Raw genomic sequence first — 144,179 nt, forward strand, 5'->3', positions numbered from 1 at the left:
AGACTTGCCTATTCACCAAAACAACATTTGGGTGGCTATGGCATAGAAGACTTGCTCATGTTGGGATGAGCTCACTCAAGAAGCTAATGAAGAATGATTTGGTGAGAGGGTTGAAGGATGTAAAGTTTGAGAAGAACAAGCTTTGTAGTGCATGTCAAGCCGGCAAGCAAGTTGCAAATACTCATCCAATAAAAGCTTCCATGTCAACCACAAGAGTGCTAGAACTTCTTCACATGGACTTATTTAGACCAACAACATACAAGAGTTTGCGAGGAAATCTTTATTGTCTTGTGATTGTTGATGACTATTCAAGATACACATGAGTATTCTTCCTTCATGACAAATCCAAAGTTGCATCATGCTTCAAAAAGTTTGCCAAGAGAGCACAAAATGAATTTGAAGTGAAGCTCAAAAAGATTAGAAGCGACAACGTCAAAGAATTTGACAACATAAACATAGAAGCCTTTGTGATAAAGTTGGTATCAAGCATGAGGTCTCCACAACATATACTCCTCAACAAAATGGTGTAGTTGAGAGGAAGAACCAGACAATGATCACTCTTGCAAGAACAATGCTTGATGAGTATAACACTCCCGAAGCTCTATGGACAGAAGCTATCAACACCGCATGTTATGCATCCAACCGCCAATTTCTTCAAAAGTTTCTTGGCAAGACACTTTATGAGTTGCTCAATAGGAAGAAGCCAGACATCTCCTTCTTTAGGGTGTTTGGTTGCAAATGCTACATCTACAAGAAGCGGCAACACCTAGGGAAGTTTCAAAGACGTTGTGATATTGGTTTTCTTGTTGGTTACTCATCAAAGTCCAAAGCATATAGAATATTTAATCATGTCACCGGCTTGGTTGAAGAAACATATGATGTGGAATTTGATGAATCTAATGGCTCCCAAGGAGCAGATGAGAATCTTGATGATGTAGGTGATGAACCATTGAGGGAGGCTATGAAGAACATTTCGATTGGAGACATCAAGCCTAAAGATGATGAAGATGATGTACAAGTGATTGATCCACCTTCTTCATCAAATATGCCACAAGATGGTGATAAAGATGGGAGAGTAGAAAATGAAGATACTCATGTCTCCCATGATCAAATGGTGGTACAAGCACAAGATGTTGGTGCTCCACAACCTCCTCCTCAAGTGGTCAATAGAAGGAATACACCTCTACTACAAGATCATCCATAAGATCTCATCATAGGGAGTCCATCAAAGGGTATAATGACTCGCTCACAAAAACTTGCTTAATTTATTGTACATCACTCTTTTGTCTCTTGTTTTGAGCCTACCAAGGTAGAAGAAGCTCTTTAAGATCTGGATTGGATAAATGCCATACATGAAGAGTTGAATAACTTCACCCGCAATGAAGTTTGGACTCTTGAAGAGCGACCACAAGGTGCAAGAGTCATTGGAACAAAGTGGGTGTTCTGCAACATGCAAGATGATCAAGGTGTTGTTGTGAGGAACAAGGCTAGACTAGTTGCAAAGGGGTTCTCTCAAGTTGAAGGTTTGGATTTTAGAGAGACCTTTGCACCGGTTGTAAGACTAGAAGCCATCCGTATCCTTCTTGCATATGCATCACATCATGAAATGAAATTATATCAAATGGATGTGAAAAGTGCATTTTTAAATGGGTTTATTAATGACCTAGTCTATGTTGATCAACCTCCCAGGTTTGAAGATCCTAGATATTCTAATCATGTTTATAGGTTGTCCAAGGCGTTATATGGGCTTAAGCAAGCCCTAAGAGCTTGGTATGAGCGCCTTTGGGACTTTCTTATTAAGAAGGGCTTCACCATTAGGAAGGTCGACACCACACTATTCACCAAGAAGCTTGATGGACATATCTTTATTTGTCAAGTGTATGTTGATGATATCATCTTTGGATCATCAAATGAAGATTCTTGCAAAGAGTTTGGTGAATTGATATCGAAGGAGTTCAAGATGTCAATGATTGGAGAACTTACATTCTTTTTTGGTTTTCAAGTCAAACAAATGAGAGAAGGGATTTTCATCTCTCAAGAGAAATATACAAATGATCTTCTTAAGAGATTCAAGATGAATGAATGTAAGCCAATCAAGACACCAATGCCATCTAATGGACATCTTGACCTAGATAAGGGAGGTAACACGGTTGATCAAACTCTCTACCGCTCTATGATTGGTAGCTTGTTATATTTAACCGCATCTAGGTCCGACATCATGTTTAGTGTGTGTATGTATGCTAGATTTCAAGCTAATCCTATGGAAACTCATTTGATTGCCGTTAAAAGAATCCTTAGGTATCTTAAGCACACACCAAGCATTGGCCTTTGGTATCCTAAAGGAGCTATATTTGAATTAGTTGGCTATTCTGATTCGGATTATGCCGGTTGCAAAGTTGATAGAAAAAGCACATCCAGAGGGTGCCATTTGCTTGGTAGATCACTTATGTCTTGGTCCTCCAAGAAACAAAATAGTGTGGCTTTCTCCACGAAGTGGAATACATTGCCGCGGGTGCTCGTTGTGCACAAATTCTTTATATGAAACAAACTTTGCTAGACTATGGTGTAGTTCTAGAAAAAGTACCTCTTTTGTGCGACAATGAAAGTGTGGTAAAACTTGCAAATAACCCGGCTCAACACTCTCGCACCAAGCACATAGATATCCGCCATCACTTTCTTAGAGATCATGTTGCAAAGAATGATATTTCATTAGAAGGTGTAAGGACCAAGGATCAATTGGCGGATATCTTCACTAAACCGCTAGATAAGGCAACTTTTTGTTGATTGTGGAATGAGCTCAATGTACTTGATTTTAGTAACTTCACTAAAAAATGAGCTTGTGTTGTCCCTTGCATTACATTGTAATATACAACAAGTTTAATTTTTGGTAATGCACTTAGGGCTTGTCTAACATGGTTAAGATAACCGCCGTAAAGCGTGTGAAGAACTTTAACCTTGGATCAAACTTGACAAGCAACTAGATTTACTTTCAAGTATTGCATTGCATATGCATGAATGTTGCTTTGTCGTTTGTCTTCAATTGGCCTCTTATTACTTATTTTCTTAAAAAGAATTATAGCCTAAGGCAAAATATTTTTGAAAACTTTGAGGGTTTGAGAGAGGTCACTCACATTAGTCCCAATTGGTGTTTATTTGAATCTTATTGAAGTTGGGACTTGATTGGAAATAGGCAGCACGAAGGACTTTGAAAATTTGCTAGAAAAAGAGTGACCGGACGCTGCACCGGACTCTAAAGTCCAGCGTCCGGTCAGTTTATAGGAGGTGAACCTGCTGTGATGGAGTGACCGGACTCTACTATTCAGTGTCTGGTCAGATGGTGGTTCAGTGTTCGGTCGATCGAAGACGAAGGAGACTGTTTGCACTGGACTCTGGTTGTGTCCAGTTGGGGTTCGAGGGGTTTTGGACCTCTCTGGAATCGACCGGACTCTGGGTGGCAGCGTCCAATCGTTGCCACCAGAGCGTCCGGTCAATAGAAATCGTGTGGCATCTGGATTCTTTCTTGTTTCCTTTTTTAATCCGTCGAGGGCCACCTTATAACCGCCATCGGTTGACCTAAAGCCTCAATCACTGCTAATCCACCGTCGTCACCGTAGCCGTGCCCTAAACGCCGCGACTCCCCGTGCCTGTGTGCCACCAAATCTCCCCACACCGTGGTGCTACATAGCCTCACGTCGCTACGCCCTACCTTCACCACCGCACCCACGCCGTCCACGCCGTGCCTTCGTGCTCTAGCGCCACCGCCCACGCCGCGCCCTACCTGTGCCGCCACGCCCGTGCCATCCACGCCGTGCCGTCGTGCTCCAGCGCCACCGCCCATGCCATGCCCTAGCCTACCGTGCCCTACCTTGCTTCAGCACCACATCCAGAGCCCTACCAGAACCCTAGCCACTGATCCACGCTCGATCCAGCGCAACATTGTCTCGCCAAACCCTTGCCTCGCATTGCCGATCTGGTGGTTCCCTGATTCGTTCCTCTTCTCGTTGATTCACCGGTTCATAAGGTAGCAAACCCTCATTTCCAATTTCGTATCTATTGCCTGCTTTCTTAGGGTTTCATATCTCTAGATATATTGTATTTATTTGTATATCCTATCTATTCTATCGTGCAGCGAGTCAGTGCCGTTGTGGTCCCATTGGTAGTTGTCAGTTAACTCGGGCCAAGCTTGCGAGTATGGATCGAGGCCAAGCCTCGGATGTGATAGTTGGCAGTTGATTCTTGTCAAGGTAGTTGTTCTTTTCAGCTTCATCAGATAGCTCGTGTCAAGAATGTCGGAGGAGGTCCTAGTGATGAGGATCTGAGGCCCCCGCCTCGCCAGCCTATAGATACAAAAGGCAAGGCGACGAAGAAGCTAGCAATGAGGAAGCACAAGTACCCTGATGTAGATACAGTGACAGCAGCCATAGTTGTAGAGGCCATAGAGCGCGCAGAGAGAGAAGGTGCTAGGAGTGGTGTTGTTATTGTACATCAACTTTCTCCATCTATGAGGGCTGCACTTGGGCAGGTTGAGCACCATCATGGTGGTCCAGCTAGGACTGTCATGGTTGGAGGACGATGTGTGGCTATTGATGAGAGTCAGTCTCAGGGGGAGTGACAGCAGCGCTACAATCATAGCTTCATCGCTCTGGTCATACCTGTGTTCCAGTCACACCGAGGTCAGAGACACAGCGGAGGGGTTCTCGTCCATCGCCTAGACCACATGGTCCGCCTCCAATGACTCACTTGGATTTGAGGGCTGCCACGGCAAAGCAGGTGCAACAGCTCAGATTTGTGGACTTTGAGTAGTGGTTCCTGTCGAGGAGAGATGACCGAGTTTCAGAGGGTTTCTAGACACCACTACAGGAAGATTTTTATAATGCATATCTTAACAGTGGGGTTGTATTCAGATCTCAAAGGGTGTGCAACATTGAGTCCATTGTAGTAGCAGCTAGAGAGCATAATCACCCTTACCTATCTTACCTTATAGGGCTGATAGATTTACTTGGATGGACAGGCTTATATATTTCATCTTGGGTCCATCAGTTCTATGCTACACTCTGGATTGACCCGTAGCACATATTCATTCACTTTGCTTTCAGAGGCAGAGATTACAGGCTGATGAGCTCTAGGGTCAGAGAGATACTTAGGCTTCAGGAGCAGCCAGTCTGGCTACATGAGGTTTGCTATGGACAGACAACGCCTCCTAGATGCCCTCATGGCGGTATGGTGCCCCCTACAGATTTGGTCCGCCATTGCTTCATAGAGCCTTTCGGCAAGGGGTCGAGCAGGACACCCAGTGATCTCACTCCTACTACTAGAGTGCTTGATGCTATTATGAGGAGGACACTCCTTCCGAGGATGGGATATCACGAGGGCTTGACTCGTATACAGCTATGGCTATTGAACTCTCTGATGCAGCATATTGTGTTTGACATTTAGGATCTCCTTCTATCTGAGATGGAGGATACTATTGAAGAGGGGTTTAGAGGTCATAGGTAGCTGCCATATGCTCACTGGATTACATTCTTGATCCACAGGGCAGTTACTGTGAGGCCACCTGAGATGCTGGTAGAGTATAGTGGTGCTACTATAGAGTTCCCTGCATACAACATGACTCAGATGATTTGCCATAGTGCAGTGAGGACTCCTAGCCAGCCACGCTATCGTCCAGAGGTGCTAGAGACTACAGCCTAGCAGGATGAGACCATCAGGGGCATTGCAGCTATAGAGGAGGAGCAGTTAGATGCTCAGCATGAGGGTATGGTCGAGAGCGACCCTAGCGATAGCTCAGATGAGGACTACCATGATATCCCTCAGACGCCTCCACGATGACATGACCATGAGGTCGGTAGCTCCATTTCAGCTCCACCTGCACCGTAGACAGACCCTGCTCTACTTGCCATACTTGAGCGGATGAGGCAGGATTAGGCTCGCTAGGCTCAGGAGACCACTGCTACATTTGCACAGTTCAAACTCGGTAGGATGAGTTCCAGCGACAACAGCAGGCGATCTAGCAGCAGTAGTAGGCTATATAGCAACAGCAACAAGCCATGCATCAGCAGCAGCTTCTCATGTAGTAGCAGCTACTTAGATTTATACAGCATGTTGTGATAGCTATTGGGGCTCCACCGCCACAGCCTTCACCCCAGCTTGGTCAGCCTGCCACCACTTCTATGACTCTAGCTTTATAGCCCAGTGGGCTTCAGAGTCAGGGACCGCCACCGCCATAGTTTCCTTCACCTACAGAACAGGTGTCCCAATGGTTTGCTTCGCCAGTGCCAGCCCCACAGTTCACTCCTCTTCATACAAGCTTTACTCTGCCTCAGAGTTCATCAATGCTCACCCTAGTTTCCAGGAGCCTTGGTGCTTCATTCAGTGAGTTGACAGGGCAGCCTACTCCACCAGAGCTACATGTCCTAGGTCCTTCCATAGCTGCACCTATTACTAGGACTACAGAGACGCTCCCTTCATCAGTTGCATCATCAGAGCAGGCAACGCCAGTTATAGATCTAACCCAGACCGCTTCAGCATCGCTTTCAGCTACAGAGGGTCAGATAGCTCAGAGCTCAGGATCAAACGATGATGGCACACATTTCCAGCTCACTCCTCGCACCTTAGCGCCTGACTCGTTTGTTGTAGCCCCGCCGACTGATCCTTAGGTTTTGGTGTTTGACGGCAAAGGGGGAGAGGGATCGAGTATGTTAGACTTAGGGGGAGTGACTTAGGGGAAGCTTAGTTTATCTATTATATTTGGTTTTTATGTGTGATACACTATTATGCATTCATGTGTTTACTTTTATGCATCAAACTATATTTATGTGATAGTGATATCTACATGATCGTGATATTTGACATGTGTGCTCTCTACTTTGAATCTTTTATATGTCATATCACTTGTGTTATGCTCATTTGCTTTGCTTCCATATTTTACTCCGATGCAAATGAGCTTTATCACATGTACTCTTGCTTATTTCATATCTTTTGAGTACATCATGTTGGTTTGGGTCATATAAGCTTGCCTAACACTTTTGTTCTTATTATCAAAAGCTTATATGAACCAAGCATGTTAAAAACCTCATCTCTTTCACATACTTGAGGTGGTATTGTCATCAATCACCAAAAAAGGGGAGATTGAAAGCATTTAGGCCCCTAGTTGGGTTTCGGTGATTAATGACAATACGTGATTACTGTGACTAACATGTGTTTTGCAGAGGCAGTTAAGTTAGGTCACGGTAATGGAGATCTATTGGGCTATCATGGTGGTCATGCCCCTACGATGGAAATCATTTCAATTTTCAAAGGATGGACAACAAGGTTAAGGATGGACTAGTTCTAAGTGTCGTTTGGTGTTGAGGAGACACTTAGAGTAGTTTAGGACTTTGTTTTTCCTTTGGTCGTACTATTAAGGGGGGTATGGATGGGTAGCTTGACCTAGGTGAGTCTAGTGAGTTAGGTGTGGTGCACACTTGCTAAATCTAGCACTAGGTAGCTCCTAAAAAGCTCTTAGATCTATTGGAGCAAACTTTATTCATGTATGATCGAGAGTTGGAAGTGAATGGAGGGTCAAATGCTGACCAGACGCTGGTTCTGGAGTGACCGAACGCTGGTGTAGAGTCCGATCAGTTCATTTGATCAAGGTGAAATCGTCTGGATGCGACCGGACGCTGAGAGGTGAGTGACCGAACACTGGACTGGACGCCAGTGTACAGTCGACTCTAATAAAGTTCCAAAGAGGGAAAATCGTGTCCGGTCACAACTCAAACACTGCAGATCGGGGAGAACTGACCGGAGCATCCGGTCAACATGACCGGAGCGTCCAGTCACCCCATAGAGGCACATAATGATTCGTTTTTCAACCAAGGTTATAAATACTTTCTCCATTCATGTGAGGGGGTACTTTTGCTCATTCCAATAGCTGAGAAACACCTTGGAGAGTGCCAAGAAGAGCAAGATCCTAGTGAGGTGATTGAGATTTGAGAATCCCAAAGAGAGCTCGCATTAGTGAAAGCAAGAGTAGCAAAGTGTGCATCCACCCTTCTCATTAGGCTTGTCGTGGTCAAGTGAGAGTTCGTGCTTGTTACTCTTGGTGATCGCCATCACCTAGATGGCTTGGTGGTGATTGGGAGCTTGGTGATCATCCAGCAGAGCTTGTGGATGACCCAACTCAAGTTATGAGCGATTGTGGGTGATTCACCGCGATAGAGTGTCAAAGAATCAACCCGTAGAGAGCACTTGATCCTTGTGCGGATCAAGGGGGAGCGACACCCTTGTGTGGGTGCTCCAATGAGGACTAGTGAGGAGTGGCGACTCTCCGATACCTCAGAAAAATATCGCCACGTTCCTCCTTCTCTCTTTACTTTGAGCACTTACTTTGAGCAATTCGATTCTTGTCATTTACTTTCATAGAATTGCCATGCTAGAGTTGGATTAGAACATAGGTTGCTAAACTTTTATGCGGTAGATCAATAGAAACACTTTGTAGGCACAAGGGGTTAATTGGGCTAACCGTAGGACTTAATTATTACAAAGAAATTTAGAATTAGCCCAATTCACCCCCTCCCTCTTGGGCATCTTGATCCTTACAATTGGTATCAGAGCCTCATGCTCACGAATTAGACTTAACCGTCTAGATAAAGATGTCTTACAGGGATAGACCTCCTCCTATCTTTGAGGGGGATGATTTTACATATTGGAAAATCTGCATGGAGGCATATTTAGAAGCTCTAGATGTTGGAATACTTAGAGCTGCCTCACAAGGCTTCCCAAAACCTCAGGATGCTACACACCTACAAGGCGATGAGGTGAATTACGAGAAATGGAATGCAAAGGCTCGAAACACCATCTTTAGAGGCCTTTGCAAAGATGTGTTTAACTGGGTGAGGAACCACAAGGATGCCCATGCACTATGGTCGGACGTTTGTGCCCTCCATAAGGGAACAAAGAGTGAGCGTGAGGTACGCTATCATCTTGTCATAAAAAAGCTTAACTCCTTTGAGATGCTTCCTAAAGAATGTGCTAATGAGATGCACTCACATTTTAAAATTCTTGTAGAGGAAGTCAATGGGCTTGGACTCACTCAAATGCAACCATCCGATGTTATAAGAAAAATCTTGAGTGTCCTCTCTATTGATAAATATGGGCATATTGTGACCGTGCTTCATCAAGGTGATCTTTTCACTGCTACACCAACATAAATCTTGGAAAAGATCAATGCTCATGAGATGTACATGCACATCACACCATAAGACGGCTCATCCTCTACTAAGAAGAAAGAAAAAGACTTAGCATTCAAAGCTAGCCAAGAGAAGGGCAAAGCAAGGCTTGAGTATGAGAGCTCAAGTGATGATGAAATTGATGATGCAAGTCTTACTCTCATGGTGAGAAGAACCGCCAAGATGCTAAAGAAGCTCAACAAGAGTGGCATCAAGTTTGATGGCAAGAAGATGAAGTTCTTTACTAGCTCTAGAAGGAAGCCAATCTTTGAGATGGATTGCTACAATTATGGAGAACTTGGTCATCTAGCACACCAATGCACCAAGCCCAAGAAAGACAAGTTCAAGAACAAGTACAAGGGCAAGAAAGATGACTCAAGCAATGAAGAAGAAGAAAAACAAGCCATACAAGGAGAGAGATGGCAAGAAGAAGGACTTGTAGAAGAAGAAGAAAAGTGGAAAGACATACATCATCGGTGATTGGCTCACGGACATTGATTCATCTAGTGACTTATTCGATGATGATAGTGACAACGAGAAGGTGGCCACCATTGTTATTGACTCTTCATCATCTTCACCACCACCACCGCCATCATCCTCTACACACCTATGCCTTATGGCCAAGGGTGATCGCATGGTATCAAATAATGATAGTTGTGGTGATGAACATGCTAGCAATGATGATAGCGATAGTGATGATGATAAATATGAATCACCTTCTTATGATGATCTTGTTAAATTGCTAAATCAATACACTAAGATCATTAGAAAGAGTAGAGCTAAGAATGAAAATCTAGAAGCTAAGAATGATTCTCTTTTAGCTAAATGTCATGTAGCCGAAAAAGCTAGTGTTGAGCTTAGAGAGGCAAATGATGCTATATCATCCAAACTCAAGGAGGTAAAATCTTCAAAAAAAGAGCTTAAAGAAAAACTTGATAAACTTAAGAGGATACACAATGAGCTCATCACTAGCCACAACATGCTAAAAGAAGAATATACTACTCTTAAGATTAATCATGATAATCTTGTCATTGCTCAAGAACATTTATCCAATGAGCCACATGATGCTACTAACAATGTTGTTAAGATTGATATAGCTACATCATGTGATGATTTGATCATTGAGAGCATTGAGCAAAGTTCTAGTAGCAAGGGCAAGCAAGTGGTTAAGACCGATAGTTATGATGAGTATATCAAGCTCAAGAATGACAATGAAAAGCTAAAGAAAGATCTCGTCGAGAAGGCTGATTCGGACCTCCGTAACCGTTACACCACTGCTCCATTGGTTATCAACCACGCAAATGCGATTGACCTCGCCGAGAAGGTTTCCTGCAAGCGAATCGAGAACACAAGAAAGAATGGGATGAACGCAATCTAAAATTGCAAATAAATATGAGGCTTATGATAACAAGATGGAGTTCAAGTCTTTATTCGAAAGGACTAATCATCACAGGCGAATAAGATCAAGAACTGGGGCCCCGGTTCACAGCAAGCAGCCTTTGCGACACAGTTGCAGCAAAATGATGTCTGTTTCATGAGGAAATCAAGAGCTAAACAAAACACAAACCCTAAGGAGAGCAACGGCTGCTAATTATAGAGTCTTGGGTGTCACCCCTTGGACACGCCCCCTAATGGGCCCAAACACGATACATGGTCCAACGGATCAAAAGACGGTGTCGCAGCACCTTTGTAGATTCTGGAAGCCGACTTATTTCGATGATTCCTGTTGATTCTAAAGGTCTTTTGATGTGAGACCACTTGGATTGGCTTCCTTATCAAATTACATTTCCAACCATATGTGGATCATAAAAAATAGAGTCCGGATACATCCTGGGTGACCAATTTAAGGCAGACTGGTGCTGGAACCCGAGATGGGTTCCAACTTCAGTTGGACTGGGCCTCCACCATAAGAAAGATGAATTGGACGCCCATGCTGGACCTCCTCCTCTTCTTGGATTCTATGTGATGAAGAAGTGATGTCCTCATCATCCCCCCTTCCTTGAATTGAAGTCATCCTCGACTGAAGTAGGTCGTCTCCTCCATTGGATGATAGCAACGATGGCTCTAGAAGACGACATTCATCTTGGTGCCCAATCCTTTGCAAAGGCGGCTGCCATGGTGGCCTCCCTGCTGGGAATTCATCCTCCGTCTCCTGCAAAAGGTTAGTACCAACAAGAGGCATAGCACTAGAAGCAGGACCAAGTGGACATATAGGTGACGTACAAGTTAAAGCATAACATGGTTCATCATGATCAACAAGAACAGATTTAAGAGCAAATAGAACTTCTTTCATGTTACTTGATGATTCATTTGCTGGTTTGCTAGAGTCTTTATCATGGCCTTTCTTTTTCTTTTCAGCAAGTTCCTTTTCATATCGCATAATTTCAGCATGAGTTAAAGGAAGTAAAGCAATGGTCTTTCCTTTAAACATAAAAGTATATCTATTTTGCCTATCATGATGTACAACATTATTATCATATTGCCAAGGGCGGCCTAACAAAAGTGAACAAGCTTGCATAGGCACGACATCAAATTCAGCATAATCATGGTATGATCCTATAGAAAAATGCACACGAGCAGATTGTGTTACCTTTGCCTTACCACTATTGTTGAACCACTAAACATGGTATGAATGTGGAAGAGCACGTGTAGATAAACCAAGGGTCTTGACAAGCTCAGAACTTACCAAGTTATTGTTGCTCCCTCCATCAATTATAGCACGAATACAGAAATTATTGACAATGAGGAATATTTGAAACAAATTATGGCGTTGTAGCTTGTCTACTGGCTCAACTTGTGTACTCAAAACATGCTGAACAAGGATTCATTTGTAGTCTACAATGCATGCCACACTATCAATTATCTCATTAGGATCTTCAGCAACATCAGGATCTTCAGCACTATCTACAAATTTGTCTGCATAAAGATCAGTTGCAAGTGCAAATTCATTCTCTTCATCACTAGCACTAGCATACCCACCATCATCAGTAGCAATATATGTGTATTTGCTGGGGCATTCTTTAGCAATATGTTCCATGCCCTTGCAACAGTGGCAAACAACTTTAGAAGAGCTACTAGAGAAAGGTGTAGCAGATCCACTAGAAGAAGGTGTGATAAAAGAACTCTTCTTTACAGGCGCTGGTGGTGTCTGCACATTAGAAAATTTACTCACCTCGGTTGGACGTGAAAGAGTGGACAGAGTCGTGGAACGCCTAGGTTGTCGTCCCTATACTTCCCTTTTAGCTTTAAGAGCATAATGATATAATTGGGAAAATCTAGTCCATTCTTTATAGTCCAGAACATCCTATATTTCACGACGCAAACCTCCAAAAAATCTAGAACACTTATCCATTTCATCCTCGTGTATGTTACTACGTGCTAGACCAATTAAAAGCTCCTAATAATATTCTGCAACAGTCTTACTACCTTGATTTAAACGTTGCAGTTTTAATCGCAGATCACACTGATAGTATGGAGGAACAAATCTCGATTTCATTCATCGTTTAAGTACAGTCAAGGTTTGAGGTATTTGAACATTAGCATTAGCATTAACATTATCGTAAATATCATTCCACCAGAAAAGAGCAAAACTAGTAAACTCACTAGTAGCAAGTCTAACTCTATATTCTTCAGGTACTTGATGGGAGCTAAATTTTTTATCTATAGTCATCTCCCAATCTAAATATGCTTCAGGATCAGCAGAACCAGAAAAAGAAGGTATCTTAAACTTGGTTTTAGAGAAAGAATCATTATTACCTTGGTTATTACCTCCCATACCGTGTCGGTTAAAGTTCAACCGATTACGGTTACGTGCATCCTCAGCACATCGTTGAGCTTCGGCTTCAGCCTCCATGTCGTCATCCTCCTCCTCAGAGAGATCTTCATCATCATCATCTTCAGGACGTGGTTCAGGATGTCGTTGTTCAACATCTTCAATCCTCTTGGCCAAGTTGGTGATTTGTTGAAGGATCTCATTGAACTTGTCATCAAGAATGGGACGAAGCTCATTCTTAGAAACACGGTCATTGAAATCTGTAGGTGTGTCCCCGTTTCCTTTGCCGCTGCCTCCGGCTTTTCATAACATGGTTAGTAGAAATAAGACAACACAAATAGTATTATCCCTACCAACTACTTAGGTTGTGGACAAAGAAAAACAAGGCACTCAACTCTCAAGCGTCTTACCACGGTTTTATAAGTGTTCTTACCAAAGCAATAGGCAGTGCAATCGGTCGATGACTGTGATACCGTTGTAGCTTGAGTGTAACAGTTGCAAGGCGAACCTGTACTTGATTAGAAGAAAGTGAAGCTTGGACAGGCACAATATAGTAGCAAGGAATAGCAATAATTTAATTCAGAAATTGCAAGATTGAAAAGTAGTCCTAAGCCAGTCTATGTCACTGGCCTAAACTCGTCTTGGACCTAGTTCAAGCAAGCAATACAATACAACTCAGCACAAGGACTCAAAAGGATGCAAGCACTTCTAAACTTTTTTTTTCACTTTCTTTTTCTTTCCTTCTTTATTTTTTTCTCTCTTTTTTTAGGTGCGGCTTTTTTTTCCTTCTTTTGGTTTTTGCACCTCTTTGCCTTTAACTCTTTCTTTTTTTACTCAAAAAAGTGCTGCAAAAATAATTGTAAATATAAATATCAAGAAGCTGCACTGTAGCGTGATCTAAACTCTCGGCCAGCAAAGTAGTATCAGCAGTAGGACTGCCTAGGCGTGGACACCCTGACAGGAACTTTCCTTTTGGATTAGCGCAAGGAAAAACCAAAGAGATGCCCAATAAGGATCACAACTAACCAACAGTAGAAAAAATCTTGTGTGCATATTATTTCCAAAGGAGACTATAACTGTCAATTAATGCTTTCCTTTCTTTCTAACTGTGCGCAAGAATAATCCACCAGCTACAACTGTGGAGATCAGATAGGATATCCTTTTTAAACGTGGAAATAAGGATCAGGATAAAAAATTATACTATATGTTTCTCTCAACATGACTTATTCTTTCCCTCAATTTGCTTACGTAACAACCAACAGGGATGCAAGATTTGACGAAAAGGAACAAACTATCACCATACTGGAAGACAAGACTTGACACTAGACCAAGAACAAGATCAGAACACAATGAACACTAAGACGCGACGAGGGACGATAGTTCAATAAATCAAACTGAAATTAAAAAAATTGCAAAGGCACAGCGGAGCTATAGGACTAGAGATATGTGATAGTGTATATATTTTTTTTGGCTTTTTTGGACTATAGGTAATGCAAAAACAGTAACAATTCAAAGGGAAAAACAAAGTTATACCTAACGGGCAACAAGGTCTCTGATACCACTTGATGTAGACTAGGTCCGATCTTTTGAAAGGTATGATAGCGTCGATTGGTGGAGACTCGACGTTCACGATATAGGCTTTGAACCAAGACTAATTCGGACCCCCGCAACCATTACACCACTGCTCCGTTGGTTATCAACCACGCGAACGCGATTGACCTCGCCGAGAAGGCTTTCCTGCAAACAAATCGAGAACACAAGCAAGAACGGGATGAACGCAATCTGAAATTTCAAATAAATATGAGGCTTATGATAACAAGAAGTTCAAGTCTTTATTCGAAAGGACTAATCGTCACGGGCGAACAAGATCAAGAACTAGGGCCGTGGTTCACAGCAAGCAGCCTTGGCGGCACAGTTGCAGCAAAACGATGTCTGTTTCATGAGAAAATCAAGAACTAAACAAAACCCAAACCCTAAGGAGAGCGACGACTGCTAATTATAGACTCTTGGGCGTCACCCCCTGGACACGCCCCCTAATGGGCCCAAACACGATACACGGTCCAACGGACCAAAAGACGGTGTCGCAGCACCCTAGCAGATTCTGGACGCTGACTTGTTTTGACGATTTCCGTTGATTCTGAAGGTCTTTTGATGTGAGACCACTTGGATTGACTTCCTTATCAAATTAGCTTTCCAACCATATGTGGATCGTCAAAAATAGAGTCCGGATGCATCCTGGGTGACCAGTTTAAGGCAGACCGGTCCTGAAACCCGAGATGGGTTCCAACTTCAGTTGGACTAGGCCTCCACCATGAGAAAGATGAATTGGACGCCCATGCTGGACCTCCTCCTCTCCTTGGCTTGTATGTGATGAAGAAGTGATGTCCACATCACCGAGGGTGCGGGCTCCGTGTTGCCAGACCCCAAGGGCGTGGGCTCCGTCACGTCTGACCCCCAGGGTGCGGGCTCCGTCTCGTCCGACCCCTCGGACGCGGACTTCACCTCGCCAGACCCCTCGAAGGAGGATTCTGCCTCACCCGACGGAGGTCCGTACTGCCTCCAACCACTACGGGTCTAAGAGTATGAACCCAGGGTCAAACTTCTGACACCAGAAGGTGAGTGGTGTGTCTTGACGTGACCCACGGCCACGACGGGCTATACATGAGGACTCACGTCACCAACAGTGTCGGGCATGCCGGGGCTATGCTACCTAATCCCCGTACGACTTCCGACGGGGGTATCTGCTAACCATGCCGTCCGCCGAAACGGAATGGAGTGCCACGGCCGAACATGGTTGCGACGTGGAGCCATCCCCGTCATCATCTACAGGACCGGCGGGACCCGCGTAATGGAGATGAAGGGCGCCACGACCCCGGAGGCCTTCTTCATCCTCGCTTTTCTCTCTGTCTCTGTCTTTCTCTCGTGTAACCTATGCCTTACCCTTCAACTATAAAAGGGGAAGCAGGACGCCCACGAACGGCAAAACGCTGAAAGGAACTGAGTTCACAACTCCATTCGATCCTTCCATTAGAGACTTGGGACCTTCTTTCTCTCTCGCCCGTTTGTAACCCCTACTATAAACAAGTGTTGGTAACATGAGCAGCCTCAAACTGGACGTAGGGACATTCCGCCTGAACCAGTATAAACCCTTGTGTCCTCCAAGCACACCATCTGGGCTAGATGCGCAAACACAAATTTACTAGTCGGCGGTTCAAAACACCGACACCAGAGCTCACCGGAACCCTAGCCACCGTCACGTTCCTCAGATCTAGAGGAGGAGGAGGAGGACGAGGGCTTAGATCCAGAGGACAACCAGGAGGAGGAGAGCTCAGATCTAGAGAAGGATTGACCTACCTCGTCAAAGTCGCCGTCGTCGTCATCGTCTCCGGTGGGGGGAGTGGGAGCTGGGTCACTGGGGAGTGCGGGGTCGCATGGAGGTCGCGGAGGAGTGAGGGACGGAGGGAGGGAGGGAGCATGGGCGGGCGGGCGCGGCGTCTATCCCAAGGGCGGCCCGGAGAGCGAGTGGGTGGAGCAGTAGCGAGTGCATGCGAGGAAGCAGGGGGAGAGCGGGCGGACGGAGCGGCTGCGAGTGGACGTGGGGGAGCGGAGGGGTCATGGGATGGGATAACAAGTGGCGTGCGAGATTGGTGCGTCCGGCCGCCCGAATGTCCGGTTCATATCATTATCGTTCCAGACAGGGTAGTAGTTTGAAGTTAGGATTGGCCGAATCAACCGGAGAGCAACTCCGAGTCTCAGATCTCGTTGATCCGGTTAATTAAACCAGTAACTGACACACCGGCCGTTGCAGACTTCAATGCCCGCCTGGACTGGAGATTCCGCACGCAGTTTTTTTTTTCCCGTTTTCTTGATTGATGAGGGAGCAGAGCACGCAGGTTTCTGAAGAAGTGAAGAAGCTACTATAAAACTGATTAGGTGAAAAAAAAGGCAACTACAGCTCATTTTGAACGCTTAGCGGCGCTCCAATCTTATTTATTAATTCCATCACACTATAAAACAGCAAACTTTTCACTCAACAAGTTACAGTTTTATTACAATTTTACTCCTCTCATATCCCCGTGTTTCTTTCTTTATCCATGTATACATGATTTTTTTTTCCTTTTTTCCTGGCCGCCATACATACGAGGTGAAATGACTTCTGCCCGCGTGGACGCCGATTGGTAAAATTGTGCCCTCATGTACTTGCACATCTAAATTCACGCTCATAGTAGAATTCTTGTTTGTCTATACGCACTTAATACATGCGCGAACTTCCTTGTTTATTTGGCCCCGTGAGAAAACAAACCGAAACACTATTCTGACTGATTTGTTATGAGAGAAAACACTGTTTCGGCTCAAAAAAAAATAAGCTAAAAAAGACGGATTATAAGAGAAATGAACATGACCTTTGTCTCTTATTGTCAGTCTCTTTGTCTCGGCATCGTAAGCCTAACTGCCTTTTAGTGCTAATGGATAAAAAAAGGCCCCAAGTCTCTTGTGATGGAGACAACCTGGGTCCTTGACATAGCATCTACTGCAGCCGCGAATTCACTTCTCCATTGTCCATCGACCAAGCAAGAGGCCACCTTCGTAGGTATTAATCGCATTTTGTTTACATGATTAATCGTAACTGCATTATGTATCGAGTTAACCTCCGGTTCATTTCGAATAGTGTTTTATAAACATGTGTGCATGCCACACGTGCAAAATTATTAGTTATATAAAATTACAACATATTTTATTTGATCAGTATGATAATTTATTATTAATATCTCATTTATATCATACAAAATATAGAAAACAGAAAAGGTTAATACGAATATAGTAGCATCACCTGTGTCTCGCAATTTTTTTTCTTTCAGAAAATTAATTCGTCTGCTTTTGTGAAAACTCCATGCATGCTAATCCCAAGCTTAATTTGGCTAGTACGGGAAACACGAAACGGGACAAGGAATCGATGCTTCCGTAGCTACTGAACCAATCAACCGGGATTATATATGGTGCTGGCTCCTTTTCACTTTACAAAAGCAACGATCGACGACACTCCCGATCCCAATGCAAATCATCGCTTTTGTGGATGGAGTGAGCAATATTCTGAAAATTAAACTATTTAGGTCTATTCGTTTAAATTTATTAGCTAAAATCTACAGCATTTATCTCTCATGATAAAACAGCTTGAGCCCAATTATGGACCGGCTTTAATACCGACCTGGACGGAAGGACGGACCACCGAAGATACGGCTACCGACAGGCATGCATATGTACGCAGAGCTTCAACATTAATCAATTCGGTGCCAAGTTATTGCGGTGCACAACAGGATGCAGTACTGGCGCTGCACGTGACAGTGCCAACACAAGAAGTCATGAAACACGTTGACGTGTCCGTCTACAGGCTATCGTGCAAAAATGTATAACTAATTCAATGGTACTTAGGAGTATTTTGTATCCTACATGTTTGTACTTTTTTTATACAAATTTAGTAAAGTATAGGTTATTTGACTTCTCAAAATACGGAAATTGCATTTTTTTTAGACAGAGGGAGTACCTTTGGTGGGCTCTTAAACCTCTTGCCTGCATTCCATACATATTACATATACATATATGCACATGAATAATACACACATGCGAATTCTGTTGTGCGGTGATGATGGCTACAGGCCGGCTAACTTCTTATAGAGTACTCCTACTGGTACCAAAGAGGGAGAGAAAGATGGACCAGCTGCCTGCACTTAGTTACATACATATATCAAATACATTAATGTAGACTGAATCAGATCATTGTGGTCACTCTACCTACCTCCTCCTAAAGTCGATTCTGTCGCTCGCATGACGATCGGTTTCCTTTCATGATGACACTACTGTTTTGTTCGCAAAACAATACATTTCCTGATGAGAAGAAAAATTAAACCACGGGATCGGCCTAAACACCCATATATGTATGGCGACGCCGCAGCGAGAGCGCCATTGACACCTCCTTAACGCCGGCAGCCGAGCTGTGTTAATTAGGGTTGTGAGCCTGTACGTGGTGACAGATCCATATCTGTGCGCCACAGCGTCAGCGATGATGGGTACAGCGACCTGGAGCAGCTAATAATATAACGACCGATGGGTGAGTCACGAGAGATGAAATCCAAATCCCGGCACAGAGATCTTGTTACGATTTGCTAATCGATCTCCCCTTGTGTGGTTCACCGACGCCGGCACGCCGGGCATCATCGTCGTCGTCGACCTCGCACTTGCACGAGCAAGGAGGCCAGGTGTATATAGGTCATGGCGCCACGTACGTCGGACGGTAGTTGAGCTGTGCACGTACACACGTGACGCGTGACACGTCGGATCCGGTCTCGTGCGCGCTGCGCCAGTGATCTTCATAGAGGGAAGGATGCATATGAGGTCAGCCATGCACTCTCGCTCCGATCCCAGAAAGGGCTCTTTTCTTTTTTGTGTGTGCCTTGGGAGAAACGGAGTTGACCTGTGAATGCAACGCAACCAACCAACGGCAACAACAACGACGGTCGAGGTCAAAACTGAAAAGCGCCCGTCCCGTACGTCATCAAATTGCTAGATTCCACATAGGCAGTCAGCCACGTGCATTTGCATACACTCCGCGACGATGTGGGCAATTATTCCTTTTTTTTCTCTCTCTCTCTCTCTCTCTCTCGTAAATTAGGGCACGATGACAACTGTTGCCCCCGCAAAATTCCAAACTTAGGAGAAGAAAGCAGAATTCGAATTGAAATTTAATTACTGTACTTGGGGGAGTTCAGTGAGACCAATTTTCCCGTGTTACTACCTCGGTCCCTAAAAGATATAACTATGCATGCCAGTTAGAGTGTTTCACGTTGAACTAAATTTTCAGCAAATAGTATTCATATTTATGGCTCTAAATTAATTTATTATGAAAATACATTTTGTAATTAATTTAATAATATTTATTTTATACGGTAAATTTTTTTACTTTTTTATATATAATTTGTGTACACTCAAAACATGATACTATTCTACAACTGTATTTTTTTTGGACGGAGGGCCCTAGATGAGAGCATGGTGCCTCGTGCTCATGCATGTTCGTGTTTAGACTCTCAACAGTGTGGGATCATGCTTTGGGCATCTTTGCATGTGGCCCCACCTCCTATACTCTCAACTGTATGCTTTGGGGAAAGGAGTGCAGCTCCGGTGGGGTGACGCGGCGCTAGGGCCCGTGGGCCAGAGCGTGCCGGCACGTGCGATGGCCGCCTGCAGCCTCTGTGGCTCTCGGGCTCCGGCACTCCACGGACGCGCGACCGCGCCGGGTGGCAAATCCGTCTGACCATAGTCTTCCATTCGAGTGGATCCACTGAAGGTCTCTCGTGGAATGGAGCACGTGTTGACGGTGGTAGGCGAGGAAGCAGAAGACGAAGGGGAGCTCAACAGGTGCACATCCATGGAAGCGTTTCAGGGGTGAATGCGTTTGGTACGCTGACTGAATTCGTCTTTCATTTGATTGGATTAGTTGGATGGACCGTCATGTGTTGGATTTTCTCTCGCTTAAGTTGAACCAGATTGGAGGATGTTCTTTGGATTCCATTTATTTGGACATGGATTGTATACTCTTCATTCAGTTCTGCTTCCCATTATTCTATCTACGAGTCCAGTTATTCTGCAAAGTGAGTGTTCCGATCACAAGCTATGTTTTTTATTAGGTACTGTATAATGGGGATGTTACGATAGTCTTCTCTTCATAATTTTACACTCATGGAAGGTATTAGGAGGACAAAGGTCTTCTCCAGTTGTTCATGGTGATGAAAGCATACAGACGCCTCACTACTATGTTCTATTATGGACAATACATTCTCAAATTTCACCTGGTAAGCACGAACAAATGCCATGGACATGACTCATAGTCGTGCATACAGTTTCTTTTCAATCAATTGCATTTGATTTGTCATGAGGCTCCAGCGCCACTAGTGAGGACCTTGCGGTGGCGTACTTCACTGCCGGCGCCGTGTGGTGGGGGGCCGTGAGATGCGAGGACCTGGCGGCGCGCCATGTCAGGGAGCTTATCAAGGGGTGGACATTAGGTTATGTATATAAATATAATACTATTCAACAATTTTTTGGAGTGGATATTAGGTTTCTTGTTGAGATGAGGGATGCATTCATGATCCAGGTTCTTGAAAAGAACAATGATTCAATTGTTTGGAGTAAATTGGTGAAATTGAAAAAATTGCTTCCCATTGCCTTGGTTCATTAATATCTAATAGATGGAATTTGTCTTTAGAAGTTTTGAGGAATATAAAAGGTTTCAATAGTTGCATCCAGAACGGACCTTAAGTTAATAATGATGCATAAAAAGATATGCAGCTAATGCTTGTCTCCTCTGCTACTCACTTACATGTTGTGATCCTTTTGTACTAAAATCCTCCATCCAACTTCTTACACTGACTCGTTGATCCTTTTGTATATTTCTTTGGTTCAAGCTCCACAAATAAAGTTGTCTTGGCATTTAGGCATATTCTAAAATTTCTGAGGAATTGAACCTTAGGATCACTGGGTAGCCATGTTGTGAATTATGATCACTGTCTGTGTAACATAAGCATCTATTCTTGACACGGATACAACTATTATGAATTTTCTTTGGGATCTTGGGGCAGCCTGATTTTCTTAATAGAAAACTCTAATGTGGTCTCTAATTCAACCATTTTTCCTAAGAAATTCTACCTACAAGGTGAACAAGTTGAGAGAAAGATTGAGAAGAGACATAAACTTATGTCATTTAAATGCCAGTCCCTTTTTTATCGAACAAGCAAGACCATCCATATGAGTTTTTTTATATAAAAAATATTGACATAGATAAAGCTGTTAGATACTTTGCACCCACTATCACCCAAGTTCGTGCTTGAACCCTATCCTCCTGATTGCAGCCTTCTTTTTTTTTGCTGGTTTTACTGTTTTTTGTTTATCTACTTATTTTAACATGTAGCTTTAAAAATATTCAGTTCAGTAGCTCTATGGGATTTGTGGAAGCTAAGAAATAATTTATACTTTTGGAATGATGTTTGGACTCCTGAACCAATTCAACCAGTGGTTTTCAGTTTTTCTTTAGAAGCAGCAAACTCAAGACCTGAGATGATTGAGATGGGTGGTCCCTGATCATGCAAGATTTGACTTTGGGTAACGCCCCGTTCGGCTTACCCAGAAGCTGGCTTGTTCGGCTTCTTTTTTCCAGCCAAAACAGTGGTTTTCTCTCACAACAAATCAGCGAGAACAGTGTTTTTCAGCCAATTTCAGTCAAGTTTCAGCAAGCCGAACGGGGCCAACTTGGTGGAGTTGGCTCCGAACTAGATCAGTTTATGTACTCGTCTGGGTGAATGGATGAAGCTGAGAGAGGCGGGTGCCGAATCCACTGTAGGCAAGGTAGGCCGAGATATGTGCCTGGACTGAGGATGACAGATGTGCTCCTAGCTGCACCTGCACACCAATGTTCTCCCTATATAAAATAGTTCCTTTTTTTTTGTTATTTGACTGATGTCTAGGGATACCGATGATAGTTGAGGCAGGATGTGCTTAGTTCAGTGCTGTAAGTATAATTAGCTAGGTACTTCAAATTTAATAGAATTAACTTCGGTGCTGTAAGTGTAATTAGCTAGGTACTTCAAATTTAATAGGAATAAACTTTGAATTTAACGTGACCCGTAGTACCAGTAACAGGAGAGGAAGGAGACTTTTTCACCGCGGGGCAGGGCTCAACGTCAAGAAACGCAGCCTCCCGCGGATCCCCCCACTTTTCTTTCTTCTTTCTCATCTCACTTGCAGTTCCCCCCCCCCCCCCCCCCCCCCCCCCCCCCCCCCTCTCTCTCTTCCTCTGTCGCCACCAAGGAAGGAGGGAACGAGCGAGCGCCGAGCCCGGGCCTCGGAGGCACCGACCGACCGACGCCGGCGGCACGGCGCCATGAGGCTGCTCCAGTGCGAGGCGCCCGCGTTGCCCGCGCCGGCGTCCCCGTCGCCGTCGCCGTCCCCGTCCCCGTCCAGGACGGTCGTGGTGGGGATCAGGCGCGACGCCTCCAGCCGCGAGCTGCTCACCTGGGCGCTCGTCAAGGTCGCCAATGCCGGGGACCGCGTCGTCGCGCTCCACGTCGCCACCGCCGCCGACGGTACCGCCCGCCGGCCCCTCCTCCTCCTCCTCCTAAGTCTTGTCTAGTTAATAATCCACACAAATTCCACCCGTTTTGTTTTGAAACCGGTAATCCCTGGAGCGTTTCTGCTGCTGGGATTTGCTGCTTGCTTGTGTGGATTATTGAGCTCCGTCCCGTTCATTCGTTTATTACTACTTCGATTCGCTCACCATGCAAACTTGGAAACCCCGTTTCGTTCCCCCATTTGACGATTTTGATGAGGTGAAATCAATCCCCCACCCTATTTACCTTTTCTCTCACTCTCTCTCGCCTTTTTTTCCAGGATCGCTCGTGGGGCTGGATGAGCGGAACAGGGCCACAGACTCGCTCGCCTCCGTGCTCGCCGTCTACGACGGCTTCTGCAACCTCAAGCAGGTCCGTCCCTCCCTCCCAAATCTTACCGTTTTATTACAAGTTTCATTCACTCTGTTTTTTCGCTAGCCGTTTCTCTGGGTTTCGTTCGATGCTTCTGGGCGTTCAAAGCTCTGACCTTTTCTCCTGGATTTCGCTTTCAAAGATGCTCTCCGTGCGTGAAATTTTTGGTCCAGTCCAGCAGCCCGTCAAATTCCTCGTTCGTTTCAAAGTCTCCACTTCTCTGCCGTATCACTCGTGCTGCCGCCACTTTCTTTCTGGATGGTCATGTTTGTCTCTTTTCTTTTCTTTTTTCAAACGCCTTCAAGTTTCGGACACCTTGATTTTTTTTACAACCACCGATCTAGTACTCATCTTTCCTACTACGATTGAACTGCAGATTTATTTATTTCATTTTATTTTGGCAACAAAGTTTGCCTTCAAACTTTTTATTTTTTTTATTAAAGGCTGCCTCAGAATTTTCATCAATTTGTTCTTCAATTTACACTCACAGATTAATTTGGAGCTCAAGGTCTGTGGAGGCTCATCTATCCGGAAAACTCTGGTCAGAGAAGCGGCTGCTTGTGGTGCGGCACATCTCATCCTTGGCGTTGCGAACAATTCCCGGTCCTTCGGGTACATAATTTGATACATTGCCTTACCAAGTATTGGCATATTTGTCCAAATACATTTAGTTCTAATACAAGTACTGTCCGCCCCCCCCCCCCCCCCCCCCCCCCTCCTCGAAACATATAGATCCTCCTTCACATCAGTTGCCAAGTACTGCTCGAAGCGAGTTCCAGCCAGCTGCTCGGTCCTTGCAGTGAACAATGGCAAAGTTGTTTACCATAAAGATGCTGGACACGGGGTGCAACACGAACTTTACCAAAGCACTAGCGCAAGTATGTCGCTCAATAATTTCATTTGCATTTGTTCATTCTGTGGTTTTCAGAGCTGCTATGAATCCAGTATGCTCAAGTGTGGATTTTGAAATGCAGTACCTGAGACACCGAGGAGGAGCTACCGGAAGCTCTTGTCGACCATGATAGGGGACAAACTCTGGGATGAGAATGGAAAGGACAGAAGGTGCATGTCTCGTGCCATCACCATGCCAATGAGGTCTCCCGCGCGGCCAAAAGAAGTTTCACTAGCATTAGTCCCAGTGAAGGGTTGCCGACATGAATCGCCAGAAGTAGCAACTGGCTGGCCCCTACTGAGGAAGAAGTTCTTGCCAGTCCGGAAAGCTTCCGTACCTGACAAGTCGAAGATGTCTGTGGTGCAGTGGGCAATGCGGCTCCCAGGCAGGTATTCAGCAGTATCACCAGTCCATTCAGAATACAGAACCACAAGCCCGGACTCCACGAGCACCATTCGTATCCTCCGTGACCGTGTGGTTGTTCCCTCGAGGAGCAATTCAGGAAAGTCTTGTGTAGTGATCGAAGAATTGGAGAAGGAAACTCCAGAGGAACTGACCTTGCTCAAAGAGAAATTCTCATCCATTTATTCTTCATTCAGTTACAGTGAGCTTGCAAAGATCACTTCTGATTTCTCGCCAGGTATGCATATCTGGTTTTTCTCTGTTATAACACCTACTTCTACATGTATCTCTGTCACTTCAAACTTTTGTAGGCATAATATAGTGTTAACCTGTAAGATTGGTTGTTTGTGCAGAGTGTGTAGTTGGACAAGGAGGCACCAGTCAAGTTTACAGAGGCTGTTTGGCAAATGGCAGGGAGCTAGCAGTGAAGATCCTGAAGTATTCTGATGAGGTACTGAAGGAGTTTGTGTCAGAGATTGATATTGTCAGTTCTCTCAGCCACAAGAATGTGATATCCCTCGATGGTTTCTGCTTCAAGAATGATGACCTTCTGTTAGTGTACGAGTACTTGCAAAGAGGCAGCCTGGAAGAGATACTGCATGGTGTGTTTAGCTGCTTCATGACCTGCTAGCTTTCTGCGTATGCTGTTGCTATGTAAAGTGATCTTAACCTTGTTATTGTGCAGGTGTAAAAGAATGCAAGAGCATATTTGGTTGGACTGAGAGGTTCAGCGTGGCTGTGGGAGTTGCTCATGCTCTGGATTATCTTCATAGTGATAACAACAGTCCTCCAGTGATCCATAGGGATGTCAAGTCATCAAATATTCTCATCTCAAAATGCTTTGAACCAAAGGTAATATTTCTGTCAGATAGCACAGAATACATCAGTTAGTGTGCTGTATCAAAATTAAGTGATCTCAAACTTTCAATATGTGTGTGATGATGCAGTTATCGGACTTTGGTCTCGCAGTCTGGGCTGCTGATGTGACATCTCAGATGACATGCAATGATGTTGCAGGAACTTTTGGGTTAGTTGTCTGAACAATTGTTTCACAGTTTTGCCATCTGTAGCAATTGCCTTACTGACATAGAGATGTCTTGACAGATACTTAGCTCCTGAATACTTAATGCATGGCAAGGTGAACAACAAAATTGATGTGTATGCTTTTGGTGTTGTCCTTCTGGAGCTCATCTCTGGCAGGAAACCGCTTTGCACTGGTTGTCCAAAAGGGCAGGAGAGCCTAGTGATGTGGGTAAGTGGCATTTTGTTTATACCAACTACCATTATCTGTCAGTTCATGTTTGATTTTTGTTAGAAGTAATGGTTATTTTCCTTTGGTTGGAACAGATAATTAATTGCCGTTTCTTTTGTGCAGGCAAATTCCATCATACAAGGAGGAAAGCTCACACAACTTGTAGATCCAAACTTGCCCACTGAAGGCCATACTGATGAAGTTGAGAGGATGATCCTTGCTGCATCCCTCTGCATCAGACAAGCACCTCAGAGCCGTCCTGAAATTGATGCTGTAAGTATCCCCCTTCTTGATGCATGCTTTGCGCAAGTGTTCATGCTGTTTATATTTTTCTTACAAGCATCTGGATGCACACACCAGGTTCTGAAGCTTCTCGAAGGGGACACTGATATCCTCAAGTGGGCAGGATCACAAGTCGGGTTGTCATGCGAGAGCAGCAACAGCGATGAATTTGTGATGACACCGCCAGCGCCAAGGAGCAACGCCAACATCCAGTCTTACATCAACCTCGCGTTCGATGTCGACGATGATTCCACCTCTGTCAGCAGCAACGACTTCATTGCAGCCAACACCTCCTTGGAAGAGTATCTGAAGGGAAGATGGAGCCGGTCGTCGAGCTTTGACTGACCACCGGTCCATGGCAGAGTTACCCCTTATTAGTGTATAGATCTTTTTCGCAGAGTTACCCCTTATTAGTGTATAGATCTTTTTCTTTTCTTCTTCGAATTTAAGTTTCAATTTTGCGCCTTGGATGAGAGTCAGGCACATACAATGCCCTCCACCAGGAAATCCTTTGATTATGTCATAGTTCTTTTTTTTTTCTTTTTCTTTTGGGGGTCTCTCTTCCTCTCTGAAGAGGCGCCCTGTTGTTTTACTGTCTGAAGAAGCTCATCATACCCAGGTAGTCTCATCCAAAGGGATGACAAATAAAGTAGGAATCATATGAAATGAAACTGTGGCTTTCTTTCCACACCCAAATCAATCATCTTTATTCTGTACGGTGTCCTTGTTCAGGACTATGGTTTATCAAGGAAAGAAAAAGATTGTTTTTGTGCCTTCTAAGAAAAGTGAATTCTGCCAGCGTTTTGACTGAACATGTTCAGCTATATACAGTGCCTTGAATTTTCATAACTAGTTTTATTTTCTTGGAGAAATTCCTTATATTATATAGCTCGAAGATGATAAAATTAAGTCAGAATCTGCAGAATTCATACTGTTTTTTGCGACGCAGAATTCATACTTGTATGATGATGCCATCACAATACAATACAATAAACCATTATATTAATCTATAAACTACACAGGCTATGACGATGCACGCCCAAGAATTATACACCCACTGTCGGTTTCACCGGTAATTGTCAACTGCAGCAGGACAGCGAGCGATCTGAGCAGGTCGGTCGAACAGATTCGTTGAAAAGACCGAGAAAACGAAAGCTAAGGTTCATCATCATATCACAAGAGCCAACAGCCAAGTTGGGGCATGTTACATCACATGGAGCACGCACATGGACAAAACCCCAGAGACACTGAAAGGGATGTTGAAAAGTACTATCGCGCGTGCATGACAACATGAAAAGTACTGTCGGAGGTGCTCATAAGGGTAGGGTTTATGTACGTGTGTTCATAAGGGTGAGTGTGCGTGCGTGTTATGGACGTTGTCGTTGTACTTTGTAATTCTAAAAAACATATCCCTTTTTGCCTGAATAGGGGGCACAAACCCTTTATTCTTTTCTGAACCAAAAGGCTGGAGCTCTGCCGCTCAATTAAAAAGAATAGCATGGGTGTTGTCATTGTACTGTGTAATTCTAGAAAAAACATATACCTTGAATAGGGGGCATAGACTCTTTATTCTTTTCTGAACCAAAAGGTTGGAGCTCTGCTGCTCAATTAAGAAGAATAGAGGTTCACACAACAACATGACACACTCTCCTACCCACATAACAGTCGGCGTAGCACTTGACTACAACACACAATCGTTGCCGAGCTTTGTGCAGAAGGGTTCTTGGCCTTGATATAGAAAGCAGAGGAGGAAGGCAGGATAGGCGGAATAATGATCTGTCATATATAGAGTTCCAAGCATGTTTCACCTGTTGTTTGCCAACGACTCATTAATTTTGATTCTTGCAAATGGGGAGGATGCTACGCATTTTCAAGGTATACTAGACCTCTATAAAGAGTGCTATGGACATGTCATCAATATATAAAGAAAAGTCTGTCGTGATATTCAGCAGAAACACCAAGAGTAAGAAGACAGCAGCTGTCATGCAAGCTCTGAACTTAACCCAGGAAACCTTTAATGACAAGTATTTAGGTTTACCCGTACGTGTTAGGTAATCGAGAACAAAAACCTTTGAATATTTAAAGGATAGGGTGTGCCAGCAGAAACAAGGATGAAAGGAGCGGTTATTGTCAAATGCTGGTAAAGATGTTGTAAAAAAAAGGCTGGTAAAGAAGTGTTCATAAAAGCTAGGGGGCAAGCGATTCCGACCTATGCTATGGGGCTATGGGCTGTTTTGACCTAACTAAAGACATGTGCGACCAGATAAGCCATATCATCTGCAAATATTGGTGGAGTCAACAAGACAAGGAGAAAATGCATTGGGTCAGTTGGGATAGAATGAAGCTACCAAAAGAAAGAGGTGGCATGGGGTTGATTAGGGACATTCACTCTTTCAACATTGCCATGCTATCTAAACAAGGGTGGCATTTGGCTCAAAATTCCAACCCTCTGTGTGTGCCAGATTCTCAAAGCAAAGTACTTCCATTCAACAGATGTTCTACATGCACGACCATACGAGGGCACGTCGTCGTACACTTGGAGAAGTATCCTAAAAGGTGTGGAGCTGTCAGTAGCCATGCTGATCGAGTGCCTGAAGCTTCATCTGAAGATGGTGGAAGATTGAGAATTGGGCTCGTGGTGCATCGGCAGGCCAGGCAGAAGAAGTAGAACCCGAATGTATATGGCCCACTCTGGAGCATGCAAGGAGTTGTGCGTCGAAGCACTAGAAGCCATCAGCTACCTGCCTGCGGCTACAGAGGTAGCGATGCACGTGTAATAGGATCATCGATTGTTTGAATCAAACTGAACTCGAACTATCCAATCCTGTCCTCGTTACCTATCTCTGTTCTTCTTCTTCCCCACGCCAGTGCTTTGCTAACATTGCCACCGTAGAGCCACCTGGCCTAGGACTCCATTGAAAATTGGAGTATGTTAATACGACATTTAGGATAAATAAAATTTAATAGGACAATAGGATAACACCATACAAATGTTGAAGGCCACGCTATAGAAGCTCCAGTTACATCTCCAATAACCTTGTAATTCTTGTATGGTCGTATTAATGGTTCATCTTGTGCCAATGCAATACTAACACGCACCATAAAAAATTCTTTGCCTAGCTGAACACCCTCAATTTTCTGTGTTGGATCACAACTTACTACTGTAGCAAAGGCAACATCCTTGCTTAATTTGGTTTTTCATGCTCTTTAAAAATACTTTTGTGCCAACCTAGTTCACATATAAAATTGTGTGAATAAATAAGAACACAATGGAAACATAGTACAAACATTAATTAGACACTCATGCCTTCGATGAATTGGCAGCCGGCAAATTTTTAGTATCATGCTCATATTTCTGCAAAATTATATTACGTGGAATATTAGTTTGTAGTTACATGAATTGTTAGGAAATTGGAAATAGAAATTCTTTTTGGAAGATGTGTCTTATACATTAGCAAGTACAGCTGCACTAGCTCCTGTTGACATCTTCTTATTCTGTGGAGCAGATAAAAAGTCACAGCAAGTTAGCTAATAATTTGAAATTTGCATATAACATCAATATATTGCTAAGAGATTATTTACCTGGAAATAAGATGCTTCATGATTTGAGCAATTGGAAGATATTTCCTGGTCCACAACCTTTAATATATGCTAGTTTGATTACAACACTCTGGTCATCAATTTAATAAAATTCATATAACAAAATAAATGACACTGATCACCTTGGCTGTAGTATACTTGTTTTTGTCCAATCTTATATCATTTTGGTTTGATTTGGCCTATAATAAAATCATAAATAGTAGTCAATCTCTGCAAAGTATGTGCCGCTAGAAATAAGTATATGATTTTTTTTTCTCGAACAGAAATAAGTATATGAATTAACCTTATGTGCAGCGGAAACTTTATTGGCTTGTACTTTTTTTTTCATGATGGGCATTAGCTTCCTTGCTCTACAGTTAGATACAACAAACAATCAGAATTGGTGACTTTCATTACTATATACAATGGTAATGAAATAAAATTGAATTATTGAACCATAAGTCTAGTATAAATGAATTTGCATGTTATGTCAAGATGTACTAAAATCTCTTTTTCTAGAATGACACACAAGTCAGGAGATTTGCAAGCAATAGATGTAGCATTGGTATCCACAAATACAAACACAATGAATTGCTTTTCATCCATGTTAAGTTATGTGCACTAATCTTATCTTCAGTAGAATAATATTTGTAGTGTGTCCGCTCAACATTAGTAGTTTGTTCCCTCTGTAATGGAAAAGAATAACTAAATTTTCTTTACACAAATCTGGTTGGAGAATCATGCCCATTCAATCATACCGTTATACAATTCAATTGATCAACCCATTGACGGACCCACAGGGTATGCAGGGTGGGCCACCGCATACCCTGGGGTCCGCCAGTCATAGAGACAGATAGAAAATTTTAATGCAAATAAAAAAAAAAAGATCGGCACTAGGCCCCCAAATTTTAGGGCCCCCTCCGACTGGGCTTCATGAGGCTAGTATGGCTGTATGGGCCTTTTGGTTCTCGTTTTTTCCCTGCTGTAGCCTGCCGGCCTGGTAGCTTTACGTGAGTTTCTGCATCGCGTTTTGACTGGGAGTGTAGGAGTCGAAGCGTGGAAGCCGAACTGACGCCACCGCCGCCTGTTCTTCTCGCAGACCGCAGGAGCAGCAACTCGGTGATCCCTGATCCTAGGTACATACCCTTTACTTTCTTAACTAATTAGTAACACCTATCATATGTTTTTAGCATCAGTGCCTGTCTGTGGTTCTTGATATTGTGAGAAAACAGGCTTTATATAATATAATCAAATGCACTTTAGTTATTTGTATTGCTCTATAAGGCCCCATTTGTATGATTCGCACCAGGGCCTAAAATTCTCGGGTACGGGCCTAGAGACGGCGACGGCCGACAACGATCCGCGGGATTTCCTGGCTGTGAGTCCGCGACAATCTGCTCCTGTCTGGCTCCTTCAGGGCGACGCCGCGACGAGAAAGGAGAAGCCGCGAGCCCGCGACGATCCGGCGAGGTGGCGACGTCGATCTGCTTGGCTCCTCAGGGCGACGCGCGAGGTCCAGAACTCCAGCAAGTTCATCAGCACCAGTCGGTAAGTTCCAAAGTCCAAACATGAGTCAATAACTCAATATCGCATGTGACTATACTATTTGAGTTTCGCACGTTTGGTAATTATAAACTATTTTTCAGAATAATTGTAGAATGCTGAAGAGAAACGGTGACATTCGATCCTTTTTTTGCAAAGCAGCAAAGAAGCCGGCTGCAGCTGCTTTGAACCCTACCCCACCTCCGGTTGAAACTGTTGTGGAAGAGCAGAATCGAGAAGGTGGAGCAGAAGTTGAAGAAATTGCAGATCCTTCGCCCCCACTAGCATCATCGCCACCGCCACCGCCCGCATCAAAGCCATCGGTGTATGACATCAATCTTCTACCATATGATCCAGGTGAAAGGTTGCCCATAAAAGATTATCATGTTAATGATCAAGATGCAATCCGTAGAGCATATATTACTAAAGGTCCTTGCAAACCTTATATACATGATTTCCCATATCGAAACATTGGAGACACACCTCGGCGATTCAGTTTACAGTGGTTGTATAATTATGAGTGGCTTGAATATAGTATCAAGAAGGATTCTGTATTTTGCTTTATATGCTACTTGTTCAAGAAGGGCAGTGGGTCACATGCATTTGTTGTTGATGGATGGGATAATTGGAATATAGGAAACGCCGCACTCATCAAACATAGTGGTTCTAAGGTACACAAAGCAGCTCAGGAGAGGTATATTGGTTTTATAAATCCCAAGGCGGCAATTGATTATCACATTGACAAGTGGACTAATGAGGAGCTTCGTCTTTACAAGAAAAGATTGACATATTCACTTAGATGTATCAAGTTTCTTTTGCTTCAAGGATTGGCATTCCGTGGAAATGATAAAAGTGAAGAGTCTAGCAACAGAGGCAACTTCATTGAACTTTTGAAGTTTCTTGCAGGAAATAGTGATGAAGTGAACAAGTATGTCTTGAACAATGCACCAGGTAATTGCACTTTGATTAGCCCAAAGATACAAAAGCAAATTATTCATTGTTGTGCCATAGAAACTAGAAAGAAAATAATTGAGGAACTTGGTGATGAGCCCTTTGCAATTTTAGCCTATGAGTCTAGTGACATATCACATAAAGAAAACTAGCTCTTTGCTTGCGTTTTGTTGATAAACTTGGAAGGCCATGTGAGCACTTCATTGGAGTTGTTCATGTAGATGATACTACGTCTTTGTCACTTAAGGAAACAATCAAAGGTTTACTTGATAGTAATGGATTGAGTATGACTCGGATTAGAGGTCAAGGTTATGATGGGGCTAGCAATATGAAAGGTGATATTAAAGGGTTGAAAACATTAATCATGAAAGAATCACCTTCTGCTTATTATATTCATTGCTTTGCACATCAACTCCAACTAGTTCTTGTAGTTGTTGCCAAGGGAAATACTGATTGCAAGACCTTTTTTGATCAAGTATCTATCTTGTTGAACATTGTTGGGGTTTCTTGCAAGCGTCATGGTATGCTTCGAAATGCTAGGCTGGAGAATGTCAAGAAATCACTACAGTGTGGTGAGCTTGAATCAGGGAGTGGTTTAAATCAAGAGATGGGTTTGCCTAGGCCTGGCGACACTCGGTGGGGCTCGCATTACAAAACTATATGTAGCATCATCACTATGTATTCCTCAATCCATGATGTGCTCATTGAGCTTGGTGCTGATATTGCATATAAGGATGATTGGACAAAGATTCATTTTGTGCTTGGAGCATTTGAAACCTTTGAGTTTGTTTTCTTTGTGCACTTAATGTATGTTATTCTTGGATACACAAATGAGTTATCCGAGTGTTTGCAGAGAAGGGATCAAGATATTCTTAATGCAATCTCACTTGTTAATGTGGCAAAGAGCAGAATGCAACATTTGAGGTCTGATGGTTGGGATAAATTTCATAAGACGGTCACTTCTTTTTGTATTACACATGGTGTTGAAGTTCCTTCTATGGATGATGCTTATGTGCCTTATGAAAAATCAACAAGGTATGCCCGTGCCCAAAACCAAAAAAATGATGACCATTTTAGAAGAGAAGTATACATTGGTGTCATTGATCAAATTAGTCAAGAGCTTGATAATCAGTTTGATGAGATCAACATGGAGCTACTCTCTTGTATGTCAGCCTTTAGTCCTTCCAAGCCCTTTGCTTCATTTGATGCACAGAAGCTGCGTAGATTGGCTGAATTTTATCCTAATGACTTCTCCAACAATAATTTGGTACAGCTAGAATTGCAACTTGATAATTATATTGATGACATGAAACGAACTGAATGCTTCCAAGGTCTAGACAACATTGTTGATCTCTCAGTTAAGCTTATTGATACAAATAGGCACAAAGTGTATGATATGGTGTACTCGCTTCTCAAATTGGTATTGCTTTTACCGGTGGCAACTGCGAGCGTTGAAAGGGTATTTTCTGCATTGGTTATAGTGAAAACAAAATCATGGAATAAGCTAGGTGATATTGTTCTGGATGATTGTCTACAAACATTTATTGAGCGGGATATTTTCTTTCAAGTTGATGAAGATGATATAATTGAGACATTCATGTCATTGAGAAAGCGACGGATCAACAAGTAATATTGTAAGTCTCTTATATGGTTATATTTTAAAGTATTTTGTATTTCATTTGAACAATTTATATGGTTTTAGAATATGGTTTTACCGAATGAGAATATGGTTTTACCAAATTATATATGGTTTACCGAATTGCATAAGAAATTTTTTTGTTGCGCATACCCAGAGGTAAAAACCTAGGTCCGTCACTGGATCAACCATGCCAAATTCTTCACTTCGAGGGTCACTATATACTCGCTATTGAGACACAATAGATAATACATCAGAACTAATTATTCAAAAAATAATTTTACATAAAAGATTATGTTCTGTTAATGCTCCATAGAGACACATACTTTTCGTTTCGAATTTGGCACATCAGTAGAAAAGCCATCTTGCAATGGAACATCTAAACATTCCTGTGACAAGAAATCAAAATTTTAGTACAGAAAATGATCACTGTAGAGGTTTTGTAAATTTACCTGTTATATGTCTTTGTTCCAAGATTTTTGTCTTTTGTTGTAATTCTAGTACTGTAGCATCTTGATTTTGGACTTGACGTCCAAACTTTTCCATTTAAAGTCTTATAGATACAACATCTTCACTCGATTTGTCATCCAACAAAGTCATATTTATATTCTTAAGGCGCTTTGAAGTTGACAGGTCAAAAACTTGATTTGGATTTGGAACAAGTCCCAAGACATGCACATGACCAGGCTTCTCTTCTCCTAGTACTCTATTTAGTGCATCTCTTCTCCATGCAACCTTTCCTTGATTAGTGTCTGCTAAATCTGGTTGTTGCCCTATGAGTTTCTTCAAATCATCCTGTATATAGCCATAATATGAATCAAATAAATTTGTAAAGGTAGTAGAATAAAAAACAAAGTTGAGCATTCATAATTAAATCACCACACGTGCATTCGTGTCCTTCTCGGTTTTAGTCTTGTGTGTATGAATATACAAAACAACCCTGTGAGGGTATTTCTTTTCAGGATCTTTTTCCTTCTGTTGAACATGAAAATTAATATCAAGGAAATGATAATTATTATATCATATATATGAATGCAGACAGAGGTGTACACACAATTAGAGTGGCAAGAATATTACCCACTCCTCTCTATTTTTAGCAAAACTTTTTGTTCCAGCAGTATGGGTTGACTTCTTCTTTGTACAGTTTATCCTATTTGCCTCACTTATATCCTGTCCCAAAATAACAAAATATAAAGAAAAGCATTTAAGTTATGCAGCTTTTTTTGGAAAATTTAGTATGCATTGAGAACCGCATAAATCGAACAATATGTAGGTACCTGTAATTTCTAGGTCATCCAGTTATTGACAAGTGCAACCCAGTGGTCAGCAATTACACCGGGTGGCACATTGTTGCAATTAGTTTCCATGCTCTTGTGCACATCAAAATAAATTGATTTTAGATTTGACTTGTGTTGCCTCCATCTCTCTCCGAGGGTTCGCCATATCCATTTTTCCATGCATAAAGGGTAAGAAATCTCATCTACACACCAATAGTAGAAGGCATATGGTTAAAAATTATAAGTTAGATATTAAAATTTAGCGAATAATATTATCGCATAACCACCAGAATTGTATACCTTTACTTGCTTTAGTATATCCTTCTTATTTTTTTCTTCGTTGGTGTTTCTTTCTTTCTTTCCTATTAGAAGTCTCCAGTCCTTATAGCTCAAGCTACACAAGCACCCATTTCTAGCCACCGTGCCAAGAAATTTTCCTAGAAATCCAGCTTCTACTCCATTGGCTGATCAAGTTCATTACATGCTACCACAATTCTATGACCTTTAGGAAGGTTTCAAATATCTTTCAGTTTGGTCCTCCCACACTTTACTCTACCTTCAGTTTCATCTAGCCAACGGTACATTGCAAAAAATAAATATTCACCGAGAAAAATTGTAGGAAATTAGTTTATGCTAATTAGAATTGTAGGTTATGAGTTACCTTGGACATTAACCTCATTGTCAATATGGTCTCCTCCAGCACTAGTATGAACTTCAGATGCTGCAACATTTTGTTGAGGGCTCTCTTGCCTAGTATCTTGCTCTAACATATATTCATCATTACTTTGAATTGTGCGCTTTCTTGTAGTCACCATGTCGGCTGCACAACATCATCAAGGACATAGTAAATATAATAAACAATATGTAATCTTTTTATTAAACAACTAGATATTTGTATTAGACTATCAAGATTGTATTTATTAAGTCACATACCATGGTGGGGTTGGATATGCTAATCTTGGATGAAAATAAATCATTGATAACTAACATGACTTGGAATATTTGTCCTTGAATAATCAAATATACATAGAAAAGTAAATTATATGTTCATTCTAATACCTTTATTTTTTTTGGTTTAGATTTGGATGGTTCTTTGTTGGACTTGGTAGGCGCTAAAGTGTCCAGTCTCTGCCTCGTCACAAACAAATTAACCATCTTTTCGCTCTCACACTCATTGAGCATTTCCATCATCACATCAGAATCTTGTTCTATTACAACCAAGCTATTTGTTCTCTTGTAGTATAGATAGTCGACTGATATGTACCCAGAACCCTCTATCAGATCAATCAAGTTGAAAAAGCATATCTCATCTCTATCCAGTTCCCTTTGCACATGTTTATGTCCTTCAGCTTTCCCATCACATTCCAGATTTATGGTCCAATTATCCACCGCCATGGTAGCACAATCTAAATAAAATTTAGCACCAATAGGAAAATAAGAATAAAGCATAGGATAATTCACAACGAATAGGCCAGAAGTTTTTTTCTCTCCCTGGAACCATGAAATGGGACCCCATTCAAAAGTCTGTTAAATCCAGCATCCTATCTTCCTAGAAGAATTGCCGTTTCCAATTTCTAGCTCCTATATATTATAATATAAACAAGGGAGAAAGAACTCAATCTGAAAAAAACCGTTGAAACATATGCATTATGCAACTTCAACAGTTTCATTCACATGCTCCTTACCTCTATCTAATTAAAGATTCAAATGCATATACAACCTATGATGCTCTTATCAGATGGCAACAACCATATTATCGTCTTGGCATCACTTATACAGGAGTCTGTCAGCCATCTAACCGCATTGGCTATAAGCGCAAATCCTATCAGTTCAGGTGACATTCTCCCTTTGAATTGTATAGCAGCCGTAATTCTCCCTGGAGCTACTCTTTTTGTGGATTCACTAATTGACCACAGAAACTGTATCGTAATTAACAAAGAATACTGATCCCTCGTCTTGGGTTGTGGCTAAACAAACTGATCGATACACTGGGCATTTAGACAGGCTCAGAGGCCGGAGGAGGGGGCGGTGGCCCATAGGATCCTTCGTGATGGGCGCTGTTCAGGGGCGGCGGCCGGTTGATGGCTGCGGCACGGCGCCCTCATTGCGAGTAACGGAATAAGAGAGAGAGAGAGAGAGAGAGAGAGAGAGAGAGAGAGAGAGAGAGAGAGAGAGAGAGGGGGGGGGGGGCATCCGTGGGCACTTGGGCGGGTGATAGGGTTTGTTCAGCGTACCTGCAACTTGGCCAGGGAATGATGGTGACCGGGACGAGGCCGTGGATGCCGCCGCCATCGATGGAGCCTTGCCTCCGATGGTGAAGATAACGCTGTGGCTGACCTAGGAGCTTCGGTCAGTTGGAGGGAACGAGGATTGAGGAGGGCCTTCGAGTTTTTATTCGCTAGATTAGATTAGAGCAGCAACTGTTACAGAGAGGCAAATGGATTTCTGGAGGGAAAATTTGGTGAGATAATTTCAATCAATGTTTTAAGGAGGCAAACTAATATTCCACGCCTCTCGATCCTAGATTTCTGGTGCTTATATATCTAAATATATATATATCTAAAATATACTATAAGATTTCGCTATCTAAAAGAACATTTGATGGACATCCTGTACGGTCCTTATATCTAAAAAATATACTACTAGATTTCGCTATCTAAGAGTTACTTTATGAGTAATGACCACGTATATTGGTTTTGTGATAGTATTAATAATATGTACCAAATTAGTCTATTTTAAAGTAATGACTAATGGCATCAATTTAATGTGGCCAATTATATTACTTTCTATTAATAAGACAAATATTAATGAAAAATAGTTTCTTGGTACTTGGCATTCTACTTAAAAGTAAATAATAAGGGAGTTGCTATATTTCGAGTGCTTGAATCTATGTTCATCTAATTTTGAAATGAGTATTCGGGACCGTAATAAATTCAAATGAAAAAGTCGTCAACTATAAAGTTGCATAACTTCTCGAGATCTACAACTTTTATTTTGGTCATTTCTCCATCTGAGGTTATTTGAAAAATTTGAATTTCAAATGTGAGGAAATTCATGTGACTTTTCTAGGATAGATGATTTTGAATGAAAAAGTTGTCGACTATAAAGTTGCATAACTTCTCAAGATCTACAACTTTTGTTTTGGTCATTTGTTCATCCGAGGTTGTTTGAAAAATTTGAATTTCAAATGTGAGAATTTATACATAATTTTTGAATGATAGATGATTTCAAATGAAAAAGTTGCCAACTACAAAATTGCATAACTTTTCGAGATTTACAACTTTTGTTTTGGTCGCTTCTCTACCAGACATCCTTATCTACAACTACACACCCACTTATGACCACACAGCATATGGATTCCTTTGGTATTAACTTCTATTAAATCTGGTGAAACAAATACTTAGCATAAAAACAACTTTAAATAAAAAAGCTGTGAACTACAAAGTTTTATAACTTTTTGAGATCTTCAACTTTTATTTTAGTTGTTTCTCCATCCGAGATCCTTTTCTACCACTATAGACCTACCACTACAGACTCACTTGTCACTTTAGAGCATATGGACTCCTTTGATATTAACTCTATAAATCTTATGATACATATTTGAATATCCAAATGACCTCAAATCTAAAAGTCTAAACTACAAAGTTGTAGATCTCAAAAAGTAATACAACTTTGGTATAAAGTTCGTCTTTATCGAACATCATAAAAAGTTACGAAGTTTTTTGTGCAACCTATCACAAGATTACGAATATATTGATAAAAAATATATATACACTAACAAATGCATGTGTAGTCTAATGGTAGAGATGTGTTCAATTTGTTGGGGGCTGGGGGTCGTGGGTTCAAATCATGATAAAAGTTGTTTTTTTTGTTTTTTAGAAATCACATCTTGAAAGGCGTTTTTTAAATCACATCTTTTTTTTTGTTTTTTTAGAAATCACATCCTGAAAGGTGTTTTTGTTTGTATTTTTTAGAAATCGCACCTAAGCTATGGCGCACCTGTAGACATTTTATTTCAATCTTATACCTTCACGAGGCAATTTTTTATTTTTTAGAAATCGCACCTAAACTGTGGCACACCTGTAGACATTTCATTTCAATCTTATACCTTCACAAGGCGTTTTATGATGGACATATAAACAATTATATTATGAAATCTCAAATTTCAAATGTGATCTTTGTTTTGCCGACACCATACAACTTGTGACCCCGTACAATTATATTCTGAATTCTCAAATAAAAAATTGTCAAACACTGAACATCACGTTTATTGAAGTTTTCTAGGGTAAAAACTCAGAGGAATACACAAAATTACAACTTGGCAAAACAGCTCAAGATGTTCATGCATTGTAGCGATGATGTTGGTTTCTAGACCATGACCTGAATAATACAAATAGTTAAAAAGAAACTTGTCAGCTGGTACATAATCTTAGTACAACTATACAATATTGAACAGTACAAAAATCAAACATATCTGACCTTTAATTTTGTTGAGCTAATCTTCTTGATCAGAACTTGTACTAGGATCTACCTTTTTTTGCCTCTACAGTTGTACCCTCTACATCTCTTCTAGTCCATGAATGACTATTATGTGCATTAGCAAAAACATCCTCAAGAGTACTGACATGATAAGGTTCACATTCTACATCATTCCACACATCTCCCATTTCAAATACCTACATCTTTATTTTGTATATTCTCAATTTGTTTCAAAGATAGACGACGTTGACGATTTCTTCTTTTGAGATCAGCGGCATGCTCTCTAAAATGGAAATTAACATGGATTCAGTTTTAAAGGAACATATGTAATATGTCGATAGGTGTTAGTAACACTTACTTCAAGTACGGAATGGCAGCTTCACAATTGTATAGTACATATCTATGTGCTTGCAGTTTCTCTAGATCGATTAAAATAAAACTAGATGGTCTTCCCAATGGTTTTCCTATAGGAGAAAACAAAGAGGAATCATGTCCATATAAGTTAGATTCAAGATGATCCTGGTTCTCATCATTCCTTGATGGTTTGTTATGTTTTGTGGAGAAACCTTCCAGGTACCTAGAACAAAACACCATACACTCATCTGCCAAAAATGAATTTGCCATTGAAGCCTCTGGATGAGCTTTATTGCGAACATATGACTTCAGTTTACATAAGTACCTGCAACATATGGAAAAGCATCAATTTAGTTGGTTATATATAACAAATGATCCAAGCAATGAACTTGTATTAGTTAGACTCAGTACCTTTCAATGAAGTACATCCATCGATAGCAAACTGGTCCACCCATCTTACATTTAGTTGCTAAATGTACGACTAAGTGAACCATAACAGTAAAAAATCCAGGAGGAAATATCATCTCCATTTTGCATAGTGTAACTTTAATTGATTATTCCAAACGGTCAAGGTCATCAACCCAAAGCACTTTCGAACATATTCCTCGAAAATAAGCAGACAACTCAAACATTACTGCTGTGATATCATCTGGAATAATGCCCCTTAGAGCAATAGGCATGAGCTGTTGAAGTAGAACATGGCGGTCATGTGTTTTGAGACCAATAAGTTCTCCTTCAGCACAATTTATAGATTTTGATATATTTCTAGAGTAGCCATCGGGAACTTTTATGTCTCGAAGCACTTTACAAAATGTTTGCCTCTCACTTTTAGACATAGCAAACCTTGCAGGTGGCAAGTAGAACTTGCCTGAAGTTTTTTCTTGTGGGTGGAGGTCCTCCCTAATGTTCGTCTCCTTGAGGTCTTGACGAGCTTGTAAATTATCTTTTGACTTTCCATCTAAACCAGATAGTGTACAATAACAATTTTCAAACACATTCTTCTCTATATGCATCACAACAAGATTGTATCGAAGAATATTATCATCCTAGTAAGGCAATGTGAAAAGACTACTTAATGCCTTATAAGTTTTTGACTCCTTGAAATCACCTAATGCAGTGATTTCATCCAAAATTGGACGGTCATGATAAGTTTGAGGCTCTGTTCTAAGCTCCACTGTTCCATCAAATGAATTCCCATCCAAACGAAAAGGATGGTCAAGAGGAAGAAATCGACGAAGACTCATAAAACAAGCTTTGCGACCATGCTTCAGACGTTTGGTCCATGCATTTTCACCACAAGGTGGACATGCAAAATTTCCATGAACCATATGACAAGCAAGCATTCCCAAGCCTGGTAGGTCACTAATGGTCACTAGCATTGCTGCTCTCAAATCAAAAGTTTTGTTTCTTGATGCATCATATGTTGGCATACCATTTTGAAATAAATCTTTTAGGTCCTCCAAAAGTGGTTTAAGGAACACATGAATTTTGTCCCCAGGACTAGTAGAACCAGGAATTATTAAAGACAACATTAGATAATGCTCTTTCATGCAAAACCATGGAGGTAAGTTATATATTACCAAAACAACTGGCCAACAACTATATCTAGAACTCAACATCCCATATGGATTAAACCCATCGGTAGCTAAGTCAAATCGAATATTCCGTGGATCTGACTTAATTTGTGGAAACTTTTCATCAAAGTCCGTCCATGCTCGGGAGTCAGCTGGATGTCATAGTGCACCATCCTTGATGCGCTCTTCATCATGCCATCTTAGAAGAGGTGCTGTTTCTTTGCACATAAACAATCTTTTTAGTCTGTCTTTAATAGGAAACTATCTTAATACTTTACAAGGCGTTGCATTCCTTCTTTGCTTCTTTGCTAGTTTGGTTTCAGGTTCCATACCTTTCCACCTAGAAGCCTTGCACTTTGAGCAAAAATCATCATTTTCCTTGTCTTTCCAAAATAGTTCACAATCATTTGGGCACGCATGAATGCTTTCATAGCCCAAGCCAAATTTGGAAATAATTTTCTTAGCCTCATAAAAAATTTTGGGCAGTTCCTTTCCATTTGGAATAGCATTCTACAAAATACCAAGTAGATCACCTAATGATTTATCTGACCATTTGTTCATGGATTTTACATTGAACAAAAGCACAAGTAAAGTTAGCAGCGTTAATTCAAATTTTATAGAACTCTTCTACTTCTAAATTTGGCCCGCTAACAGGTGGATTCGAAAGATTTGCGGTATCTGTCATAGGTATGTCATCATACATGTGATAAAATGCATCATGAAGCAGCTGACTCATGTTATCATGCCTTTCTTCATTCTGAGATTGTGGTTGTTCATCAACGGTGTGCTGTACTAAAGGGTCACTATGAAAATCCCAATCTTCATAATTCTCAAGTATCCCATTGCAGACCAAATGTTCATATATTTCATCCCTGGATAGGAGACTAGTATGCACGCATGTATGACATGGACAATAAATCTTGGTATCTTCGGGCTTATCTTCAAATGCAAATTCAACAAATCTCTCTACACTAGCTATGTACCGAGTAGAATCTTTAGGATAGCCCAAAAGAAGCTTGATGATTTTTAAATCCATTGTGAAATCATAAAAAGCTATTGCTGTATAAATAAATAGAGGCTGTAAGTTTAATGCTAAGAATCGCATATAGCAACTTGAGCATTACAAACACTGTGGTCATATGCTGTGACTGAATTTTAACAGTAATGTTTCAATAAAGAGCTAGCAGGACACAATAGTCAAGTCAGTGAGGGCAAGCATGACGTTTGATTTCGATTTAACTAATTGAATGGAGTACTCGCAGCTCATGATTCGGGGTCAAATTGCACGATCTCAACGACAAAGAGGGTGTGGTTTGCAGGTTGATGGGCCTAAGCAATTGGAGACTTGAAGACATACGTACCGGCTTGCTGCTCAGCTCTCGCAGTCGCTATCTCGCCGGTGGCCATGTCCGCCACTGCTGCCGTTGTGGTGTCGCACAACTTGCACAGAGCCACGAAGAGCACGAAGAGGATGGGGCGACGGGCGGCACCGACAGGATCACAGGGGTGGACGGGGTACCACACCACGGCACCACGCAGAGCGGCGGCGGCCGTTGTGGTTAGGCTGTAGACCCTGGGGAAACCACGAAGAGGGTTTTGTCCTGCCCACATCTGTTCTTAAATAAAAGAATTAGTGAATCCAGGTTTTGTCCTGCCCACATGTGAGAGGTCAGCTGTTCGATTCTCGTTGAAACCAGGTTTTTATTTTGTTGTTGTACACCAGTACCTGGTGATATAAATTTTTTAAAAATACTAAAACCACGGAACTTGTTACACCGGTAGAGAAATAGAAAATAAAAGAATAACACTAATAAAAAGTAATAGAGCACATGGTGAGCGGAGGGGCAGAAGCGTTGCTGTTGTGTTGCCGGCAACACATAAATTAAACGTGGGTGGGTATCCGTTGTTAAATGGGGGTTTAGGTAGCCGTGCTCCCTGAAGCCGCAGCAGAACTCGAGCGAGGCATTCCAACTGAGTCAGGTTACGTCGCCGAGCAGCAGTCGCTGGGGCTGGTGGCGCTTGTTGCGAGTGAGGTTGATCCCCGGCAAGTAGCAACTAGCAACCGGAGGGCCCGAGTCGAACGGGTACGGCTAAACCTGGGAATGGTTTGGGCTGAAACCGAGTTTTGTGGGTTGGTTTTCCATTTGGGCCTCACGGTTTGGGTGAAAATGGGCTAAAGAGTCTAATGGGCTGGTTTGGTTTGGGGTACTAGGTATAGTAGCCTGGTTCGGTTTCCATCCGTCTCCGACGCCTCACGCCTCTCTCTCGACTCGCCATGGCGGCTAGGGTTTGCTAGTCGCTACTCCATCGCCCAATCCACCACAAGCTGCTGCCTTCCTCTCACCCTGCCGGCAGTAGGCGAGCGCGGAGCCACGATTTCACGAACCCGTCGAGGCCGCGGCGGAACTGCGGCGCGCCAGAGGGAGACAGTTGGTAGGGAGCGGCGGCGGGGAGAGGGACTGAGCGTGCGCAGCACGTGCCCGACGGTGTGCTGTGTGCAAGGGCAGAAGCCAAGAAGGCCGCCGCCGGGTCTTCAGCGTGTGCAACTTCGGCAAGACTGGTGTCCAGGACACAGGGGACTAAGGTACTGCTCCTCTTCTCCTGCTCGCTCTGTTTGTGAATCTAATCGCTGCCTTCGTGTACTGTGATAAACTAGTACCTACTTAGTCCACGAGATGTGTAGCTGAACTTTAATGAGTCCATTTGTTCGGGTATTTGTTCAGTCTGGTACTCAAGTTAGACCTTTTATTGGCTTGTGCAGTGCTGTATGGGGGTGTGAGATGGGACCTTTGTTGGTTTTTACAGTTGGTATAGGTTAGGAGTGATGTGGTCTATGTTCATTCATAGTATGGTTTGACTTGTATGTTAACTCAATTCTTGTGAAATAATATCAGCTACCAAGTTTATATGGCATTTTTATACGTCAGTACATTTGATTTATATATGTCATTCCTATTTACAGTAGCACCACATGACCTTTGCTGTGTAAATTTGCCCAGTAAGATGGGATGATTGTAGGTTTTCAGATTTAGATATAGGTTGCAACTTGGAAGCATTAATATAGAATTCTTTGGTGCTTATATAACCACCATCTACATGCGGTCATACCTGATGTCCTGAACTCCTTATATAATACCAGCTACCAAGTTTATATTCTTATAATCAAGACACTGTCGAGGTACACAGTAGGATTCAGGCAACTGACTTGCATTGGTGGTAGCTATCATCCAACAAGCCGACAGCTAGGTCCATCTTGGTCCATAGATACATAATAATATATAAGGATGATAAATCATATCCACGGTTGGCAGCAGCAAATGTACCGACGTATAAATCTATCTGTACCATATTTTAGGGTGTAAAGTAATCTACTGCTCTCCCACCATGTGAACGCGTGGCAGGAGCAGGTGTCGAAAGGCTCCCCTGCCGGTAGGGGTAGGCGTCAAAATCAGCCCTGCTATCACATCTAGTCACTGTAGCAACATGGCAGCCTGACATGTCTGTGTACTAGGATTAGATGGCTAGCGTTGTATTTATAGCTTCCCACTGCAACTCAGTAAAGTGAGCGAGTTTAGTTTTGTCTTCTCCTCTGCAGAGCTCTGGCTAACGCTGGTGCTTGTGCTGTGTGCGCGCGCGCTCTATTCTCCCTCTCTTCTTCTACCTCTAGCCATAGTGTGTGGTCGGCAACACTGGTGAGCGGTCGGCTCACCCTTGCGGGAGATCCCGGGGCCAACAAGTGGTATCAGAGCCATACAAGCGCCGTCGCCGGACTAACCGTTGACGATGACGGACGGTTTGAAGATGGGCGACAGCAGCGGCGCTACTATGGCTGCCCAGCCACGACAGGAGGTTGTCGTGCGCACGGTGTGGGAGGTCAGCGGCACCAGCTGGCCGACGCTGACTCGCACCAACTATGGCGAGTGGGCGGTGACCATGAAGGTCAAACTCAGAGCCCGATGGCTCTAGAATGCCATTGACAAGGGCATCGACAACGAAGAAGACGACATGTTAGCGTTGGAGGCTATCATCGCTGCTGTGCCAGCGGAGTACAGGGAGCCGTTGGGGGTGAAAAACTCTGCTAAGGAGGCGTGGGAGGCCATTGCAGCGATGCGTGTCGGCTCCAACTACGCAAAGAAGGCGACAGCCCAGCTGCTGAAGCAGGAGTACACCACCCTCAAGTTCAAGGATGGTGAGTCTGTGGAAGACTTCTCCCTCCGCCTACAGTCGCTCATCGGCAAGCTGAGGAGCCACGGCGTCACCATCGATGAAGAAGAGACGGTCTCCAAGTACCTCCACTCCGTGCCGGTGAAGTACATCCAGATCGCTCTCTCCATAGAGACGATGCTGGACTTGTCCACCCTCACCATTGAGGATGTGGCAGGCCGTCTGCGGGTGGTGGACGAGCGCATGGAGCAGGCCATAGCAACGACGGACAGCGGCATGCTGCTGCTGACAGAGGAGGAGTAGGCTGCCCAGATGAAGAAGTCCGGTGAAGCCTCCTCCAACCGCGGTGGCGATGGCAAGCGCTGCGGCAAGGCTTCTTCGGAGAAGAAGAAGGTCGACCCCAACGCCTGCTGGTGCTGATGAGAATGATGAGGCCACTCTCCTGATAGTGACATTTTGTGCACTGCAAGACGTTGAAGCCAAGAAGGGAGAGGTGATGGCGGTGCAAGGGCACGGCAAGGCTCTAAAGGTTGTGAACCTCGACGAACTGTGCGCCCAAGTCCACCTTGGACGTGTGGGCGACGAACAGGAGCAGCGGTGGTATCTGGACTCCAGCGCCGGTAACCACATGATGGGCTCTAAGGAAGCCTTCTCCGAGCTGGATGGCAACGTGACCGGCACGGTGAAGTTCGGTGACGGCTCCAAGATGGTGATCCGAGGGCGCGGCACCATCATCTTCAGGTGTCAGAACAGTGAGCACCGAGCACTGATGGATGTATACTACATCCCGCAGCTACATTCAAGCATCATCAGCATCGGGCAGCTGGACGAGCGTGGATGCGAGGTACTGATTTGAGATCAAGAGCGTGATCCTGAAGATTTGAGATCGAGAGCAGCGTCTTCTCGCGAAGGTAAAACGCTCATGTAATCGATTGTACCTGCTCAACTTGAAGGTGGAGCAGCCGGTGTGCCTGGCAGCATGGCACACTGAGGAGCCGTGGCTGTGGCATGCTCGGTTCGACCATCTTAGCTTCGACGCGCTCAGTCGGCTAGAGAAGATGTTCCGAGGGCTGCCCCACATCAAGCATAGAGGTGAGCTGTGTGATAGCTACCTAGCCAGGAAGTAGAGGGGCTGCTATTCCCAAACAGTGGTCGACAGTACTTCCTCTTGCTCATGGATGATTGCAGTCGCTATATGTGGCTGCAACTCCTGACGAGCAAGGACGAGGCGACAGAGGCGATCAAGAAGTTCAAGGCACGTGTGGAGGTGGAGAGCGGCAAGAAGTTGTGCGTGCTGCGGACTAATCGCGATGACGAATTCACTTCGGTGGTGTTCGCTGCGTACTGCGCGGATCAGGGTGTGGTGTGACACCACACCGCGCCGTACTCGCCATAGCAGAATGGCGTGGTGGAGCGGGGGAACCAGACAGTGGTCGGCATGGCCCGATCCATGTTGAAGGCCAAGAGCATGCCGGCAGGGTTCTGGGGTGAGGCGGTGACCACGACAGTGTTCATCCTCAACCGCGCGCCCACAAAGGCCCTGAAGGGCGTGATGTCGTTCGAAGCTTGGTATGGGCGCAAGCCGAGCGTGTCCTTCCTCTGGACATTCAGCTGCATCGGACACGTCAGGAAGACGAAGCCGGTCTTCACCAAGCTGGAGGACAGGAGCACACCGATGGTGCTCCTAGGCTACGAGGAAGGTACCAAGGCATACCAGCTCTACAACGCACACGGAGGCAAGGTGGTTGTCTCGCACGACGTCATGTTCGACGAGAAGGCGGCCTAGGACTGGGACAGTTCGGGCACGGGGGAAGCTGGCGGCTTCACTAGCACCTTCGTCGTCGAGCACTTGGTCATCCACGGTGGTGGAGACGCTCGAGTGGAAGTGCCAACCACTCTAGCAACAGAGCCGAGCACTCCTAGAGCAGTGCCAAGCACTTCAGGAGGGGTGCTGAGCACTCCGAGAGTGGTGCCAAACACTCTCGTAGCAGAGCCGAGAGGTCTTGTAGTGGTACCGACCACTCCAAGACTGGTGCCGAGCACTCCTGCAGTGGTGCCAACCACTCTAGGAGTGGTGATGAGCGGTCTAGGAGTAATGCCGAGCACTGCAGCCGAGGTGCCGAGCACTCCAGGTGTTGTGCTGACCACTCTAGCGGAACACGGGACTCCATCGACGTCGATCGAGTTCATCTCACCTCCAAGCGACATCACAGAGTTCGTGGATTCTTTCCACGACGGTGAGGAGGTGCGGTTCCGTAGGCTGGACGACATCGTTGGTGGCACAGGGTCCTCAGGCCTGGTGGGTCGGCTGCTCAATGACCCAGACCTGCTTCTCGTCAGTGTAGAAGAACCACCCACGTTCGCGCTGGCCGAGCACGATGCAAATTGATGGACGATGCTGGAGGAGATGAAGGCGATCGAGGAAAACGAAACTTGGGAGCTCATCGCTCCACCTCCAGGATGCCGTCCGATCGGCCTGAAGTGGGTGTACAAGGTCCAGCGGGACGAGCGCGGCACCATTGTCAAGCACAAGGCTCGTCTCGTCGCCCGAGGCTTTGTCTAGCGCGAGGGCATCAACTTCGAGGAAGTCTTTGCGCCGGTAGCTCGCATGGAGTCTATCTGACTACTGCTGGCTTTGGCAGCGGCGAAGGACTGGCGCGTCCATCATCTAGACGTAAAATCGGGCTTCCTCAACGGCGAGCTGGCGGAGACGGTATTCGTCACGCAACCTCAGGGTTTCGCCGTCAAGGGAGCGAAGCACAGGGTGCTCCAACTGCGCAAGGCGCTCTACGGGCTGTGGTAGGCCCCGTGAGCATGGAACGCCGACGCCACGCTGGGCGAGCTTGGGTTCACGCGGTGTGCAACTGAGTACGCGCTCTACATGCGGCGACGGGGGAAGGAGGAGCTCGTCGTCGGCGTATATGTGGACGACTTGATCATCACCGTCGCGCATGCGGAGGACAATGACAGCTTCAAGCGCGAGATGGCGGCTTGTTTTCGAATGAGCGATCTTGGCACGCTCTCATACTACCTCGGCATCGAGGTGAGACAGGGGAAGGAGGCGCTCACGCTCGGTCAGAGCGCGTACGCCACGAAGCTATTGGAGTGGAGCGGCATGGCTGAGTGCAAACCGTACGTGACTCCAATGGAGGAGCGGCTGGAGCTGATGAATGCCAGTACCGCGGCGAAGGTAGATGCAACACTCTACCGAAGCATCGTCGGCGGTCTGCGCTACCTAGTCCACACGAGGCCGGACATTGCGTTCGCCGTGGGCTATGTTAGCCGCTTCATGGAGGATCCTCGAGAGGATCACTGGGCCACAGTGAAGTGGCTGCTACGCTACGTCAAGAGGACGGTGGATCAGGGGATTGTCTTTTCCAAGACTGGCGGAAGTGGGCTATAGCTCATTGTGTTCAGCGGTGCAGACATGGCGGAGGACATCAACGGAAGGCGGAGCACTTCTAGCGTGCTCGGTTCTAATCTCATGGCTGTCGCTAAAACAGAAGGTGGTGGCGCTGTCCATGTGAGAGGCAGAGTACGTGGTGGTGGCCACAACGTCGTGACAAGCTGTGTGGTTGCATCGGCTGCTGGGCGAGCCGACCGGTGTGGAAGCTCACCCACCAGCACTGGTGGTGGACAACCAGCCCGCTATTGCCCTCGCGAAGAATCTGGTTCTTCACGACCGGAGTAAGCACATCGACATCAAGTTTCACTTCCTTAGGAACTGTGTTGATAGAGGGCAGATCGTCATCGAGTTCGTCGAAACTGGTCGTCAAATCGCGGACGTCCTCACCAAGCCGCTTGGCCGTCTTCGGTTCGCGGAGTTGAAGAAGATGATCGGCATGGTGGAGGTTCTAGGGTTAGCAGCAAGATTAGAGGAAGAATTGTAAAGTAATCTGCTGCTCTCCCACCATGTGAGCGTGCGGCAAGGGCAGACGCCGAAAGGCTCCCCCTGCCGCACTGTAGCCACAGCACGGGCAGACGCCAAAGTCAGCCCTGCTCTCATATCTAGTCACTGTAGCAGCATGGCAGCCTGTCATGTCTGTGTGCTAGGATTAGATGGGTAGAGTTGTATTTATAGCTTCCCACTGCAACTCAGTAAAGTGAGCGAGTTCAGTTTTGCCATCTCCTCTGCAGAGCTCCGGCCAACGCTGGTGCTTGTGCTGTGTGTGTGCGCGCTCTGTTCTCCCTCCCTTCTTCTACCTCTAGCCATAGTGTGTGGTCGGTAACGCCGGTGAGCGGTCGGCTCACCCGTGCGGGAGATCCGGGGGCCAACACTATGTACCTTCCAAAGCTGAGTTGTGTTAGGTGTCTTAATATTTTAATTAATTTTTGCTCTTGTAGAGTTTGTCCTCCTGTGTTTGTAATTTCAGTTTGGAACTCATGAGAGTTTGCACTGACTATGTACCTTCCAAAGCTCAATTTCTTCAAGTTTCAGTAGGAGGTTCCGACGCCAGCCGATCCCATGTGCACACGCCACGGTCAGGCTGCTGCACCAGCACGGCACGCACAGGCTACACACCGAGAGGAGGAGACAATCCAAGCCCTTGCTGCACATCTTCATTGTAGCATATATAGGTGACAACAGATTGGCCAGCACAAGATTGACCTTTTCCTAGTATGTTCTTGTTGCTGAAATTGACGAGTACAAGCCCAGCCAGTGCAGATTACTACCTGCAACCGTCAGCCTCTTGACTTACTATTTAAAATGCAAATTTGTGATTTCTTTAATAGCCATTTAAATATGCTTTCCTGTCTGTCATTGAGGGATTAGAGAAAACATAGTAATACAGATTTGTGGTTCTTTGTAAACTCCATGCTGAACCAACTATAAGTAACATGGATCTTTGGGGTATACTGATTACTACCTGCAACCGTCATGCTGTACTGCTAGTTACAGTACCTATTATATGAAGTTCCTGTCATTTATGATTATTTTGTAAACTTTTGCACAACATAGGGGTATCATACTATTCGTTTGTGGAGCAGGGGTACTCTCATATGCAGACCATCATCTGTTTTTAGCTCATTTACCTGATAGAGTCTTCATTTAGCTGATTATGTGATAAAATTCATGGCTGCAACTGCCCATTTTGGGTTCAGTGACTGTTCTTTACAGTATGAAGTTTTGAAGTTTATTTTTTCACAATTTTAATGATTAGTTGATTTCATGTGGCAGTCCAGAGAAACAGCTTCAGAAGATCATGATTTCCACATGGGGAAAGTGAGAGCAGTCCAGGAACAACTTGTTAAGAGTTTACTTCTCCATGGTTCAGAAGATCACAGAGTATGAGTGGATTAACAAGGAGTAGCAACTACATCGAGCACTCGCTCGCCTCTCACGCCTCCGGCACAGCCGACCTATTCCTTCTTCTTTTTCTTTCCCCTGCCTCACGTCTCCTTCCTCTTAACAGCTAACACGCTCACTCGATCGTTACGACATCGTCATGGGCCGACCTTCCACTCTAGGCCTTGATAGCGTGTACTGGGCTTGATCATCCGCCTGGGCCGGCCTGGTACCATTCTTCCTTCCTCTCCATCCGCCATCTTTCCGCCTTCACCCTTGTTGATATCAGCATCTCCTGGTACCGTGACATTCCTCCCATCTTGAGATCCAGCTTGCCCCCAAGCTGGTGCCGCCGGGAAAGTAAGCTTCAGGGCTTGTTCGTCCTCCCAGGTTGCAAGATGCTCGGGCCATTCCGACCAATGAACCAGGATTTGATCAGAACGATGAGGTTTAGTACGACGTCGTTGCAGAATCTTCAAGGGGTACTGGAATGGAGATGGAGCAGGGGGAATGTCAGCACTGACCTGCATAGAAGAGCTGACGGCAAGTTAGAGTTGAGAGACATGAAAAACTGGGTGCACTGAAGACTCTGCTGGAAGTTGGAGTTTATAAGCCGCAGCGCCAATCTTCTGAACAATCTTGAATGGACCAAAATAACGATAAGACAGCTTCTGATTCACTCGATGGGCCAAACTGGACTGAACATAAGGTTGTAGTTTGACAAACACCGATTGACCCACTTGAAATGCGCATTCAGTCCTGTGTTTATCAGCTTGATGTTTCTGACGCTGCTGAACCCGAAGAAGTTGCTGATGCAGCAACTGTTGTATAAGATGACGTTCTTTGAGCCAGACTTGCAGATCAGCAACAGCACAGTCTTGGAGATGATCAATACCAAAGTGACGGGGTTCATGACCATACAGTACTTCAAAAGGTGTGCATTGCAAAGAAGAATGAAAACTGGTATTATACCAATACTCTGCTAAAGGTAGCCAATCTCGCCATTTGCTGGGACAAGCATTGACAGTACACCTGAGGTAAGCTTCTAGACATTGATTCACTCTTTCGGTTTGGCCGTCCGTTTGAGGATGATAAGCTGTCTCATTTGAAGTTCAGTGTTGGACAAACGAAAGAGTTCTTGCCTGAGATGGCTTGTGAAAATTTTATCTTTATCAGAGATCAAAGCAGAGGGCATACCATGCAGCTTGAAAATATTATCCATGAAATGCTTGGCAATTTGCAAGGCAGTGAAAGGGTGAGTTAAAGGTATGAAATGGGCATACTTGGAGAATTTATCCACCACTACTAGAATGCAGTTGCCTCATGCCCCATCCGTTCCTCGTGCCTTGCGTCACGCGCTGCTTGTGCCTCGCATTGCTCGTGCCTCGCGCCTCGCGCTGCACTCCGCCGCACCTCGCGCCTCCCAGCCGGACTCACACTGCGCATAGCCGAGGCCCGTGGACCGTGGGCGACCTTCGCATCATGGCATCAAGCTTCATGTCAACGAGCATCTGTTAGGCGGCAACAAGTAGCTGAACACACGTTACAACAGTATGTTTCATGCGTTTCAGATGTATGTTGCATATGTTTCATTTGGATGTTGCAAAAGTAGATCTTGTGTTGCATATGTTGTAATGTCTATACACGTATGTTATAAGTGTATATTTCAAATGTTTCTGCTGTTTTCAAACATATGTTTGCAAGTGGTTTATCTGAATGTTGCATATGTTGCACTGGCTATACACGTACACTGGACTTGTATGTTTTTCAAATGTTTTAGTTGTTTCAAACGTACATGTTGCAAGTGTTTTATCTAGATGTTGCATATGTTGCAGTGGTCATACACGTATGTTACAAAGTGTATGTTTTCAAATGTTTTAGTTGTATCAAACGTATGTTGCAAGCGTTTTATCTAGATATTTTATATGTTACAGTGGCCATACACATATGTTGCAAGAGTATATTTTAAATGTTTCATCTATTTTTAGATGAATGTTGTAGCAAATACTACATGTTGCAAGTGTTCCACGAGCAGGCGCGGGAAGTGGGCGCAGGCGGAGCAGGTGGTCCCCTCGGGCACAGTAGTCCCCGTGTGTGCGGGAAGCAAAGTGAACGCGGCGGACCCCACATGCATGTGCAGCAGCAGTCGCATGCGTACTGCAGTACCAGGCACTTGTGTGCCGCAGCAGCAGGAAGGCCAGCCCGACAGGCGCGGCAGCAGCAGCATAAGGCAGGACGTAGCAGCATCGTGCGGGCGAGCAGAGGCAGGAGGTGCATGCATACATGAGCGTTTCGAGTCGTGTTGAGTCACATGGGTGTCGTGCTGTGTCGGTCAATGTTGTGTCTGACAATTTTGGACCCCGTGCGCGTTATTGTTATGTGTGTGTCAGTGCACGAGGCGTGTTTGATGTTATCATTTGGGGCGGGCAGCAGGTGCGGACATCCAGACGTCCAGACGCTATCCACTCCCTATCTCCTTTGTCGAAAAAAGCACGGCATCTATTGGTCACTACTTGACTCACTCTCCAGTGTGCCTTGACTCCACGGTGCATGGGTACCGACTGTTATGTGACAGCGCAAATATTTTTATTATTTTTAGAGGTTTATTCATATGCCAAATTTCTTGCATAGAGTTTGAATTGCATTATTGACTAGATGTCTTATATATAAAGCCTTTTTCTCTGCCAAGTTTATATTAGCAACCCTTGCAACAAGGATGTGTCACTTACTTTTTTTTTGCAACCAGTTCTTGTTGCTTATTTCCATTCAACAACAATAAACAAAGCAAGGTACTGGAATTTCAAAGCATGGATTCATAATCATATACCTCCAAAATCTATTTTGATTTCCAGTTAAAAGCTTAAACCTCGAAATACTTATGAATTAGTCCATTAATCACATAAGACAAGACTAAAAGTGCGAGTCAACAACTTTTTAACCACTTAGTATGAGGTTTCGAACATATTTGATTTGAAATAAGTCTTGACAAACTCTCTCCGTATTGTGTAGCTTAATTATCCACTTGCTCCATATGTTACAAAATAATGGATGTTATATGATTGTGCAGAGATACCAATGTTATAGCTAAAAGATCAAAATATCTCTTATGAGAAGGAGAGAGATAGAAACACTAATGTATTGGGAAAAGAGAAGGGTGTATTAGAAAGCGAGAATGTTAAGTATTTTGGGACAAAACCTGAATGCTATAAAAAAACATCAACTATTTTAGGACCGAGGAAGTACTCAACATGCCTCCAATTCTGATAGGCTTCCAAGTATGTAGTACCATTACCTATATAGCTAAGCAGGTCGTATTTGTTTGATCCGTTCGTTGGCCTGGCCCAATAGCATGGCCAATTAGCCCAATAGAAAATGATTTCCCGTCCGGCCGCACGGACGTTTTGTCTCCCTGACTCTGCGATAGTGTGATCCCAAATCCCAAACTTCTTAGTCTCGACGTCTCCTACCGCGCTGTGCCCAGATGTTGGAGAAGATTGATTATGAGCGTATCATTGAAGATTCCATTTCAAAGAACACTAAAAGAATAATGCTATTCAAATAAAGATAATGTAACATAGGTACCATTCTTGACATATCTTATTGCAATATAATATATTATGTCGTACATCTTATTTTAGCCCTATTTTTTTTCAAGTTAGTAGGCCTCATTTTTTAGTTTCATACAAGACCTCGGATTTCCTCGGGAGTCGGGACAGCCCTGGCACACATCAACGATAATGGGGAAAGAAGGGGCCAGGGGCGGGGCAACAGGTAGGCGGGACCGGCAGAAGACATCAAAAGGCAATATAGAATAAATTATATATAAATAAAATAGTGAACAATATATAGAGAGGTGCATACATATGGGAAAGGCGTGACCGGTAGAAGACATCAAAAGGCAATATAGAAATGATTTTCAGTAACGAGAATTTTTTTGAATAGAGGTGGCTCAATCTACAGCTGATTCGACAAGTCTGATGGTTATCTTTATTAACTGGTGATATGGCTGAATCATGTGAACAAAACAAAAGCAATGGTACAAATAGAGGATCCAGTAGAATCATCATGCATAAAAATACTAGTAGGAGAAGTTAACTAATCCCCTGTGCTACTGATGCACACGACACAGAGCTATGCTATCTAGGATACCTCGCCGACATCATCATCTCTTGCTCCAAACTGTATCTTCTACTAGATTCCTCAGGTCTCTGCCTTTCACTAGTCCCTGATGGATAGTATCCCCCAATGCTACCATTCACAAATTCTTCAGTTACCATATCATCTTTCTTGTACTTTTTGTTGGAACCTTGTTGAAGTCCTTCTAGTGTAAGTTCAACCTGTCGCATCGTTGGTCTTTCTTCACCTCTTATGTTTATACAGGATGCTGCAAGCATAACAACTTGTTGTACTTCTGTGCCTCCTTCCTCTAGAACCTGTGGATCCATTATCTGGTCAAGGTTTCTAGAGGAAGTAGATTGAGGAAATGTGGAACAAGGCCACCATATTCATTGGACAAATGTGAACAAGTTGGTTTCTTCCTGGTGAGTAGCTCCACAAGAATTACACCAAAGCTATAAACATCACTTTTCTCGGTAAGACGACCGGTTTAAAAGCACTCTGGATCCAAGTATCCGAATGTTCCCTGTATCCTTGTTGTCAACCCTGTGTTGTCTATCGGAATGTACCTTGAAGCTCCAAAGTCGGATATCTTTGATGTCATTGTATCATCAAGAAGTATGTTACTAGACTTGATGTCTCTATGGATTATTGGGATTGAAACTGATGAGTGAAGATAGGCAAGAGAAGTAGCTATTTCAGTTGCGATCCTCAGCCTATTGCTCCATGAAAGTGACCTTTCTTGGCCTTCGATATGAATATGGTGATAAAGGGTCCCATTGGGAATAAACTCATACACCAACAATGGCACCTCAGTCTCTAGGCAACATCCAAAGAGTTTTACCACATTCTTATGGTTGATCTGTGAGAGGATTGCTACCTCATTTATGAACTCATCTATTTCTTTCTTCATGCTAATCTTTGACTTTTTGATGGCCACGACATGTGAATCTGATAGTATTCCTTTGTAAACAGTACCATGCCCTCCGCCACCAATCTCACGAGCTGTGTCGAAGTTGTTTGTGGCCTTTGCAAGCTCATCCAATGGTATTATCATCCTTTCTGCAATGTCTGCCTTTTGGGACAACAGCTGTTGCAACAATTGTCCACGATTTTGCTTGAAGTACTTTTGTTTCTGTACTTTTATCTTGCGTTGTTTAAACTTGCGGAGTAGGAAAAATATACCCAAAACTATCAGAAGGAGCGCTGGGCCACTAGCAACTGACAAACCAATAATTAAACCTGAAAATGTACATACACATACACTAATATGATCATTTTTGCAAGCTACTAATGTAAGTACACTACTAGAGAACAGACTTTAGAACGATGTCCCAATTTGGCATTAGCCTCGGCATTTTTTGCCCCCGGGACTAAAGGTTCCTACCCAACGGTCGTCCGCGGGGCAGGGATCTTTAGTCCCGGCTGGTATTATCAACCGGGACTAAAGGTAAACCCCGGTTGGTAATACCAGTCGGAACTAAAGCTTTTAGTCCCGGTTTAGGTGATGCCCCGGGAATAAAGATTAATCTTTAGTCCCGGTTTGGCCCCCTAACCGGGACTAATTATCTCGGCCTATAGACCAGCTCATTTCTTCCTCCCCGAGCCCGAGCTATTCCATTTAAACTCACTGCCTCTGCTCTTCAGCTTGCTGTTGTTCTTGCTATCTCCCCCTCCATTGGTGTTGCTCTTCGATTTTGGAGGTAACAAACTTAATCCTCTTATGTTTTATCAGTAGCTTATCTCATTTTGCGATGTAGATGCATGTGTAACTTTATATGTTGGACTTTATTATGATTTTATGTCATTTTTAGCTCAAAATCACATGATGATTTGCATATATGTTTGATAAACAAAAGTTAAATTAGTTCATCAAAATCACGCCTCGCTCGTCCTCGCTGGAGCACGCGCCATCCTCGTCCCCGATGGCTTACGTGATCTTAGAATTAATTTTCCATGAAATCAAAAACTTAGAAAATAGTTAGAAAATTGTAGAAAATCCGTACTAGTTGAACTTGCGGACCGTGTTCAGCTCGGCGAGCATGTTCTCTGCCGAGCGGTAACGGACGTCAAGGAGGAGCTTTGATTTTACGAGGGAGAGCGGCAATGGTCGTGGAAGACCGTGTTCTCTTTCTCGTAGAATCGGAGCTCTTCCTTGGCCAAGTACGGTGCCGTCCGGTGGAGAAATGCTCGCCGAGATGATCACGTAAACAAGGTCAACTAGTACGGATGGTTATTTATTGAAATATGTTTTTGAGCTATAATTTGATGGATATTTGATAACTTCAGACCTACAAATGTCATCTACAAATGTTACTATCCTCGGCAACCTAAACGCCCGCGAGCTCGCCGATATCGAGCAGGTCACTTAGAATTATTTTTTCCATGAAATGAAATACTTAGAAATCATGCCTTTTATTTTTTAGAATTAAATTTTTCATGAAATGAAAAACTTAGAAAATAGTTAGAAAATTATAGAAAATCCGTACTAGTTGAACTTGCGGACCGTGTTCATCTCGGCGAGCATGTTCTCTGCCGAGCGGTAACGGACGTCAAGGAGGAGATTTTTTTTAATATATTACTTTAGAAATGAGAAATTTACAATAGTTTGCAAAAATAAGTATAGAAAGTAACTTGATATGGTGGATTTGATTATGATTTCTATGTCATTTTAGCTCAAAATCACATGATGATTTACAATAGTAAAATCACTTGATAGTTTGGTATTTTACTATTATACATAGTACATATTTCATGGTTTAGTTAGATAAATAAATAATTTTAGTTTTGTTTAAATATACTATTTTAGAAAATGTGAAATTTACACTAGTTTATAAAAATAAGTATAGAAAGTAGATGACAACTGGTACCGGATCCTCGGCCTCTCGTTCGGTTTCGAAACGACTGAGGCCAGAACTCCCTCTTATTTTCTGCGGCAAGTGTAAGCAGAAGATTGTGATGGAGTACCGAGTCGAGAGACAGGGACCCAACAAGGGTCGTGTTTTCTACAAGTGCCCGGATCGCGATGTGAGTTTCTTACGCATTTGATTATTATGGCTAATTGACCTGCTTTTCTTGAATATTTTTGAATAAATATTTTTTTGGCTTTAATTTTAGTGGGAGGGCAATGGATGCGATGGTTGGTACTGTGAGGAAGATTATGCTATATACGTGCAAAATTTGGGTGCGCTTAAGGTAGCGGCTGTTGATGATGAGGCAGTGAGCCAGTAGGAGAAGCTTATTGATATTCAACAGACGAATGATTTGTCTGTTTTAGTTGCGTACGGTCACGAAATAATTATGTTACTGAAGTGCATTGTAGTTTTAGTTTGTTTAGTGATAGTTGGGATTGCTTATGTTGTAGCCAGGCTTAGTTAATTAATCAACCGTGTGTGTCATCTATGTTGTGTAATAAAATACTTAATTATGTTCAAGGTTTTCATAATCTATCGTGTAATGCAGATTATGTCATGCCATTGGATGTACAATGCCGATCGCCTTTCCCAAGACTTTATTGAGGGCGTGCACTATTTCTTATGTGTGACCGAGGAAAATAAGCGGGATGGTTTCATGTGCTGTCCATGTGCCCTATGTAAGAATTTAAAGGAATATTCAAGCTCAATGAGTCTTCATTCATATTTGCTTAATTCAGGTTTCATGTCAAACTATATATGTTGGACTAAGCATGGAGAAAGCGGGGTCATGATGGAAGAAGGTGAAGGAGAAGATTTAGACATTGATGACATTATTGCTCAGTATGGTGCCTTTGATGATACTACAATGGAGGGAGATGAAGAAGAGGTAGCGGCAGAAGATGATCTCGGTGATGCTCTTGGCGATGCCATTCGTGATGCACAACAAGAATGCGAAAGTGAAAAAGAGAAAGTTAAGTTCGAGCGCATGCTTGAGGATCATAGGAAGTTGCTATACCCGATGGCCGAAGAGGGGCAAAAAAAGCTGGGTACAACACTGGAATTGCTACAGTGGAAGGCAAAGAATGGTGTATCCGACAAGGCATTTGGGAATTTATTGAACCTCATAAAGAAGATGCTTCCGAAGCCAAATGAATTGTCCACCACTACGTATGAAGCAAAAAAGGTTGTCTGCCCTTTGGGATTAAAAATCCAGAAGATACATGCATGTCCTAATGACTGCATCCTTTACCATGGCAATGAATACGAGAATTTGGATGAATGCCCGGTATGTAAAGCATCACGGTATAAGATCAGGCACGATGATCCTGGTGACGTCAAGGGTGAACAACGTCCTAGAAAGAAAATCCCTGCCAAGGTTATGTGGTATGCTCCTATAATACCACACTTAAAATGTTTGTTCAGAAATAAAGACCATGCAAAGTTGTTGCAGTGGCATAAATAAGACCGTAAGGTAGATAATATGCTGAGACACCCAGCTGATGGGTCCCAGTGGAGAGCGATAGACAGGGAATTTCCAGAGTTTGCAAATGAGGCTAGAAACTTAAGGTTCGCCTTAAGTACAGATGGTATGAATCCTTTTGGGGAGCAGAGCACTAGTCATAGCACTTGGCCAGTTACTCTATGTATCTACAACCTTCCTCCATGGTTATGCATGAAGCGGAAGTTCATTATGATGCCAATCCTCATCCAAGGTTCGAGGCAACCTGGCAACGATATTGATGTCTATCTGAAGCCATTAGTTGAAGAACTTCTAGTTTTATGGAATAAACCAGGTGTACGTGTCTGGGATGAGTACAAACAAGAACACTTTGACCTACAAGCAATGTTGTTCGTAACAATCAATGATTGGCCTGCTTTAAGTAATCTTTCAGGTCAGACAAACAAAGGATATAATTCATGCACACATTATTTTGATGACCTTGACAGTATATATTTGAAAAGATATCAAAAGGTCATGTACCTTGGCCATCGTCGATTCCTTCCTATGAATCACCAAGTAAGAAAGAAAGGGAAGCATTTTAAAGGTAAGCCAGACCACCGGAAGAAGCCTCATAACCGAACCGGGAAAGATGTACTCGCAATGGTCAATGATGTGAAGTAGTATTTGGAAAGGGACAAGGCAGTGAATCTGTTCCCAAAGATGCTAAGAGACACGCACCCATGTGGAAGAAGAAGTCCATCTTTTGGGAGCTACCCTATTGGCAAGTCCTAGAGGTCCGCAACGCAATCGACGTGATGCACCTGACAAAGAATCTTTGTGTGAACCTATTAGGATTCATGGGTGTGTACGGGAAGCCAAAGGATTCACTTGAAGCACGCCAGGACTTGCAGGGCATGAAAGAATGAGACAACCTTCATCCAGAGAAGATAGATGATGGACGTTATTACTTAAGTCCTGCTAGCTACACGCTTAGCAAAGAAGAGAGGGACAACATGTTCGAATGTCTAAGCAGCATCAAGGTCCCATCGGGATTCTCCTCCAATATAAAGGGTATAATAAATGTGCCAAAGAAGAAATTCCTAAACCTAAAGTCCCACGACTGCCATGTGCTTATGACGCAATTGCTTCCAGTTGCTTTAAGAGGAATTCTACCTCCACATGTACGTCTAGCCATCGTGAAGCTATGTGCATTCCTCAATACAATTTCTCAGAAGGCAATCAATCCAGTGGAACTAGCTACTCTACAGAATGATGTGGTTCAATGTCTTGTCGGCTTTGAGTTGGTGTTCCCTCTATCCTTCTTTAATATCATGACACACCTCCTAGTTCATTTGGTGAAGGAGATTAGTATTCTTGGACCTGTGTTCTTACATAACATGTTCCCCTTTGAGAGGTTTATGGGAGTCTTGAAGAAATATGTGAAAGTCCGTTCTAAGCCTGAAGGAAGCATCGCCCAGGGCTATGGAACATAGGAGGTCATTGAGTTCTGTGTTGAGTTTATTCCTGACCTTGCCCCGATTGGCGTTCTCGAATCGCGACACGAGGGGAGACTCAGTGGTAAAGGAACTTTAGGGAAGAAAACATATATTGGCATGGAAGACGATTATTTCAATAAAGCACACTACACCGTTCTTCAGAATTCGTCATTGGTGCATCCGTACATCAAGATACATAAGGAGTTCTTATGATCCAAGTTTCCAGGGAAGACTGAAGCTTGGATTAGGCGTCAGCACATGGAAAGTTTCAGTGGTTGGTTGCGAAAAGAATGTCAAGGCGATGACACTATTGATGAGCAACTGTATTTGTTGGCTAGGCAACCATCATGACATATCCTCATGTACCAAGGGTACGAGATAAATGAGAATACATTTTACATAGTTGCCCAAGATAAAAGGAGCACCAATCAAAATAGTGGTGTTCGCATAGATGGCACAAATCCAAATGGGAATATACAAACATATTATGGCCGCATAGAAGAGATATGGGAACTAGACTACGCACCTAATTTTAAAGTCCCTTTGTTCCGGTGCCAATGGGTGAAGTTGACCGGAGGAGGGGTAACAGTCGACAAAGAGTATGGAATGACAACAGTGGACCTCAACAATATTGGGTACAAAGACGAACCATTCGTCCTTGCTGCTGATGTGAGTCAGGTGTTCTATGTGAAAGACATGTCTACAAAATCAAATAGAGAAAAAAATGAAGACATCAACTCAATGATCAATGAGCCAAAGCGCCACATAGTTCTTTCTAGGAAAATAAATATAGTGGGAATTAAAGACAAGTCAGACATATCAGAAGATTATGAAAGAAATATCCGAATTCTACCCATCATAGTGAAGAAAGATCCAAGCATCATGTTAAATGATGAAGACACTCCATGGTTATGACAAGATCATAACCAAGGGTCATACGTTAAGAAAAAATTCACTGTTGTGCCCGTATGATTTAAATTTCACAAGTGTTTGACATAATTTTAGAAAGTCTATATGAGATTTAAGAATTTGTGACTAGTGTTTGATAAACCGTTTTCTCAAATGGAAAAATAAGCTATGTAACAATTGTAGATCTTGCTAAGATGATCAAACTTGGTATTCAGAGTTTTTTCATCTGAGGTCATTTAGTGTCTCATTTGAGCAAGTTTGACCAAGTCAAATTTGGTCAAATGAAAAAACAACACTTTGACTCTAGTATTATGAACTCTATGACTTCAAATTGAAAAGTGTTGAATACTAAGTTTGTTAAACTCATCAAGATCTACAATTGTTGTTTTGGTCAACTTTCCATTTGAGACAGTTTGGACCGTTCAAATTTGTGATTTTTAAATTTCGACGCCTACAAACTAGTTTTTGGAACCCTAGATTGTCTCCAATTGAAAAGTTTTGAATACCAAGTTTGTTCATCTCATCAAGATATACAATTGTTGTTTTAGTCAACTTTCCATTTGAGAAAGTTTAGATGGTTCAAATTTATGATTTTTAAATTTCGACGTCTACAAACTAGTTTTCGGAACCCTAGATTGTCTCAAATTGAAAAATTTTGAATACCAAGTTTGTTCAGCTCATCAAGATATACAATCCTTATATAAGCCGTTTTTTCATTTGAAAAATTTGTAGAATAAAAATACTATATTTTCTTTATTTTTATAGGTTCAACAAAAATTTCCTGTCATTTTGGTCAAAAACCGAGAAAAAATTGAAACATTAACGTTACAATAATGTGATAATAAATTTCCTATCGAATAATATTAGTTTTATTAATTTTAAGTTACAAATATATTTTTGCATTAACAAAATACTTAGTATTAGTAACATTTATATTCTATATTCATAAAAAGAAATTAAAAACTTTAGGTTACAAAATTTTCCTATTTACAATAAATAATTAGTTAATCAATAGTATTTTTTAAAATAAATATTGCAAAGTGTTGAAGTTGCTAAAGAATTAATTGATTAACCTAGTATTAAACAAGGAGAACAAAATCAAAATCCCAGGCCTTTCCAATTACTATGATGGGCTGCCAAAATTTTCAGGCCTTCAGTCCCGGCCTAGGCCAGGAACCGGGACTAAAGGGTGGGCGGAGTTGCCCGCCCAAAAATACCTTTAGTCCCGACTGGTAACACCAACCGGGACTAAAACTCCTTTAGTCCCGGTTGGTGTTACCAGCCGGGACTAAAGGGTCCTGGCCTATATATATCGAACGGTTCCTGTCTGTTCATCTTCTACTTTTCGATCTACACGTCGATCTCGTCTCTGCCGCGCCCGGCCATGTCGAGCTCGTCTCTGCGCCGCGCCGCCGCCGTCGTCTACCCTTGCCCGGCCGTGCCAATCCGCCCGCATCGCTTCCCGCCCGGCCTCGTCGTCGAGCCCCGCCCGGCGGCCGTCGAGCTCTCGTCTGTCGTGCCGCGCCGTCGTCGTCTCGCCCGGCTGCGCGATCTCGCCGTCTCCGAGTCGTGTACGCCTCGCGCGAGGTGCTCAGCTTGGCCCCATGGCCGGCTAGCACGCCCTGCCCGGCCCGCCATCCGCCCCAGCTAGTTTTTAGATAGTTTATATAGATAGTTTTTAGATAGTTTTTAGATAGTTTTTGATATATATGTTAGATTAAAATTTAATTAGTAGTTTATTCTTAGTTTTTAGTTAGTTTTTAGATAGTTTTTGGTATATGTTAATTAGATTTAAATGTATTAAAATTTAATTAGTACTTTTTTTAGATAGTTTTTTATTATAGTTTTTGATATATTTAGTAATTATTATTCTATCTCTCTATATATGTGTTAGATTTAATTTTGTTTTAGTAATTGACACATGCATATTTTATTAGTAATTCTATCTCTATATCACATGCATATTTTATTTTAGTAATTCTATCTATATATCACTTGGATATTTTATTAGTAATTCTATCTATATCACATGCATATCTAGAGAGAGATTCTATATGTATACATATGTACTTATTTCCATGTGTTGAGAGAGAGAGAAAATTGTATCTAGAGAGACATTCTATGTGTTATGACATGCATATCTAGAGATATATACATATGCACTTATTTCTATGTGTTGAGAGAGAGAGAGAGAGAGAGAGAGAGAGAGAAAATTGTATCATTCTATGTGTATATATACATGTACTTATTTCCATGTTTTTGGATCGAAAGTGTTTTTGATTCGATTCCAAAGCCTATACCTTATTATTGTTTATCCTTCTGAAATATTATGTGTTATTATATTTAATTGGATTTAGTAATTCTATATGTGTTATCACATGTACTTATGTTATGTGCCATAGTAATTCTATCTATGTGTTATCTTGAATATACAAATGGCTGCTCCGGATGATAACTTGAATGATGACATAATGGCGGATATTATCAATGCCGGCACCAATGCGGATGTAGATGACACGAGTTTGTACTTTGCTGATTATGCGGATATCCTGAATATCCCGGTGGTTTAAGATCAACAAATTGTCGCGCAAGAAAATACTGGCGAGGTATATTCGATTATCTATCATCTCTTATAGATGCATGCATACGTATATTTGTTGTTAATCGTTGTGTTTCTACTCATGTAGCCGGTCTCTGGATCTACATCAACCACCGGCAAGAGTAGGAAAGTCCGAGGGCCAAAAAAGCCATTAGAGGGCTGTTTCATAATATCAGAATTCGACACCGGCACCGGCAAACCATTGGAACCACATGCTCAGACATATGTCAATCAATGTGGGTTCATTATAAGGGATAGGATCCCAGTTAGTGCTTGTGAATGGAAGCAGAAGATATCTGCTCCTAATGTTAGTTTTGTATCTGATTGTGACAAGAACCTAGCTTGGAGAGATATCACTCAGCATTTCACATTACAAGCAGATGATGCTTTGAAGGAGCTAGTGAGGGATTGGACAATGAAGAAGATGGCAACATTGTTCTAGAGTTGGAAGAAGACATTGTATAAAAAGTTTATCTTGAAGAATGAAACGCCGGATTTTAATGCTAAGGCATTTGTCAAGTTGGAGTCCCATTGGGATGACTTCGTACAATACAAGACATCTCAAGAGAGTGAGGAACGTGTGATGAGGAATCGGCAGAATGCCCGACAGAAGCAATACCATCATCGCATGGGATCAGGTGGTTATAGGAGTGCTATTCCCAAGTGGCAGAACCTAGAAGCAGAGATTACTGCCTAGGGAATCATACCTGAAACAATAGAGAAGAACTGGCCTCAACACGCAAAGAATTAGTTCTACGCTCATGGGGGAAGCCTGGACCTAGACACTGGCAAGCTAATTTTTGGCCAAAAAATTGAGAGAGCAATACAGAGACTAGCTCGTGCTAGGGAAGAAGCTGATAGTGGTGTTTTCAAGCCCAATAGAGAGAAGGATGAATTAACATATGCCCTAGAGAATCCCAAACATGGTGGTCGAACAAGAGGCTATGGAGCGGTTCCGTGGCTACAAGCATTCCCAGCAGACAAGGATACCTACAGAAGCCGCCAGAGAAAGAAGGATGAGGAGGCAGACCGAATCCGTGTATTGGAGCAATTTGTTAATGAGTCACGATAAGCATTGCTTGAATCACGTGAACGAGAAAAATCTCTTGAGGCAAGAATGTAGGACGAGATCAAGAGGCAAGTGCAGCTAGCAATGAGTCAAATGCAATCGCAATCAACGTCGAGAGTCACCATTAGCCCCATTGGTCAGATGAAAAGCAGTTGTGCTTCCATGAATCTACCAGTTATTCAAGATGACACTGGGTTGCGCTTCCCTGTTGATGACATTACCGAGCCTCTAACAACATGTGAGCTGCACATTCCAGATGGTAATAATGCATCAATCATGGTGGCTGTCGGGGTTGTATCTCCAATAGACCGAACAAAGACACCAAGAATCCATGGGTTAGTTATTCAACCTATATATGCTAGCATCTCGGTCGATAGAGTGCTCAAAGGTTACAACAATGTTCCTCTTGACATTGAAGGCGGTGATGGGGAGAAGACACTAGGAGAAGCAGAGAAGACATTTATTCAATGGCGCAAATGCTTCATCATCATTCCTGGGATGCCACCGCTTCCCCTACCTCACCCTAGGTACGAATGAAAGTGAATGAAATATTATTTTCCATTAATTTTATATTGGCTTCAAAAATAATTGATTCACAACTTGTTTTTGTAGCAGGGTCTCCCCCAGCCAAGCCCAATCATTCATTCCCCATCTCATCACAGCATCGCGAGGGGCAAGACAACTTCATCCCCATGGTGATCTCTAACTCCTACATCGGCCCTATCGCCTCCACAACGATCTCCAACTCCTACACCGGCCCCACCGCCTCCACAACGATCTCCAACGCCTCCACGTCGGTCTCCAACACTGGCCTCATCGCCTCCACGCCAGTCTCCAACACCGCCCCACCCCCTCCACAGCGACGCACTACAGAGACGTCTAAGGTCCCGGCGGCAAAGAAGACCCCGAAAAAAGAGTTATTTCTCAAGAAATACTTCCTGAAAAGACTAATGAGCAAATAGCAGCTGAAGAAGACAAAAAAGTGAAAGATTTTTTTATAGATATCCAAAAGCAGAGACAAGCGAAGCTTAAGGAGAAGCCGTACTTTTACATACCACGAGATCTGCTGAGGCAGAAGGTTGAAGCTCACAAGAAAAAGATGCTTAAAGTTCGTAAGCCTCCGCCACTATCAGACTATGACCGCTCCCTTGTGAAGTCACATGATGCAGATAAGAAAAGGAAAAGAGCATCAGGGAAGGATGTCCCACAGCTCAGACAACAGAAGCAACCAATGCAAAATCTTGTTGTTGCTAATGAATATGGTTCCAAATTAGAAGTCTATCGACCAGACAACTCTGGAGAAGTGTCGGTTCAAGACCTTAATGCTTTTTTTGAACTAACTGGTTTAACCTTGGATCAATTGATGGGCAAAGCTCCAATCCAGAACCTGGAAGTTGATACCTAGAAGACTTATAAATTTGGCAAAAGTCTGTACAACCCTGTGGCTCTAAATGAATTGGGTACGCAAATGTACTTGCTCAACAAGTGGTACATGCAGGCATGTGGCAGGGGTGAGGAGTGGATCTTTGTCAGATTTAGAGACCATCATTACTTCCGTGGCGATGACATCTTACATATTAGTTTCAAAGAATTGCATCAACTATACCACATGGGCGCTCTAGACAAATCAATCATTAGCTCCTCTTGTTTGTAAGTGATTCGTACTTTTATTTAATAAACTCACTTCCATGAGTACGTGTATATAATTATCCTCACATGTAACTTATATTTATATATAGATTCCAGATGTCAGAGCTCCAAAGAATAGAAAACACCAGTGTTGGCTTCATTGATCCTTATATCGTATTCAAAACCGATATTATTGCCAAGGAGCATTGGGTATCTGAAGCACAGAAGAATATCATGAGGTTCTTCGTGAAGCAGCACGACAAGACAATAATACTTTTCCCGTACAACTTTGAGTAAGTGTTAATAATAATGTAGTCTACACATTTTATGTAATATCAATACAACTTATATGTATGTACGTGTGTGTATAAACCAATGCAGGTTTCACTGGATACTCATTGTCATTGAGTTAAACTCAAGTCGGTTAGTAATCTTGGACTCGTTGAGAAAAGAGGGGGCACTATACCAAGATATGACAGACATTATCCAGGGGTAATTTCGATCTCTCGCGCACAACTATTATTGAATAGACTTTGCCATAATTTATTAACGATTGTACATTATTGGTCGCACAGGGTTTGGAAAGAATTTATTCGGCAACACCGCAAGGATTGCAAGGCACCACTTAATGTAGTCGAAATACCAGTAAGTTGTACTATATATACTTCCTCACGTGTTTAATTACTATATCGTACTTCAATTTATGTGTGAGATGATGAGAATAATCTTCTTCTCGTACAGTGGTGTTTGCGGCAGCAACCAGGTAATAACTTGTGTGGATACTACGTTTGTGAATTTATAACTGTGCACATAAGAAGAACTCCTGAAGATGTCCTCAGAGTACGTATATATCAATTTTTTATTTATTTTTAAATGAATATATATATATATATGTATTAATACTTTTCCTTTTATTTCAAATGCAAGACTGAATGGTTGAAACAAAGGGTCATGCAAAAAGACCATCTAAAAGCAGTTCAAGAGTTAATAGCAGGATTTCTTCTAGAAAAAGTGCTAAATCCCAATGGCGAGTTCTACTTTGATCCTAAGGAATAAATGATGTAAATTAAATGTTTATTGATATCGTTATTTTCGAGAACAAGATTATGAAAGTGTTGTATATATACATATATATCTATAATATATATAGTTTCATACTTTATTCGAATATAATAATGCTCGAGATGAGAATTAGATGTAATTATATGCGTGCGTGTATTTATATTAGCAGCGTAGAATATGTACATAAAAACATATTATATATTAAACAAATATGTGTAACTGAACTGAAAACAAATTAAACAAACAAAAAGAAAAAGAAAAGGAACCTTTAGTCCCGGTTTGGATTACCAACCGGGACTAAAGGGTGTGGCCACGTTTGCTCGGCTGGAGGGCCTTTAGTCCCGGTTGGTAACACCAACCGGGACTAAAGGTCCCTCTTTAGTCCCGGCTCGATGACCCGGGACTGAAGGTTCCACCTTTAGTCCCGGGATTGTTGTCCCGGCGCGATAACCGGGACTAAAGGCCATTACTGCCTGGGACAACAAGGCCATCCTGTAGTAGTGGTACAATGTTAGCAGAAGGATCCAGTGGCTCTCACCTGTTGGGGCCTTGTTGACGACGCAGCCAGCGTTCTCATAAGCATTGCCGTGCATTCCTGGCAGGCACCAGCACTCGTAGTGTCCACGCAAATTGTGGCAGTAGCCGCCCAAGCATGATTTGCGTATCGCCGGGTCGTTACACTCGTCAATATCTGTAGCCAATAAGGATGGACAATAAAGAACAATGGAAGCCATTCCAAAGAACTATAAACTAGTGAATCACTACCAGAATCCAGAGATTTCGTGAGAGTGCAAATCATGTCACGAAATATGCTTTTACTCTCATGAAAATAATTCGTGAGGGTACACCGTCACGCAAAAACTCTCACGATAATAGACACACGAAAATCTCATTTTCATGAGAGTTGGCCGCCATGGATAATTTTCCTGACGGGAGTTCGTGAGGGTCACCCTCATGAAAATAAAGTTGCCTCCAGATTTGCATAGGTATTTTCATGAGGGTTTCTGGTGGTATTTCATGAGAGGTAACCATCATGAATTAATTTCGTGAGAGTTAAACATTTCGTGAGAGTCACCGTCATGGAATGAATTTCGTGAGAGTCACCATCATGAAATGAATTTCGTGAGAATTTAGTATTTTGTGAGAGTCACCGTCATGGAATGAATTTTGTGAGAGTCACCGTCATGGAATGAATTTCATGAGAATTTAGTATTTTGTGAGAGTCACCGTCATGAAATGCATTTCATGAGGGCACAACACCACGAAAAATATATTCAGGCCATCACAGAAGAATGTTTTCATGAGAGTTTCAAACTGTCATGAAAATTACCGAACAACAGGATCATCTCATGCCAAATTTCAAATGCATATATATTATCCAAATGTCTTCCAATATGTGAATATAGGCAATAGGTTCCAATCACAATACATTCTAGATCCATCCAAGTGTCCAGCCATTACACTAAAAGGACTAGCTCATTGTCTTAGACATACAACATGATGAGTTGCAGCACCGAGTCCGAACCATGCAATATAATAAGTTCCAGCATAGAGTAGCAACCTTCCAGCACATATATATATACTTACTAGTTACTACAACAGCAAGGATGCCTGGTTAGCAAAAGAAGCCAAAAGCCAGCACATACACATACTACAGCACCAAGGATGGATGATTAGCAAAAGAAGCCAAAAGGTTAGCAATGGTCAGGTTCCAATCACATCCATTGCATCAGTTATCACTTATATCAGCCCCGTCGGTATGGTCGCCATCCTCTTCTTCATGGTTGTTGCTTATGTTGTCACCTTCACTACCTCCGCTATCATCTTCATCAAAGTCATCACTGATACTGCTGTTGTCATCGTAGCTGTTACTGTCATCCATCTCATTGTAATCTTCATCATCATCATCAGTGACTATGTCATTGTCATTGCTAAGCATTTCAAGTGAGTGAGTGGCAGCATGTGATGATTCAGAGACCTAAAAAAGATCAAGTATGTTTGAAATGTTTCAGTCTTCAAGTAAAAAGAGATTATACAGTGGGCTATGTTTGTTTAGATTACTAACTATTTTTGTGAAAATAGGCTCAGATTTGTGAATAGTACCACATTTACCTGATGACGACGGGCATCAAGATTTGCTAGACGGTTCATTAGATCAGCAGGAGGTTGCTTGTTCAGATCTTCAAAAATTGTCTGAAATTTATGTGTAAGCACGTTGGATCAATGCATATGATCAATAAACTGGTAAATGAAAAGGATTGCTTATTACCAGCATAAGCTGATGATTAACACCATTTTCCTCAATGAGAATCTCATTATTCTCATTCAATTTCTTATTTGTTTGTTCCAAGGCATCATTCCTCTCCTTCAACTGCTCATATTCATGTACCATGGATTGATAGGCAGCAGTTCTTGCTGAAGAACGATGGGATTTAGCTGTTGCTGCAAGTGCTTGTCTATCGACACAACCATCAGCTATTGGCACCCTACCATGGGCCATTCCATGATCCATGACATACAATGCGTTTGCATCCAAATCTTTTGAATTCTCAGGTAGCTTTGTTCTTGTAATGTAGTTAGCCTAAGACAAAATACCAGAGCATTGATATGAACTAAGAAAGCAGATAATAAACTGTCACAATAAACTGCATGTATTTATCTATAGTTTGTTTTAGCTATAACCCTCCATCATATAGGCTGATTAAGACACTCAAATTTTTATATAGTTTTCAGATTTGTATCATAAACTTGGTGTCAGATTAGATTTACAAATTGTTGTATTAAACTACATGTTTAGGTTAGATTCAGATTTATATCACTTGGATTTATATCATACAGAAATGTAGAATGAAGGAAGAAACATTTAATGATGAAATGGCAGCAAGCAAAGAGAGGGAGTTGCATAGCGAAGCAAAAATACATATCAAACGCTTTTCTGCTCTCCGACTAGGAATGGGAGCGCTTTTTCCAGTGCTGTCCACTTTTTTAAATCCAGACTTCATCACAGCATATGTGTTCACAGTGCTAGCCTTACCAGGGCCAAATTTATATTCCTACAAGACCACCCAAGTGAATTTCCTAATCTTTAAATACTTGATTTCATACAAGACCACAAAAGAAGAAAGATTTCATACCAGTAGCTGTTGTGTCTCACCAAATGGCCTAGAACCTCCTCGGTTCTGAGCAGCATCTTCAGACTTTAGGCATGAAGCTTGAGCTACCTTCCTCTTTTCCATGTACCTCTCACTTGCCCAATACTTTGACAGAAAGCACCAAGCATCTTGAGCACACCACTCTAGCTTACTATTTATGTATTCTTCTTCTGTAAGATGTATGTCGCGTGCTTCATTGTCATTGCATTTTGCATGAAACTTAACAGCATCCAAACGAGTTTGATATATCAAATCAGAAACTCTTTTCATTAGATACGCATCCAAATTGTGATCAGCTTTTCTCACATCAGCTCGAGATACCTTGAACACTCTCTACATACATAAAAGAGGAAAATTCAGCTACAATTCAAATCGTAGAGCGAAAAAAGGTTAGTTGCATTACCTAAAATTCACACTTGACTAGTTTGGCATATGTTATTCCAGCACGATCCTTTTTGCAGTAATAATCATGCCATGACATTGCTGCCCGCCTTTCAATAAGTTTGCCTTCCTCATCACGGATATTGACCATACTCGGGTAAAACTGCCTAATAATAACTCCAACTTGTGAACCATACTTGTAGTCTCTAGGGTTGTAGTTCACATAGGTGAATTGACTGTAACAAAGAATATAGCATCTCAGTTTGTAAATTGAATATCATGCAAAATGGTATATAGGAAGAACAGTAGTAGATTTGAACCAACAGTGCACATCCTAGTACTAGTAACACATTGCAGGAAGCAAAACTAGTAGCTAAAATGTATCAGTGAGAAAAAAATGATTAATGTTGAACCAACAGGGCACATCCTAGTACTAGTAACACATTGTGGGTAGAAGAAATAGCAGCAAAAATGTTTCTGTACAAAGCCATATAGGATTGAAATTGCATATACGCACCGGGTACCCACAGGCTTCAGCATAACCTTTTCATTAGGTGGAGACACTCTAAATTGCGTCAAGTTTCTTTTCCCTCGCCCTCTTGCCTTTTTTGGAGGTTCTTCCCTAACCAATATAGAGCCACTTGCACCATTATTGGAGTCAGGACAATCACCAGTGCTCATTAGTGTGTCGACCTGATCATCAGCGACTCTTTGTGAGTTGGCAGTGCCACCATCAGCATTAGTTCCTTGAGAGTACCCACTGGTGGGTCTTTGAGAGTTGGCAATGCTATCATCAGCAATGGGCCCTTGAGAGCTCCCACGGGTGGGTCCTTGAGAGTTGCCAAAGCCACCATGACCATTGCTCCCTTGGGAATTCCCACTGGTGGGTCTTTGAGAGCTGGCATTGCCACCACGAGCATTGATTCTTTGGGTGTTCTCACTGGTGGCTGGGCATGGCCTTTTCTTTGCAAGCCCTCTATGTCGAAGCCCGTACATGTCCTGCATTAATATGAAATATAGATTAGAGAACACATATTTTACAGGAACAACACATACAATAAATGAAACCTGAATGTTAGATGAAAACATAACACATACTTTAGAGGAGCAACACAAATAAAATAAGTGAAAATTGAATGTTAAATGAAAATGCACCCAACATTTATAACCCAGTAGTAAACATTCAGTAGTACATTTTATCTACCAGTACATTACATCTAACAGTACATAACTTAGTGGTACAACCAAATTTATTTGAGGAAAATAATAATTTAAAAATCATCTGGGTCATTAGGTAAATATCCAAGCAGGTCATCATGGTCATCTTCTCCATCTCCATCTCCATCAGACTCCAGATCATCCATATCTTCATCTTGAGCTTCAGTATTGACTTTGGCCAAAAATTCAAGATCAACTGGATTGGTTATCTCATCAGAGACAATTGGAACTATGTTGTCTAGATCAGCCCCTAAATCAATGACAAAAGAGCCTAGCAGCCCATCCTCTTGATAGAATATTACTTCTGTTGCCTCATTAGGAGGATCTGGGTCATCATTGGCGTCATTTGCTGGAATATAGTTCCGTGGAGACATGATATATACAACCCACCAATCCTTTAGATCAGATTTGTCACTGCAAGCATAAGGCAAATAATAGACTTGTTTAACTTGACTCGCCATGACAAATGGTTCAAACACTACAAGTCTAGAAGAATGCTTGACCTCCACCAATCCTAAATTTGGAGTACGCCTTGTTCCATCTGGTGTGGGATCAAACCAGCAGCAATCAAACAACACCATCTCTAGCTGCATATGGCCTTGCCATTTTATTTTTATGATATCCTTAATAATACCATAGTAGTCCAACTCATTGTCATTTTCATCAATACAGGGCACACAAACTCCACTATTAACTGTGGTTAATCTGGGTTTTGTTCTTTCGTACTCTTTGGAACGAAATCTATACCCATTCACATCATAAACCCCATAGCTAGTCACCATTCTGCGGAAGCCAAATGATAGTTCACGCAATGCACTATCAATAGTAGGATTCTACAAGTACTGCATGTCAATGGTATTAACAGTGTTAGTTTTAGGTGTGTAAATGTGGTGTTAATGTGAAATATGAGTATTTAGCAGCATTACTTCTTCTTTGAACCACTCAAAGAATGTAGGACCATGCTGCCCACAACTATTTTTCCATCCTTTTAATCTCAACTCATGGAGCTGGTCAGGTCTTGGTCTACTTCTACTCTTCCAATGCTCCTTATCAAATTTTCTATGGGGCAAAAAATAAGTTATTAGCTAGTGTCAACAAACTAGATACAAAAATATACTAGGACCCACTGTTGAAAATTCATGTACTCGAAGAATTCATCCATCTCTGGCATGTTTGTCAAAATGTATAAAAAAGCAGCCTCATACTTCTCTTTTGGCAGCTCATGAACACCCCACGGGCTCATATAACGGCTAGGGACTTGAAAAATTCCAAGATCGCATGAACTTTTGAAGGTAGCAGCACCATCATCATAGCGTGGAACATATGGTATCCTTGCTCAACTCTTTGGCACATAATTGCCTATATAGAAAGTTGAGCTTAGCCAAACACAACCATATGCTATGTGGAAGAAATCCACGGAATGCAACAGGGAGCAAGCGCTCCATGAATATGTGGTAATCATGGCTCTTTAGGCCTAAGATCTTCCTTTGTAACAAGTTAACCCCTCTTCTAATGTTGGCTGCATAGCCATCAGGAAACTTAAGTTCTTGAAACCATTTAAGAATTTTTGGCTTGTCATCCTTACTAATGCAAAATGGGGCTCGTGGCCTATCCTACTTCCCATTTGCCTTCATCTTCAAATGTTGTGATGGACGATTGCAAATATCAGCTAAATCTTTCCTTGCCTTGGCATTATCCTTAGTCTTGTCCGGTACATCGAAGCAAGTATACCAAATAGCTTCAGCTACATTTCTCTCATTGTGCATCACATCAATGTTGTGGGGCAGCAACAATTTTTGAAAATGTGGAAGTTGCCAAAGGCCAGAAACATGGGTCCAATTGTGCAATGTACCATAGTTTTTATTGTCATATACGAATTTGCTCATTTGGGCAAATATTTCCTCCCCTGTTAAAAGCCTTGGAGCCTCATCAAGAACCACTGTGTCCTTACGAAATGCATTATTTTGGAATCTGAATTCATGGTCTATAGGTAGGAACCGTCTATGGCAATCAAACCAGCAAGCCTTGTGACCATGACGAAGTGTAAATGCCTTACTATCACTTAAGCACACTGGACATGCAAGCCTACCATGTGTGCTCCATCCAGCAAAGTTGTCATAAGCAGGGAAATGATGCACTGACCATAGATAAGCTGCTCGCATTTTAAAAGTTTTCTTGAGTGAAGCATCCCAAGTATCCACCCCTTCCCACAAACTCATTAATTCATCAATTAAAGGCTGCATTAGAATGCCTAGTTTCTTTCCAGGATGTTCAGGACCTGGGATTACTAGGGAAAGAAATATGTACTCTAATTTCATGATTGTGCATGGTGGAAAATTCAATGGGGTAACAAACACCGGCCAACAGGAGTAAGGCGCTGCCATGAAACCAAAGGGGGTAAAACCATCTGTTGCAAAAGCAAGGCGCACATTTCTAGGGTCACTAGCAAAGTCTAGAAAGTCTTTGTCAAACTTTTGCCACGCTTCTCCATCACAAGGGTGCACCATTTTGCCAGAAGTGCATGGCTTGTGAGACCGCAATAGCTTTGCCGTGTTCTTATGCAAATATAACCTCTGCAACCTATCGGTGATGGGAAGGTACCGCAACACTTTACGTGGCACTCGACTATTACCTTCATAGCGAGACAACCCACAAACATCACATTTGTCTTTGTTTATATTATCTTTGTAGTAAAGCATGCAATTATTATAACAAACATCAATTTTGACATATGCCATACCAAGACCCTCAAATAGCTTCTTTGACTGATAGAAGTCCTTTGGCAACTTAGATTCTAGAGGCAAAAGTTCATGGATTAATTCTAAGTTTGCCTCAAAGTGTGCAATTGACATGTTATATTGTGCTTTCATTGCTAGCAGACGTGCCATATCAGATAGAGATGAGTGTGATGTATTCTCATGTACTAATTGGTCAACATTTTCTACCATCCTATAGAAATCTTGAGCATAGGCAGGCTGCTCATCAATTGGTGGTGGATGGTCACCAACTAGGGTAGCTAACATTTCATCCATGTGGTCAGTTTCAACAAAATTCTCACCATGTCCACCTTCAACATAGGTATTGGCAGGTCCCTCACCATGTGATGTCCATACTCTGTAGCCTTCCTTAAAGCCAACCCTACACAAGTGCATCTCTACCGTTAACTTGGTGTGCCTAACACAATTGTGACATACCATGCAAGGACACTTAATGGTGCCATCTTCAACTAGATTAGGCATAGAGAAGGCACGATCCAAAAACTGGTTGGTGTTATCTATCCAATCATTTGAGAGGGGCTGTGTACGAGACCAACCAATGTACATCCAGTCACGTTCTTCCATTCTTTTTCTTCTGTTTTCATTAAAAAAATCAGAATTTAGACACCGGAAAAATTCACATGGCTATCAAACAAACAAAAAACTATTTTCTACAGGTTTACCAAGAGATACAATACAATCATATTATGATGTTTGCATATATACAGCAACGAGCAGTCAACCACAAACAACATTATTTTTCTACAGATTCACCATACCATCGAAAATCATGGCATTATATTCTATTATACCAACAGCAGAAGAGGTAATTTCTCAGTATATATGGATCAATGCAAAATTCATAGCCCCATTAAGTTCAGGTGTAAGGCAAATGTCGCACTTAGTTCCAGTCTACCAGATCTTGCAAAATTGTTAGAGACACAACATAGTTTATATAATCCCAATTAAGTACACTGCAAAAAACTAAGCAAACTACCATGTGAGATGCATCAAGCATCCTCATATGGGTTAAGCACGGCATAGAAAATTTCAGGAGAAAGATGAAGCTTTATTAACTCACTCCGATTGGAAGTAGGAAGCGCAGATCCACACAAGGTAGGACCCTGTCTCCTCTAAGCTCGGTTTGGCGTCACTGCTGCGTTCTCCTCAGAGCCAAGCTCGGTGTCGCTGCTGCCTTCTCTTCCTCAGAGCTTCGACGGAGGAAAAGAGTAGAGGTGGCCTGAGGGACGGCGTGCTGAATGCAGGGTGTCGGAGGGCTCAATGAAGGGCATCGGTGGGCTGGATCTAGGGCACCAGCGGCCTGAGAGGTTTGGAGAGCTCGGTCTTGGATCAGCAGGGCCGGTCCTGAGGGTTTTTGGACCTAGAACAAAAATATATAGACAAGTTATGACCGTGCTGCAGATGTTAACTAGCACACCGAAATTTACAGTAGAAATATAGTATTTCTTAGAAGAAGCAAAATAAGCATGGAAAAGATGCTAGCTGAATACAACAACGAATACTCCATTTCCAAGAAGTTATGAAGTATGTGAATTACTCATTTTCAGTTGAAAATTCTAAAGTACACAAGTATACCACAGCACAGGGAAATTCTGCCAGGTGTTTCGCAATCAACAATTACGGTAGATTCATTACAGTAGACTTTGTATTCTTGGGGAAAAGACTGTGACCATTGAACTGCTTGATGGCTATGATATGTGTATCAAAATGGCAAAAGGTAAAAGCTACTGCATTTGTTTTTAAAAACAAGCATGCCTTCACCTTGACCAGCTCGTCTTAAAGGTAACATAATGTTTAAATTAAAAGAAAACAATGACCATTTGGCCGGATGTTCTTAGTTAAACTCTTCTAGTAGAGCAAACTCATTCAAACAGTAGTGTTCTATTGAATGAACCACCATCGGCATGAAAGAAGCATGAGTGGCATGAAAAAAGTTCACCAAAAGATTATCTTATAAAGCCAAGCGTTCCTGCATTGGTTGCCCCTCTTCAATCAATTGTTTCTCATTTAATTTCCCATTTCATTCCAGTAAATAGAGTGCCCACATCATGAACCTAAATTAATTAATCTCATTGAGAAGATCCCGGGCATCACCCCTAACCTAGCAAACCAAATGAACGATTGTGATACTCTGCCACGACCAACGAGCATATCAAACAACAATCAACTTTGTCTCTTCAAAATGATGAGACACTTTGTCTCTAATAGGCAAAGTTTGAATAAATTGAAAGTTTCGCAAGTTAAGCTGGTAGTGAGGAATCCAAACCATTAGGGAATATAGACCAATAGGGAGCCTAGTGCCTAGCAGATTGAATATTTGACTAATCAAGTTGCAGTCTACGTATGCAGAGGAAAGAGGATCTGCAACTCTAGTGGAAGAGACTTGCTGCTGTGTGCGGCATGCAGCAGCCTAGTATATGTATGTTAGCTGGGTTGACAGAATACTACTACTGGTGTATGCTTACCTCGGGGAGAGGCCCATCGGCTCCCTAGGCCTGGGACGTTCGCGCCCTCTCGCCATGCCCCAGGGCCGGGATCAGACGTAGGCAGCGGTAATACGAAGGAGATCCTGCCGGGCGGCGGCGGTGGCCGGAGAGGGCGGTGCGGCTCCTGCCAGGCGGCGACGGCGGCCGGAGAGGGCAGCGTGGCTACGGGCTAGACCGGCGGCGACGAGGGCACCACAGCCATGAGGACGGGTCGGCTCTTTTTTTTCTCACGGGTGGAGAGGATAAGGCATGCCGTCGACTGGAGGATAGGGTTTGGGGGTGTGGTTGGACTGTGAGGCTCGGGCTGTTGTGTATATTGGGTCGAAAAGTTATGCGTGGGCTATTTTTCCCTGTGGCGCGAATACCAAACGAAAGCGTGGGTCGTTGGCGCCAAATGATTTTATTTCACAAAAAACAAGAGTTCGTGCCTGCATAACAATTTTCATGAGAGTTTAGCATCACGAAAATTGTATTTTCTAGGCGGTGCACGAACCACTCACTAGTAGAGAACAAACCTTTGATCCTCGACCAAAATGGGCTCTAGTCCCGGAATTTTTTGTGCCCGGGACTAGAGATATCTTTAGTCCCGGTTGGTGGCTCCAATCGGGACTAAAGGTCCCTGCCCAACGGCTACTGCGCCAGACAGAGGTGGCACGGACCTTTAGTCCCGGTTGGAGCCACCAACCGGGACTAAAGGTATACTTTTACTCCCGGTTGGTGGCTCCAACCAGGAGTAAAGGTCTACTCCCGGGCCGTGGCTGCGCCCGGGGTTGGAAAGTTACCTTTAGTCCCGGTTGGAGCCACCAACCGGGACTAAAGGTCTCCCCTTTATATCCCGGCCGTCTCCTTCCTCCCCGAGCCCGAGCTCAGCATATTTTGAAGCTCACTGCAGTAGTGTTCTTGCTTCCTCCCTCCCTCCATTGTTCCTCCATCCATTCTTCGATTCCTCCGTCGATTTCTTTGATTTCTCCGTCGATTCTTCAGTTATAAAGGTTACCAATCTCATACTCTCATTTTCACCATTGTCTTATCTCATTTTGTTCACTATATATATATGGTTCTTTATTGTGGTTTTTTTCATTTGTAAGCAATTTGAGCTCAAAATCACTTCAAGCTTGCATATTTACATGAAAGAAGGTTAAAGTAGCTAGTTGAACTTGCGGACCGTGTTCATCTCGGCGACCATGTTCTCTGCCGAGCGGTAACGGACGTCAAGGAGGAGCTTTGATTCTATGAGGGAGAGCAGCAACGGTCGTGGAAGACCGTGTTCCCTTCCTCGTAGAATCGGAGCTCTTCCTTGACCAAGTACGGTGCCGTCCGGTGGAGAAATGCTCGCCGAGATGATCACGTAAGCAAGTTCAACTAGTATGGATGGTTATTTATTCACATGTCCCGATATCATCGCAGTAGTCTGTCAATCACCGTACTTTTTATTTTAACTTTTTATGAAATGAAAAACATAGAAAATAGTTAGAAAATTATAGAAAATCCGTACTAGTTGAACTAGCGGACCGTGTTCATGTCGGTGAGCATGTTCTCTGCCGAACGGTAATGAATGTCAAGGAGGAGCTTTGATTCTACGAGGGAGAGCGACAACGGTCGTGGAAGACCGTGTTCCCTTCCTCGTAGAATCGGAGCTCTTCCTTGACCAAGTACGGTGCCGTCCGGTGGAGAAATGCTCGCCGAGATGATCACGTAAGCAAGTTCAACTAGTACGGATGGTTATTTATTCACACATCCCGATATCGTCGCAGTAGTCTGTTATGTGTGTACACTCCCATTCTTCTGTTAATTTACGGAAATATCATGTGAATTACTTACCTGCCGTAGTAAAAGACGAGAACACAATGACCATTAAAAATATCATTGTTTAGAGATCTAGATAATTTTATAGTTTCTTAATTTTATTTGTTTATAAAAGGAGAAATTTATAGTGTATTAAAAAATGAGTATAGAGAGTAGATGGCAACTGCTTCCGGGTCCTCGGCCTCTCATGGGTTTCCAAAGCGACTTAGGCCGGGCCTTCCTCTCATTCCATGCGGCAAGTGTCGTGATGAGACGAAGATTGTGATGGAGTACCGAGTGAAGGAGGGTCCCAACAAGGATCGTATCTTCTACAAGTGTCCGGATCGCAATGTGAGTTATTTTATCGTATTTAATGATTATGGTTAGTTTATACCTATTTTCATGATGGTTGTGATTAAAGTTCTAATTTTTTGTTTTAATTTCAGTGGGATGGCAGTGGACGATGTTCAGGCTTCTACTTGCACAATCGGGGGATCTGTCTGTTTTAGTTGAGATTGGTCGCGAAATCCTTGTGCTCCTGAAATGTATTTTAGCTTTAGTTCTTTTAGTGGTAGTTGGGATTGTCTACATTGTAGCGATGCTTTCATAAATTTGTATCTTTTGTGGTGGCACGCATGTTGTATAAATAATTAATTATGATCTAGGTTTTAATATGATATTTATGTCATGTAATGCAGATGAGTCGTCATTGGATGTATAATGCTGATCGCCGCTCCCAAGAGTTCATTGATGGCGTGCATTCTTTGTTGCGTGCGGCCGAGGCAAACAAACACGACGGTTTCATGTGCTGTCCATGTGCCATATGTAAGAATACAGTGGAATATCCTTGCTCAAGGACTCTTCATTCACACTTGTTCAAGTCGGGTTTCATGCCAAACTATATTTGTTGGACAAAGCACGGAAAAACCGGTGTTGTAATGGAAGAAGGTGAAGAAGAACAATGGGACGACAATGATATTATTCCTGATGGTGCGTGCTTCAATGATACTGCAATGGGAGAAGCTAAAGAAGAGGTAGCCGCAGAAGATGAGCCAGCTAATGATCTTTCTCAGGTCATTCGTGATGCACAAAGAGAATGTGAAAGTGAAAAGGAGAAGATCAAGTTCGAGCGGATGCTAGAAGATCACAAGAAATTGTTGTACCCAACTTGTGATGCAGGGCAGAAAAAGTTGGGAACCACACTAGAATTGTTGCAATGGAAGGCAAAGAATGGTGTATCTGACAAGGGATTTGGAGAGTTACTAAAAATTCAAAAGAAGATGCTTCCGAAGTACAATGAATTGCCCGCCACTACCTACGAAGCAAAACAAGTTATCTGTCCTATGGGGCTAGAAATAGAGAAGATACATGCATGTCCTAATGACTGCATCCTGTACCGTGGCAAAGAGTATGAGAAATTGGATGCATGCCCGGTATGCCATGCGTCGCGGTATAAGATCAGGCAAGATGACCCTGGTGATGTTGAGGGCGAACGTCCGCGTAAGAAAATCCCTGCCAAGGTTATGTGGTATGCTCCTATAATACCACGCTTGAAACGTCTGTTCAGAAACAAAGAACATGCAAAATTGTTACGATGGCACAAAGAAGATCGTAAGGTAGACAATATGTTGAGACACCCTGCTGATGGGTCCCAGTGGAGAGCAATCGACAGAGAATTCCCAGAGTTTGCAAATGACGCAAGAAACTTAAGGTTTGCTTTAAGTACAGATGGTATCAATCCTTTTGGAGAGCAGAACAGTAGTCATAGCACTTGGCCTATTACTCTAAGTATCTACAACATTCCTCCTTGGTTATGCATGAAGCGGAAGTTCATTATGATGCATGTGCTCATCCAAGGCCCGAAGCAACCTGGCAATGACATCGATGTGTACCTGAGACCACTTATTGACGAACTTCTCATTTTGTGGAATAAAGAAGGTGTACATGTGTGGGATGAGTACAAACAGGAACACTTTGATCTGCGAGCATTATTGTTCGTAACAATCAATGATTGGCCTGCTCTAAGTAATCTTTTAGGACAGTCAAACAAGGGATATAATGCATGCACACACTACTTCGGTGATATTAGAGGTGTATTCTTGAAAAAATGTCGAAAGGTCGTGTACCTTGGCCATCGTCAATTTCTTCCTGCAAATCACCCCGTAAGAAAGAAAGGCAAGCATTTTAAAGGGAAGGTAGACCACCTGACCAAGCCTCGCAACCGAACCGGTGAGGATGTACTCAATATGGTCAATGATGTGAAAGTCATCTTTGGAAAAGGACATGGAAGCCCACCTATTCCAAAAGACGCTAACGGTCATGCACCCATGTGGAAGAAGAAGTCCATATTTTGGGACCTACCCTATTGGCAAGTCCTGGAGGTCCGTAGCTCGATCGACGTGATGCACTTGACGAAGAATCTTTATGTGAACCTGCTAGGCTTTATGGGTGTGTATGGAAAGCCTAAGGACACATTTGAAGCACGACAGGACCTGCGTTGTTTGAGAGAAAGAGACAACCTGCATCCAGAGAAGACAGATGATGGATGCCATTACTTACATCCTGCTAGCTACACTCTAAGCAAAGAGGAGAAGGAAATCATGTTTGAATGCTTAAACAACATCAAGGTACCATCTGGATTCTCCTCGAATATAAAGGGTATTATAAATGTGCCAGAGAAGAAATTCTGTAACTTAAAGTCCCATGACTGTCACGTTCTCATGACACAATTACTTCCAGTTGCATTAAGAGGAATTCTACCTCCAAATGTACGTCTAGCCACCGTGAAGCTATGTGCATTCCTCAATGCAATTTCTCAGAAGGCAATTGATCCAACTGATCTAGCTAAACTACAGAATAATGTGGTTCAATGTCTCGTCAGCTTTGAGTTGGTGTTCCCTCCTTCCTTCTTTGATATTATGACACACCTCCTAGTTCACCTAGTCAAGGAGATTTTCACTCTCGGTCCTGTGTTCCTACACAACATGTTCCCCTTAGAGAGATTCATGGGAGTCCTGAAGAAATATGTTCACAACCATGCTCGCCCAGAAGGAAGCATCGCCAAGGGCTATGGAATAGAAGAGGTCATTGAGTTCTGTGTTGACTTTATTCCTAACCTTGACTCGATTGGTGTTCCTGAATCGAGACATGAGGGGAGACTAAGTGGAAAGGGGACACTAGGGAGGAAAACATATATTGGTACGGATGATGATTATTTCAATAAAGCGCACTACACAGTTCTACAGAACTCCTCTTTGGTAGATCCGTATATTGAGACACACAAGGATCTCTTACGATCCGAGTTTCCAGGGAAGACTGAAGCTTGGATTACGCATAAGCACATGGAAACTTTCGGCGGTTGGTTGCGAAAAAAATGTCAAGGTGATGAGAGCATCCATGAGCAACTGTATTTATTGGCTATGCAACCATCATGGCATATCGTCACATACAAAGGGTACAAGATAAATGGGAACATATTCTACACAGTAGCCCAAGATAAAAGGAGTACCAACCAAAACAGTGGTGTCCGCATAGATGCCACAGACCCGAATGGGAATAAGCAGACATATTATGGATGCATAGATGAAATATGGGAACTAGAATATGCACCTACTTTGAAGATCCCATTGTTCAAGTGCCAATGGGTCAAGGTGACCGGAGGCGGGATAACAGTAGACAACGAGTATGGAATGACAACAGTAGACCTTAGTAATATTGGGTACAAAGACGAACCATTCATCCTTGCCAAGGATGTGAATCATGTGTTCTATGTCAATGATATGTCTACCAAACCAAAAAGAGGGAAAAACGATAATGACTCAACCAAAGAGCCAAAGCGCTATATAGTTCTTTCAGGGAAAAGAGTCATCGTGGGAATTGAGGACAAGTCGGACATGTCAGAAGAATATGAAAAGGATGACCGAATTCTGCCCTTCAAAGTGAACAAAGACCCTAGCATCTTGGTAAATGATGAGGACACTCCATGGTTACGAAGCGATCATAACCAAGGGACATACGTAAAGAAGAAGTTCACTGCTGTGCCCACTTGATGATATAGTGATTTAATATAGTGTGTGTTTGAGATATTATGTAATAATTGTGAATTCAGATGTTTATTATGTCATGTTTCAAATTAAATCAATGTTTGATTTGGTGGGATTTCTCTCTCAAAAAGGTAAATTAGGATACTGAGTGATGAAAAATTAAAATATTAACGTTAAAATGATGTGAAAACAAATTTTCTGTCCAAAACCAATAGTTTTAATAATTTTAATTAAATACTACATTTTTGCATTAACGAAATAATAAATATTAGTTACATTATGTTTTATAATTCTAACAAAAAATAAAAAAGTTAGGTTATAGATTTTTCCTATGTGCAATAAACAAAAAGAAAATTCATATTTTTAACAAAATAATTTTATGCCTTTTATTTAATTTACTATGTATTTAACAAAAACTATTGCATTTCTATTTTATTTAACAAGACTATTGCTTAAAACAGGCGGGAAACGAAACTGCAGGCCACCTTTACTCCCGGGTGGGAAGCCCACCCGGGAGTAAAGGTGGGCTGCAGTTTCGTGGCCCGCCAAAAAAACCCTTTACTCCCGGTGCGTGTTACCAACCGGGAGTAAAGGTATACCTTTACTCCCGATTGGTAACACGCACCTGGAGTAAATGTACCTTTACTCCCGATTGGTAATACGCACCGGGAGTAAAGGGTTTTTACTCCCGGTTGGTGGCTGGCACCGGGAGTAATTCTCTCTGATATATAACCTCCAGCGCCTGGCGCAGATCGATCCGCTCGTCTTCTTCCTCGTCGAACACCGCCGCCCTCTTCTTCCTCGCGTCGCGTCCGTTCGCCTTCCATGACACCGGCGCCGCCCTCTTCTTCCTCGTGCGGCCTCCACCACGCGCGCCCGTGCCCCTCCTCCGCGCGCGCCCGTGGCCCTCCACCGTGCCCTCCTCCGCGCCCGCGGCCCTCCACCACGCCCGTGGCCCTCCACCGCGCCCGAGGCCTCCACTGCCGAGCTCGAGGTGATATGTTCGTCAATCTCTTTGTACATTCATGAATCTACAGACAAATGAAGAATTTTTTCTATCTTCATAGATCAATGTTTGTTAACGAAATTTTATCCAAATATATTCATGTAGGGTCTTTTTTTTGAAGGATTTGTTGTAGGATATATAATGGTCAAATAGGAACTCAATTTGGATACCCAGTTTGTAAACTAAGTGTTTTTTAGTTTATAAAAAATATCACATGTGATGATGTAAGCAGTTTTGGTTGGACTTGCATGCATGGCTACAGACAAATGAAGGAAAACTTCAACGTTTCTTCATTTGTGAACTTTGAATATACAGATATAATATATTAATGTTGCTAAAGTAATATGAGCATTACATATTTTTTCCGAGAAGACTATCTTCAAACTTTATATCATAGCATCAGAGATCGCCTATAGAAGAAGAAAATAAATTCTTATCATTTCGGAAATAGTAATGGTTATATTAGCAATAAGACACATATACTTACATTTCATAATGACTTATACTTACATTATCAACATAGAATTTTCTCATATGATGAATGACTACATGGTTCACATGGTACATAGGATCACAACATCACGCACCGACACCGCCCCGGCCCGCCTCACGTCGTCGTCGTCGTCAGCACGCCGGCCCGCCTCACGTCGTCTTCGTTAGCACACCGGCCACCGCGCCGACACGTATATATACGTCATTTGTATTCATATGCATGTATATATACGTCGCGGAGCACCGCCGCCCTCGTTCGCCCATGCGTTTCTATGTATACGGCAGAGCACCACCGCCCTCGTTCACCCATGTGTACAGACATATATACAGCAGAGTGGAGCACCGCCACTCTTGTCACACCGCCCTTTCTTGTGGCCTAGTTGATCAACATTCGTATTATCGTTATCGTTAATGCTAAACAATCACACCAGGGCGAACCGCGCTGTTGATGTCACCGACGTGGTTCGCCCTAGTCACCGACGCAATTTGCCCTCGGCCGTTTATGTATAGCCCTAATTCGCCCTAGTACCGACGTAGTTCGCCCTAGTGTGGCGAATTGCGTCCGTGACCGAGGGGCAAGATTTAATAATGAGTATTGTTCGTAGATTTTACGCATGTAAGCAAAGATTTGACGTACCATATATTGGTTTTGTTTTTTGAAGCTAGATGGCCGACCCGAGAAACATGGATGAGGAGGAGTTGATGATGAATTTGATCAACACTGGCACTCAAGTTGCCGGCGATGATGGTGCTAAAAATAACGTGCAAGAGGATGCAGATGACGAGAGTCAGAACTTAGCTCTTGAACAAAATGAGCAACAACATATTGGCCAAGTATATATTTTTTATTATTAGCTATATATATTATCATATGTCTTATGTGTGCTCATGACATTAAAAATAATGTTTATGTTTTGTAGCCCTCTGGATCGACATCAACAACTACAATGAAGAGTAAAAATGTTCGAGGTCCCAAAAAGCTATTGGAGGGCCGCTTCATCATCTTGGAGTTCAATGTGGATACAGGAGAACCGGGGGGCCGAATAAAATGAAATTTGTGCACCATTGTGGTTACCTTGTATGGGACCGGCTCCCGATTAGTACCCGTGAATGGAAGAAGAAGACCAATGCTCCTCATATCAGTTTTGTCTCCAATCGTGACAAGGCGTTAATTTGGAAAGATGTCTTGGTACATTTCACGCTCCAAATAGATGGTTATGATGATATAATAGATGGTGATGAATTGAAGGAGTGAGTTAGGGATTGGGCAATGAAGAAGATGGCCACCCAGTTTCAGACTTGGAAGAAACACCTATACACGACGTATGTGAAGAAGAACATAGCACCAGATTTTACTGTCCCAGGCCCGATCTCAAAGTAGAGGCCCTATTGGGATGAGTTTGTACAGTACAAGACTTCGGAAGAAGGTGTGAGTCGGGTGATAAAGAACCAACGTAATGCCCAACAGAAGACATACCACCATACCTTGGGATCAGGTGGCTACCCGACTGCCATTAAGAAGTGGAACAAAATGGAAGCAGACCTTCTTGCCAAGGGTATCAGACCAGAATCACTCGAGTGGGGAGAACGTGCAAAGAATTGGTTTTTCGCTCATGGGGGAACACTAGACCAGGAGACAGGGAAGTGCGTTTATGGCACAAGACTGCAAGAAGCAGCAGAAAGATTGTTTTATGCTCAGAGAGCTACTGCTAGTGGTGCGTTCAGGCCCAACAGAGAGAAGGATGAGCTGACATACACCATCGGGACTATTGAACATGGTGGCCGAACTAGAGGCAAAGGAAGTGTCTCATGGGAGCATGGATTCTCTCAGGACAGACCTTCCTACATAAGTCGCCAGAGAAAGAAGGAAGAAGAGGCATAGCGGCTCTAGAGGTTGGAGGAACCGGTGCGTGAAGCACAGGAGCGGGAAAAAAACCTTGAAGCGAGAATGCAGGAGGAAATCAGAAGGCAAGTGCAAATAGCAGTGAGTGCAAGCAAGCAGGCATCAGAGCCAGGAATCAACATTAGCCAATCTGTTCAGTTGAAAAGCAGCTGCGCTTCCACGGAGATACCAAATCAAGGGGACACAGGACTGCGCTTCCCTGTGGATGACGTCACTGAACCTTGTATAACGTGTGAGCTACACATTCCAAAGGAGAATTCCACAATCAAGGTGGCTATCGGTCTTGTTAATCCTATCGACCGAACCAAGACACCAAGGATTCATGGGAATATAATCCAAGAAGGATATGCTACCATCTCGGTAGATAAAGCTGAAAAAGGTTATAGTGATTTGCCTCTTGACATTCCTGGAGGTGATGGCGAGAAGACTCTAGGAGAAGCGGAGAAGACATTCATTCTATGGCGCAAGTGCTACATCATCATTCCAGGGATGTCGGCTCCACCTCCTCCTGAACTACCTCACCATAGGTACGTGCGGATGAAAACACTACATCATTAATTTGTATTGGCTTAAATAATTAACAATCTGCTCATAATAATATGTCATTCCTTTTTTGTAGCAGATCCTCCCCCAACCTAAATCCAATTGTTCAATCGTCAGATCATCATAGTGCTCTGTATGATGACATTATGTTAGAAGACGAGGCTGCATCCACACCATCTCCAAGGAGGTCTCCAATGCCGCAGCCGCCACCTCCAAGGAGGTCTCCAATGCCGCTGCCAACACCTCCAAGGAGGTCTCCAATGCCTCCCCCACCCCCGCCTACCAAGAAGCCTAGCAAGAGGCCAGCCCCTCAAACGAAGAACCAGTCCCCGCCTGCAAAGAAAGCTACCATGAAACCAAGGGCTATTCCCAAAATAATATCTGAAGAGAAGGAAGAAGGAACTGATGCATATAAAAAAGACATGTCTAGATTCTATGACAAACTTAAAATGAATAAAGAAGCAAGGAGAAACTCGGAGAAACCGTACTTCTTCGTAGCTCTAGATATTCTAAGAAAAAAGGTGACTTCTTACCAGCAACAACAGCGGGAATCTCGTAAGCCGTCCAAATCAACGTTATCGGACTATGACCGCACTCTCACCAAGTCAATTGAGGCGGCACAGAAAAAGAAGCGGGCAGGGAAAGGAGTTGCCCAACTCGGACAACAAGCGCACCAATCAATCCCCCCGCTAGTTGTTGGTAATGAATATGGTTCGAATTTAGGATTAATGCATCAGGCAAACATACCTCCGGATGTCGATTTGGATCACCTTGGTGAATTTCTTGATGAGACTGGTCTCGACCTTTACCAGATATTTGGTGATGGAAACATTGAGAGTGCGGCGGAGGTTGATATTTGGAAGAAAAAATTTGTACTAGGCCAGAGTCTATACAACCCTCAAGCCTTATGTGATCTGGGGACGCAAATGTACCTGCTAAACAAGTGGTACATGCAGGCGTCTACCAGTGGAGACTTCTGCGTTGGTGTCAGAATTAGAGACGAACATTGGTTCCATGGCGATAATGTTATGTATGTTGACTTTGCAGAATTTCATCAACTATGCCACCTGACCTCTCTGGACAAAGTTATTATTAGCTGCTATTGCCTGTAAGTAATAATTCTTTCGATCTATTATTAAACTCATCATATGTGTGTATATGCATATAAATTATCCTAACAAGTACTATATATATGCAGATTTACAATGACAGAGCTCAGAAAGGAAGGCTGCAATGAAATTGGTTTTGTTGATCCCCATATAGTATTCAAAGACCCAATTACTCCAAAGACTAATTGGAAGAATGGGTCAGAGAGTAACCTCATGAACTTCTTAGTGAACCAACGCCACAAGAAGGATATACTCTTTCCCTATAACTTCAAGTGAGTGTTAATCATGTCGATCATCCTTAATGGCTCATATGTTGATTCTAGTTAATTAATGAGTATTATGCGTTATATCCTATAAACACATGCATCAATCACTGGATATTGATGGACATCGATCTGGTGAAAAGTCACTTGATAATCTATGACTCGATGAGAAAACCACAACAAGACTACCAAGATATGATAGATATTATCCAGAGGTAATTTTGGGATCTCTAGCAACTATATACACACAAACATGATGATTAACTATATCTGATGATGTGGTAAATTTTTTATTGGGCAGTGTTTGGAAAACCTTTATTGAGAAGCAACACATGGAAAAATGCAAAGCGCCACTGAATGTAATCCCTTTGAAAGTAAGTCCCCTGAATCGCATCATCTTTATTAATTAAACATATAGCCTTCACCGGATCACCAGATTGGATGACAAATCTTTTTCTCGTAAAGTGGTGTCTGAGGCAGGAACAGGGGAACAACTACTGTGGTTACTATGTTTGCAAGTTTATCAAGGTGCTCTCCCAAAGAACTCCTACAGAGAGACTCAAAGTACGTTAAAAATACACCATATATTCATTTAATTATTATTATTGATTGTGTTACTATGTCTTTATATATATATATGTACATATATTAATTTATTTTCCTCTAATTCAAACCTGTAGACTCGATGGTTGGAGGAAAAGGTCATACGGCAAGACCAAATCAAAGCAATTCAAGAGTCTATAGCCGGATTTTTTAATGAGCAGGTCATCGATTCTAAGGGCGAGTTCTACTTCGACCCAACACTGCCATTGAAGCCAAGCTAGAGGATGAGAGGAAACTTGTTATGTCACAACAACTGTAATGCAATCTTTTGTAATATATGCACATGAAATAATATAATGTAAAATACACATATGCATGCATGCATGTAAATATATATATGATGCATGCATGCATATATATATATATATATATATATATATATATATATATATATATATATATATTTCTATGCTTGAATTGTGTGATTTAATACGTTCATTGTGCTTGAACTGAAACATACTATACGCGCGTATAAATGTATAATTAGCAGCGTACAATACGACTTTGAAAACCTATTTTGAAAAGAAAACAAAAAAATGAAAAGAAAAGAAAAAAAGAAAAAAACCTTTAGTCCCGGTTCGTATTACCAACCGGGACTAAAGGTGCCGGCCATCGTGGCATGTCAGGAGGCACCCTTAGTCCCGGTTGGTGTTACCCACCGGGACTAAAGGTCCTCCGTTAGTCCCGGTTCCTGACCCGGGACTAAAGGACCCCCCTTTAGTCCCGGATGCTTGCTCCCGGGTGGGGAACCGGGACTAGAGGGGGTTCCCCACCGGGAGTAAAGCTCGGTTCTCTACCAGTGACTCTCACGAAAATCAGTTTTCATGGCGGGATTTAACTCACCCTCATGAAAAGCATTAATTTTATGAGGGTTCATTTTCAACACTCATGAAAATACTTTCCTCTCACGAAATTTCCATTTTCTGGTAGTGAATAGAGATATCCACGAGGAGGAATGTGTACTCGGGTAAAAGCATTAGTGACCTTGGCATCCATTGGCGACGTAAGGGTTGCCGTCGTAGCCCTTGGAGCAGTGGCACGTAAAGCCTCCATTCTCTTGTCGGCAGTCAGTGTTCTCACTCTTGCAAAGGCGGCTGGACACGTCCCATGGGCACTTGCCTGAGTTGTCGGCAGCAGGCGCGACAAGCCTTGTTTAACGGCCCATTGTAGAACAACGGGAGATGACATGTAACCGATCCTCTGATCATACATGTTGAAGATCTTGTACCACTGATCAGCCAACCCCGCCTCCGAGATGAACGCAAATGCGGACTTCAGCATCAAATTACCATAATCATGGCTAACGTTCCCTAGAGCTTTGAATTCCACTATGGCCATGTTTAGTTCCACCAAATTCCCAACTTTTACATTATGTAAAAAGAAGATTCCCCGTCACATCAAACTTGCGGTACAAGTATGGATTACTAAATGTTGACGAAATCAAAAATTAATTGCACAGTTTGGTTGTACTTTGCCAGACGAACGTTTTGAACCTAATTAGTCAACGTTTGCTACAGTGTTTCAGGCGGCGCCAACTCGGCGCACCTAAACGAGGCCTATCTTGGGCTTGCTACCTGCAGGGATGGGCGCATGGCAGCAGCCATCGTGGCCGGAGCAGTACCTGCGGTGGCTTTGTGTTGGGACCGGTGGCCCGCCGGAGCTGCAGATACCGGCTGATGATACTGTTGGTGGTGCGGCTGCTGCTGCTTCCGTTTCTGTACTCCCCATGGAGGCTGGCACGCACGTCCCACCTGGAGATGAAGATGAACTCGTTCCTGGTCGACAGAGCATAGGGCTCGCCGATGTCTGGGAGGCGAACGTTAGCTGAAATAATTTGTCCGATGACGATATCGTCTTCCATCTGATCGACTTCGGTCGTCCAAGACGAATGTCTGCTGTGATGGATGACGCGCACTGTGGAGTTGCGCAATGAGATGTGGACGACCTGGAGGGTGCCGTTGCCGTTGCCGTCCCCTCCCAGAAGCAGCCGCGGGGGACTGTGGCGCGTGTCGCAGGTGAGGTTGAGCACCGGCCAGTAGCAGCCGGGGTGCCCAAAGCCGAAGGGGTACGGCACGCTCACGTCGCCGCAGCTAGTGCTGCAGTTGGGCATCCCTGTCGTCGGCACCGGAGCCACCGTAGGCGACAGCGCGTCTGCTGCAAGTAAATCAATGTAAGATACCGCTGCGCCTGTGTGTGCATCCAGTGTGACTCCGGGGTGCTTTTGTACTTAATTAATACTGACCTTTGTTGAAATTATAATCGACACAACCACCTTCGACGTCGGGTTCGCCGTAAGTTCCTTGCGGGCACTGACAATCATATGACCCGATCGCGTTGATGCATACACCGAAGCACACTCTGTCTTCACCCAGCAACTTGCACTCGTCCACATCTGGAGCCAGTTAACCCACCAATTGACACATGATGGAAATAAATAAGACTAATAATCCATTATCGTGATTTTGCAAGGACCCCTAATATTAAGCGATATAAATGTTAAATTCACTAGAGTCCATCAACATATGCTCTTGCATGTGCTAAAATCTCATGAGATATAAGCATTATGTATTACTATTCGATAATACCTATAACTAATAAAAATTACTTATATTAAGTTTTACGCTTTATCTCCTTGTTACTTTGTGTGTAGTCACTATTTAGTTCAGTTGTGATCCTAACGACTACTAATCTTTATATTTTGACATCTATCCATATTTTTTTTCTTTGCAAGGCATCTCCATGTATGTTTGAATATATAGTCAAAACCTTAGCTTAAACCATATTTTTCTGATGCCATCAATATAGATTTTAATTTTAAAATTTTAGTCTTATTATAGTTACTATACATTTTTTACCCTAAAGAGTAGCCAAAACTTTTGTACTTATTTTATACTTTATTAACTCTTCTTTTTTATTTTATTGACAATAAAGATTTTATGCCATAGATTGCACCCTTGAGTACTACAATTGCACACCAGTCATTTATAGATGCACCATATCACTTAAGATCAGCGATCAAGCTTGAAGTGAGATGTAAGATAGGATAGCAGCGATAACCTCAGGAGGATAGTATTATTTATTGGAAATAAATCTCAAATACAAGTTATTACAACCACCATTAGTCTGTATTAACCTCCACAGTTTCTCAAGATGTTTGAATTTTTCTTATTACATAATTATATACCCAATAATGTTTCTTTATTCTAACAAAGAGTTCTTACAATTATACTATTAATATAGACATGTAAAATATTTTAGTTAAATGTATGCACAAATACAAAATATTTTTTATACAATTATATGTCACAATTATTAATATAATTTTAAATGATTTGTTACTATCATTAGTAAATTAGTCAATATTTTTCATGACATATAAAACATAACATGTATATTTATTGCTCATGCATGCATATGTATTTGATCTGCATTTTGGCAAAACATGTAAATATATTAATATTAATAGAAGTGGGTAATATGATAACATTGTGGTTATTTAAACATTTTTTTGTAATAAAAAATGTTGGTAATTCATATGTAGATTTGAGAGGATATTTTAATTTTTTAATATTCAAAGAAGTTGTAATTACGACACAAATTTAAGAGCTTAAGTAAATTATGTATCAACTATAGGTGGGTAAGTATAGGAAAATTTAGGGTTACCTTAAATTATATTCATAATTGGTGGGTAATTTACATACATATTCATAGATCACCTTATGTTTTTTTTGCATTTATTAATGTGAGCAATTATTTAGGAAAAAACAGATCAAATGGTTACTATTATCAATAATGATTAGAGTATGTTTACAAATTGTCCATATGATTGTGGTTTTGATGAGAATTTATAAGATATATTTTTTTCTAGCATTTCTTGTGCTCACAATTTAATAAGTGATTGGCTAAAATAAATAGTGCTCGACTTTCCTATAAACACCAAAGCATACTTCTAAGTCAAACAGCATAAGTTAAAAAAAAATCCGTGTAGTTTAACATGTGAACTACATACTATAAATGTATTTCTCATATATTCAATTTATAAATATAAATCTTATGTTGGTAGCCAGTGTAATTTTTTTTAAAGACCACCAAGGGAATGAAGTTCTTGAAGTAAAGAACACGATATGAATATGTTTGCTAAGCTTTAGCCCGTACGGGAGTGGGAGTATGAGTTGACCATTTGACAGCCACCGGCGATGTAAGGATTGCCTCCATAGCCGACCTCGCAGTTGCATATGTAGCCAATGATAAAGGCGGTGCAAACGCTGTGTTTGCTCTTGCAGACCGCGCGGCGTACGTCTTGGGAGCAGGTCTCATTGTAGTGGTAGATGTCGAGTCGCGGCAGGTTCCGCGTGATCTTCCACTCGAGGAGAAGGGGAGCCTCCTGGAGCTCGTGGGCGCCCAACAGCTCGCTCTGGTCGACCCACCCCTCCTCCGCGACGAACACGTTCACCGGCGCAAGCTGCTGCTCCGCCGTGTGGTTCCCGCCGTGGATCCACTCGGCCTGTACTTCTCTGGGCCGTGTACCGGCGGTGAGGGTTGCCTGACAGCTGTCCATGTTGGTTTTGCAACACCTCCCGCCCCAAGTTGCTGCAGAAGGTTGTGCAGCCGCCGACTATACTTTGGGTTTTGTCCCCAAACTCAACGATGAGCGTCGCCATCACGCTACAGTGTTTTGGCGAGCCAGTTGACGCCATTGGACATCCGTCAACCCTGGAAGCTTCACCTACCCTAGGCGATGCTCTAGCAACTAAAAATAAAGGGAGGAAGAAGACGAGGCGAGCATGGCCATGGTAGCGCGCATGGCGGCGGCGCGGTCGGCTCACGGCGGTGGACTCGCGTTCCTCCCCCGGCGGGGCTGGCATTGGCCAAAGGCCAGCAGCTACAGCATCCACAAGGTCTAGCGACTACGGAACGGTAGAGAGAGTGAGCGGTGTAGGCGTGAGGTGGCCTGGCCACGGCGAGCTCGAACTCGGCGGCGCTCTGTGGTCGTGGCGACGGTGCGGCGATGGCCCTAGGGGCTTTACCTATGCTCAAAGAGCGTTGCTAGCGGGTCGATGGGGTAGCGCGCGATGCGGCGGAGTTGTGGGCAAGACGAATCAAACAGCGGTGCTACGGTGGTGGTGCTTGGCCGGCGAAGGCACGACGGCGGCGGCGCTACTGCTTTGCTCCGCTCTGGAGCGGCGCGTGGGCGAGAGAGAGAGAGAGAGAGAGAGAGCGAGAGAGTGAGTGAGCGCGTGAGGGTGTGGGTGACCGAGTGCTCTCCCTTTTGACGCGGCAGGGCGGGCCGGCGCCGGCGTATGGCCGCCAATCGGCACGCGCGGCCTGCGCCTGGTTGGCCACCACAGCGTGTGGCGAGGTTGGTTCAGGCCTAAAAACAGCGTCTGAAACCCAATTTTGGAACCACTAGAACTCCTAAACCGTGATGAATTTTGGCAAACCAACTTCACCACATTGTATAGTTACAGGAGTACTCCAAGTTTTCTTAAAGAAGTTTGGCCAAATTCCAAATGGTTTTCAAACTAAAAATCCCCAAAGTGTGCTACATGAAAACTGTAAGTCAGCCTAGGACTTAGAAAAATTTTCAAGTTTCAAAACAACATCAAGTTGATTTTTGGAAGCCCTATTTGACCAACTTAGGCACTGATTTAGCTCTTAACCCTTAAACAAAGTTTGTTCTACATGACCTAAACTACAACTTTTATTTAGGTCCCACTGTCATGCAAGCTCTTTAAGTAATTAGTCAAGTTAGGTCAAACAATCAACTTAATAAAGGCATTTCTAGTAATACTAACACTTAGAAGCATTTTTGGACCAACTCATGAATATAAGCTTGGTTCCATTTTCCATCCTAAGGGTGTCTAAGTTGTTTTAGTGACCAAACAACAATCACTTGCATTAGCCAAGCATGATCACAAGCATATACATGTATAATTAAGCATCACATGTGATAACATAGAGTGAATGAAAGGAAATTTTCATTTGCAAATGCTCTTGAATGAATGGGTGATGCTTATGCTCATGCAATGCAAGTGCAAAATGCAAGCTTAACACTAGGGTGTTATAGTCCCGTATTTGGAAATCATTTTCGTTGAAAGTGATTGGAACCAATGACCAGGCTTGCTCGTAATCTCTTCTGGCTCTTTTTGCTTTCGTGCTCCTGGTTGGACCCACCTGTTATGGCAAAAATGTGGCCATGTGATGGGAGTATGCTATTTACGGTTTGGTTTCCGTGCATGTTTTCTTGCTTTCCTTGCTGCTGTTGACTTGACTGCTATTGCTCTCGATGTACCGGCGAGGATACCACTACTGACTGGAGCGGATATTGGGGCAACTACTGATAGGGCTGATACGCTTGATGATGCTAGGCAAGAGGTCGCGGAGCTTGGCCTTGCAAAAATGTTGGCTGTTGTACTAAGCCGCATCCTAGCGGATAGTGAGACTGGCGGCCATAGTATTGGCTATGCATGCTATCGACGCGCGGGGCATTGTGATAGATGTGCTTTGGTGCTTCGCTGCTTCTGGAGGTTTCGTCCTTCTCCTTGAGCTCTTTCGCCATCTTGTTATACTTGCAATCTCTGGTTGTATGACCGGCGTTTTCACCGCATACGGCGTAATATGGTGATCTTTGGCCTCTGCTTCTTCCCCTGTTATCGCGTCCTCCTCTTGTGCCTCGTCCACCCCAGCCACCGCGTGAGTTTTGATCGAATGGGCGTGGCTGAGGCTGCTCTGGCACTAACTGGCCTGATTCCTCTTGCAAGTTATTGATTGCGCGGTAGGGCCTCACGTTTCGCTGGTTGGGTGTCTGGCGTGGTCTTGGTACTTTTGGGGTTTGCCCTAGCTAGCGCGCGGCCTTTCGTCATTTGAAATCATCGTCTGATCTGGCGTACTGACCCATTATCTCGAATAGCTCTTTGACTATTGTGGGAGGCTTTGTGGATAATTTAGCAGCGCATTGCCCTACCACCAGCCCTTCAATTGATGCTGCGATGACAGTTGCTTCCGTCACATTTGGCACTTGGGCTTTGACTTGAATGAATCTCTCGAGGTACTTGGATAGGGACTCGTCATTTTGCTGAATGCAATTTAAAAGATCTCTCGTGGTTTTCGCACCAGGCTGGTAACCTTGGAATGTTGCCAATAACTTTGTTTTTAATTGCTACCATGAGTTAATTGATAGCGGTTTGAGCGATGTGTACCAGTCGTGAGTGATGTCCTCAACTGCCATTATGAGTGATTTTGCCATGATTTGTGCGTCCCCGCTAGCCGAAGATACTATAGTTTTGTAGCTTGCAATGAATTTTCTTGGATTAGTTTTCCCGTCGAAAGCTGGGATGCGTGGTTTGTACCCGATCGACCATGGGTGCAACTGCAACTCTCTTGCCAGCGGAGAGTTGGAGTCATATAATTCTGAGTCTCCCTCTTGCTCGGGTGCTTTGGGGATTACCACATTTCCACCTGGCTGGACGATGCCTACCGCTCCTGCCCTCTACAATCTCTGAATTTCTCGGACCAACCTTTCCCTTTCGCATTCGGCCTGTTTGAATACTCGTTGGGTCTGCTCGGCCCTATTTCTTGCTGCGGCTTGCTGTACCAACTGGTCCCTTTCGTGTTGTAACCTGATGATATCTTGCTGAAACTAATCGAGTTTTCTCAGGTCTCTAGCTTGCTCGATGATTTCACTATCTTCGTCTTCTTCCCGTACTTCATTTCTGTCTTGATCAAGCTGGACTTCATAAACTACACCATCAGGCATCTCCTCTCAACCGATGGGAGGCACCGTGTTGTCTCCCATTGTCTGGCGTGCTGGTGGTTCCGTCGTTGCTGCTGCTGCGCCATCTTGCGTGGCTGTCTCTGCAGTCGCAACGGTCGCTGCCTTGGATTGCTCCACTCTATCCGCCGATGGTTTCGGCGCCTTGTTTTATGGTGGCATGATAAGCTCGAGCGACAACAACAGTGGGCGCCAATGTTGTTTTAGGCCGTAACCTTAGAACCCCGTGTTGTCACCCAAACTACTGCCAAAACCGAAATGAACAGGTGGCAAAAAGGTCACTATTCTGTGTTTATAGGAAAGTCTCCCGCGCTTCTGTGTTTTTTTTTCTCCATTTTTTTCCCTTCCCTTTATTTTTCTTCTCTCCTCTCTCAAACCTTCATCTCTTCTCCTCACCGCGTGCTTGCTGTTCTTTGTTCTCCTCACCAGCACGAAAACACGCGCGACCCCGCGGAGCTCGCGACCCGCCTGCCTCCTTGCGCGGCCGTCTCTCCCGGCGCCGGTCGGGTCTGCCCGGCTGTTCCGCGTCGCCGTCCGCGAGCACGAGCTCCATCCGGCGGGTTCGCGCGCCTGCTCCCCAAGATCCAATCGCGACTACATCATGTCAAAATTGGCCGGCGGCGCCCCCCCGCTCCCCGAGGATCTCGTTTTCTGTGAGATCCTGACGCGTCTGCAGGCGAAGCCCCTCCTCCGGTGCCGCGCCGTCTGCCGCTCCTGGCGCCGCCGCCTCACCTCCGACGCCAAATTCCTCCTCGCCCACCACCGCCGCCAGCCCTCGCTCCCGCTCGTCACCTCCGGTGACAGGTCCACCGAGGAGAGAAGGATCGACGCCCTGGACCACCGCACCGGCGAGCGGCGCCCCGTCGCGCAGACGACGGGCGGGACCGGCGGCGCCGAGGACAACCTGCAGGTGCTCGCTTCCTGCGACGGCCTCCTCATCCTCCTCGCCAACGGCGGCCTCCAGATCTGCAACCCGGCGACCCGCCAGCGCGCGCCCCTCACGCTGCTCCACGGCGCCTCCTGCATCTCCGCGCTCTACCCTCACGGCCCGTCTGGATCGTACCGAGTGCTATGCTGCTTCAAGAGAGCCGAGGACGGCCACGCTGTGTACCACGTGCACACTGTCGGGTCCGGCGAGCTGAGGCGCGTCGGAGATCCTCCCGCGCCGTGGGCGTCAGGAGATATGGCAAGGGCGATGCCGGCGATAGCATCGTTTTACCCGCCCGTCCTAGCAGACGGCAGGATCTACTGGGAACCGGTAAGGCTGCCCGGTGGCAACGGCAAGGGCAACAACATGCTCGTGTTCGACACCATGGCCGAGTCCTTCCAGCATTTGCTGTCGCCCGTCGACGGTGGTGCATCTCTTGAGCTGTTTGAGATGAGCAATGGTGCTCTTGGATTGTACGACAACCATGGCGGCACGGCTGATCTTTGGGTGCTGCAGGATCACAAGAGCTGGACTTGGTCGTTGAACAACCGGATCAAATTTCCGGCAGATGTTCTTTCTGTGATGCCAGTACTGGACCCAGAGGGAGATGTGCTCGTCCTTTCTCTCAGAGGGGAATCAAGCTTTGAGTGCCAACATCTGCAGCACATCTCTGGTGGCAATGGCAGTTTGTTGGCACGGTATGAATGGAATTATTCTCTGAATCTTTGGAGGCACAGGTTCAAAGAAAGTCTTGTCCGCCATGACTTCTTCTCGATGGGAGGAAATGCTGGTCGTGTTGATGAAAAACCACTGTTTGATGGTTTGTCAACCGTGGCGCTGGTTCGTGATGATAATTCTGAGCCGCATTGACAAAAAAAAAGGTATGAATCCGTGCTAGCAAAGCTGTTGCATCTCAGCAGGATGGAGTCACTCCTGTGATGATTCTGAACTGTCTAGTAATAACAGCACTGGAGATTAGTAATAACCTGAAACTATTCCTCTAGTCTGGTATTTATTTCCCTTTTCACATGAGCCATGAACACTCTTTATTTTGGTTATGTCATGCCTTTTTAACCTTGTGTCTTTTATTTATAATAACTTGCAAGTATCTCTGGTAATATTGATGCTGCATAGAGATTTCAATAAGCTGATATGTCTGCCTCTCTGTGTAAGCACACAATTTCGATTTTGTATTTCTTTGCTGTGCAAAGTCTGGGTAGGGCGCAAAGTATCCAATAAGAAACAAAAGTACAATGAGTAACCTGCAACCATTGCCTCTAGTTTCAGGTGCCTTTTTCCCGTCTTCACTTGAGTTATGAACACATGATGAACGTGCAGAATAAAGTGGTTATGTTGTGCCTTTTTTAGCCTTGTAACCTTTGTTTTTAACTGGTAAGTAACTCTGGTAATCAATTGATGCTGCAAAGGGATTTAGATAAGCAACTCCCATTGTAAACTTCTCTACTTGGATTTCTTCATTAGGCCTTTTCCCTATTTGTACTAGTTGTGTTTAGCGCATATTTTCCATTTGTGCTACTCCTGGCATACACCTTTTGCTGTTCTTGTCTTTCTTTCTTTTAGTATAAGCTTTTTTTTAATGTAAAACCATATATTATACTTTAAAAGCTTTGAGCTACCTAATTGTGTTGTGAGTGAAATTAGTGCTTGACTAGAAATCATGCGCAACATTGCCGCGCGGATGATCCTGTGTCGGGCCAGCACCAGCCTGCAATACTTCAGCCAGCCGCTGCAGGCGAACAGGACCGGATTCCATACACATTGTGTATAGCCTGGTTGAGGAAATCATTCTCAAGAAAGGATAATGGCTATATCAACTAGAATAGAGAAAAGGAAGTTCAGAATACGTGGTAGGCCTAGATAGTATAGCGATTTAGAAGAACTCGTGATAACCAAAGAAGACATGTCAACATCTCATTGATCTGATTTTGTGTATATTGCAGTATATACGACGAACACCACGGGGCCCCACATGGAGATACACAAAGGTGCTAGAACTCCTATATATAATGACTGCAGCATGCAATAGCTATATAATCCTTATGTTCCAAGTCTGTCTTCTATTTCCATGTTCCTGCTTGTTGAATAGTCGCTGCAAGTGTGTAACTGGGAAAAACAATCAGAATATGTTTTTTTTTTGGCTGTATGCCTATACTGAGTTTCAATTATGGGCAGTATACTTTAGGTTTACTCAATCAGAACTATGGAGATTGGAGAATAGGATAAGCGTGATACATTTGTCTCATGTGGAAGGGAACTTTGCTAATATCATGTGGAACCGAAAGTGATGATGGAGCTTAAGCTATAACCTGGTCCAGCCAGAGATGTTTTTTTTATTACTTATTTACCTTTTTATTTTTCACTTGTTGGTTTAGAAAATTAGAAGGTTTCAAATAAAGATGAGTTGAGTTCCAAATGTGCCCAGTAGCAACTCCATCTATGGGATACAATTCAATATAGCAATGCATCAATAATTTTTGTAAGATCATAGTTTTATAAGAGAACAATATTTTCTGAAACTAAGCATATCTCACAGATATTGTCATAAAAACTGAGGCCATGCATAAGTATGCATCACTAAGTTTCTTTCAGTGGCACAGCACAAAAATGTCTTGTATAACCTTTAATTAATGATGAAGAGCTAGAGTACTCGAAGGGTGATGCATTAAACTTGATTGCCTAAGAATGGGGAGACTGTCTAGGAGGTAATGAATGCTTGTGACATGGTTGTGTCGCAGGCAACATAAGCATCCATTCCATAGCATACTGAAGTACTGATATAGGTCCTTGACTGAAGCCATACAATCTACTACATGGGATACATACAGTACTACAAGACATTGCTAATGCACGATCATGATTGAAGCACCCACTGATTGAAGGCATACAACTACTGCGTGTAGTGGCTCCTACACCATACGACTATCTCCTGAACATCTGTGCTTTGTGCATCTAAAAGAACTTCACAGCAGCTGGGCTTGCAAACAAAGAATATTAAACAAATAGGAATTCCATCTTAAATTCACAAATTTTAGACAAGCAGTCATCAAGCATGTATTTTATCAGTGAAAAAAAAATCTATGGTAGCTGAAGGAAACATGTGTTGGCATCTTGCCATATCTAATCCTATTGATTTCTGTAATATTTTGGAAAGAGGCTATGTGCATGCAAAAGAATTTCACAAACAGCTGGGCTTGGTAACAAAAAATATGAAGCAAATATGAATTTCCATCTCATTCTAATTCTAAACCAATGTCTTAGGGATGAAAAGTCAACAATAACTTAAGACTGCTCATCCTCAAAGCTTATGTTTCTGCTTTGCGAGATCAGTTTGTTTTAGACATCTTCAAATTAACAATTCATGAGACACGCACAAGCATCACAGTGAATATCAAAGAGGATCGGCTAGAAGTAGTACTGCAAAAGAAGGTCTCAAACACAGCCCGGATAAGCATCGATTCATGGCTGTTTACCTCATTGCCTCATGGGCATTCCGTCGAACACCACCTTTGCGCTATTGATGTCACATCCGGTCCAGCGTTGGCGAGTGCTGTCGGGGCAGTGAACGCCAATTTAGGTGGATGGGATGCCGTTGCTGCCGTCCCCTTCGGCTTGGGGGCCGCCGGGCATGGCCAGCCGCCCAGCCTGCACGCCCCTTTCCGTGGCTTCACCTGGACTGCCGTTATCTGCAGCTCGCGGCGCGTGGTGGTGCTGCCAAGCGGGCGCTAAGGAGGAGCGGGGGCGCTTGATCCCCGCAGCGGCGTCACGTGCTGCGAAGAAAAGCTCGGCTCGCCCCCGCACCGCTCCAACGGTGGACCGCGCTCACGTCGTCGAGGGCGCACCCGTGACGCGGTGCCCGTGCAGGTAGTCCACAGCCACAGCTGCGCGCCGCGCCAGTGCGGAGGCCGCGGCTTCCGCCGGCGCAAAGGACAGAACGTACGCCAGCACCGCTGTGGGTGCGTCGGCAGCCGGAGCGACGTGCGCGGGGGGTCGCCGGGGCCACTAGGGCCCCCACCCGCGCCGGGAGGAGGAGGGAGGTGCGGGAGTCGAGGGCGAGGGGAGCGGCCAAAGAATCAGCCCGCGACAAAGGTTCACGATGGCTCGGGTCGACGATAAAGTAGGCGAGGGACCCGACCGATCCACAATCGGACGGACGAGATCGCTTGCTCGCCCGATCCAACGGTTAACGAGGTGTCTCTGGTAATCAAGTGATGCTGAATGGAGATTTAGATGAGCAACTTCTTTATCAAATGCTGATACTTCCAGAGTAAACACTATTTGCTTGCCGTTCTTTTTACTTCTGTGAAATCTTCAGTATTTTAAAGCACATTATCGATTTGTGTGTATTTCATGGTGGTACTCTTGGCATGCCCTTTCTTTGCTGTCCTTAGCTCTTTCTTTCCGTAATACTTTTTGGTTTTGTTATTTTGATGTGCCTAAGTTTCGAAAAACCAAATGGTGGTGTCAGGAAACTTACTAATTGATTGTGAATTTTACCCCATCCATATATAAACTGCTTGACTAAAAGGATCGTGAGGTTAATCAGTATTTTCGTAGTGGTCTTAAAAAGTCCTTAATGGTTTTATGACCAACGTTATCATTCTGTTGACGCTGTGGGTTGGAATAGTTCCCCTGCAATCAAAGAAACAAACACTCTTGTGTCCCCCAACTCACTGACACCTTTTTGTCGAGTTTTTTTTAAAAGAAATTTTATTCAAATGCTCTTGTGTCCCCCAACTCACTTGACACCTTTTTGTCGAGTTTTTTTTAAAGAAATTTTATTCTGCAAAAATTTTGCACCAAACCATCCAATTATCATAGGGTTTATTGCAAAAAGGACAAGTTAACTTTATCATACGCCTTCTCGAAATCAACCTTAAAAATGGCCCTATTTATTTTCTTTCAATATAGTTAAACTGTTTCATGAAAGATTGTGACACCTTCCATGTATCATCTTATCTGCTACCTTGTTGATCCTATTTGTCGAAACTTTTGTGAAGATTTTGAAACTCAAATTTAGTGATAACATCTTAACCTTTTGGCAGTAATGTTATAATCCCAAAGTTTTGAGACTAAAAAGAGATAGATTTCCTTCATAGAAATCATGGAATATATCCAACAAATCGGATTTAATTGCATCCCAAAACACATGATAGAACTCAGCTAGAAAACCATCTGGACCAGGTTCTTTGTAATGTTCCATTTGGAAAATGGTTTCTTTAGTCTCATCTTCGCTGAACACTACTGTTAAAAAACAATCATTCTCTTCTTCAGTTGTGGTATGCCATCACTCTGTTCTCCAGCATAGTGAAATTATTCTCTTCTTAAATATTGATGGGTGCAACTTATCTTAAATTTCCAGCATACTGAAATTATTTTCCTCTTAAATAGTGATGGGTGTGCCTTATCTTAAATTGCCATTTTTGTAATGAATTAGCACCTCTTGTTTTGTTCTCCCAAACCTCTGCCACTTGTTCATAGAAACCTTCTCGTAGTTACCATTACAGTTCAAATTTGAAAGCCTAACTCACTATTTTACCAATAGATCTATTCCATTCATTTTAAATTATAAGTCAGTTTGATTTTTTTGGTTCATCTATTTTATTATGTATATAGATATATTATTATATTTAAATTTATAGCAAAATGGATGTATCAAAAAAGTCAAAATGACTTATAATTTGGAATGACGGGAGTATTAGGTCAGGTGAACACCCCCTAGCAGCATGAGATTTGTTCAGGGAGGGAGAATTGATCAGACAACGACTCAAAGGTGGTAGTGATCCACAGCAAACATCGACGATGGCCAGTTGCCACAAGCTATGTAAGTAACCCAAAGGTGCCTACGGAGAGTACAATGGGCCGGCTGCCCGGCTACTAGATGGCCCAAGCGAAGCAGGAAGCCCACATGTGTCGCCGTGAGGCGTATATGCGAGTGAGAGACACGAGTCCACATGCAGTAGCGACAGCCCACGTTAAAAAACGAAAAAGCTCTCGTGGGTCTGGTTGTGTAGCCTGGAACGTGCACAAGGATCATATCATGGCCAGATCTGGCCTATGTATATGCAGTAGCAACAGCCCACTTTCGCGCCTGATAATATCAGTTTTTTTTTTATTTTCTGTTTTCAGTCAAGTTTTTTTCAGTGTTTTTTTAGTTTCAGTTTTCAGTCTTTTTTAAATATTTTTTAGTTTCAGTTTTCAGTTATCGTTTTAGGTCTGATTGCCTTCCTAAAAGCGTCATATCAGTCGGCTCACCTAGAATTAGCCCTGGGCAAAATACCCGATACCCACTACCTGAACTCATACCTGAAGTACCCGAACCCAAATTACCCGATTACAAATTCGGATAGTAACTTTAGATACCCAAATTTAATTCGGGTAATAAGTCGTGGTACCCGATTTGTACATGAATGCAAACACAGAACCCCCAACCCTACTAGTCGGCCCAACAGGCAACGGGAGAGAAGAGCCCATCGCGGCAGCGTCCCAGCGACCCAGCCCTGTCTCCCCGAGACCGAGAAACACAAAACCTAGCGGTGACGGCGACGAACGGCAAAATCTAGCGGCTACCACGGCATGGCGGCGGTGCGGCGGTGCCTCGGGCCGAGCAGTCGAGGTCGAGGCGTCCAGCCCTCAACTCCTCCTCGAGACCTCCCCAGGAGCCCACGGAGCTAGGCGACGCACTCACTGGTCCCAAGCGCTGGCACCGCTGCACCAGCAGATCGAGTGACGAGGAGACTAGGAGGTGCACGCACCTGGTCTTCCACTCTTGTCTCTTGTGATTGTGGAACATGCTGTTTGGTAGTTGGTGTGTACTTTGGTATTTGCTAGCTAATTAAAGTTTCCCTTATGCATTTTTCTATCTGATATGCTGGATACAAAACTGCGTTTACTGATTAGGATTGCTGCTGAAATTCTACACAGTTTGATGGTTTTTGTGAATTTCGAGTAGACCAGGTATTGCGCGAACCCGAATCCGAAATATTGGGAACCTGAAAAATCGGGTAGTGTTTTCTCGGGGCAAGTTTCAGGTACCAAATTCTATTACCCGAATTTCTCATTACCTGAACTACCCGACCCGAAAAATTTGGGTTACCCGAATGCCCAGGCTTACCTACAATGTATAAGTTGTCACAAAATGGTAGCAATTACACACGTAAGTTGTCACAAAATGGTAGTCATTGCACACGTAAGTTGCCACAAAAGTAAAACATTCTCTTGTTTGGTTATTTTCATTGTTTCTTTTAGTTTTAGTTAAATGAGTTACGAGTTTTTTTCAATGATTTTTTATTTTCCGTTTCCAGTCAAGTTTTTTTTGTTTTTTTCAATGTTTCTTTAGTTTCAGTTTTCAGTCAAGTTTTTTTAATATTATTTAATTCCAATTTTGAGTCATCCTTTTAGGTTCAAATGCCTTCCTAAGTCCTGCATATTAATTGCCACACCTATAATGTATAAGTTGTCACAAAAAGGTAGCCATTGCATGCTTAAGTTGTCAAAAAAGAAAAGCATTCTCTTGTTTTGGGCCGGTAATCTCTTAATAAATACCCTTGAGTTGATAGCTGGTCATGTTTCTCGGCTCCTACATTGGGTTGCTTAATAATCCCTGCCCAGTTAGCAATTTATGCACTACTATGTAACCATTTTTTTATTTCATAAAACAATCGATGTGCATACTATGTAACAACTTTAGTATATTTTTGCAATAGCAACTTTATTATTACATGGTAACAACTCCTTAATAAATCTTTTAGCACATATTTATACATAAGTTGCTACTAGAATAAAATTCTTCAAAATATATGCAAGTGGGTCTATTTTTGTTTGTCTCGCCACGTAAAACACACTGGTGCAATCAGAATTGAAAATAGGTAAACCGTTTTAAGAGTTATAGCAATTTAAAATGATGTTTTGCTTTTTTAATAGGCTATATGTCAGGATGACGTCACTCAGATAGCGATATTTGCATGTAGTGGAGGGGAGGGACTCCCGTGGAGCGCATACAGTGGGTCCGGTCGAATGCATGATGGTGTCTCGCACTGGCAGGTCGCGCTTTTATCTGCCTCCGAGACGAGTGGGCTAGCAAGATGACTACCATCAGACTTATCTGACTGAACCTGCTTTGCTCTCCTATGTATCCTAACGGATGTCCCGATTTGACAAACGCGATCCCACTAATCCAAAAAATAATCTGACCTGGTCGCATCGAATTAAATTTGGATAACACACTTTAACTAACAGGACCGCTCCTTAGCCGGATGGAACGTTAAAGCCAAGCTGTCATCTATTGACCGTACTAGCCTAAGTGCCTAACCTTTACGGCTTTACCTGCCCAGTCGTGCAGAGTACTACCTTTCCTAGCACCACATCTATTCAACCTTCATCCAAGATGAATCGTAAGGGGGCAAACATAACTCACCACAAATTCACATCAAATTAGTGGATATTAGTACTTAAGTGTTACAACACATTGTTTTACACATTATTAGTTTATGACATCTCACGCAAACAACTATCAACTCTACGGCACAAGTCGTAAAACAATATAATTTATTCCCTATATTATTCACAACCCATGCCACGACCATGAATTATAGCTCACAAAAAGGACCCCTAATACTCCCAATCCGTCGATGGATTGGAAGCGTAGAAAAACCCACATGTAGGTCATCCTCACATGTAAAACAATATAATTTGTGTGCAGTTATTCCAGTTTTGGCCGTGTCGTGGCAGGCTCTGTGCGTGACCGTGAAATCGAGCAGAAGTGGAGCCTACTGCAACCTAACCACCCGGTGTTCCTTGGTGACCCACCCCTGCTCCGCGACAAACATGCGGTCACCCCAAATCTTATTGAGCGCGCGTGCGCCGATAAGATTAGCGTCGCACACGCAGGGCCGTCCCTAGGGGGCGTGCAGCCTCAGCGACGGCGCAGGCCTCCAATTCTGATAGGCTTCCAAGTATGTAGTACCATTACCTATATAGCTAAGCAGGCCGTATTTGTTTGATCCGTTCGTTGGCCTGGCCCAATAGCATGGCCAATTAGCCCAATAGAAAATGATTTCCCGTCCGGCCGCACGGACGTTTTGTCTCCCTGACTCTATGATAGTGCGATCCCAATTCCCAAACTTCTTAGTCTCGACGTCTCCTACCGCCCTGTGCCCAAATGTTGGAGAACATTGATTGAGCATATCATTGAAGATTCCATTTCAAAGAACGCTAAAAGAATGATGCTATTCAAGTAAAGATACTGCAACATAGGTTCCATTCTTGACATATCTTATTACAATATAATATATTATATCGTATATCTTATTTTAGTCCTATTTTTTTCAAGTTAATAGACCTTATTTTTTAGTTTCGTACAAGACCTCGGATTTCCTCGGGACAGCCCTGGCACACATCAATGATAATGGGGAAAGAAGGGGCCGGGGGCGGGGCAACGGGCGAGCGGGCGGTGGGTGGAACGGCCAACAGCGAGGTCGCCGTGGCCAAGGCGGTGGATGAGGAGGCAGCATGGTTAGGGTTTCACTTTTGCGACCATCTATGGCTGGCGGCTTTAGAAGAAGGGGCCTTGGGGCGGCCGCCGGCCCGGCGGTGGTGGCTGCGCGTTCCCAGGCGATCGCTAGCTGCGCGTTCCCGGGCGTGGACCGACCGTGTTCGAATGAAAGATATCTTTTCTCACCAGCTACGCGCACGCACGCACACGGCTGCCTTTTTTTAAATTTAAATAGTTTAGCAAAAGTGTTCCGTGGGCCGGCGCACCTGGCTAAACAAGCAAACGGAGCACTCCTACTCGGCATCGACTATAGCCTTATTCCTGGCTAAACAACTTCACACTGTTTTATTCCTGGCTGCGCATGGCGTCTGCGGTGATTCCTTCTTGGATTGATAAAATAAATTATATATAAATAAAATAGTGAACAATATATATAGAGGTGCATACATATGGGAAAGGCGTGACCGGTAGAAGACATCAAAAGGCAATATAGAAATGATTTTCAGTGACGAGAATTTTTTTGAATAGAGGTGGCTCAATCTACAGCTGATTCTACAAGTATGCTTTGATCTGCTATATGGTTATCTTTATTAACTGGTGATATGGCCGAATCATGTGAACAAAACAGATGCAATGGTACAAATAGAGGATCCACCAAATCATCATGCATAAAAATACTAGTAGGAGAAGTTAACTAATCCCTTGTGCTATTGATGCACACGACACAGAGCTATGCTATCTAGGATACCTCGCCGACATCATCATCTCTTGCTCCAAACTGTATCTTCTACTAGATTCCTCAGGTCTCTGCCTTTCACTAGTCCATGATGGATAGTATCCCCCAATGCTACCATTCACAAATTCCTCAGTTACCATATCATCTTTCTTGTACTTTTTGTTGGAACCTTGTTGAAGTCTTTCTAGTGTAAGTTCAACCTGTCGCATCGTTGGTCTTTCTTCACCTCTTATGTTTATACAGGATGCTGCAATCATAACAACTTGTGTTGTACTTCTGTGCCTCCTTCCTCTAGAACCTGTGGATCCATTATCTGGTCAAGGTTTCTGGAGACAAGTAGATTGAGGAAATGTGGAACAAGGCCACCATATTCATTGGACAAATGTGAACAAGTTGGTTTCTTCCTGGTGAGTAGCTCCACGAGAATTACACCAAAGCTATAAACATCACTTTTCTCGGTAAGACGACCGGTTTGAAAGCACTCTGGATCCAAGTATCCGAATGTTCCCTGTATCCTTGTTGTCAACCCTGTGTTGTCTATCGGAATGTACCTTGAAGCTCCAAAGTCGGATATCTTTGATGTCATTGTATCATCAAGAAGTATGTTACTAGACTTGATGTCTCTATGGATTATTGGGATTGAAACTGATGAGTGAAGATAGGCAAGAGAAGTAGCTATTTCAGTTGCGATCCTCAGCCTATTGCTCCATGAAAGTGACCTTTCTTGGCCTTCAATATGAAGATGGTGATAAAGGGTCCCATTGGGAATAAACTCATACACCAACAATGGCACCTCAGTCTCTAGCTAGGCAACATCCAAAGAGTTTTACCACATTCTTATGGTTGATCTGTGAGAGGATTGCTACCTCGTTTATGAACTCATCTATTTCTTTCTTCATGGTAATCTTTGACCTTTTGATGGCCACGACATGTAAATCTGATAGTATTCCTTTGTAAACAGTACCATGACCTCCGCCACCAATCTCACGAGCTGTGTCGAAGTTGTTTGTGGCCTTTGCAAGCTCATCCAATGGTATTATCATCCTTTCTGCAATGTCTGCCTTTTGGGACAACAGCTGTTGCACCAATTGTCCACGATTTTGCTTGAAGTACTTTTGTTTCTGTACTTTTATCTTGCGTTGTTTAAACTTGCGGAGTAGGAAAAATATACCCAGAACTATCAGAAGGAGCGCTGGGCCACTAGCAACTGACAAACCAATAATTAAACCTGAAAATGTACATACACATACACTATTATGATCATTTTTGCAAGCTACTAATGTACGTACGATGTCAGCAGAAGGATCCAGTGGCTCTCACCTGTTGGGGCCTTGTTGACGACGCAGCCGGCGTGCTCATAAGCGTTGCCGTGCATTCTTGGCGAGCACCGGCACTCGTAATGTCCACGCAAATTGTGGCAGTAGCCGCCAAAGCATGATTTGCGTATCGCCGGGTCGTTACACTCGTCAATATCTGTAGCCAATAAGGATGGACAATAAAGAACAATGGAAGCCATTCCAAAGAACTATAAACTAGTGAATAGAGATATCCACGAGGAGGAATGTGTACTCGGGTAAAAGCATTAGTGACCTTGGCATCCATTGGCGACGTAAGGGTTGCCGTCGTAGCCCTTGGAGCAGTGGCACGTAAAGCCTCCATTCTCTTGTCGGCAGTCACTGTTCTCACTCTTGCAAAGGCGGCTGGACACGTCCGATGGGCACTTGCCTGAGTTGTCGGCAGCAGGCGCTGACAAGCCTTGTTTAACAGCCCATTGGAGAACAACGGGAGATGACATGTAACCGATCCACTGATCATACATGTTGAGGATCTTGTACCACTGATCAGTCAACCCCACCTCCGAGACAAACGCCAACGCGAAGTTCCGCGACCAAATACCATATTGATGGTGTCTGATGTTCTTATTGAGCACTTTGAATTCCACTCTCTTGGGCGTGCTGCCTGCAGAGATGGGAGCATGGCAGCAGCCATCGTCGCCGGAGCAGTACCCGCGGTGGCTTTGTGTTGGGACCGGCGGCGGCCCACCAGCACCACGATCTCCGCCGGAGCTGCTGCAGACAGCTCGGCTGATGATACTATCGCTGGTGTTACTACTGCTGCTGTTTCTGTACTCCCCGTGGAGGTTGGCACGCATGTCCCACCCGGACATGACGATGAACTCGTTCCTGGTCGACAGCACATAGGGCTCGCCGATGTCTGGGAGGCGAACGTCAGCCACAAAATCGGTGGAGTTGATCACCGTGTGATCGACGACGGTGATCATGTTGGTGTTGCTGCTGTGATGGATGACGTGCACTATGGAGTTGCGCAAGGAGATGTGGACGACCTGGAGGGTGCCGTTGCCGTTGCCGTCCCCTCCCAGAAGCAGCCGCGGGGGACTGTAGCAGCCGGGGTTCCCAAAGCCGAAGGGGTACGGCACGCTCACGTCGCCGCAGCTAGTGCTGCAGTTGGGCATCCCTGTCGTCGGCACCGGAGCCACCGTAGGCGACAGCGCGTCTGCTGCAAATAAATCAATTAATGTAAGATACCGCTGTGTCTGTGTGTGCAACCAGTGCGACTCCGGGGTGCTTTTGTACTTAATTAATACGTACTGACCTTTGTTGAAATTATAATCGACGCAGCCACCTTCGACGTCGGGTTCGCCGTAAGTTCCTTGCGGGCACTGGCAATCATATGACCCGATCGTGTTGCTGCATACACCGAAGCACACTCTATCTTCACCCAGGAACTTGCACTCGTCGACATCTGGAGCCAATCAACCCACGAAATCACACATGATAGAAATTTATCTGTATCTATATGTATATACCTAATATTAAAGGTGTGGTGATTCCATCAGTCTTTTTTTTTAGTTTCCAAAGTGCCCCTGCGCACTCTCTATCCCGTATATGTCCAAACTCACGGCACATTCTCATACAAGTTGGAAAAAACGGACGTTCAACATTGTTAAGGAGTCCGATTGCAAGACATATTAGGTTCCATTGCAACATACGGACGTATTTGCTAGTCTAATATTAAACTGAGAAGGTATTCTTCTGTTCGTCTTTTTTTACTACCACAATGCCCTCACGCCCCTTTCTATCCCACATGTGACCTACTGACTCACGACCCGAGATCTTACTAGTTAGAACAACACACGTCGAGTAGCAGTATAATGTCTTATTCCAAGACACATCAAACAATGTTACAAAATTTGATTCCAAAACTTTTGGAGCAGGTGATGATTGTTGAATAAATTTCCAAACCGTAAATCGTCCAGGTAACCACACAACAAGATGTACGTTTCGCTCAAATGCATGGCCACATTTGGTAGTAAGACTAATCCATCATGCGACTTTTGCAAGGACCAATAACATTTCAAAATTTTAATTTATTAGTTGCCTTATATTTTTTAATCTAAAGAGTTGACCTAAAACTCTTGCACTTATTATAGAATCTACTAACTCTCGTTTTGTATGAAAATAAAGTTTTTAGGTCATATACTGCACAAGTACTAAAATGGCAACAATTTTTAAAATCAGCACCATGTGACTTAAAATCTGTGGTCAAACTCAAAGTGAGATCTAAAATATGGTAGCAGTGCTGACCTTAGGAAGATAATATTATTTGTTGGGAATAAATATTAATGACCAGTTAGTTATAGCTACGTTTGTTGTGTATTGACCTCCACCACTTCTCCAGATGTTTGAATTTTCTTATATGTGAATTATATCTTAATAATATTCCTTAATTATAAAATGGTTCTTACGATCATACTACAAATATAGATATGTAAAACATTTTAGTTAATGTATGAATTTACCTAAAATATCTACATAAACTATATGTCATGGTTATTTATATAATTTTTAAATGATTTGTTAGTACCATTATTGTATGAGTTGTTAACGAAATTTGTTTCATGATTGCTAAAACATAACATGTATATTTACTACGCAAGCATGTGTGTACTTGATGTACACTTTGGTGCAATATATATGTTTAGTTTAATTAGTTTTTAAGATATTAACATAAATGAGTAATGTAGAAACACATATACTCACAATTTATGGTTGTTTAAAAATTTTGTGTAATAGAAGATGTTGGTAGATCATATATAGATTGAGAGGATATTAAGTTTTTTAATAGTGGTCGAAGTTGTGATTAAGATGCAAATTTAAGTGGTTAAGTAGTTTATCTATCATAATGGTAGGTCAACAATTAGATGCAACTATAGGGTTACATTAAATTGTGTTTCCTAATGGCATAGGTGGGTAATTTAAAGATATATCCATTGGTTACTTTATCCTATTTTCTTCACGATGATGATGTGGACATTGATTTATAAAATAGAATAGTTCCGGTGTATATTATTATTAATGGTGGTTAGAGTCTACCAATTGATGTCCCTGTACTTTTGGTTTTATGAGAATTTGTAGGATTTATTTTTCTCATGCATGTGAGGATTAATGTGGAGGCTTAATTAGGGACCGCTAGTCACAATAAATAGGATTTTTTTTTCTAGCGTAATAAGCTCTTGTTCCATCCATATCTTTAACATCGTAAACCTATATTTTAGCTTTCAACTTGTAATCCTAATATTGTTGCAACCATTTATCCATATAATATGTTGAAATCCTAGTGTTTATTGTGTCTTTTATTCAAAAATTTTAATTTTAATTTTATTAAAAAAGAGTCTAGGTCCTACGTTACATTCACTACTACAATTTTTTTCGCCAACACCATTTTAACCATTGGTTTTGTAAAAACAGTTGGTGGTGATTTTCATCATCTGTCCATAAGGGCAGTCCCAATAGAAAAAACTGATGCGGTTTCCATAGCACAAGAAATCATCTATAGAAACTCCCTTCAACAGTGGAGGTGTCTTTGTGTAATAATTATTTTCTCTTTCTCTCTCCCAACTCTATCTTCTTCCTCCAATGGGAGTGTGGCACGAGCTCCCTGGAAACTGATGGTTTCTCCCCAATGACGATTTCATGGTTTCTTGGTGCATTGGGTCAAGAGAAGACCTGATTTTTTCATGAGGAAACCATTTCTAGGATTTTTGCTCTCTTTCTTTATTAATTACGTTGCCATGTCAGCATTTTACCTACGTGGTAAGTCATTTAATAAGGATAAAAACCATCATCAATACACAATTAGAACTGCCCTAATATGGACCGTTTCAATGCAGGCGGGGTTTACTCACCCGCGTGTCACCCCACATTTGGCGTCCTGGTAGGGGCTCGGACCAACAGACCAACTAGTCTCCTATATGCTTCTTTTCTCCCACGGACCAACTGGTCTCCTATAACCGATGCGTGAGTGGAGATGGGCTCAACGGTGGTGGGCCAACATGCTCATCATCATGGCTCACCGAGTTTTTTTTTATTAATTTTAAAAATCATTATCACCATTGACCGGCAATACGAGCCTATGGTGATATTCCATTATCAGTACTTATTGCAACCAGAGATGATAACCTAGCGGTAATAATTCATTATCACGCTGACTGGAATTGGCGGTGATGACCATAGTTACAGGGCCCACATTCATCACCACCAAGTGACGAAACTGATGGTGATCAGCATTCTATATTATTCATTCTTAGCTACGACAACAGTGTGCTAAGCTAAAGCAATAATAACTTATATTAGTATATACATGTAGATTTAGGAGATATTTTTCTATATTTTTTTTATAAGGAGGTCTCGATACTTTTTCTTCTGATTTAAGGGTTTATGTTTTTTTTTCTTGTCTCGAGAGGACTAAAAGGAAGGCTTCAGAAGGAATATTTCATTAGTGATACTAGTAAGACACTACTGGACTCAGGTTCTTTGCCGAGTGGCTAAGGCACTCGGCAAAGGCCAAATTGCACTCGGCAAAGCCTTTGTTGAGTGCGGCACTCGACAAAGAACACACGGTTAAAAATTGATCGGCAAAGCCCTCTTTGCCGAGTGCCTTTTATTGGGCACTTGGCAAAGACAAGAAAAGCGGCAGTCACGTCACCGGCCCCGTTGACGGTGGCTTTGCCGAGTGCCAACCTGTAGGCACTCGGCAAAGATTTTTTTTATTGAGTGTCAACCCTGTAGGCACTCGGCAAAGATTTTTTTATTTTTTTAAAAAATTTCTTTGCTGAGTGCCCACTGGCCGGCACTCGGCAAAGTTTAATTTTTTTAATTATTTGCCGAGTGCCCTATTTCCGGCACTCGGCAAAGTTTGAATTTTTTAATTTTTTTTACCGAGTGCCCTCTGGGCCGGCACTCGGCAAAGTTTGATTTTTTTTTAAATTCTTTGTCGAGTGCCCTCTGGCCGGCACTCGGCAAAGTTTGATTTTTTTTAAAAAAATCTTTGCCGAGTGCCCTCTAGGGTCGGCACTCGGCAAAGTTTGAATTTTTTTAAAAAAAAAACTTTGCCGAGTGCCCTCTAGCCGGCACTCGACAAAGTTTGAATTTTTTTTAAAAAAAATCTTTGCCGAGTGTCCTCTTACCGGCACTTGGCAAAGTTTGAATTTTTTTTAAAATTCTTTGCCGAGTGTCCTCTGGCCGACACTCGGCAAAGTTGGAATTTTTTTTTAAAAAAAATTCTTTGCCGAGTGCTATGGTCATGGCACTCGGCAAAGCTGAAAAAATGGTTTTCCATCAGCCCATTTTCCCAGCTTTGCCGAGTGCTGTGACGATGGCACTCGGCAAAGGGGTCCTTTGCCGAGTGCAACACTCGGTAAAGTGACCCAAAACGGCCATTTTTATATTTTTATGTTCTATCATGACAAATAAATTCATACAATCATATATCTCATCCATCACATATATATCTCATCCATCACATATATATCTCATCCATCCACACATCCATCCGCACATATCACATCCATCACAATATATATCACATATATAATAATAAGTGCTCAAGTCCATCCAAATAAATCCACAAGTCCATCAAAGTCCACAAGCGCATCACAAGTATATCAAAGTCCATCACCAAGTGAACAACAAATAAAAAAAATACAACGTGCACTCATCTCGGCCACTGTGACTGTGGTGAAGACCCAGTTGCATCATTCGAATGTGCATGAGGTGGATTATTCGAACCATCGTCAGATGGAAACTGCACAAAGGAGTAAAGATTGCATGTGAGACAAGATTATTTAGATAGCTAATCTAGAAAGGTAGAGGCCATACAAGCAAAGCACAAGCGAAAGAAAAAAACTTTCATACTCACAGGAGTAGCTGCAACTGCAGGACGCAAAGGCGGAGGTGAAACCAACAGCCCAGGTGGTAGAGACAAGCCCACACGTTGCCCAAGCCCGTGTAGGAACTCCGTAATATCCGTTAGCCTCTGCGCCTGGGCCTACCACTCGGTCGGCTCGGCGTCCAGCTCGGCCGCCAGCTCCTGACGTTGCCTCATTTCTTGTTCCAGCCAAGCCTGCAATATTCCACTCCAATGTTTCAGTAATGCAAAGCTAATTAAGGTGTGTAAAGATTAATGTATGACGAGTAAAATAGGAATAACCTCAAGTGCGTCGACTTGGTGCTGTGCAGCGGTCGGCCGTGTGCGAATGGCTGGGCTCTCGCTCCTGCTCCGTGCTCGGATCTGGGAGAGAGAGGGAGTAGAGGCCGTGTCGATGATGCCGTCGCCAAGCCAGAACTGACCATGCTTCTTGCCTTGCCCCGCCCTCATGACGGCCTCTCCATCGAAGTCCTGGGTGCTTGGATCGTGGTCTGACCCATGGAGCGACCTCGCCACCTCAGTGTACTCACTGATGCGGGAGTGGACGCTCGGGTTCGTGTATGCCTCGGGCGGGTCCTCCAGGTTGAAGGAGACGTCGGATGTCGCCTTACCCTTGTGGGCCATACACCATGCCTGGAAGTCTGAGCAAGCCAAACCACTATGTGACGCCGACTGCGAGAAAGACAGGACGATGGTTACAAATCAGGTAGAACTGAGCGTCACAATAGATAAATGAATTCGCGTATCCGGCGAGGCTGCGGCTGCCTTGATGGTGTGCTGGACCTTGCATCTGCAAACAACGGTCCCAGGCATCCCTGTGCATCTTGATGTATTCCTCCATGAGCCACCTCTCCACCATCATCGCCCAGCACTCAGGATACGCTTGGCACCACCAAGGAATCATCTACTCGTCATCAAGTATTGGACATATAAGAAGATCAAATTAAACCAACTTAATCTCAAAACGAATCAATATTGATGTTCTTTATTTACCTCAAGGCACTGCTCCTGGGTCAGCTGCATCTCTCTTGCGTCTTTCTTGGTTTTTCTCTCTCCAAGCTTCGACCCGTAGTAGGTTACAATGGCCTGGATGCGTGCCTCGTGATGCTTGTCGGTGATGAGTTTTTTACAGGCTTTGGTAGTCACCTGCTTCGCCCTAGCCTCAAATCCCTCCTCGCATCTGTAATAAGTCTGCATACAAAAGCGATGTATCCATTCATTATTTCAAGAAAAGTCCAATGAATGCGACATATTGAGCAATGTTGTGTTAGGGAGACTTACCCAAAGCTCTGCCTTCACCCGTGCCGCCTTGTTGGGGTACTCCACATCAGTGGCGACGACGTAGTGGTCAAACGAGTAGGCCGGCTCCGTCTTCGATGCGTACGTGACAATGCCGAGGAAGTATTGCCTGCACAGAAGACCCAGGATGCCGTTGACTAGCCATGCATTACCACCCGACACAACCACCTAGTTCCTGCACAAGTGATTAAGAAAAATTATTAGTTTTTTCATCATATCATATGAAGTGGTGGTGATAACATATAAAGTTACTTACTTTTGCCCTTTGGGGCGAATCACTGGGCGTTGGTGAGGAAGCGGAGCCTATGGGAGGCTCACGGGACCTCGCAAGTAGACACTCGAAGAGGAGTCAGAGGAAGCGGAACCCATGCCTGCCGCCTCCTCCTCCTCTGGCTCCTTCTCACACGGCCCCTCCTCCTCGTCTGTCTGGCGAACTAGCTCATCGTCTGACTCATCCACAGGCGCCACCTCCTCCTCCGACTCCTCCTCACACGGTGTGGGAGCAGATGGCCCCCTCCTACGGTTGGCGGTCCTCTTCCTCGTCCTCCTGACCAATCCCTCCGCCGCTCCCTCCGCCTCCTCCTATAGCCGGCGTGGTCTTTGGTAAATCGAGTTCACGGACCTATGACAGTCGCCCGCCATCTTTGTTCAATCACCAGCAACAAAAAAGAAAAACAAGACGTAATTAGAAATAGGTGCAAAAATGAACAAAACATAATTACAAAAAACATAGTATTACATGTATTAGAAATAATCTTCATGATTGAGATTAGCTGGATCATAGGTCTCGTCATCACTATCAACATTGTCCAACTCATCAACACTATCCGAAGGAGGAATGTTGTCTTCATTGCCATTGCCTAAACGTAATCGCTCAAGCATTTGTATGTCCTTCAGATTTCGCACCTCATTTCCAGCATCCTCATCATCATCCCTTTCATTGTCTACTTTCATTCCTATCTCTTCGGTTAAGTCTATGTCAAACCTCCCTTGTAGTCCCTCTTCTTGATAGAACTCTCCATCATATGTGTTTGGGTTGAAGTTGTAATCTTCATCGTTTGGGACAGGTAGTTTACCATGTGGCGATACCTTATGCACAATAGACCAACCCTTAAGATGCTCGGCGTCTTTGCACGCGTATGACGTATAATAAACCTAGATGGCCTGTTGAGCCACAATGTAGACATCTTTTCCTGGATAGACAGAATCCTGTCGAATTTCGACTAGCCCAAGCTTAGGGGTCCATCTCGTTACTCCAGGATAAAACCAGTGGCATTTAAATATGATAGGAGTAAGAGGTTTGGAACCATAGAATGATAGTTCATAGATTTCTTTAATTCTTCCATAATTCTCGAGTCCATCAGTGCCGGGCATAACAACTCCGCTGTTTGTGGTTTTTTGATTGGGTCGACTCTGCTCGTAGCTTGTTGTGTGAAAACAATATTCATTCACGTCATAACTGGTAAATGACTTGACCCTAACGGCACAACCATTTGCAGCCTGTCTCAGCTTGTCACTTATAGACGCATCAGTTTGGGCTTTCTGTTTGAACCAACAAATGAAATCGGGGCTCTCTGGTCCCGCACCCCGTGAAAGAAGGGTATCATTTTCTTGCAGGGTAGGTTGCCTTGATCCATGCCAGGATTGACGAAGAAATTCCCTATACCAACGAGAAACAAGGGGGTTGGACGAAGAAACAAGGCCATATGGCGAAATGAAACAAGTTCGTTCAGAACTTACCCAATGAACGGTTGCACCTCGACAAGGTTGGTCAACACATATAGCATGATACTGCGCCACTCTTCATTTTTCAATTGCTTAGTGGTCGATGCACTTGCGCTTCCGAATTGCCCTTAGAAAAGGCTGAGGTTTGATTCATTTTTGCCAGCATTGTAACGAGGTGGTGGATTATAAACGCTAGGAAGTTTCTCAGTGTAGTATTTCTCTGTGAAGTTAGACACCTCCTCTAGAATGTATGCCTCTGCAATGGAAGCCTCAATTTTGGCTTTATTTCTATATTTTTTGCGAAGAGTCTTTAGACATCTCTCGATTGGATAACACCAATGGTTCTGCATGGGCCCCCCCATCCATGCCTCATACGGGAGGTGCGCAATCAAATGCTGCATCGGTAAGAAGAAGCCAGGTGGAAAGATCTTCTCCAACTTACAAAGCAACACGGGTGCTACTTTTTCCAAGTCATCAATGACGGTCCGAGAGAGTTCCTTGGCACAAAGCTGGTGGAATAAGTAGCTCAACTCTGCCAGCACTTGCCAGACATGCTCTGGGACATAGCCTCAAACTATCACCGGAAGAAGCTGCTCAATCCATATGTGGTAGTCATGACTCTTCACCCTTTTTACTCGCAGAGTGCCTAAGTTCACTCCCCTCTTTAGATTTACTGCATACCCATCAGGGAACATTAGCGTCTTGATCCATTCAAGTACTTCCCTCTTTTGGTCCTTTTTCAAGACGAAATCAGCCTTAGGCCTTCTCTAGGTCTTACCACGACTAGGAGGCTGCATCTCTTGATTTGGTCTATCGCACAATGTTGACAGGTACACTCTAGCCTTAGGGTTGTCCTTAGAATTTTCAGTGTCCATGAGTGTTGCCCAAAGTGCCTCGGCGACATTCTTTTCAGTGTGCATTACATCAATGTTATGTGGCAGGAGAAGGCCATCGAAATAGGGGAGCCTCGTTATGCCCGAGATATGAGTCCACATATGTTGCTCACCATATCCCACAAAACCACCTTCTTCATTAGGCATGAGAGCATCTATTTGAGCATGAACCTCGGCACCAGTCATCATCTGAGGTGCATCAGATATCACTTTGACACCTTTCATAAAGTTCTTGATGTCTTGTCTGAATGGATGGTCAAGAGGTAGGAATTGACGATGTCTGTTGAACGACGAATACTTGCCACCCTTCTGCAACCAAATGAACCTCACACCTTCCTTGCATATTGGGCAAGGGAACTTCCCATGAACACACCAGGCACAGAATATCCCATACGCTAGGAAGTCATGCAGGGAGTAGTGGTACCAAATGTGCATTTTGAGGGTTGTCTTTGTAGCTCGGTCGTATGTCCATACCCCTTCATTCGAAGCATGGACCAATTCATCAAACACGGGCTCCATGAACACACCCATATTACTCCCTGGCTGTCCAGGAATTATCAACGACAAGAATATGTTATGTCATTGAAAGGAGACACCAGGGGGGAGATTAAGGGGGATAATGAAGATGGGCCAACATGTGTATGGGGCAGCCATCATTCCATAAGGATTGAACCCATCTATTGCCAGCGCGACACGTACATTATGAGCCTCATCTGCTTTGTCATGATGTTTGTCATTAAAGCGGATCCAAGCTTCACCATCGGATGTATGTACCATCTTGTCAGGATTGTACCATTTGCCATTTTTGTGCCATGTCATCTATTTTGTGGATTCCTCAGTCATGTATAGCCATTGGATCCTCGGTAGGAACAGAAGGTACCGTAGGATTTTCACGGGGATCGTAAGTTGCCTCTTCTGGCCATCATCAGAGTCTACCTCTAGGTACCTAGAGGATTTACACTTTGGATAGAACTTTGCATGCTCATGTTCTTTCCTAAATAGGACGCACCCCTTTGGACAAGCATGTATCTGCTCATACGGCATCTTAAGTGCTTGAAGGAGTTTCTGTGACTCGTACATGCTCTTTGACAGAATATGGCCCTCCGGAAGCAGGGTGCCAATCACGGCCAACATCTTATTAAAGCCAGGTCAACTCAAGTTTAACTCAGACTTCAACCCCATTAAGCATCCAATGGCATCCAGTTGAGACACCATTGATCGATCGTGAAGGGGTTTCTGTGCCGAGTCCATCATGTCGTAGAACGCCTATGCGGCTACCTCCATCTCCTCCTTCTCACGTCCCTCATCGAACTGTCCTTGGTGAAAGTCATCTAACATGTCTGGTACCCTCGCATCAGCATCAAAAGCCTCCACACATGGTCTCACCACCTCCTCTCTCATATGATGGGCTTCACCATGGTGGACCCACCGGGTGTAGTCCAGCGTAAATCCATTCTTCACAAGATGTTTACCCATTTCCACCTTGTTTACCCTCCTCCTGTTTCCACATTTGATGCAGGGACACAAAACTAGGCAATGTCCTTTAGCAGCCTTGCCAAATGCACTGTTCAAGAAAGCATCGGTCTTGTTCATCCATTCCGTGGTGTAATCACTCTGACTTCTCTAGCCCGTGTACATCCACTAATGGTCATCCATCCTCTAACATATGTATCAGCGAGTAATGTAACCATCAATTGCATCTACATGGTGTTCCTACTATCTAATAGGTGAGGATAGGTCCTAATCCCACCCATGGATGCGTAGATGAGGTTAGTTTCCATGCTCTACTCCTATCTGAGATAGAATTTCAACAGCACCTCCCCGCTGTTCTCTAGATACACGTCTTGCCAAAGAAGAGTGCGTATCCAGAGAATAACAGGGAGGTGATGCCGAAACTCTATCTCAAACTGGAGCAGACCATGGAAACTAACCCATCTACGCATCCATAGGCTGTCCAAAAAACATGGACAATCCGAAACAGATACGGTCATAGATATGTAAAGATCTGCATACCTCCAACCGTATCTCTTTCAAACAGGAGACATCTAACTAGGTTATGTGATCTACGACCATGATACGGAAAGAGGGGTTATACCTAGGGTGGCGGCGGAGTCAGGCTAGCGGGGCCAAGGTGGGTCAGTGCAGTGGCGAGGCAGCGCGGTGCAGGCAGACCGGCATGGCGACAGGAACTCCGACGGGCTCTTTTCTACAAAAATGGAATAAAATACTGTCATTTAAAAAAAAATTCGGCAGAACCTCCCCTGCACGGTGAGGTTTCCAAAACCTGCAAAAAACAGTGGCACGATGGCCGACAAGCACATATGTCTCAAGAGAAGCCATGTAATTTGAATATCAATCCATGCAGAAGAATATATCCAAGTACTACCACTACTTCTACTACTACTTCCACTAATGCTACTACTACTACCACTAGTTCTACTACTACTACCACCACTATTGCTACAACTACTACCACTAATTCTACTACTACTACCACTAATTCTACTACTACTACTACCACTACTTCTAATACTACTACTACCACTAGCACTACTAGTACAACTAATACTACTACAACTATCACTACCACGACAACAAAAAGAGAGAAGGCATACCTGACGGGCGCCGGGGGTAGGGGCGGGCGGCATTGGGGTCGGGCGGCGTTGGGGTTGGAGTCGGGGTCATCGGAGTCAAAATGGGGTCAGGCACGGGCGCGGCCGGGGGCAGGGCCGGCCGGGGGGTGGGGCCGGCCTGGGGCGGCCGGGGGCAGGGCGCGGGCAGCGCGGGCGGCCGAGCAGCGCGAGCAGTGCGAGCGCGCGGGTAGGCCAGCCTAGGGTGGCTAGGAGCAGGGCACGGCCGAGGGCAGGGAGCGGGCAGCGTGGGCGGCCGGGCGGCACGAGCAGGCCAGGGGCAAGGCGCGCGGGCAGCGTGCGGGCGCTGGCGGGCATGGGCACGACGTGCGGCGCGGGGGCGGGGGCTAAGCCTGGGCAAAATACCCGATACCCAATACCCGTACCCGAATTATCCGAACCCAGACCCGAATTACCCGAACCCGAGGTACCCGATCCCAAATTCGGATAGCGATTTTGATTACCCGAAATTAGTTTGGGTAATTCGGGTAATATCCCCCGGTACCCAAACTACCCGAACTACCCAAAAATTTGTTTTTGTCTTTGTATTTATCATGTGTTGTTAGCTAAACAATTTAACTTATCACTTTATTAGAATATAATTCTCTCTATTTGAATGAGTGACTGTAATATATTATTCTCTACAAATTGCTATTGAAATTCTATACAAATTGCTGCTGAAATTATGTATAGATCGCTACTAAAATTTAGTGTAGTTTGTTGTTTTCTGTAAATTTGGGTATATCGGGTAATACCCGAACCTGAACCCGAATTATCGGGCACCCGAATTTGCGGGTAGTGTTTTTTCGGGGGTAATATCGGGTAGCAATTTTCATTACCCGAATTTTGAATTACCCGAATTACCCGACTCGAAAAAATCGGGTAACCCGAACGCCCAGGCTTAGCGGGGGCGATGCGGGCGTGGGCGCGGGGGCTGGCTTTCTGGCTGTCTGTCTGACGCCGGCCGGCCGAATTGCTTAAGTCCAGATGGGCTCTTTGCCGAGTGCCGGATCAGGGAGGCACTCGGCAAAGGCCCCCTTTGCCGAGTGCCATGCCCCGACACTCGGTAAAGTTTTTTTTTTGTTTTTGGCCTCCAAATTTTTTGTGTAGCCCTTTAAAAAGCACCAGGAACTCCTAGTTAGAATTTGGGGATTTTTATGGCTTTTTGATATATTTAGTTACTTTATTTCATTTACTTGATTTTTTTCGAAAAATATAATTTTGAACTGCACATGGTACGAATAATGGAATTTAATGATTCAAAAAATGATAGTCATGTTAATGAGTGTAATGTGAAGCCGTATCCAGGAACGTACCCAGAATTTCGGACATCTTGTTCACGAAACAAGACCGTAAACTTGCGTGCAAAGTGTTTTTAAATTCTATAAAAAGCAAATGAAGTCCGAAAATCATGAAACTTGTTGAGATGTCATGATATCATATGTGGAGGCTATGATAAAAATTTCAAAAGATTTCGTACACGTTGTCACGTACGATGCTTACAAACCAGGACATCTCTACATGTGATAGATGTCCTAGTTTGTGAGCATCGTACGTGACAACATGGTCGAAACTTTTTTTAAATTTTTCCACGGTATACGCATACGATATGGCGACAATTTGACAAGTTTCATGATTTTCGGAATTTGTTCGCATTTTATACAATTAAAAAACCACTCCCACGCAAGTTGGCGGCGTTGCCCCGTGAGCACGTTGATCGAAATTTCAAGATAGTTCCTGGATTTAGCCTAAATTTACACTAAGAAACAAGGATAACATTTTTTGAACAAATGTAATCCATTATTCGATGCACCTGCAGTTCAAACTTACATTTTTCAGAAAAATTCAACAAAACAAAATAAACTATAGAAATATGCCAAAAGACAATGAAAATGTCCCAAATTTAAACATGTTCTTTGTGGTAGTGTGCTAAAGCTTCAAAAAAAATTGGTGGCAAAAAACCAAAAAACAAAATTATTTTGCCGAGTGCCTAGGGTTGGCACTCAGCAAACTAATAACTTTGCCGAGTGCCGCCCAGCTGGCACTCGGCAAAGAGCTGCTGAATTTTTTTAAAAACTTCACCAAGTGCCAGATCACGACACTCGGCAAAGAAAATTGACTTTGCCGAGTGCCGCCGATCTGGCACTCTGAAAGGTCCTTGTGTGGTTTTGGTAATTGAGTGACAACTTAGGTGGACTAATTGTGTTTATGTGAGATACACAGGTGATTAGTCCACAGATACATGTGTGTGAGCAACATATGCCATGAAGGTGAAAATGGCTTGGAGATGTTGCAAAGCTCACACATATGATGATGAAGGAGCCTAAATGCACATGAGACATGACATTGAGTCATGTGATCAAGGTGGAGAAGATCAAGACAAGACTTGGCTTGATGGACCGGTTGCAAGCGTGAAGGGCAAGTCGAAGGCTTTGGAGTGATGGACTGCGTGGCGGTGAAGCTTGAGCAAGACTTGGCGCCGATGGACGATGGCAACGGTGAAGAGCAAGTAAAGTCAAGATCGATGAACTAATATGATCACGTGATGATATGAAGTGGATCATATCATTGTTGATCGTGTTGGTGCATGTGTTTTATCGACATTGGAGGAGATGGAATGGAATGCACAAGGCAAAGGTATAACCTAGGGCATTTCATTTCACCGGTCATAGGTGTGTAGAGAAGTATATGACCGGGTTTAGGATAGATGGCCATACTATCAAGAGGAGCAAACTTGTTTGCATATCGGTCATCTAGTGCCACTCGAGTGATCTAACTTTGCATCGTCGCTAGGATCGAGTGGCGTGGCAAGTTGAGTGGCTAACATCCTTTGGGAAATGATTGTGAAAAGCTAACACACATACACATGGTGGTGTACACTTGGTGGTGTTGGCACATTTACAAAGGAGATGGAGTTGGAGTTGATGTGGATCAACTTGGTGAAGAAGCTCCACTGGTGGAGTGTCCGCCCGTAGAGTACGGACAGTTCAACGGTGCCACCGGTGCCCTACACAGAAAAGACAGAGTCTCACTGGGTGCACCGGACGCTGGCACTAGAAGTGACCGGACACTAGCCAGGCGCGTCGGGTCAGGCTAACGCATGGTGACGCAGGAGCTAGAGTGTGACCGGACGCTAGGCTGCGTCCGATCAGGTGCGACCAGACGCATCTGGTCAAGGTCGGTACCTTACTGTAAATGACCGAACGCTGAGGTCTAGTGTCCAGTCAGTTGAAGCTGCTACGTCCGGTCAGGTCAAGTAATCGTTGGAATCGGGACACGTGGCCGTTTGTGGGCGACCGGACGCTGAGGTCCAGCGTCCGGTCAACATGACCGGAGCGTCTGGTCGACCCGATAGTTGCCCAGTGAAGGGGTAACGGCTAGTTTAGCCCATGGGGCTATAAATAGAAGTGGCTCTTAGCCATGGTAGGTGCTGAGCACCTCGGGGGACTTTGTGTCCATGCTTGAGAGTGCTTGGGAGCCCTCCATCTCACACATACTTGATAGTGATCATCCGACTGTGTGAGTGAGCGATTCTAGTGCGATTGCATCGTGAGGTTGCATCGAGTGGCACTAGGTGATCGAGTTGCAAGCTGATGGTGCTTGTTACTCTTGGAGGTTGCCACCTCCTAGACGGCTTGGTGGTGGTCTCCGTCGAAGCCCGCAAGAAGCTTGTGCGGCACTCCAGAGAAGAGCTTGTGAGGGGCATTGTGCTCGCCCCACGGGAGCCGTGAAGAGCAACTCTAGTAAAGTGTGTCATTGAGCTACCCTCACTTCTAGGGTAGGTTCTTGCGGCGCCCGATGTACGAGCTTGGCGGGTGATGCCAATTAGCTGCCGAACCACCAAGTGAGCGGTCGACACAACGGGGACTAGCGTGTTGGCAAACACGTGAACCTTGGGAGAAAAATCATCGTGTCAACCTTGTTCTTCCTGTTGGTTTGCATCCCCGTTACACAAGCTTGCGATTACTTTCATATACATTGAGCTTGTGTTGTTGCTTTTGTAATTAGTTAGCTTGTGTAGCTTGCTAGTTACCTTCTTGCTTGTGTAGCATAGAAGTAGCTCCCTTGCGTGGCTAATTTGATTTGTGTAACCTTGTTAGTCACATTGCTTAGTTTGTGTAGCTAAGTAATTGTGCTCTCTAATTTGGCATTGGTTGCCTTGTTATTGAGCATTGTTAGTAAGCTTAGTTGGCTTTGTGCTTTTGCTTACTAGCATGTGCAGGAGCTCCCTTGTTGCTTAAAGTACTAGTGGCATAGGTTTGTGTGACCTTGCTCCTAGAATTGGTTAGGAGAGCTCTAGCTAGCCCGGCATCTTTGTTGCTTGATTAGTATCTTTGTAAGGTGCTAGTGAACATAAATAGAGGGGTGTAGTCTTGGCTAGACTGATAGTTCTAATTCCGCACTTGTTTCGGTTAGCCGACGTGATTAAGTTTCAAAAAGGACTATTCACCCCCCTCTAGTCGCCATCTCGACCCTTTCACACTCGGCAAAGCCACCCTTATCCCTTAAACAGTGCCCTGCCGGCGCGCTCTCTCTCTCTCTTTCTCTCATTTCTCTCTCCCTCTCACCTCTCTCTCCCTCAGCCGCTATCGCCGCACATCACCGGCCCGCGCCTCCGCCCCGGCCACCGTGCCTCCCCGCGTGGGCCCTCGCGGCGCCCGTCCCCATCCGCCTCCCCGCGCCGGCGCCTCACGCGGCGGCCCGCGTGGCCCATCCCCGTCCGCCTCCCCATGCCGGGTCCTCGCGTGGCCCCCCCGCCCGGCCTCCACCGCCCGCCCGGACTCCACCGCCCCCGCCCGGCCTCCACCACCCACGCCGCCCCCCTTGGCAGCCACCTCCCCCGCCTGCGCGCCCCCCTCGACAGCCACTACCCCTGTCGGCAGCCACTACAGAAGAGAGGAGGAGGAGGCAGGGGAGAAGAGAGGAGAAGGCGTGAAGAGAGAAGGAGGGGAGAAGAGAGGAGGAGAAGGAGAAGGAGAAGGAGAGGAGAAGGAAGGCGACCCTCACACCGCTGCGGTCGTCCCCACCGTCGTCGCCGACCCTCGTTGTTGCCATTCTCATCGTGAAGGTATGCCCTACACTTGTAGTAGTTAGTAAGTAGTAGTAGTTAGTTGTGTTAGTAGTATTGTTAGTAGTAAGTAGTGATAGTAGTAGTGTTAGTAGTAGTAGTGTTAGTGTTAGTAGTAGTTGTAGTGGTAGTAGTACTTGTTGTACTACTTTGATACTTTCATCTGCATGGAAAGAGAACTAAAGTACATGGCTCGTCTTGGTATATATATGTTTGTTGGCCTTCGTGCCTATGTTTGGTATATATGTGGTTGTTGGCCATCGCGCCTACGTTTCTTGCAGGTTTTGGAAACCTCCCCGTGCAAGGGAGGTGCTGCCGAAATTTTCAATGGATTCTAACCTATTGCCTTTTTTATGTAGGAGAAGGACTCGTGGGAGGGACTCGGTGACCCCGATCGTCTTCATCGGCATGTACTGTTTTATTCGTCGTTCATTGCTTTTACACATCTACCTTGCCTTTGCATTGTTTAAACATTGCAGGTGGAATGTTGCAAGCCGACTTGCGGAAGTTGGAGGCCCAGCAGGCGGCCCAGGCGGAGGCCCATCGGCTAGAGATGGAGGCTGTACAAGCCCAGAGGGCGGCCGAGGCGCAGAGGCTGCAGGACATGTTCAGCTTCATGGCGATCCTTCAGGCCTTGCCAGGTGTGGTCGTGCCCCAGTCGCTGCTCACTCCAGTTGTGGCTCCTCCTCCTCCTGTAGGGACTCCGATGAGTATATATGGTTGTTTATTCCTTTAGCTTGTGCGGCCCTCCTGTAGATACTCATGAATTCGCTTCTCCTTTGTGCAGCCATAGTCGGCGGGTTTGAACCCGACTCCTCAAGGTGACCCTTCTCCATAGGCCGGGTGGCCAACTGGCCCTCCTCAAGGTGGCAGTTCACACTCTGGGTGGAGAGGTTGGCAGTAGGTACCGTTTATTTGTTTCTTTTCATGTTGCATGGACTTGTGTTAGACTTAGCCTTATGTTGGACTACTACTAGAGACATATATATATTGTGATGGATATTGTCATGGATGATACGAATGTATATGATGGATTATGGACAATGAATTTGTATGTGATGTATTATGGATGGTGGATGTGTATGTGATGGGTTATGGATGTGTATGTGATGGAATATGGATGTGTATGTGATATATCATGTGCTGTGTGTTGATATATATGTGATTTCTTTGTTTGTGCTGATGGAAAGCAAAAAACCAAAAAAAAAGCATTTTCCCCTCTTTGCCGAGTGCCACACTCGGCAAAGAGGGCTTTGCCGAGTGCCGTGACCATGACACTCGGCAAAGCTGGGAAGCAGAGACCCAATTTCCCAGCTTTGCCGAGTGCCAGAGCCATGGCACTCGGCAAAGATTTTTTTTAAAAAGAAAAAATTCTTTGCTGAGTGCAAGAGTATGGCACTCGGCAAAGAATTTTCAAAAAAGAAAAAAGAAAAAAATTCTTTGCCGAGTGCCGCTGAGGTGGCACTCGGCAAAGAGGCCGTCAGAGTTGACGTCGGATTTTTTTTGCCGAGTGCAGACGTGACACTCGGCAAAGGCTTTACCGAGTGCCCGATATGTGCCACTCGGCAATGAAACCTTTGCCGACGGGTTCTTTGCCGACTGCTCTTTGCCGAGTGCAATAGGGGCTTTGCTGAGTGCCCTAAGCACTCGGCAAAGAGCCCGTCTGCAGTAGTGAACGCTTTCTTCTTGAAAAAAACTAATGCAGTATCATTTGCTTATCATGTATGGGTAAGTTCTATTAAGAATGCCCGTGTACTTGTTGAGTTTTACATGTGAGGATGCCTGCATACTGGTTTTTCTACGCACTTCCGATCCCTCGGCGGATTGGGAGTATTAGAGATCCCTTTTGTGAGCTGTAATTCATAGAATCATGGTCGTGGCATGGGCTATGGATAACGTATGAAACAAATTATATCATTTTACGACTTGCACCGTAGATTTGATAGTGTTTGTGTTTGTGTGAGATGTGATAAACTAATAATGTGTAAAACAATGTGTTGTAACACTTAAGTACAAGTATTCGCTAATGTGATGTGAATTTTTGGTGAGTTATCTTGGATGTTTGGCCCCTTACGATTTATCTTGGATGAAAGTTGAATAGATGTGGTGCTAGGAATGGTAGTTCTGGATGACCGGGCGGGTAAAGATTAGGCTAAGTGCAGTGAATACATGATAGCTTGTTGGCGTTCGAAGAACAATCCCATTAGTTAAAATGTGCTATCCAGATTCAGTTCCATTCCATGCGTGCACCGGTGCAGACCAACCAGATCAGATTATTTTTTGGATCGGCAGGATCCCGTTTGTTAAGTCGCGACATCCGTTGGACAGTTTCAATCTCGGCTAGTCGGCTGAATATTACCGAGTCACTCTAGCTACTCATTTGAGGGAGAGAGGGGGCGGCGGATCCGGGGGAGGGGCGCCGCCAGTGAGGGAGGGGGCGGCGGATCCGGGGGAGGGGCGCCGCCGGTGAGGGAGGGGAGGGGCGGGGTGGCGGATCCGCGGGTGGGGGCGCCGCCGGTGAGGGAGGGGAGGGGCGGCGGATCCGGGGGTGGGGCGCCGCCGGTGAGGGAGGGGAGGGAGGGGGCGGCGGATCCGGGGGAGGGGTGCCGCCGGTGAGGGAGGCAAGGGAGGGGGGCGGCGGATCTGGGGGAGGGGCGCCGCCGGTGAGGGAGGCGAGGGAGAGGGCGGCGGATCCGGGGGAGGGGCGCCACCAGTGAGGGAGGGGAGGGGCGAGGCGGCGGTTCCGCAGGAGGGGCGCCGCCGGTGCCGGTGAGGGAGGGGAGGGGCGGGGCGGCGGATCCGGAGGAGGGGCGCCGCCGGTGATGAAGGGGCCGGGGAAGCAGTGTTTTCCTAAACGCTAAACGGTAAACAGTCGGTCACCTACCGTTTAGCCATTATTCGGGCAAAACGTCCCATTAAACGGGCTAAACGGCCAATTAAACGGAGTAAACGGGTGACTAAACGAAAGCGGCGGACCACCGTGTAGCATTTACATGGTGTTTAAACGGGCTAAACGACCGTTTAGGCGAACAGTGCGGGAAAGAGAGGGAGGGGAGGGGCCGGCCGCCGGCGGGAGGAGGGGAGGGGGCCGGCCATCGGTGGGAGGAGGGGAGGCGCCGGCCCCACGCGGGAGATGATGGGAGGGAGCGAGCTGGGAGGGAGGGGAGGCGCCGGCCGCACGCGGGAGAGGATGGGAGGGTGGGGAGGGGGTGTGTGCGTGATTTTAGGGCCGGCGGGGTTTTTTTCTTCTTTATTTTTTTGGCTTTGCCGAGTATTATTTTTGGACACTCGGCAAATCTCTCTTTTTGTCGGGTGTTTTTTTTACACTCGGTAAACTCTCTATTTGCCCAGTGTTTTTTGTTTGACACTCGGCAAACCCCCCTCTTTGCCGAGCGTTTTTTTTTTGAGTGTTTTTAGGGTAACACTTAGCAAAGAATTTATTTACCGAGTGTCCGAGAAAATGCATTCGGCAAATATAAAAACACAAGGCAAAATTGAGGTTTCCGGTAGTGCACGCAGGCAACCTGCGGAGACTTGACCACGCCTCTCCTTCACAAATCTGAAAATGACAGCACCCACAAACGGCTGATGCAGTGCCCGTGCGCCATCTCCAATTGCCGCATTCCCATCCCATGTGGCATGCAGCCGATGTGGTCGGGAATATGCCTCAGCCGGCAATGGTGTCACAAACCAGCAAGGGGAAGAGCATCTCCAAGAGTATAAAAAAAAATACTCTAAAAAACTGGTTTTCCAACCTTTCCAAGACGTATTGAGAGAAAAAAAGCTGTACCTCCTACAGTTCCCAAGATTGGATTCCAAAACGTCATCTTCTCCGTCTCCTCTAATTGCCGCGGCGAGCGCAAGCTGCGTCCCCACATCCAGTGCCATGAGTGCGAGCATGGCGAGGGCGCCGCGCACCTCCAGGGCTCGTCGCGGATCCGGCGCCCGGAGGGGTCGCCCTCCCTGCGGAGGCCACCGGAAGGAGACAGCTCGACTGACTGTATGACGCATCTCCGTGCGCTTGAGCGCGAGCTTGGCGTAGCCGAGTGCCTCCTCGACGGGCCAGTCCTTGACGATGATGTGGAGCATCTGCGCGAAGGTGCCCGCGTCGATGGCCTTCTCGATGTTGCGCGTGAGCCCCACGGGTGGCGGAGCCGCTGAGGAGAAGGCGCGGGGAACCTGCCGCGAGGATACGCGCACTCTGCGTATCTTTGCGCGTGTGGAGGTGTTTTTTTTTTTTTCCAAAGTGCTAAAAGATTCGAAGGTTTTTTTTAATCTTGCTAAAAAATAAGGATGGGAAGAGTGCTTTGGATGCTCTTGGAGACGCTCCGAAGACTGAACTGAACAAGAATAGAATCACAGAAGGATAGTTCAGATACGTAGGAGAGCAGAGCAGGCCCCCTCGTCTCTCTCACTCCACACATCGTTGGACAGATAGTGGCTGCTGGGCTTCCTGTTACGCCTGGGCCTTCTAGTAGCCGGCCCATTACTCTCGATTGGCACCTTTGGGTTATACTCTCTCCATTCTAAATTATAATTCGTTTGACTTTTTTAACCAAATATTTGACCACTCGTCTTATTCAAAAAAAATTATGCAAACATAGTCAAATTTAAGTCATTTTGGAAGAACTTTTATTAATAAAACAAGTCACAACAAAACTAGTAATATTTTGCATAAATTTTTGAATAAGACGAGTGGTCAAACTTGGGGTAAAAAATATCAATCGAATTATAATTTAGATCTTATTCAAAAAAATTGTGCAAACATAGTCAAATTTAAGTAATTCTTGAAGAACTTTTATTAATAAAACAAGCCACAACAAAAGTAGTGATATTTTACATAAATTTTTTAATAAGACGAGTGGTCAAACTTGGACCAAAAAAAATGTCAAATGAATTATAATTTAAAACGGAGGAAGTAGCTTGTGACAAACGTCACCGTTGATGTTTGTTGTGGATAACTAGCACCCCCTGAGGCGTTCTCTGATCAAGGCTTCTTCACTAAACAAATTGTGGGTCTACTCATGCTGCTAGGGGGTGTTCACCTAGTTTAATAGATCTATTGGTGAAATAGTGAGTTAGTCTTTCAAATTTGAATTGTGCTGGTTACTACGGGAAGGTTTATTCCATGATTTCTATGAAGGAAATCTCTCTCTTTTTAGTCTCAAAACTTCAGGATTATAACATTACTGCCTAAAGGGTAAGGAGTTATCACTAAATGTGAGTTTCAAAATTGTTAGAAGTGAATGTAAAATGAACAAGATTTGGAAGAACCGTCTCTTTCATTGATCTCTGAAATATATATATGAGTGAAGGGTTGTCACGAAGGGACACGACTGTTCCCAAAGGACGTGCCCTTTGGGAGTAAAACTAACTGTCTAATCCTATCCACTAATCTTATACTTGATGGATGCGACCACTTCATGAACAAGCGTCTGTTGGTGGTGTCTGTTCGTGGCATCGTGTCACAATACTCCCCCTTGATCGAATCTTCCTTGAGATCAATGCAGCTGTAAGCTGAGATTTCTCAGAAAACCCTATGGAAAAAATCTAAGGAATATGTATGTATAGATATGCCATAAAAACTCCTTTAAACCTTATTGGAAAATAAGGAGGAAATAGCATATATGAGTGTGATTTAAATAAACCATTATATCATTGGTATCCCATTAAAAACCCCGGTGGAGAAAAATATTGGAGATACGACATAAAGATAACTCCTCTAAAAACTATTTAGGAAAAAAATGTGAGGAGCAATATAAAGTGATATGCCGCTAAAACTCCTGTAAAAACCTAATGTGAAAATTAGAAGAAAATATGACGACATATTATTGTTATCGCCTCTTAGATAACTCACATGAAAAACATTTTTAGGAAAAACCATGGATGAGTTGTGAGGGCAATATGTGTCTTTGATATTTCCAAAAAAAACCCGATGGGAAAAATAGAAAATATGACACATTCTTGTATTGATATTGCCTCATTAAAAACCTTTTATGAGAAACCTTTGTGAGGAAAACTCATACAGGGAAAAGAGTACAATATGATGTTTGAACAGGTTATAATCCAGGAGAAAACTCCCCCGAACCTTGCAACTCTCGAAGTCACTGAATACCAATTCCATGAAATGTGGATGTAGGTATGGACTTAGTGAGTGAATCTGCAAAATTATCGCAAGACTACTTTTGCAAGATGTTTATTTCCCAATATGTTGTAATTTATGGAGATAAAACATGTTAGACAATATATTTAATCATATTGCTCTTATATGACCTGTTTGCATCTTGACAATACAAGCAATCTTATCTTTGTAGATAATGGTTGGTGATCTTATTGAATCACATTTGATCACTCTGTGAAGTCATGCATATATGATGTTTCAGAATGATAAGTGGAATTTGATGACTCGTGTGAGGAGACTCCCCCACAATAAAATCAGTATGTGATCAGGTAGATTAGTCACATAATAACATAACAATGCAATAGATAACAATAGTTCATTAGTGCATTGCAAAGAGATAAGGATGTATAGGAGCCTGTGTGGCAGAACCTCCTAAATTATAGGACCCACATGCACCTGTCACTGTCCAATGACCTCTGACGACTATGCATATGTTCCTGGTAACTTAAGAAGTCTGTCAGGTGTCCTCGGGGAACCCTGAATCATCCACGATTTCCGAGCAGGATCCCATTACAGAGTCATTGCAGTATTACAACATTTATTCAAATATCTACATCAGAGTAAATTAGCGGAAGTCTTACAATAACTTAGTTCACAAACCAGTTGTTTCAAAACTTACAAACTAAGTTCGATACATATTACAAACCATAGTAGTAGTGGAGTGGCATTAGTAACAATATAAACACACAATATAAGTATCCTGCCCAAGGATCACACATTCACTTATCGTCATCGACCTGAACAACAGTCATGCAGCACGGTCCAAAACAGACCTGCTCATGAGGCTCACCTGCAACAAGGGTCAACGAACCCTGAGTACAAAAGCACTCAACAAGACTTAACCGGAATAAAAACTGAGAAGACTCAGAAATGCAGGCTTAGGGATTCAAGGTATGGCTTTAGCAATAGTCAAAGTTCTTTTTGCGTAAAAGTTCTCTAACAAGATTCTTGATATCAATATTTTTATCTTCAAAAGATCATATACAAAGCTGACATGATCCGTGATGAGATCATGAAACTTCATATCCCATACTTTCTCAAACCTTACACAAGTTCCAGTTATTAAACTACGATGATGAACAGCGAGTTGAGTCTCCATAACCGAGGAGCAACGACGATTCGAACCGATTATAACCCAGCTGGGGATTGCAGACCACACGACATATGCAGTTCCCCGACCTACATATATCAACCTGCCCTTAGATCTTCTAAAACAAGAACAGGTCCGAGCCACCCGAGACTAATTACAGCGGTGCACGAGCTTGCTGACGGCCATGGCGGACACGGTGGCTTGCCTACGCTATGCCGGTGACATGAGACCGATAGATCATAAACAAATAGCACGGGAAGGTTCAGCAGCTCACCCCAAACACGACTGAGCAGAGAGCAAGACCAGAGGAGCAACGGTGAAGCGGTTCGACGTGCACAGCACCCACGGCGGAGCAAGTGACGATGACGGCGATGCTCCAGTGACTGTGATGAACAAAAGGACCAATCAACTGGGCACAAAGCAGTACGGCATCAAGGCAAAACTAAAACAAGGCTTCGCAAGAGCAGCGGCTCACCGAAGAGCCATGACCATGGTGAAGCGCACCCGACGGTGATGCTGCCGGCCACGAAGAAGAAACACGACGAGCGGCGGTTCACGGTGAAGTCAGGTGACCAGAGCTGGCTAGCTGGGTGTGCAAGGAACTAGCGAAGCTATGTAGCACTTTGCTGAGATGGTACATGCGCTAGATCGACGGCGAGAGCTCGACGGAGCTATGGCGGCGGCGACCGGAAAACAGAGGAGGAGAAAAGAAGAACGGCGACGACGCCTGGGCTATAAAGGACGGCCAGGAAGCAAGAGGAAGCCACGACGTGGCCTTCCCCACACCAGCGCGACGCCAAAGATGGCCACGACCGCGCCAGGAAGCAGAAAGAAGATCGCCGGCGGTGACAGCTGCCTGCTGGTACTTGTTCATCTTATTTACAAAATTGCCATTCGATTTTAAAACCAAATTACTCCCAAATTTATTTAACAACTCAAAAATCTCCAAAAATAAAGTTGTTCAAAATCCAAAGTTCTACAACTTTGCTTTTATAACCATACCCAAATTCGGTCTACATTTTGAAATGCAAGTTTAAATTCAAAAAGGGGACATTTCAAGAATTTACGCCTTTTCAAATCACTTCAATTTTTTCATAACAACTTTAAAAACTCCAAAAACCAACTTTGTACAACTTGACAAGCTCTACACTTTTGCTTTTAGACTCAAACCCAATATGTGCTTAGATTTTGAAATGGGTTTTCCAGGGTAAAATTAAATGTTGAAATCAGGGTTCTTCAGAAATTCAAATCAATACAAAGATTTTAACTCAATTCAAGCCATACAAGCCAACACATATAACATAAAGGTAAACTTGTTTTAGTGTATGCATATCAAAATTTTCATTAACTCATGAATGATGTGCTATGCATATGATGACATGGCAGGTTTTAGTATTTAAAACACCCGAGGTGTTACAACCTGCCTTGGATCTGCTCGGTCAGGGGTTCATCGATGAGTTCTATCGCTTGGACCTCCTCTACCACCACCTCTTCAGAGCCCTCATCACCTAATAATTCATGATGCTTGATGAGTACAATGCATAGGAGTAAATGACATGATATGATATGCATTGATGTTGTTTGATTAGGGTTTAATCATATATAACATGTGTAGGTGGTATAATGTAAGTGTTCTGTCGATAGTATTGACGGACACTCCGTTAGTAGGGTTGAACGCTCCGTGGTTACAGTCCGACAACAAGTTGGTGAAAGTTTCTAAGTGTTTGACTATATGGATGCACAATCCTTCACCTTGGATGATCCGTGAATGTTTGATAGAACCTGGCTAGTCTCGAGTTACAAAAATATATTCGGACGGACAGTCCATGGTGACTTATGGACCCTCCGTGGGTTCTGGGACTTAGGTGTTTTAGATGACTAAGTCTGGAAGATGTTCACGGACACTACATCAAAGGTCGCGGATGCTCCATGAACACAAGTCTGTAGCCTCTGGGTGTTTCTGGTCTGTGAGTGAACTGACGGGACGTTCCGTCAAATGTGACGGATGCTCCGTCGTGACTAGTCGCTTCTGTTTACACCAAAATTTGGGACAAGGACGCGGGAACTCGAAGGCTTCCAAGATCGTGCCAATCAAGGAATCGATTGTGTGAGGATCAATATCAGCCGGTTCGGTTGAAACACTGGAATTGGCTCTCTTTGAATGACGTCAGCAAATAACGACGATGAGCTACAATCGGCGTCGTGGAGATACATATTGGACTCTACAAAAGAAAAAAGATTAGGGTCCACGTTATCTTAAAATAGGAATGTTTTGTTCATACCGAAGATTGTACCGAGTCGTACTTGAATAGGTTTCGTGTTTAGGCTCCGGGTATAAATATCAAACCCCAGCTATTGTAACAGACAACAATCAATCAAATACAAGTTCATTACTTTTTTCGGCTCTGGCCACCCCTTAGGAGTAGGAGTAGACACTAGTACAGAAACTCCCATTACTCCCGGTTGAGAAACCCTTTCAGTCCCGGTTTCCCAACCGGGAGCACGAATCCGGGACTAAAGGGCCCCTCTTTAGTCCTAGTTTCTCACCCGGGACTAAAGGTCCACCTTTAGTCCCGGTTGGTAAAACCAACCGGGGCTAAAGAGGCCTCCCGGCCTGGCCACTTGGGCCGGCCCTTTAGTCCTGGTTGGTATTACCAACCGGGACTAAATGTTTTCTTTTTTTTCTTTTTTTGTTTCTATTTTCAATTGATGATTCGTTTTGGTTTTCAAATAGGTTTTCGAATACGCATTCTACGTTGCTAATAATATACGTATTCTACATATTTATAATGTTCGAATATTTTGTACAAACTAAAGTATAAAACTAACGTATATATTACATGCATATACATATATTGTAGGTTATATATATATATATATATATATATATATATATATATATATATATATATATATATATATATATATATATATATATATATATATTACAAATAAAGCTTGCATTGTATATTCTATCATATTCTTGGGATAACAAATTCACTCCATCTGGTTTGGCTTCCATATTTCATTCATGTCATTGTAGAACTCGCCGGCGGGGTTTAGGACCTGGTCAATAAGAAATCCTGCTATGATCTCTTGAATTGCTTTCAGTTGGCCACGTCGTATGACTTTTTCCTTCAACCATAGAGTCTTCAATAAAAGTTAAAGGAAAAGTATTAATATATATATATATATATATATGTGTGTGTGTGTGTGTTGGTCACATGATTACTTATATATATGAGCAATAAAAGAAATTGTGAATATATGAATATATTTATATAATGTACTTTGAAGATCTCTTCAGGAGTTCTTTTTTAGTACGCCATGATGAACTCGCAAACATAGTATCCGTAGTAGTTGTTCCCCTGTTCTTGCCTCAGAACCCACTTTTACGAGAGAAAAAAGATCCGGTGAATTGAAAGCATGCATGGTGTTAATTGAATTATATATATATAAATGTAGCTAATACTTACTTTGTGTGCGATTACATCCAATGGTGCTTTGCAATGTTTCATGTGGTGTTCCTCAATGAAACTTTTTCCAAACACTGCGCCCAATAAAATAAAAAATTAATTTGGCCTTTAATAATTGTTGCAGTTAAGAGATCGGGATATATATAGTTGCTAGAGAGACCAAATTACCCTTGGATAATATCTATCATTTCTTGGTACTCTGTTTGCTCTTTTCTTAATGAGTCTAAGATGCTCAACCGACTATTGGTCATATCGATGACCATCAATATCCAGTGATTGCTGCATATGTTTTTATACACAAATATGATCGACGTTAACTAGAGTCAATATATATATATGGGAGATAGCTTAGCTAGTAAGCAAATAATTGAACAAATGTTCATATGATCGACATTAATTATTTAACACTCACTTGAAGTTGTAGGGGAAGAGTATGTCCTTGTTTTGTTGGTTCACTAAGAACCTCATAAAATTTTTCTCGAGTTCAGCTTTCCATTGAGGCAGAGGATTAGGGTGTTTGAATACGACATTTGGATCAACGAAACCAACATCATTATCCTTTCTCTTTCTGAGTTCTATCATCTCATATTTGCATATATAAAAATATAGTGTGAGGATATATAATTTATATATATATACATATAGCTTTATATATATACACTTTAATAGTAGAAAATAATCACACTTACAGACAATAGCAGCTAATGAGACTTTTGTCGAGAGAGTCCAGGTGGCATAGTTGGTGTAATTCTAAAAACTTGACATATATAACGTCATCGCCACGGAAGTAATGTTGGTTTCTAACTCTGACAGAAACAAAGGTCTCTCCCCGTTCACACGCCACCATGTACCACTTGTTTAGTAGGTACATTTGCGTACCCAGTTCACCTAAGGCCTCAGGGTTGTATAGACTCTTTCCATGTTCAAATTTCTTTCAAGGATCCACTTTTGGGTAGATGGTCCTTCAGCGAGCACTTGGGCAAGGTCCAAACCAGTATCCTCGAAGAACCAAACCAGGTCCTCAGAATCGACGTCTAGTAAGTCTAAGTTTGAACCATATTCATTACGAATGACAAGAGGGGGACTGATTATTGCGATTGTTGTCTGAGTTGTGCAACACCTTTCCCTACTCTAGTCTTTTTCTGCGCCGCCTCAAATGACTTAGTGAGAGAGCGGTCGTAGTCCGATTTTGGCAGGGTCTTTTGAGATTCTCGCTTTTTCTGGTCCACCTTCTTTCTTAGAAGATCTGGAGGTAGGTAGAAGTACGGTTTCTCCGGGTTCTCCCTCGCTTCTCGTTGCTTTCTTACTTTTTCGAAGAAACTGTTCACATCTTTTTGTACTGCCATCTTCTTCATAGCCCACTATCGAACTAGCTCCTTCAATTCGTCATTATTGATATCATCATAATCACCAGCTTGCAACGTGAAATGTTGAAGGATATCATCCCAAATTAAATTCTTATCAAGATCAGAGACAAAACTAACATGAGGCTCGTTGATCTTTTGCTTTCATTCACGGGCACTAATCGAAAGTCTGTCCCTTACAAGGTACCCACAGTGTTGCACGAATTTCCTTGCATGTGGACTAAGTGGTTCGCCTATCTCGATATTGAATTCCGATATTATGTAGCGCCCCTCCAATGGCTTTTTCGGGCCTCGAATATTTTTGCTTTTTCCGTTGTGGTCATCGATCCAGAGGGCTACGTATAAAAAAAGAATAAATAAATATCATGTGTACACATAATAGATGATAGATATTCAAATATATATATAATATTCAAATATATATATAAATATATATACCTCGCCAGTATTTTCTTGCACAATATTTTCGTGGTTATCTTCAAGAGCCAGGTATTGACTCCCGTCATCTATATCCTGCTGGTCACCATCGTCAAATTGAGTGCCGGTGTTGATAATATCCATCATTTCTTCATCCATGTTGTCTCTCGTGGCAGCCATCTAGCTTTTACACCACTAGATATATCTATAAAAAATAAAAACAATATATCTATAAAATGGATCGAGTCATGTGCTTAAAATTAATTAAATAACTACACTCAAAAATCAAGATTGCCGGCACAATTTCCTGAATCTTGTCTTATTTATTTATGTGAATGGGGTTGGATGGTTCGGACTATTTCACTTCCATTTCTCCCCGATTAAAGAATAGTAGACCTTCATCTGTGAAGGTTTTGGGACAGTAGTGGCCCCTCAAGTCTAACCAAGCCCTGTTCTTGGATAAGGATGCAGGTGGATTGCTTTTTTTATTAGCTTACTAATTATAGTCAAATGTCATTTTAGTTGCTTAAATTACGTGAAATGTCATTCTAGTTCAATTGAGAAGGTTTTTAGGTCGATCTAATAATAAAAAATAATTAGGACTTGTATCCGATGACTTCAAGTTTGGTCAACTTCACTACTTTCTGACACGACTAATACCGTATCTGAAAGTCGAGAACTTCGCACACCAACTCTCTGCACTCCGCGTTGCCTATTCCAAAGGGCACTCCGCTCCTTTTCGCTCGCCAAGGCTTAATCATGAGGCGACACCTAATCATGCTCATGCCGTTCTAAAAAAAACCTAATCATGCTCATGCCACGACATGTTATGAGTGGGTCGATCAGCTGGAGCCTCGATTCGTTCATGCTAGATATTATACTCCCCCGTGCCCGTGGATACAGATTGCATGCATGCCGATGCCGGTCGTGACAATACACACGACATGATGGCACCAAGAATCGGGGGAGTACCGCAAAAAGGAGGAAACGACGAGACACCGGGCCGCCGGCTGGGGAGGAGAAAATGAGCACCGCCACCGCGCACGCGCAGGTGCACCAAACCGTCGCGTCGCCTCGCCCATGCTCCACTGAGCTCGATGGCTCATTGCAAAATCGCGCAACAAAAATCGAAGAGCCATATCCCATTACAAGACTGCCGGCACGAGGGCTCGACACACGCATCCATCCGATTACAAAAGGGGTAATAAGAAGAAAAGGCATCACAGTGGCGGCTTGGTGCAGACGAGGTGACGGGCTGGACAGCCGGAGTGAGAGCCACAGAGGCGTGCGCGCTCTCCGGTGTGGATGAGGACGAGCGAGGCGGCGGCGGCGTCAGCGGAGACCACTCCCGACCCGAACACGGCGGTGGCGGTGAGCTTGCGCTTGAGGGAGCAGTTCTAGTGGTTCTTGACGGCGTTGTCGGTGCGGCCAGGGAGGAGGCACGCGATGGCGGCCCAGCAGTTGCCGAGCCACGCGTGGACGCGGACGATGGCGGCGTCCTCCTCGGGCGTGAAGGGCCAGCGCTCCAGTGAGGACGAGCGAGGTGGGCCGGGGACGAGGACAACACGCGCTCCAGCAAGGACAAGCGAGGCGCGCGGGCCAGGGACGGGGACGGCGGCGAAGATCGAAGCGAAGCGTGGCGGCGGTGGCGCGGCCGGGCCTGGATCGATCGGGCGGCGGAGACAGAGAGGAAGAGAACTAGAGAATGGAGAAGGGCATGGTTTATAAAGGGGGACCTTTAGTCCCAGGTGAAGCCAGGGCCCGGGAATAAAGGTTCTTTAGTCCCGGGTGATGGTTAGAACCAAGATTAGCCACGGCCCAGGAGTAAAGGGGATTTTGGCTGGCCGCAAAAACGCAGCCCATCTTTGTGTCCCGGGTGGTTGATCCACCCGAGAGTAAAGATGGACTGCAGTTTGGCTTCCCGCTAGTTTCAAGCTCCATTTGTTTTTTATATATTTCTTTCTATAAAATGTTAAAGTCTCGTTAATTGCACAGTAAATTAAATACAAGGCATAAAATTGTTTTAAAAGAATATAGATTTACTTTTGCTTTATTGCACACAGGAAAATTGTGTGACCTAAAGTTTTTGTTTTTTCTTCTAAATATTGAAACATAATGTCATTAATAATTACTATTTCATTAATGCAAAAATGTAGTGTTTAATTTAAATCATTACAACTTTTGTTTTCAATTAGAAATTTGTTTTCACATCATTTTAACGTAAATCTTTTTATTTTTTCATCACTCATTGTCCAAAAGCGACATGGAAATCCCACCATCAAACATAAATTTAATCTAAACATAGAAAAAAAGGAACACCTAATAAACATCTCTGAATTCACAATTATTATATAATACCTCTAATACACACTATTAAACATCACTATATATATCAAGCGGGCATAGTAGAAGACTTCTTCTTAACGTATATCCCTTGGTTATGATCGCACCGTAACCATGGAGTGTCCTCATAATTTAGCTGGATGCTTGGGTCTTTGTTCATTGTGAAGGGTGGAATTCGGTCATCCTTTTCGTAATCTTCTGATATGTCTGACTTGTCTTCAATTCCGACGATGTTTCTTTTCCCTGAAAGAACTATGTGGCGCTTTGGCTCATTGATTGGGTCGTTGTTGTTTTTCCCTCTCTTCGGTTTTGTGGACATGTCCTTGACATAGAACACCTGATTCACATCCTTGGCAAGGACGAATGGTTCATCTTTGTACCCAATATTGTTGAGGTCCACGGTTGTCATTCTATACTGGTTGCCGACTGCTACCTCGCCTCCAGTCGCCTTTACCCATTGGCACTTGAACAAAGGTACCTTAAAAGTAGGTGCATAGTTTAGTTCCCATATCTCCTCTATGCGGCCATAATATGTTTGCTTATTTCCATTAGGGTCGGTGGCATCTATGCGGACACCACTATTTTGGTTGGTGCTCCTTTTATCTTGGGCTACTGTGTAAAATGTATTCCCATTTATCTCATACCCTTTGTATGTGACGATATGCCACGATGGCTGCCTAGCCAACAAATACAATTGCTCATCAATACTCTCATCACCCTGACATTCTTTTCACAACCAGTCGCTGAAAGTTTCCATGTGCTGACACATAATCCAAGCTTCAGACTTCCCTAGAAACTCGGATCAGAGCAATTCTTTATGTGTCTCTATATACGGAGCCATCAAGGAGGAGTTTTGTAGAACTGTGTAGTGTGCTTTATTAAAATAATTGTCCTATGTACCAATATATGGTTTCTTCCCTAGTGTCCCCTTTCCACTTAGTCTCCCCTCGTGTCATGATTCAGGAACACCAATCGGGTCAAGGTTGGGAATAAAGTCGACACAAAACTCAATGACCTCCTCTGTTCCGTAGCCCTTGGCGATGCTTCCTTCTGGCCGAGCATGGTTGTGAACATATTTCTTTAGGACTCCCATGAACCTCTCAAAGGGGAACATGTTATGCAGGAACACAGGACTGAGAATGCTAATCTCCTTGACCAGGTGAACTAGGAGGTGTGTCATGATATTAAAGAAGGAAGGAGCGAACACCAACTCAAAGCTAACAAGACATTGAACCACATCATTCTGTAGTTTAGCTAGATCCATTGGATCGATTGCCTTTTGAGAAATTGCATTGAGGAATGCATAGCTTCACGGTGGCTAGACGTACATTTGGAGGTAGAATTC

At 43.6% G+C, this 144,179-nt stretch overlaps 3 protein-coding genes and 4 pseudogenes across 7 annotated transcripts; 3 read left to right on the forward strand and 4 right to left on the reverse strand.

Moving 5' to 3' along the window:
* Nucleotides 1–22,825: 22,825 nt before the first annotated feature.
* Nucleotides 22,826–27,070, forward strand: LOC136481692 (protein kinase STUNTED-like). Of its 2 annotated transcripts, none has more exons than XM_066479012.1 (11): nucleotides 22,826–23,111; nucleotides 23,416–23,507; nucleotides 23,998–24,119; nucleotides 24,240–24,385; nucleotides 24,482–25,039; nucleotides 25,155–25,403; nucleotides 25,487–25,653; nucleotides 25,749–25,828; nucleotides 25,906–26,053; nucleotides 26,177–26,326; nucleotides 26,414–27,069. In XM_066479012.1, the coding sequence occupies exons 1-11, from the start codon at nucleotides 22,910–22,912 to the stop codon at nucleotides 26,678–26,680; spliced, it is 2,181 nt and encodes a 726-aa protein (XP_066335109.1). In that variant the 5' UTR covers nucleotides 22,826–22,909; the 3' UTR covers nucleotides 26,681–27,069. The 2 variants fall into 2 exon arrangements, with proteins under 2 accessions (XP_066335109.1, XP_066335110.1); XM_066479013.1 differs by having other exon boundaries at nucleotides 22,927–23,111; nucleotides 24,257–24,385; nucleotides 26,414–27,070.
* Nucleotides 27,071–30,858: 3,788 nt separating this feature from the next.
* Nucleotides 30,859–34,037, forward strand: LOC136479621 (uncharacterized). The gene is made up of 5 exons (XM_066477425.1): nucleotides 30,859–30,864; nucleotides 30,961–31,033; nucleotides 31,224–31,462; nucleotides 31,561–32,407; nucleotides 32,830–34,037. The coding sequence occupies exons 1-5, from the start codon at nucleotides 30,859–30,861 to the stop codon at nucleotides 34,035–34,037; spliced, it is 2,373 nt and encodes a 790-aa protein (XP_066333522.1).
* Nucleotides 34,038–34,391: 354 nt separating this feature from the next.
* On the reverse strand, nucleotides 34,392–37,612 carry LOC136479622 (uncharacterized; annotated as a pseudogene).
* Nucleotides 37,613–40,067: 2,455 nt separating this feature from the next.
* LOC136479623 (uncharacterized) lies at nucleotides 40,068–42,763 on the reverse strand (annotated as a pseudogene).
* A 12,551-nt stretch (nucleotides 42,764–55,314) lies between these two features.
* LOC136479624 (wall-associated receptor kinase 2-like) lies at nucleotides 55,315–94,733 on the reverse strand (annotated as a pseudogene).
* Nucleotides 94,734–98,337: 3,604 nt separating this feature from the next.
* On the forward strand, nucleotides 98,338–101,160 carry LOC136481694 (F-box protein At3g07870-like). Of its 4 annotated transcripts, XR_010764819.1 has the most exons (3): nucleotides 98,338–99,755; nucleotides 100,156–100,266; nucleotides 100,836–101,160. XR_010764819.1 is itself a non-coding variant. In XM_066479015.1 (2 exons), exon 1 carries the CDS (start codon nucleotides 98,548–98,550, stop codon nucleotides 99,742–99,744), a length of 1,197 nt encoding a protein of 398 aa, XP_066335112.1. In that variant the 5' UTR covers nucleotides 98,338–98,547; the 3' UTR covers nucleotides 99,745–99,755; nucleotides 100,156–101,160. The 4 variants fall into 4 exon arrangements, 2 of the variants coding, with proteins under 2 accessions (XP_066335112.1, XP_066335111.1); XR_010764818.1 differs by having other exon boundaries at nucleotides 98,338–100,742; XM_066479015.1 differs by having other exon boundaries at nucleotides 100,156–101,160.
* Nucleotides 101,161–109,120: 7,960 nt separating this feature from the next.
* On the reverse strand, nucleotides 109,121–122,950 carry LOC136479625 (wall-associated receptor kinase 2-like; annotated as a pseudogene).
* Between the last annotated feature and the right edge of the window lie 21,229 nt (nucleotides 122,951–144,179).

The sequence above is a fragment of the Miscanthus floridulus genome, chromosome 9 (genome assembly GCF_019320115.1).
Source record: "Miscanthus floridulus cultivar M001 chromosome 9, ASM1932011v1, whole genome shotgun sequence".
NCBI classification, from domain to species: Eukaryota; Viridiplantae; Streptophyta; class Magnoliopsida; order Poales; family Poaceae; genus Miscanthus; species Miscanthus floridulus.

What these genes read in the sequence shown, in the direction of transcription:
- LOC136481692 (XM_066479012.1), top strand. Translation starts at nt 22,910, where the DNA reads ATGAGGCTGCTCCAGTGCGAGGCGCCCGCGTTGCCCGCGCCGGCGTCC. An exon ending in GCTTCTGCAACCTCAAGCAG is followed by an intron (nt 23,508 to 23,997) that starts GTCCGTCCCTCC and finishes TTACACTCACAG; the next exon opens with ATTAATTTGGAGCTCAAGGT. An exon ending in CCTGGAAGAGATACTGCATG is followed by an intron (nt 25,404 to 25,486) that starts GTGTGTTTAGCT and finishes GTTATTGTGCAG; the next exon opens with GTGTAAAAGAATGCAAGAGC.
- LOC136479621 (XM_066477425.1), top strand. An exon ending in ACCGCAGGAGCAGCAACTCG is followed by an intron (nt 31,034 to 31,223) that starts GTGATCCCTGAT and finishes GATTCGCACCAG; the next exon opens with GGCCTAAAATTCTCGGGTAC. An exon ending in TGTCTTGAACAATGCACCAG is followed by an intron (nt 32,408 to 32,829) that starts GTAATTGCACTT and finishes AACTCCAACTAG; the next exon opens with TTCTTGTAGTTGTTGCCAAG.
- LOC136481694 (XM_066479015.1), top strand. Translation starts at nt 98,548, where the DNA reads ATGTCAAAATTGGCCGGCGGCGCCCCCCCGCTCCCCGAGGATCTCGTT.